General features: G+C 42.4%; 4 protein-coding genes across 9 annotated transcripts in view; 1 reads left to right on the top strand and 3 right to left on the bottom strand.

Moving 5' to 3' along the window:
- The window catches only part of LOC311182378 (olfactory receptor 10H2-like), a gene marked incomplete at both ends in the record, with an annotated part of 948 nt that extends 136 nt beyond the window's left edge, over nucleotides 1-812 (top strand). The window contains one exon of the mRNA XM_084251118.1: nucleotides 1-812. This exon is cut by the window's left edge and continues 136 nt beyond it. Coding sequence (XP_084107244.1) covers nucleotides 1-812 — 812 coding nt within the window.
- Nucleotides 813-31,196: 30,384 nt separating this feature from the next.
- LOC311180778 (olfactory receptor 10H1-like) lies at nucleotides 31,197-32,159 on the bottom strand (the record flags this gene model as incomplete). Its single annotated transcript, XM_084248731.1, has 1 exon — nucleotides 31,197-32,159. Exon 1 carries the CDS (start codon nucleotides 32,142-32,144, stop codon nucleotides 31,197-31,199), a length of 948 nt encoding a protein of 315 aa, XP_084104857.1. The 5' UTR covers nucleotides 32,145-32,159.
- A 16,087-nt stretch (nucleotides 32,160-48,246) lies between these two features.
- LOC311181880 (kidney mitochondrial carrier protein 1-like) lies at nucleotides 48,247-49,123 on the bottom strand (the record flags this gene model as incomplete). The annotated part of the gene is given in 2 exon segments (XM_084250336.1): nucleotides 48,247-48,690; nucleotides 48,692-49,123. Coding segments are annotated over 2 exon segments (876 nt in total).
- A 28,853-nt stretch (nucleotides 49,124-77,976) lies between these two features.
- LOC311182439 (cytochrome P450 4F3) lies at nucleotides 77,977-135,333 on the bottom strand (the record flags this gene model as incomplete). Of its 6 annotated transcripts, none has more annotated exons than XM_084251224.1 (12): nucleotides 77,977-78,154; nucleotides 78,529-78,611; nucleotides 78,775-78,839; nucleotides 78,936-79,069; nucleotides 80,497-80,626; nucleotides 80,805-80,871; nucleotides 81,803-82,073; nucleotides 82,863-82,984; nucleotides 83,958-84,085; nucleotides 84,183-84,236; nucleotides 87,004-87,148; nucleotides 135,109-135,306. In XM_084251224.1, 12 exons carry the CDS (start codon nucleotides 135,304-135,306, stop codon nucleotides 77,977-77,979), a joined length of 1,575 nt encoding a protein of 524 aa, XP_084107350.1. The 6 variants fall into 6 exon arrangements, with proteins under 6 accessions (XP_084107350.1, XP_084107351.1, XP_084107349.1 ...); XM_084251225.1 differs by lacking the exon at nucleotides 87,004-87,148 and adding an exon at nucleotides 85,281-85,425; XM_084251223.1 differs by lacking the exon at nucleotides 135,109-135,306 and adding an exon at nucleotides 88,969-89,166.
- Nucleotides 135,334-144,179: the final 8,846 nt, after the last annotated feature.

The raw sequence follows: 144,179 nt of genomic DNA, 5'->3' as shown, positions 1-144,179 counted from the left end.
TGACCACCGTCTGGAGAGAGCACAGCCTTCACACACCCATGTACCTCTTTCTGTGTGCCCTCTCCATCTCTGAGATCTTCTACATCTTTGCCATCATCCCACGCATGTTGGCTGACTTGCTCTCCACCCAGCACTCCATTGCCTACAGGGCCTGTGCCAGCCAGATGTTCTTCTCCTTCACATTTGGCTTCACACACTCCTTCCTACTCACTGTCATGGGCTATGACCGCTACGTGGCCATCTGCCACCCCCTGCGATACAACGTGCTCATGAGCCCCCATGGGTGTGCCTGTCTTGTATCCTGGTCCTGGGCTGGTGGTTCCATCATGGGACTGGTGGTGACAACATCTATTTTCCACCTTAACTTCTGTGGACCTAATGAGGTCCACCATTTCTTCTGCCATATGCCGCCCCTAGTGAAGTTGGCCTGTGGAGACAATGTTTCCTTGGTGGCTATGGGTGTGGGTCTGGTGTGCATCATGGCCCTAATGTGCTGTTTCCTCCTCATCCTCCTCTCTTATGCCTTCATTGTGGCAGCCATCTTAAGGATCCCTTCAGCTGAGGGTCGACACAAGGCCTTCTCCACCTGTGCATCCCACCTGACTGTGGTGGTCGTGCACTATGGTTTTGCCTCTGTCATCTACCTAAAACCCAAGGGCCCCCACTCTCTGGAGGGAGACACTCTGATGGGCTTCACCTATACAGTTCTCACGCCCTTCCTCAGCCCCATCATCTTCAGCCTCAGGAACAAGGAGCTGAAGAATGCTATGAAAAAGACTTTCCTCAGCAAACTTTTTCTTCAGAACTCCTGACATGGACAGCTTTGTGTAAACTGGACTCATTTCAGTTTTCCATCTGGAAAATGGGAATACTCAGCTTTGCTGGTAGCAATTTCTGTGTGTAAATCCCTTCCTTTCCCCTGAGAAAATGCTCTGTAAATTCTAGGTATTTGTTTTTCTCTCCTTTCTCCTGTCTGGTTGACTTCATTCTTCCTCATGTCACTGGGTTCACAACATCCCCAAAATGACATCCCCCTCAAGTGTCAGCTTCTCATGTATCTCACACCTGAGGGTGGTCTGATGGAGGGGCTACCCATGTTGCTGACTTAGGAAACTGTGTGCATGATTCATCTTGAATGTGTGAATGAATGATGCTTGCTTCACCCAAAGAACAATAACATGAACAGCCACTAGGATTTACCAAACATGCCTGCAACTTACCAAACACCATATCCTGTGCTTCAGACTTGTCATCTCTCTTATTATGACTATTGTGTTGAGGAAAGGGAAGCATTTTTGGTGAAAACAATGAGTTTTCGTATTCTACCCTTCACACTTCTTCACTGAACTGAATGATAAGTTTAAGGAGGCAGACTGTAGGAAGAGACAGGGGCTTGGATTGCATCTCCTTGCAAGAAAAGAAATGTGTGGAGAGAGGTGGCAAGATCCAGAAGTGGATGAGAGAGTGGTGGTTGGGTTGAGAGAAAGGGAAAGAACAGGAGAAAAAGCAGATTGCTGGAAGCTGACCAGGAACAAGAGAGGTAATAGACCCAGTGAATGGTGAAAAAATTCAAGGAAAGAGCAGAAACATATTTAAATAGAAATTTTATAAGGTTTATAAAGATGCCATGTGCATCTTATTTCATCCGTCTGCCTGCTCTATTCCCCGCTCCGTCTCTGGTGAATCCAGAGTGAATCCAGAGGCACTCCATAGAGTGCCTGATACAAATCCCCTTCCCTGCATCCCCTGAAATCCTCAATCAAAGCTGATTTCTTTTCCATTCATTGTGGAGTCAGATACTTCATGACCTGGTGCATGGCAGGGATGATGCTTCCTGAGCTTCAAGGGAGGTAATCAGGTGGAGTCAGCAGCCCCTTTCATTACACCCACTTTGTTGGGGTTTTTTTTTTAGATTGATTTATTTATTTATACAAGAACCGGGCTACAGTCCAGATGCATGGGAGGGTGAGAGGATTCACCAGAGACAGAGCGGGGAATAGAGCAGGCAGACGAATGAAATATACTGCTGAGGGGAGCAAGGGCACAACAGGAGACAGGTCTGCCATGCCATGTGGGACCCTCACTGGCCGGCTGCCAGGATGGAACCGGTGCTGCAGAGGCTGCGGACAGCTTCACAGCGCTGCGCTCAAACCCCTGCGCCACCAGGGGAGGCCTTCATTACACCCATTTTGAATGAGGAAATGGACACAGTTGGTTTAGGACTTCCCCAAGGTCACAAAATCACATGGTGCAGAGACAAGCTGACTCTGAAGTGAATCTCCAACATGGAGGCAAAGCAGGATCACTGCTTGACATCACAGCTATGGCCCCCAAGTCAGATGTCAGGTTCATCCAGTCTGGGAAGGTCCTACAAGCTGCATTTCTAACAAAGTTTTGGTGGGTTAGGGATGACACTTTGGGAACCACTGCTCTGCAGAATCTGAGAAGGGATTGGGAAACCCTGATCTACAGACAGGGGATATTTGAGTTAGAGCTAGAAATAATGTCCTTTCTCTCTCTCTCCCCTCCCTCCCTTCTTTACCACACCATTCCCAATTGCCTCCCTCCCTTCATTCTTCATTCCTCCCTTCCTAGTTAATAATTATACTGAGACAGCCTCCAAATTTTTAGTATTTATCATCAATAGATATGGTGTTTAAAAAACAGCCTATTGGGCCTCCCCGGTGGCGCAGCGGTTGAGCGCTGGGTTGCGAAGCTGCCCGCAGCCTCTGCAGTGCTGGTTCGATCCCCGGCTGCTCCCCGGCCACCATAGGAGGGTCCCACATGGCGCGCAGACCTCTCCTGCCGCCCGCTGCTCCCCTCAGCAGTGTACTTCGGTCCTTCTGCCTGCTCTGCTCCCCGCTCTGGCTCTGGTGAATTCTCTCACCCTCCCGCGCTTCTGACTGTACCCAGAGTGTATAAATAAATAAATAAATATTTAATTTATAAATAAATAAATAAATAAAATAAAAAACAGCCTATTGAGATATAATCCCCTCAAGGTGCATCCATGTTTTCGAAAATTACAAAATTTCATCTTTTTTCATGGCTGAGTGTGTCCCATTGTGTATATACACATCTTCAAGCCCATTCATCTTGAGTTGTTTCCATACTTGGCTATTGTGAATACTGCACAATGAACACGTGGTGCATAGATCTTTTTGAATTAGTGTCTTCATAGTCTTCAGGTGGGAACACTAGATCGTATAGTAGTTCTAGCTTTCATTTTTTTTTTGAGTAATCTCCATACTGTTTTATATAGTGACTCCACCAATTTATATTCCCTCCAGCAGTGTATGAAGCCTCCTTTTTCAACACATTCCTTCCATTTCTTTTTTTTTTTTTAATAGAGGCATGCTTTATTTATTTGTTTGCTGGCTTGTTTGTTTGTTTTGTTTATACATGCACTGGGTACAGTCAGAAGCGCAGGAGGGTGAGAGAATTCACCAGAGCCAGAGCGGGGAGCAGAGCAGGCAGAAGGACCGAAGTACACTGCTGAGGGGAGCAGCGGGCGGCAGGAGAGGTCTGTGCGCCATGTGGGACCCTCCTCCGGTGGCCGGGGAGCAGCCGGGGATGGAACCGGCGCCGCAGAGGCCGCGGGCAGCTTCGCAACCCAGCGCTCAACCGCTGCGCCACCGGGGAGGCCCATCCTTCCATTTCTTGACTTGCTTATTAATCTTTCAGTGGTTCACATGTCTATGTAACTTTGGGGTAGCACTTTTCTCCTCCAGAGGTGCACATGCTTCACTCACCCTTCCCCAAGCTTCCCATGGCAATGCCCATCCCCTTCTTTCCCTCAGCTCCTCCTTCCCTTCTGTTTCCTCTGGTAACCAGCATATTTTTCACTAAGTCTAAGATTAGTTTTGCAGTGCATTCCCAGCACATGCTTTTTGGTTCTTTATATTTCACAGATAAGTGAAACTATCTGATATCTGTCTTTCATTTTCTGACTTATTTCCTTTAGCATAGTCACCTCGAGCTCCATCCATTTTGTCCCCAAAGGCACTATTTCATCTTTTCTAATGCTGAGTAGTATACATTGATACACACTCTACAATTTCTTTACCTGTTCATCCGTTGTCAAGTAATTAGTTTGTTTCCACGATTTGTCGATTATGGAGTGTTCTATGAACATAGGAGCGCTGAAATCTTTTCATATTCAAGTTTTCATATTATTGGGTAAATACCTGGCAGAGGTATGACTGGAAACACCAAGTGAGAGAAATGGGGAGACATTTTAAGTTGGACAAACCTGGCTGTACCATTTGTGTGTGTGGGCTTTTGATAGGATAAGAGTGCCCTGTTTTTAAAAAAAAAAAAAATAGTTTAGGGCCTCCCTGGTGGTACAGGGGGGTAGGGCACAACCTATGGGGCTGTCCACAGTCGCTGTGGCATGAGTTCGATCCCCGGACAGGGAGCTACCCACATGGCGCAGCAGACCTCTCTTGGCTCACCCACAGCTCTCCTCGGCAGTGCACTTCGTTAATCTGCCTGTTTTGTTCCCCGCTCTGTCTCTGGTGGGTCCTGTCACCCACCACACCTCTGGCCTGTATCCCAGCTCTTGTATGCATAAATAAATGAATCTTTAAAAAAAAATGAATAGAGTGCCCTGTTTGCCCTAAAAAAAATTTTAACATGGAAATACCACTATATTTTTTAATAAATTTTATTTTTATATTCCCCATACAATTGCAACCCCTTATTTTGACCCCAATCCCTCCCTGCCCCGCCCCTCACCCCCCATAGAGTGTCTCTGGTTCATAGTTTTTTGTTGATTTTGATTTTCACTTTCTTATAGCTATTCTTTTTCCTGGTCCCTTATTTAAGTTTTCTAGATTCCTGCTATGAGTGAGACCATCCGGTATTTTTCTTTTTCTTTCTGGCTTATTTCGCTGAGCATGATCCCTTCCAGGGCCATCCATGTTGCTGCAAATTGCATGTGTTTATCTTTTTTGAATGCTGAGTAATATTCCATGGTATATATGGACCACATCTTCTTGATGCAGTCATCTATTTTTGGGCATTTGGGTTGTTTCCAAAGCTTAGCTATTGTAAACAGTGCTGCTACAAACATAGGCGTGCAGGTGCTCTTTGGAATTGATGTTTCTGTGTCCTTTGGGCAAATACCTAGGAGTGGAATTGCTGGATCATATGGAAGCTCTATCTTTAGTAGGTCCAGAAATCTCCACACAGATCCATAGTGGTTGGAACAGTTTGCAGTCCCACCAACAGTGCAGGAGAGTTCCTTTTTCTCCACACCCTTGCCAACATTTGTTGTTGCTAGTTTTTTTAATATGTGCCATTCTCACTGGTATTAGATGGTATCTCATGGTAGTTTTGATTTGCATTTCCCTGATTACAAGTGATGTTGAACATTTTTTCATATGCCTGTTGGCTATTTGCATTTCCTCTTCAGAGAAATTTCTTTTTAGTTCTTCTGCCCATTTTTTGACTGGATTATTTTCTTTGTTGTTGTTGAGTCTCATCAGCTCTTTGCAGATTTTTGTGATCAGTCCTTTATCATTAGTGTTGGGTGCAAAAATGTTCTCCCAGTTGGTGGGGTTTCTCTTTGTTTTTGTTATTGTCTCTTTTGCTGTGCAGAAGCTCTTTAATTTGATGTAGTCCCAGCTGTTTATCTTTGCCTTCACTATCACTGCTTTTGGTGATGTGTCTGTAAAGATGTCTTTGATGTGCAAATCACGTAGTGTTTCGCCTATATTTCCTTCTATGTATTTTATGGTTTCAGGTCTATATGTCTAGTTCTTTAATCCATTTTGAGTTGATTTTTGTGTATGGTGTGAGGTAGTGGTCAAGCTTCATTCAATTTTTAACTCCCTTAAAGCCAGGTTCCTGGATTACATTGAGAGGATTCAACGTAGTTAACTAGCAATGTCTGGGGACATCCTTGCCTCTCCTCTAACATGTGATGGGGTCACACATGATGAGAACTGCTCTCTTGGAGCAAATTTGAATGACATTTAAGGACCAGACCAGTCCTAGGGTGCAACAGCATTCATTAGCAGACCATGGATCTGAAGATAGCTCAGAATATACTGGTTGTCTGGCAGAAGGCTCCCGGAGGAGCCAGAGGTCAGCTGGGAAGTTTGCCCATGCCAGCCCCCTTCAGTCAGCAGTCTGAACCCAGAGGGGGACCGGGCACCCATGGCCGGGGCAGACCGGGCGCGTGGAAGAGTGTGCCTGTCTCCAAACTGCCATTTTAGAACAGGGACATTTCTTCAAACAAGACTGCTTGAATCTGGCAGAAGGCTCCCCCTGGAGCCAGAGGGAGAAGGTTCCCTGCACAGTCAGAGGTGAGCTGAAGGCCTCCACAAGCCTGGTCCCACCTGGCAGGAAGTTGGAGCCCAGAGGAGAATCCAGAGATTTGGAACCCAGAGTGCAATCCAGCTGCCCCACCTGCAGGGAAGACTGTGGGACTTCAAGATGCACATTTGTAACTGAACACAGAAGGAGGAGAGATTCTGTGACAGTGACCATTAACATACTCAAAGTACCACTGCCTCATTGGACTTCTGGCATAACAGTTTTTGACTAGTTTGGATTGCCAGTTTCCGAAACTCCCGAAAGAATATACCAAAAAGAACCAGCCAATACCAGCGGCACAGTGTCCCAACGCATAAAGCAAATTAGAAGACAGACAGCAGGGAAAAGAAAAACTACAAGCAAAGTAGCAACAAATCAGAAGAAAGACACACCACAAAAAAACAAACCACCCACCAGCTTGCAACTACGGTGACTTGGAAGAAATTCTGAGCCTTCCAGAAAAAGAATTTAAAATTGCTATGATGGAAAAACTGATAGAAGTCATTAAGGAAAACAACACTCAGAAGAATGAAATTGAGTCCCGAAAGAGGGGAGCCATTAAGGAAAACAATGCTCAGAAGAATGAAATTGAGTCACTAAAGAGGGAAGTAAAAGAAATGCAGGAGATCAAAGAATTAATGGAGACGCTAAAGAACTCTGGGAAAAGCAATGAAAACAGAATAGATGAAATGGAAGAACGAATAAGAACTCTTGAAGACACAGAAATAAAAAGAACCAAAACAGAAAAGGAAAGAGAAGTATGAAGGAAAAAGAACGAAGAAAGACTTCGGGAACTATCTGACTCTATGAGGAAAGGAAATATAAGAGTTATAGGAATCGCAGAAGGAGAGGAGAGAGATGTAGGAACAGAGAAAATATTCAAAGAGATAATTGAAGAGAACTTCCCAAATGTGAAGAAGGAGCTGAAAATTGATATACAAGAAGCAAGAAGAACACCAAACTTCCATGATGAAAGGAAAAAATACAGCAAGACATATAATAGTAAAGCTCCCGAGAATCCAGGACAAGGAAAAAATAATGAAGCTGACAAGAGGGAAGAAACAGATAACATTCAAAGGAAAACCAATCAGGCTGACATCAGACTTCTCTGAAGAAACACTACGGACAAGGAGAGAGTGGAGGGACATAGTCAACAGACTCCAAGAAAACAGATGCCAACCAAGAATACTCTATCCCGCAAAGCTCTCCTTCTTCTTTGAAGAAAGAATAAGGACCTTCCCAGACAAAAAGAAACTCCAGAATATCATTACGACTAAACCCCCACTCCAAAAACTACTACAAGGAATCCTAAAGCCAGAACCTCAGAGGGACGAATAACAATGAAAGAAGGCCCAAAAAAAAAGGTTATTAAAAGAATAAATAAATAAAATCAAAGGAAAGACAAACACAATGGCAAATACAAATGCTAACATATCAATATTAACTCTAAATGTAAATGAACTAAACTTTTCAATAAAAAGACACAGAGTCTCAGGCTGGATCAAGACAAAACCCAACCTTTTGCTGTCTCCAAGAAACACATTTAGCTACAAAAGATAAAAATAGGCTTAAAGTTAAAGGATGGAAAACAATCCTACAAGCAAATGGACCAAAAAAGAAAGCAGGAACAGCTATACTTATATCAGATAAAAGAGATTTCAAACTCAGAAGGGTAAAAAGAGACCCCAAAGGTACCTACATTATGATCAAGGAGACAATACTTCAATAAGAAATGACACTCATTAACATATATTCACCAAACGAAGGAGCACCAAAATATATCAGAAAACTCTTATCATCTTAGAAAACAGACATCAGAGAAAACACATACGTAGTGGGAGACTTCAACACACCACTATCAACAATGGATAGATCAATGAGACAAAAAATAAGTAAAGACACTAAAGCTCTAAATAAGGATATAGAGTGCTTGGGATTAACAGACGTCTACAGAACACTAAACCCCAAAAAATCTGAGTACACATTTTTCTCAAGCGCACACGGATCATTCTCCAGGATCAATCACATTCTGGGGCACAAGACAAACATCAACAGATACAACAAGATTGAAATCATACCAACCATCTTTTCTGACTATGAAGGCATCAAACTAGAAATAAACCATGAAAAGAAGTCAAGGAAATTTCCTACCTCATGGAGATTAAAAACCACACTACTGGAAGACCACTGGACTAACGAGGAGATCAAAGAAGAAATTTAAAAATTCTTTGAATTGAATGACAAGGAGGACACCAATTTCCTAAATGTGTGGGATGCAGCAAAAGCAGTAATAAAAGGAAAATATATAGCAATAGATGCTCACATTAAGAAACAAGAAAGAACTCAAAGAAACAACCTAATCTCCAAGCTCAAAGATCTAGAAAAAGAACAAAAAAAAAAAACCAGTAGGAGAAAAGAAATAATAAAAACCAAAGCAGAAATAAATGAAACTGAAACTAAAAAAATAATCCAAAAGATCAATGAAACTAAGAGCTGGTACTTCGAAAAATCAATAAAATAGACAAACCCCTAACCAGGCTCACAAAGGAAAAAAGGGAGAAAGCACAAATAAACAGGATCATAAATGAAAGAGGAGAAATCACAATGGACACAACAGAAATCAAAAGAATAATCAGAAACTACTGATTAACTATAAACAGTTATATGGAAACAAGATCAACAATCTAGAGGAGATGGACAAATTCCTACAACTCTACAATCACCCAAAGCTAGATAAAGAAGAAATAGAACACCTAAACAGACCAATTACAAGCAGCGAAATTGAAATGGTAATCAAAAACCTCCCCAAAAACAAAAGCCCAGGACCTGATGGATTTACAAATGAATTCTACAAAACATTCAGAAACAAATTAGTGCCTATCCTTAACAAACTCTTCCAAAAAATTGAGAAGTAAGGGATAATACCAAACACGTTCTATGAAGCCAACATTACACTAATACCAAAACTGAACAAGGACAACACAAAAAAAGAAAACTACAGGCCTATCTCCCTAATGAACACTGATGCAAAAATCCTCAATAAAATTTTAGCTATCAGAATCCAAAAATGTATCCATAATTCACCACGACCAAGTAGGATTCATGCCAGGGACACAAGGATGGTTCAGCATCTGAAAATAAATCAACGTTATCCAACACATCAACAAAAAGAAATATAAAAACCAAATGATATCATCAATAGATGCTGAGAAAGGTTTCGACAAAGTGCAACACCCATTCATGATAAAAGCCCTTGAAATTCTTGGTATAAAAGGAACATGCCTCAACATCATAAAGGCCATCTATGACAAGCCAACAGCCAGTATCATCCTCAATGGTGAAAAGCTGAAAGCAATTCCATTAAAATCTGGAACAAGACAAGGATGTCCACTCTCACCAAGCTTTTCAATATAATACTGGAAGTCCTAGCCAGAGCAATAAGACAAGAGAAAGACATACAAGGAATCCAAATAGGAAAAGAAGTCAAACTATCACTATTTGCAGATGATACGATAATATACAGATAGAACCCCAAATCCACAGAAAAATTAATTCAACTCATCAATTAGTTCAGTAAAGTGGCAGGATACAAAATCAACACTCAAAAATCAGTAGTCTTCCTATACACCAACAAAAAATCTGAAGAAGAAGAAATAAAAAAAAATATCCTTTTACTATCAAAACCAAAAAAAAAATCAAATGTTTGGGAATAAATCTAACAAAAGAGGTAAAGGACCTATACAAAGAAAACTATAAAACACTGTTAAAAGAAATAGAAGAACACACAAAGAAATGGAAAGATATCCCCTGCTCATGGATTGGAAGAATAAGCATTATTAAAATGGCCATCCTACCAAAAGCAATATACAGATTCAATGCTATTCCAATAAACATTTCAATGTCATTCTTCAAAGAAATAGAACAATTATTGATGAAATTCATATGGAATCACCAAAAACCCCGAATAGCCAAAGCTCTACTGAAAAAAAAGAAGGGAATGGAGGCATCACACGCCCAGACTTCAAACTATACTTCAAAGCCATAATAATCAGAACTGCATGGTATTGAAACACGAACAGACACACAAACCAATGGAATCGAATAGAAAATCCAGAAATAAACCCGCAGATTTATGGTCAACTAATCTTTGACAAAGGAGCAAAGACTATGCATTGGAGCAAAGAAAGTTTGTTCAATAAATGGTGCTGGGAAAACTGGGTCATAACATGCAAAAGAATGAAGCTTGACTACTACCTAACACCATGTACAAAAACCAACTCAAATGGATTAAAGAACTAGACATAAGACCTGAAACCATAAAATACATAGAAGGAAATATAGGCAAAACACTACATGATATGCACATCAAAGACATCTTTACAGACACATCACCCAAAGCAGTGATAGTGAAGGCAAACACAAACAGCTGGGACTACATCAAATTAAAGAGCTTCTGCACAGCAAAAGGGACAATAAGAAAAACAAAGAGAAACCCCACCAACTGGGAGAACATTTTTGCACCCAACACTAATGATAAAGGACTGATCACAAACATCTACAAAGAGCTGATGAGACTCAACAACAAAGAAAATAATCCAGTCAAGAAATGGGCAGAAGAACTAAAAAGAAATTTCTCTGAAGAGGAAATGCAAATGGCAAACAGGCATATGAAAAAATGTTCAACATCACTTGTAATTAGGGAAATGCAAATCAAAACTACCATGAGATACCATCTCACACCAGTGAGAATGGCACATATTTTTTTTTTATAGAGGCATGTTTTATTTATTTATTTATTTATTTGTTTGTTTGTTTGTTTGTTTTTTCATGCACTGGGTACAGTCAGAAGCGCGGGAGGTGAGAGAATTCACCAGAGCCAAAAGAGGGAGCAGAGCAGGCAGAAGGACCGAAGTACACTGCTGAGGGGAGCAGCGGGCGGCAGGAGAGGTCTGCGCACCATGTGGGACCCTCCTCCGGTGGCCGGGGAGCAGCCGGGGATCGAACCGGCGCCCCAGAGGCTGCGGGCAGCTTCGCAACCCAGCGCTCAACCACTGCGCCACCGGGGAGGCCCAGAGAATGGCACATATTAAGAAAACTAGCAACAACAAATGTTGGCGAGGTTGTGGAGAAAAAGGAACTCTCCTGCACTGTTGGTGGGAATGCAAACTGGTCCAACCACTATGGAGAGCTGTGTGGACATTTCTTGATCTACTAAACATAGAGCTTCCATATGATCCAGTAATTCCACTCCTAGGTATTTACCCAGAGGACACGGAAACATCAATTCCAAAGAGCACCTGCACGCCTATGTTTGTAGCAGCACTATTTACAATAGCTAAGATTTGGAAACAACCCAAATGCCCAAAAATAGATGACTGCATCAAGAAGATGTGGTCCATATACACCATGGAATGTTACTCAGCCTTCAAAAAAGATAAACACATGCAATTTGCAGCAACGTGGATGGCGCTGGAAGGGATCATGCTCAGCGAAATAAGCCAGAAGGAAAAAGAAATATACCGGATGGTCTCACTCATAGCAGGAATCTAGAAAACTTAAATAAGGGACCAGGAAAAAGAATAACTATAACAAAGAAAATATCAACAAGAAAGAACTCAAAGAAACAACCTAATCTGGAAACTCAAAGATCTAGAAAAAGAACAACAAAAAAGCCCCAAAACCAGTAGAAGAAAAGATAATAATAAAAACCAGAAATAAATGAAATTGAAACTAAAAAAACAATCCAAAAGATCAATGAAACCAAGAGCTGGTTCTTCGAAAAAATAAATAAAATTGATAAACCCCTTGCCAGGCTCAAAAGGGCAAAAAGGGAGAAAGCACAAATAAATAGGATCATAAATGAAAGAGGAGAAATCACAACAGACACAGCAGAAATCAAAAGAATTATTAATAACTACTATGAACAGTTATATGGAAACAAGTTTAACAATCTAGAGGAGATGGACAAATTCCTACAACTCTACAATAACCCAAAGCTAGATAAAGAAGAAATAGAACACCTAAACAGACAAATTACAATTAGCGAAATTGAAATGGTAATCAAAAACCTCCCCAAAAACAAAAGCCCAGGACCTGATGGATTTACAAATGAATTCTACCAAACATTCAGAGACGAATTGGTACCTATCCTTCACAAACTCTTCCAAAAAATTGAGAAGGAAGGTATAATACCTAACACGTTCTATGAAGCCAACATTACACTAATACTAAAACCGAACAAGGACAACACAAAAAAAAGAAAACTATAGGCCAATCTCCCTAATGAACACTGATGCAAAAATCCTCAATAAAATTTTAGCTATCAGAATCCAACAGTGTATCCATAAGGTAATTCACCACGACCAAGTAGGATTCATTCCAGGGACACAAGGATGGTTTAACATCCGAAAATCAATCAACGTTATCCAACACATCAACAAAAAGAAATATAAAAACCATATGATAATATCAATAGATGCTGAGAAAGCTTTCGACAAAGTGCAACACCCATTCATGATAAAAGCCCTTGAAATTCTTGGGATACAAGGAACGTACCTCAACATCATAAAGGCCATATATGACAAGCCAACAGCCAGTATCATTCTCAATGGTGAAAAGCTGAAAGCAATTCCATTAAGATCTGGAACAAGACAAGGATGTCCACTCTCACCACTGCTTTTCAATATAATACTGGAAGTCCTAGCCAGAGCAATAAGACAAGAGAAAGACATCCAAGGAATCCAAATAGGAAAAGAAGAAGTCAAACTATCACTCTTTGCAGATGCTATGATAATATACATAGAGAACCCCAAAAACTCCACAGAAAAACTAATTCAACCCATCAATCAGTTCAGTAAAGTGGCAGGATACAAAATCAACACGCAAAAGTCAGTAGCCTTCCTATATACAAACAATAAATCTGAAGAAGAAGAAATAAAAAAACCATCCCTTTTATTATTGAAACAAAAAAAATCGAATATTTGGGAATAAATCTAACAAAAGAGGTAAAGGACTTATACAAAGAAAATTATAAAACACTGTTAAAAGAAATAGAAGAAGACACAAAGAAATGGAAAGACATCCCCTGCTCATGGATTGGGAGAATAAACATTATTAAAATGGCCATCCTACCAAAAGCAATATACCGATTCAATGCTATTCCAATCAAAATTTCAATGTCATTCTTCAAAGAAATAGAACAATTATTGATGAAATTCATATGGAATCACAAAAAACCCCGAATAGCCAAGCTCTCCTGAAAAAAAAAGAAGGGAATGGAGGCATCACACTCCCAGACTTCAAACTCTACTACAAAGCCATAATCATCAAAACTGCATGGTATTGGAACAAGAACAGACATACAGACCAATGGAATCGAATAGAAAATCCAGAAATAAACCCACAGATTTATGGTCAACTAATATTTGACAAAGGAGCAAAGACTATGCATTGGAGCAAAGAAAGTTTGTTCAATAAATGGTGCTGGGAAAACTGGGTCGCTACATGCAAAAGAATGAAGCTTGACCACTACCTCACACCATATACAAAAATCAACTCAAAATGGATTAAAGAACTAGACATAAGACCTGAAACCATTAAATACATAGAAGGAAATATAGGCAAAACACTACATGATATGCACATCAAAGACATCTTTACAGACATTTCATCCAAAGCAGTGATAGTGAAGGCAAAGATCAACAGCTGGGACTACATCAAATTAAAGAGCTTCTGCACAGCAAAAGAGACAATAACAAAAACAAAGAGAAACCCCACCAACTGGGAGAACATTTTTGCACACAACACTAATGATAAAGGACTGATCACAAAAATCTGCAAAGAGCTGCTGAGACTCAACAACAACAAAGAAAATAATCCAGTCAAAAAATGGACAGAGGAACTAAAAAGAAACTTCTCTGAAGAGGAAATGCGAATGGCCAACAGGCATATGAAAACGTGTTCAACATCACTTGCAATTAGGGAAATGCAAATCAAAACTACCATGAGATACCATCTTACACCAGTGAGAATGGCACATATTAAAAAAACTAGCAACAACAAATGTTGGCGAGGTTGTGGAGAAAAAGGAACTCTTCTGCACTGTTGGTGGGAGTGCAAACTGCTCCAACCACTATGGAGATCTGTGTGGAGATTTCTGGACCTACTAAACATAGACCTTCCACAGGATCCAGCAATTCCACTCCTAGGTATTTACCCAAAGAACACAGAAAACTCCATTCCAAAGAACACCTGCACCCGTATGTTTATAGCAGCACTGTTTACAATAGCTAAGCTTTGGAAACAGCCCAAATGCCCAAAAATAGATGACTGGATCAAGAAGATGTGGTACATATATACCATGGAATATTACTCAGCATTCAAAAAAGGTAAACACACGCAATTTGCAGCAACATGGATGGTGCTGGAAGGGATCATGCTCAGTGAAATAAGCCAAAAAGAAAAAGAAAAATACCGGATGGTCTCACTCATAGCAGGGATCTAGAAAACTTAAATTAGGGACCAGGAAAATGAATAACTATAAGAAAGTGAAAATCAAAATCAACAAAAACTATGAACCAGAGACACTTTTTGGGGGGTGGGGGGCGGGAGGGGAGGGATTGGGGTCAGAATGGGGGGATTGCAATTGTATGGGGAATATAAAAATAAAATTTATTATTTAAATAAAAAAAGAAAAGAAAATATCAAAATCAACAAATAACTATGAACCAGAGATGCTCTATGGGGTGTGGGGGGCGGGGAAAGGAGGGCTTGAGGTAAAAACAAGGGGGTTGCCTAGCCAGGCTCACAAAGGAAAAAAGGGAGAAAGCACAAATAAACAGGATCATAAATGAAAGAGGAGAAATCACAACGGACACAGCAGAAATCAAAAGAATAATCAGTAACTACTATGAACAGTTATATGGAAACAAGTTCAACAATCTAGAGGAGATGGACAAATTCCTACAACTCTACAATCACCCAAAGCTAGATCAAGAAGAAATAGAACACCTAAACAGACCAATTACAAGCAGCGAAATTGAAATGGTAATCACAAACCTTCCCAAAAACAAAAGCCCAGGACCTGATGGATTTACAAAAGAATTCTACCAAAGATTCAGAGATGAATTAGTGCCTATCCTTCAGAAACTCTTCCAAAAAATTGAGAAGGAAGGGACAATACCAAACACGTTCTATGAAGCCAACATTACACTAATACCAAAACCAAACAAGGACAACACAAAAAGGGAAAACTACAGGCCAATCTCCCTAATGAACACTGATGCAAAAATCCTCAATAAAATTTTAGCTATCAGAATCCAACAATGTATCCATAAGATAATTCACCACGACCAAGTAGGATTCATTCCAGGGACACAAGGATGGTTTAACATCCGAAAATCAATCAACGTTATCCAACACATCAACAAAAAGAAATATAAAAACCATATGATATCATCAATAGATGCTGAGAAAGCTTTCAACAAAGTGCGACACCCATTCATGATAAAAGCCCTTGAAATTCTTGGGATACAAGGAACATACCTCAACATCATAAAGGCCATATATGACAAGGCAACAGCCAGTATCATCCTCAATGGTGAAAAGCTGAAAGCAATTCCATTAAGATCTGGAACAAGACAAGGATGTCCACTTTCACCACTGCTTTTCAATATAATACTGGAAGTCCTAGCCAGAGCAATAAGACAAGAGAAAGACATACAAGGAATCCAAACGGAAAAGAAGAAGTCAAACTATCACTATTTGCAGATGATATGATAATATACATAGAGAACCCCAAAAACTCCACAGAAAAACGAATTCAACTTATCAATCAATTCAGTAAAGTGGCAGGATACAAAATCAACATGCAAAAGTCAGTAGCCTTCCTATACACAAACAGTAAATCTGAAGAAGAAATAAAAAAAAAACATCCCTTTTATTATCGAAAAAAAATCAAATATTTGGGAATAAATCTAACAAAAGAGGTAAAGGACTTATACAAAGAAAATTATAAAACACTGTTAAAAGAAATAGAAGAAGACACAAAGAAATGGAAAGACATCCCCTGCTCATCGATTGGAAGAATAAACATTATTAAAATGGCCATCCTACCAAAAGCAATATACCGATTCAATGCTATTCCAATCAAAATTTCAATGTCATTCTTCAAAGAAATAGAACAATTATTGATGAAATTCATATGGAATCACCAAAAACCCCGAATAGCCAAAGCTCTACTGAAAAAAAAAAAGAAGGAAATGGAAGCATCACACGCCCAGACTTCAAACTATACTACAAAGCCATAATCATCAAAACTGCATGGTATTGGAGCAAGAACAGACATACAGACCAATGGAATCGAATAGAAAATCCAGAAATAAACCCACAGATTTATGGTCAACTAATCTTTGACAAAGGAGCAAAGACTATGCATTGGAGCAAAGAAAGTTTGTTCAATAAATGGTGCTGGGAAAACTGGGTTGCTACATGCAAAAGAATGAAGCTTGACCACTACCTTACACCATACACAAAAATCAACTCAAAATGGATTAAAGAACTAGACATAAGACCTGAAACCATAAAATACATAGAAAGAAATATAGGTGAAACACTACGTGATTTGCATATCTTTATGCAAGACATCTTTACAGACACATCACCCAAAGCAGTGATAGTGAAGGCAAAGATAAACAGCTGGGACTACATCAAATTAAAGAGCTTCTGCACAGCAAAAGAGACAATAACAAAAACAAAGAGAAACCCCACCAACTGGGAGAACATTTTTGCACACAACACTAATGATAAAGGACTGATCACAAAAATCTGCAAAGAGCTGATGAGACTCAACAACAACAAAGAAAATAACCCAGTCAAAAAATGGGCAGAAGAGCTAAAAAGAAACTTCTCTGAAGAGGAAATGCGAATGGCCAACAGGCATATGAAAAAATGTTCAACATCACTTGTAATCAGGGAAATGCAAATCAAAACTACCATGAGATACCATCTCACACCAGTGAGAATGGCACATATTAAAAAAAACTAGCAACAACAAATGTTGGCGAGGTTGTGGAGAAAAAGGAACTCTCCTGCATTGTTGGTGGGAATGCAAACTGGTCCAACCACTATGGAGATCTGTGTGGAGATTTCTGGACCTACTAAACATAGAGCTTCCATATGATCCAGCAATTCCACTGCTAGGTATTTACCCAAAGGACACAGAAACATCCATTCCAAAGAGCACCTGCACCCCTATGTTTATAGCAGCACTATTTACAATAGCTAAGCTTTGGAAACAGCCCAAATGCCCAAAAATAGATGACTGGATCAAGAAGTGGTCCATATATACCATGGAATATTACTCAGCATTCAAAAAAGATAAACACATGCAATTTGCAGCAACATGGATGGCACTGGAAGGGATCATGCTCAGCGAAATCAGCCAAAAAGAAAAAGAAAAGTACCGGATGGTCTCACTCATAGCAGGAATCTAGAAAACTTAAATAAGGGATCAGGAAAATGAATAACTATAAGAAAGTGAAAATCAAAATCAACAAAAAACTATGAACCAGAGACACTTTTTGGGGGGTGGGGGCCGGAAGGGGAGGGATTGGTGTCAGAATGGGGCATGTGCAGTTGTATGGGGGAATATAAAAATAAAATTTATTATTTAAAAAAAATAAAAAAATAATAATAAACTGGACTCAAGTTAAAAAAAATAAAAATAAGGGGTTTGTAATTGTATGGGGAATATAAAAATCAAATATATATAATTAAAATATATATATTGTAAAACTCTAGAAATAAAGTAATTCACAAAAAATATGTTATAATAGTCTAATAATGATGATTGATGTTAAGTGCACTTAATTATGTGATTCAATTTTAAGAATGTATTTCCAAAAATGCAAAATAAAAAATTTCCTGTAACAAATCTTACCACTACTTAAACCTAAGTTTTCCCCAAAATATAGTTATTAAAAATATATATCTATATATTGGTTGTCCTGGGAAACAGGTTAAAAAACAGTGTGGATTTGAAGAGCTAACAGCAATGGCAGCATCTGGATTATAAGCAAGAAGTGTCAGTGTGACCAGAGAAGAAATTAACAGAGAAGACCCTTGTGACCAGAGAAGAAATTAACTTGTAGTGTGGCTCACCAATGTCAATGCATTCTAAGGTTTACATAAGACTTATTTTCACTCTTGCTATACTTGGTATTTATATTTTATAAATTTGAAACAAGCAAAGAACTTTAACTTAGTGAGCTTATATTGTTTTCATAACTGGCATACAACAGCTCCAAGGATAGGGTCAGGGAGAGATGAAGGAGGTCATGAAAGTGCAGTTACATCAAATCTTTATCTAAAAGGTCAATGTGTTTTTCATAATGAATTTTTACATTCATTTTGGTCTTTAAATTTGTTGTATTAATTATGACTTATCTTGATCACTGAATATTCTAGTGGCTCCTTAATTTTGGAGACCTCACCCTAGTCACAGCCCTGCTAGTCTGTCCCCAAAGCCTACAAAAATCAACCTTGAATTTTTTTCCCTGCAAGAGACAAAAATACAAGTCATCACTCTCCTATCCAGTGATTTAAAAACTGTGATATGTGCCAAAAGGTCAATGTCAGAACAACCAGGGTCTTGGGTGATAACCCTTTACACCACAGAGTATAAACAGGCCCTCTGTCTGCCTATTAGTGTGGGTCAGGACCAGCCACCTCCACCGCAGAGATCCTGTCTTCTCCTGTATCAATTATTTAGCTTCTACTTTCTGAAGTCCCTTCACCTCCTGCAATCCTCGCTGTCTATCTTCTTGGCTAATGGTCCCTCTGTGCCACATTCCTTGGTATCCCCAAGACAGGGTCAGAGCCCAGACAGCTGATTAAAAGGGCCTGGCACACAGACTAGGGATTGGATGGGGAGACTTTGTGGCACACTCTCCCTGTGCTAATTGCAGCCTCCAAGTGTTTGGGCGCCAATTGCTGGAGGCAAAAGCCAGTTCTAGCTATGCGATTTGCTGCCTTCACTTTCCTTGTCCTCTCTTCCTCCCAAATGTTGAGTCCTTTGCTTGTGGATGCAAGTCCAGTCCCCATCCTCAGATGTGCTTTTTTCTCTTCCACCCCACCCCCTAGGCTGTCTCCACCCAACCACCAGAGTGAGCTTTCTGAAGGGAAGTCTAAAAGATCACCCTCTGCTCGTGTGTACTCCTAGGGTACAGCACAAACCCGGGTGGCAAGACCCTTACTTCTCCAATTTTCTCCTCCAGCCCTCCCCACCTCTCCAAACTACCTCCCTAGCTGGTCCAGAAAGCCAAGCATGCACACACTGCAGGAGCTTTCCAGGTGCTGCTACTTCTACCTAGAACATCCTTTCTAGGCTCCTGTGCATCCTTAAGTCTGACCTTAATGTCATCTTCCCAGACAGACCTTCCTAATTTCCCCATACTGGTCACCACCCTTACTTTATGTCATATATACATATATATATATGTATATATGTATTATGTATTATAATCACTCCTTTCTTTTCCTTGTAGCTTTTATATATTTAATCAGTATAATTATTTATTTAATGGCCACATTTTCCCCTTTCTACTGCATCATTTTTTTTGTACATGATGTTAAGGTTCATGTCTAGTAGTTCAACATTGTTTCCTCAGCGTGCCTAAAACAGTGCCTGTCATAAGAAGGTGGTCAATAAATGCTTGTTGCTGAATACAGCAGGTTTTGTCATGTGGCACTGTCGACATTTGGAGCAGGTGCTTTGAATGCTGCAGATCTGTTTTTTGCTGTGTAGATATTCAACAGCAACCCTGGCTCCCACCCACAAGAAATTGTAGTACCTATTCCCTTCCTGCAGTTGTAGCAACCAAAAACATCTCCAGAAACTTCTCAGTGTCCCCTGGCAGAGAGAGAGGAGATAGAAATAAGGGAAGATCTGGATGATGCATGCCCAGTTGCAGCAGGTATACTCTTTAGGGGCCCTCGGCACTCAGTCCGTACCTTGGTGAGAGTCCTGATACTGCTCTGTGTGTCATCTCACTGTGGAAGTTCTTCACAGGCAGTGATTTGCAATGGGCCCTCCTTCTATCCTAAAACTAGCAGAGGATCTGAGACATAGATGGCCATCAACAATTATTAAATAGACTTAAAAATCCAGTGTATATTGAGTGTTTATTGTGTTTCAGTCACTGTCAGTTGCCCTACATGCTATTTAATTATCAGAATCACCCTATAAAGTGACTACATAATTATTAAACCCATTTTAATGTGGGAATCTGCAGCCAGAAGATCATATTAGGTTTACCCACTGCCAGTTTGCTGCAGTACTTAACCACTGCACAGCCCTACTTGCATCTCCCAGCATCACTCCATCCCTTGAGAAAGCAAAGTGCTGCCTAACTCCCTTCCCATTGGCTGTTGTCATGGTGATGAGTAATTCTCAGATGCTAGGAGCATAGAGAGAAGGTTGTTCTTGGAGAGAAGAGGGTGGGTTATGAAGCTCAGTTAGAGAAGCACCACTCCCAGTGGGGACCCCTGTTGGATCACAGCCCCCTCTACAAAGGTCCCATGTCTTCTGCCACACTGATAACCAAGATGACACATCAAAGGCTGGTGACTCCAGCTGATCATTCTCTCAACTCATTCCTCCCCCTCTATCCCAAGCTCATCAAACAAACTTAAGTTATAACATCATCCTCACAATTGTTTATTGAGGGTATCCACATGCCAGCACTATCCTAAGTCCCTCACAATCCTTAAAGCCTCACTTCAGTCTCTTAACAGTGTTGGAAGGTGAGCACTTTTACAGTCTTACAGGATAGGCTCAGACAGGGCAAGTGGCCTATCTGAGGACATACAGCAACATAAGAAAGAGCCAGTTTCTCTACACTTGCTCCCACAATTCTAACAAACTTGAAAATTATTTTGCCCATCCAGTTGGATGGCCAAAATGTAGCTCATGGCAACCTTATTTGACCTCATTCTTCACACTAATGTATTCAACAAATATCTGAGAGACCACCATATGCCATGTAGGCATACAGTAGTGAACAAAATGGAACAATACTTTCTCAAAGGAACATTTTAGTAGGTAACTACAGTCAATGTCCACTAAGCACGTATGTGTCAGGTGGTGTCTCCCACTAAGCATGTGGGAGACTAGTAAAGCAAATCAAGAGATATAGGACATGGCCAGGATGTTTCTATTTTGTGTAGCATGGATAGGGAAGAACTCTGATGTTTGAGCAGAAATGCCTTCAAGGGATTTAGATGAAGTTGCTGCTTTCTGAGATAGGGAATATTATGGGAAGAAAAAATGGGAGGAATGGGAGAGAGTAAAAAGTAGGGGGGAGGGAGACAGGTACTATGGCAATGAAAATAACCAACAGGTTTAGCACATAAAGTTTGATGAGGGCCTCCCCTGGTGGTGCAGCAGTTGACTACTGGGCTGCGAAGTTGCCCACAGCCTCTGCAGTGCCAGTTCAATCCCTGCGAGGGTCCCACATGGCACGCAGACCTCTCCTGCCACGCCCACTGCTCCCCTCAGCAGTGTATTTCATCAGTCTGCCTGTTCTGTTCCCCTCTCTGGCTCTGGTGAATTCTCTCACCCTCCTGTGCTTCTGACTATACCCAGTGCTTGTATAAATAAATATATAAATCTTTAAAAAAAAAAAAAAGAAGACATTTGATTAAAAAATAATAAAAAAATAAAGTTTGAGATGGCTAAGACACACACATGGAGATATTGAGTGGGTGGTTACATAGAGATACATATAAGAATTTGGGGCTTACCTTTGTGCAGAAAATACATAAAGCTACGATCCAATCTCCTTAGGATCCTCTAGAGAGGAATATTATGAGGTCCACGTATTCAATGATCTTAATAGCTATTTTGCACTCCACCACAAGAATAACCCACATTTATTGCTGGCAAAGATGTGGTGAAAAAGTAACTCTTATAGTGCTGGTGGGAGTGCAAACTGGTCCAACCACTATGGAAAGCTGCCTGGAGGTTCCTCACACTGCTAAAAATAATTCTATCCAATTTGCTGCAGATAGCATGAGTTTATGTTTTTTGATCATTGAGCAGTGTTCCATTGTGTATGTATACCACAACTTTTTGATCCATTCACCTAGTAGGGAGTATTAGGTGGTTTCCATATCTTAGCTTCAATAAACATAGGGGTGCAGTTTTCCTTTCGTTTTAGAGTTATTGTGTTCTTTGGGCAGATTCCTATGAGATAAGACTTAGATAAGACTTAGAAACAATCCGTATGCCTAAAAATAGATGACTGGATCAAGAAGACATGGTATAGGGCCTCCCCTGGTGGCGCAGAGGTTGAGCGCTGGGTTGCGAAGCTGCCCACAGCCTCTGCAGCGCCGGTTTGATCCCCGGCCACCTCTGAGGATCCCACATGGCGCACAGACCTCTCCTGCCGCCCGCTGCTCCCCTCAGCAGTGTCTTTGGTCGGTCTGCCTGTTCTGTTCCCTGCTCTGTCTCTGGTGAATTCTCTCACCCTCCCGCGCTTCTGACTGTACCCAGTGCTTGAATAAATAAATAAATAAATAAATAAATAAATAAATAAATAAATAAATAAATAATTTTTTTTAAAAAGAAGACATGATATATATACACAATTGAATATTTTTCAGCAATCACAAAGATAAACTAATGCCATTTACAGCAGCATGGATGTAGCTAGAAGGGCTTGTGCTCAGTGAAATAAGTCAGAAGGAAAAAAAGAAAATATCAGATGGTTTTAGTTATAGGAGGAATATGGGGGAAACAATAAGGAATTAGAGGAAAAAATAATTTAAAAACAATAACAAAACAAAAATAAACAGTCAACTATAAATCAGAGACATTCTTCAGAGGAGGAGAGGGAGAAGGATCAAAATGAAGGAAAAAATCACAAAGGACTGTGGTGATGGTGCACAGGTAAACGGGTGGTGGAAATTCTATGGGGACTACACCTGAGAAAATAAAGCAAACATTGTAAAAAAAAATTGGAAAATAACTAAACATAGAGCTTCCATATGATCCAGCAATTCCATTCCTAGGTATTTACCCAAAGGACACAGAAACATCCATTCCAAAGAACAACTGCACCCCTATGTTTGTAGCAGCACTATTTACAATAGCTAAGCTTTGGAAACAGCCCAAATGCCCAAAAATAGATGACTGGATCAAGAAGATGTGGTCCACCAAAATATATCAGACAACTGTTGTCCTCTCTGAAAACAGACATCAGAGAAAACACATACGTAGTGGGAGACTTCAACACACCACTATCAACAATGGATAGATCAACAAGACAAAAAATAAGTAAAGAAACCAAAGCTCTAAATAAAGACCTAGAGCAATTGGGCTTAACAGACATCTATAGAACACTAAACCCCCAAAAAACGGAGTACACATTTTTCTCAAGCGCACACGGATCATTCTCCAGGATCGATCACATACTGGGGCACAAGACAAACATCAACAGATACACCAAGATTGAAATCATATCAACCATCTTTTCTGACCATGAAGGCATCAAACTAGAAATAAACCATAAAAAGAAGGCAAGGAACTTTCCTACCTCATGGAGATTAAAAACCACACTACTGGAAGACCATTGGACTAATGAGATCAAAGAAGAAATTAAAAAATTTTTTGAATTGAACGACAAGGAGGACACCAATATCCTAAATGTATGGGATGCAGCAAAAGCAGTAATAAGAGGAAAATACATAGCAATAGAAGCTCACATCAAGAAACAAGAAAGAACGCAAAGAAACAACCTAATCTCGAAGCTCAAAGATCTAGAAAAAGAACAACAAGAAAACCCCAAAACCAGTAGAAGAAAAGAAATAATAAAAACCAAAGCAGAAATAAATGAAATTGAAACTAAAAAAACAATCCAAAAGATCAATGAAACCAAGAGCTGGTTCTTTGAAAAAATCAATAAAATAGACAAACCCCTAGCCAGGCTCACAAAGGAAAAAAGGGAGAAAGCACAAATAAACAGGATCATCAATGAAAGAGGAGAAATCACAACGGACACAGCAGAAATCAAAAGAATAATCAGTAACTACTATGAACAGTTATATGGAAACAAGTTTAACAATCTAGAGGAGATGGACAAATTCCTACAACTCTACAATCACCCAAAGCTAGATAAAGAAGAAATAGAACACCTAAACAGACCAATTACAATTAGCGAAATTGAAATGGTAATCAAAAACCTCCCCAAAAATAAAAGCCCAGGACCTGATGGATTTACAAATGAATTCTACCAAACATTCAGAGACGAATTAGTGCCTATCCTTCACAAACTCTTCCAAAAAATTGAGAAGGAAGGGACAATACCAAACACGTTCTATGAAGCCAACATTACACTAATACCAAAACCAAACAAGGACAACACAAAAAGGGAAAACTACAGGCCAATCTCCCTAATGAACACTGATGCAAAAATCCTCAATAAAATTTTAGCTATCAGAATCCAACAATGTATCCATAAGATAATTCACCACGACCAAGTAGGATTCATTCCAGGGACACAAGGATGGTTTAACATCCGAAAATCAATCAACGTTATCCAACACATCAACAAAAAGAAATATAAAAACCATATGATAATATCAATAGATGCTGAGAAAGCTTTCGACAAAGTGCAACACCCATTCATGATAAAAGCCCTTGAAGTTCTTGGGATACAAGGAACATACCTCAACATCATAAAGGCCATCTATGACAAGCCAACAGCCAGTATCATTCTCAATGGTGAAAAGCTGAAAGCAATTCCATTAAGATCTGGAACAAGACAAGGATGTCCACTCTCACCATTGCTTTTCAATATAATACTGGAAGTCCTAGCCAGGGCAATAAGACAAGAGAAAGACATCCAAGGAATCCAAATAGGAAAAGAAGAAGTCAAACTATCACTATTTGCAGACGATATGATATTATACATAGAGAACCCCAAAAACTCCACAGAAAAGCTAATTCAACTCATCAATCAGTTCAGTAAAGTGGCAGGATACAAAATCAACACGCAAAAGTCAGTAGCCTTCCTATACACAAACAATAAATCTGAAGAAGAAGAAATCAAAAAGACCATCCCTTTTGTTATTGAAACAAAAAAAATCAAATATTTGGGAATAAATCTAACAAAAGAGGTAAAGGACCTATACAAAGAAAACTATAAAACACTGTTAAAAGAAATAGAAGAAGACACAAAGAAATGGAGAGACATCCCCTGCTCATGGATTGGAAGAATAAACATTATTAAAATGGCCATCCTTCCAAAAGCAATATACAGATTCAATGCTATTCCAATCAAAATTTCAATGTCATTCTTCAAAGAAATAGAACAATTATTGATGAAATTCATATGGAATCACAAAAAACCCCGAATAGCCAAAGCTCTCCTGAAAAAAAAAGAAGGGAATGGAGGCATCAGACTCCCAGACTTCAAACTATACTACAAAGCCATAATCATCAAAACTGCATGGTATTGGAACAAGAACAGACATACAGACCAATGGAATCGAATAGAAAATCCAGAAATAAACCCACAGATTTATGGTCAACTAATCTTTGACAAAGGAGCAAAGACTATGCATTGGAGCAAAGAAAGTTTGTTCAATAAATGGTGCTGGGAAAACTGGGTCGCTACATGCAAAAGAATGAAGCTTGACCACCACCTCACACCATACACAAAAATCAACTCAAAATGGATTAAAGAACTAGACATAAGACCTGAAACCATAAAATATATAGAAGGAAATATAGGCGAAACACTACGTGATTTGCACATCAAAGACATCTTTACAGACACATCACCCAAAGCAGTGATAGTGAAGGCCAAGATAAACAGCTGGGACTATATCAAATTAAAGAGCTTTTGCACAGCAAAAGAGACAATAACAAAAACAAAGAGAAACCCCACCAACTGGGAGAACATTTTTGCACCCAACACTAATGATAAAGGACTGATCACAAAAATCTGCAAAGAGCTGATGAGACTCAACAACAACAAAGAAAATAATCCAGTCAAAAAATGGGCAGAAGAGCTTAAAAGAAACTTCTCTGAAGAGGAAATGCAAATGGCCAACAGGCATATGAAAAAATGTTCAACATCACTTGTAATCAGGGAAATGCAAATCAAAACTACCATGAGATACCATCTTACACCAGTGAGAATGGCACATATTAAAAAAACTAGCAACAACAAATGTTGGCGAGGGTGTGGAGAAAAAGGAACTCTTCTGCACTGTTGGTGGGAGTGCAAACTGGTCCAACCACTGTGGAAAGCTGTGTGGAGATTTCTGGACCTACTAAACATAGAGCTTCCATATGACCCAGCAATTCCACTCCTAGGTATTTACCCAAAGGACACAGAAACATCAATTCCAAAGAACACCTGCACCCCTATGTTTATAGCAGCACTGTTTACAATAGCTAAGCTTTGGAAACAACCCAAATGCCCAAAAATAGATGACTGGATCAAGAAGATGTGGTACATATATACCATGGAATATTACTCAGCATTCAAAAAAGATAAACACATGCAATTTGCTGCAACATGGATGGCGCTGGAAGGGATCATGCTCAGCGAAATAAGCCAAAAAGAAAAAGAAAAATACCGGATGGTCTCACTCATAGCAGGAATCTAGAAAACTTAAATAATGGACCAGGAAAATGAATAACTATAAGAAAGTGAAAATCAAAATCAACAAAAAACTATGAACCAGAGACACTTTTAGGGGGGCGGGGGCGGGAGGGGAGGGATTGGGGTCAGAATGGGGGGCTGCAATTGTATGGGGAATATAACAAAAAAATTTATAAAAAAAAAAAAATAAATAAAAAAAATAAAAAAACAAAACAAAACAAAAAAATAAATAAAAAAATAAAACACTGTAGTGTAGGATATCAATTTTACACATAAGGGCTATAGAATTTTTTTATCTGACATTCAATTTGTATGAATATATGAAATTTGAAACTTAAAAACATAAATGATAAAAAGTGTAGTTAAGCATCCACGGATGTCTACATCATGAATTTATCATGAATTAAATGTAGTCAAAAATTTGACTATTTAAGTCTGCAAGTCAGATGTTATCAAGCAAACTGACCTGCATGATCCATAATCCTTTACAATTTTTAGCTCAAAGACAAAGAGGAAGATTTCACTCAATTTTAATTTTCCAAATATTTTCTCTAAGTATCATCAGATGCATCCTTCAGTTATTAAGACACAGCTGGATAATCCATTTATCCCAAATGAACTACCTGTGTGTTGTGAGGTAGCAATGAAAGATTATGATTTTCTGTGGAAATGGTATCCTCAATGCATAAAAAAAAAAAAAAGAAGATGTGGTCCATATACACCATGGAATATTACTCAGAATTCAAAAAAGATAAACACATGCAATTTGCAGCAACATGGATGGTGCTGGAAGGGATCATGCTCAGCAAAATAAGCCAGAAAGAAAAAGAAAAATACCGGATGGTCTCACTCATAGCAGGAATCTAGAAAACTTAAATAAGGGACCAGGAAAATGAATAACTATAAGAAAGTGAAAATCAAAATCAACAAAAAACTATGAACCAGAGACACTTTTTGGGGGGTGGGGGGCGGGAGGGGAGGGATTGGGGTCAGAATGGGGGGGTTGCAATTGTATGGGGAATATAAAAATAAAATTTATTATTTAAAAAAATTGGAAAATGATGTAAAACAGAAAGAAGGAAGAAAGGAAGGAAGGGGAAAAAAAGCAAGGGACTTTACTCCAGAGATTGGCAAAAATAAACTGTAAGGGAGAGTGAACTCATTCCTACATTCTAATAAATATATGTACATGTGTAGGTTTGCATTTTGTGAGGGGGATCAATCAGCATCATTGGCAGGAGGTTATAATATATATAAATATAAATCCCCAACATTTATTAATCCTTATTAAAATTCAATTGCATTAGTTTGACTTTTAAAAAATAATAAACCAACATTTATTTAGCATTCTTTTGTAATGAATATATCTAAAATCTTCCAATCACATGTCACTGTTCTGAGTTCCTATTATTCATAGAGCTGTCAAATATATCTATAAGGTGTTAATCTACTTAGCTATAAAATGGGAGAGAAGAGATTTTATTTTCTTACAACACATTGTTGCTCATTTTTTATTTCTCCCTCAGGTTTAGTCCCCTTCATTCTCCCACCACCACATCACCCGTGAGCCATCACCATAGTCCCTTGTGTTCTTCCCTCCCCTGTTGCTGGATCATATGATAGATCCATTTATAGTGTTTTGAGGAAACTCCACAGAACTTTCCATAGTGGCTGGACCAGTGGGAAGAGATTTAAAACCAGGTCAGTGTGGCCTCAAACACAGGTCCCCACACATCAATTCCCATGACTTTTTTAGGTATTGTGTGGATTCACTTAGTCCATCCAATAAATATTTGTTAATCAACCATTTCTTAATCTTCCAAATACCACATTGGTGCTGGTTGCAATAATGAGCATGATGCACAGACTTCCTGACCTCTGGAAACTGATGGCCTATGGGATAGTAAGTTATCATAAGACATTGGACATGCCTCCCCGGCCACCTTCCAACTTCTCTTTCCATTTAGATATGAGGATCCAAGACAAACTTGACCTGTTATGGAAAAAAGGAAACAGCCAGGTTGTCCAGGTTGCATGGTTAGGGATAGGCTTTGCTGCTAAAGGCGTGGACATCTTACCCCAGTATGAATTACACAGAAATTCCTGCAAGACCAGAACTTATTTTTAAATCAGGAGTAAGTCATGAATCTACAGAAATATTCCAATATTCAATGTCCCAAGGACACATGCTCCAGTAGGTGGTACCTTACAATTTCCCTATTTTGGTTTAAAAGGTTCCCCAGGGAAGGGGATCCACAAAACCCACTGTAAGAAGACAAACTCTGAAACATTGGGTGGGTAGGACTGGGAATTAGAAAAGACCTACATTGGAAGTCTGGTCCTACTCAGACATGAGATGTGTTAGTCATGCAGCCATTTTGAGTCTCAGTCTCATCTTTATCAAGTGGAGTGGATGTGAGTTTCTCTGTCCTGGTCCCCTTTGTGAGTCTGTAATGAGATAATGGATGTGGGGCTAATAGGAAACAACACTGCATATTCTGCTAAAGGGAAGCTCTGGTTTCCCCAGTTTTGACTAAAATTGTTTCCCACAGACTCCCACTTAATATTAACATGAAATCTTTTACTGCTTACTTTATAAAGAAAGACTAAATTGTACTATAGGACAAATGATGTGTAGTTAACTATTTATCTTCAACACGAATACACACTTTTTCAAACTTTGGCAAATTTGATTTATTGCTTGTGCATTTTAGTTACATTGGTTGTTGTGAACTAGTGTCCATAAACCAGTGCCCATTAAATATTATTACAAGTTCCAATTTTAAAACAAATGCACAAATTCATATTCAGAAACAAGTTCAATTTGTTAAGGAAGTCTTTTCTCAAAATGAGATGCATTTGACACTTAACATTGTGTGCATTTAAGGTACAAAATGTGTTTGTTGATACATTTATCAATCACAATATGATCATTATTGCACCTTTAGCTAACACCTCTATCACATCCCATAATTACCATTTCTTCTTATGTGGTAGGAACAATTAAGACTTAGCCTTTTAGCAAACTGAAGTGCAAACAACAGTATTATCATGTAGAATCACTATACTGTGCATTAGTTCTCCAGGACTTATATATTTATAGGTTTCAAGTTCATACTTTCAAAGAGAATCTCCCCAATTCTCCCACCCCTCAACCAGTAGTAATCATCACTCTACTCTGTTTTTGAGTTCAGTGTTAAGATTCCATATATAAGTGATATATCGTACACTATCTGTCCTTCTTTGGAATACAAATATGTTCAACAAATTTTCAATACTATGCAGCATGTTTGATGTTAAATCCCTCATCAAACAGCAGGTGAGCATTAAGTCAGCATGGCCACAGGATACACATTCACCCTGGTTCTGCATTATTTGTGTCATTCAACTAAAAGTCCCCATAACCACCTCATCATCCTCTCACACCACAGGCAGTTTCTCAAGGTGGGAACTTTTTCCTTGAACTAACCGTAGAATTCATATTCATATTCTCTCTCTCTCTCTCTCTCTCTCTCTCTCTCTCTCTCTCTCTCTCTCTCTCTCTCTCTCTCTCTCTCTCTTCTCTCTCTCTCTCTCTCTCTTTTTCTCTCTCTCTCTCACTCTCTCGCTCTCTCTCTCTCGCTCTCTCTCTCTCGCTCTCTCTCTCTCTTCCCTTCTCCCCATCTCCCCAACTGCTCATTTCCCCACTTGAAATGAAAGATCTCCTTTACTTTTTCTGTGAATGTTTATTACCGTTTCTACCAGCAATTGCATATATCTGTGCAAGGCTCATATTAGGGTTGTTTGTTATCCTCTACTGTAATCTGGTTTCATCTTTTGTGTTCTCACATATTCTGTGCTATAGCTACCTGTTTCTGCCTTGTAGAGAGTTGGTGTTTGACACCTTTCTCAATGTGGATATATCGTTGGGGCAATTAGATCACCCAGGTTCTGGTGGAGAACAGATTCCAGGTTTGATACTACCTGACAAAGTGTACTGAGGTGGGTAGGAATCATCAAATCAGATTTTCAGTGTTATTAACTCATATGTCCTTCTACCCTAAATGCATCCCTGATAATGATAAACCTTTGTTCATGTGGATATTGCCTGCAAGGATTCTTGGAAGCCTTAAAACATCAGATAATTATAGAATAGTACACATTCATGGAGTGCCATTTCTAGTGACACAATTTGAGAGTTTCCAATGAATTCAAAACAATTCATCACAATTTTTCTGGATAGAGTTTTCTGAGGAAAGTCTTTTTCATAGCATTCTTCAGCTCCTTGTTCCTGAGGCTGAAGATGATAGGGCTGAGGAAAGGTGTGAGGACTATGTAAGTGATGCCCATTAGGGTGTCCATTTCCAGAGACTGGGGACCCTTGGGCTTTAGGTAGATGACAGAGGCAAAGCCATAGTGCACGACCACCACAGTGAGGTGAGATGCACAAGTGGAGAAGGCTTTGTGTCGACCCTCAGCGGAAGGGATCTTCAAGATGGTGACCACAATGAAGGCATAAGAAAGGAGGATGAGGAGCAGGCAACCCAGCAGGACTGTTATACACAACAGTCCCACACCTGTGCCCACAATCGGCACATCAGTTCCACAAGCCAACTTCAACAGTGGAGGCACATGGCAAGCAAAATGGTGGATCTCATTAGGTCCACAGAAGGTAAGGTTGAAAATGGATGTTGTCACCACCAGTCCCATGATGAAGCCACCAGCCCAGGACCAGGATACAAGACAGGCACACCCATGGCGACTCATGAGCACATTGTAGCGCAGGGGGTGGCAGATGGCCACATAGCGGTCATAGCCCATGACAGTGAGTAGGAAGGAGTGTGTGAAGCCAAATGTGAAGGAGAAGAATGTCTGACTGGCACAGGCCCTGAAAGCAATGGAGTGGTTGGTGGACAGCAGGTCAGCCAACATGCGCGGGATGATGGCAAAGGTATAGAAGATCTCAGAGATGGAGAGGGCGCACAGAAAGAGATACATGGGTGTGTGGAGGCTGCGTTCGCTCCAGATGGTGGCCATGATGAGCAGGTTCCCCAGTAGTGTGAACAGATACATGAAGAAGAACAGTAAGAAGAACATCAGCTGAAGTTGGGGGAAGGTGGAGAAGCCAATAAGGATGAATTCAGTCACTACTGAGGTATTGGATCCCTGCATGGAGGTTGTGCTAGGGTGAATTAAGACAGGGAAAGGTCAGCTACAAGATGCAGAAATGTCAACAGTTTCCTCCGTACCTGGCCTCCCATGGTGTGTCTAATCAATGACAGCTAGCACTGATGAGCTCCACTCTGTGCCTCATGTGACTTAATTTTTTCATCAATCTAGTAAGGAATTATTGTTTTTATCACCCCGCTTTTAGTGTCTCATTGAGAATATTGGTGCAGAGTGGTTAAGCAACTTGCTAAAAAAACAGAACCCAACATAAACCCATGACTGGCTGTCAACAAAGACTATATACACTTTAATATACCTGCTAGGTCACCTTCCAAAATGAAAATGATCCTTCACCAGAGCTTATACCATTGTTGTTCTTCCATGCTACTGCTTTCTCATAAATTCAGCTTTCTCATAAATTCGTTGTTTTAGTTACCAGGAGACATTGTTATCCCATGGCTACAACGTACTGAATCACAATACATTTCTACAACTGAATATGAATTAATCAGATTCTTCCCCTGGAGTTATCACACAGGAATCAGAAGCATAAGACTGTAAAAATAATGTTATAGTGTTTTCTAGCTCCAGCAAGGTGCATCTATGTGTCCTGGGACAATCACAATATAGCCATCTGACCAAAGGACAGGGGAGTGAGTCAACCTGAGTTTGAATCCCTACAGTGTCTCCTGTGTGGACTTTAGCAAGTCTCTTCACCTTTATCTCTTGCTGTGCCTCCTTTTCCCCCCGAGTTACCTGTGGGGAAAATGGAGGGGCTCAGACTTTTTTCCACCGAATAATTCATCAATAGTTCATTTTAAGGCAGAAATAGTGGTTTTACAAAATTGAGAATGTACATAAAGTCACTGAATTGTGTGCTATAATTTGGGTAAAATGATCAATTTTACATTATGTGCATTTTACCACAATAAAAAAGGGGGGTATCAAATGCCCACTAAGGGACTCAAGCCACTGATCAAGCCCTGAAAGGCTGATAATAACAAAATAAGTACAAACCACCTGGTTAGTTGATTAGAAGCTGCATTCCCCAACCATCACACTGCCCAATTTCTTGACCCTCCTTCCATTCCTGTGCTGAACTCATCCCTGGCACCCTCTAGATGCCAGTGGCATCTCAAATAATAAAAACCAAACTGAATTCAGCTATTATCAAATTTTCCCTGGGGAAGAACTGCTCATGATTGAGAACCGTGGGCAAGAGTGTCTTATCTCTGAGACCGAATCTCACCTCATCTAGCTGCCCCCATCTGGGCTATCTCTTCTTGATAAGGCCATTTTGTTTCCCCTCTCTGCCTCCTCCCTCCCATTTCTCTCCCCCTTTTCATCCTTAACTTCTCAGCAAAACCCCACCTGTGGATTCTGTTGCCTCCTTGATACTTTAGACCAAGGAGGTGACTGGAGTCTCTCAATCCTGTATCCTCTCATCTCTCTTTTCTCTGCCTCTCCCCAGTGTTTTCAACCAATTTCTGGCCAGGACAGAATAGAAATTAAAAGTCAAACAAGTGTTCTGGGAAACTTTGAGCAACAGATCTCCTCTCTCTTCATCTCAGTTTCTCACCTGTCCAATGAACCTGCCTCATAAGACAAAGAGTTCTGCAAAAGGCAGTGCTTTGCAGTAATCTTCACTCTGCATTAAGCTGGGAAGTGGAGCCCTCTGACTGCACCCTCCCCATAGACTCAAATTGCACAAGGAGCATAAACAGGGTGGCCTCATCAAGTCAGGGGCAGATGCTGGTTCCCCAGGTCTCTCCTGGTCAGATGAGAGGAAGGGAAGGTGACTCACCTAGGATTCCACAGCCTGATCCTACTGCTGCCTCACTCTAGCAGGAGGCCCTAGTTTGGCTTCTCTGTAGCTGAGGGCTGTGTGAGGGCTGGGCTGCAAGGCAAGGAGCCACCGCCAGCTGGGCGGGGCTTTACCTGAGCCTGATCACTGGTATTTATCTGCCTCTGCTCCCTGCCAGCTGCCTTCTCTCACTGTGGCCCCACTGCCTCTGCCTCTGCTGCAGGGAAACTTGGACCCTTGGGGACATTTCGAGGGAGGGGACAACCTCAGGGATACTGTGTCCTCACTTTCCCTCCCTCCCTGCCCACCTGGGATAATTCAATTACCTGAATTTCTCAGGGGTTCAAGGTAGTGTCTAATGCTTTGCAAATTTGGGATTTGGACCCCTGGCTACTTACATTGGCAGGAGAGCAGCCCTGTCATTGTCCATTGGAGCTGAGGAAGCTGCTCAATGTGCTTTCTCTTCATCCTTCCCATACCGATTCCAATAAAATGTCTTTTAAGCATTTAAAAATCAAACAACACAAATACTTGTTTTTTCTTTTTTTATATAGTTATTTTCTGTTTTATATATTTTTTACATCACTTCATTTTTGTTTAAAGTGTGCTTTCTCCTCTCACCACTGATTCACCCATGCACCATCACCATAGTCCCTTGTGCTCTTCAACCCCTGTTTTGATCCTACTCCCTCCTCCTCCCCTGCAGAATGTCTCTGATTTATAGTTGCCTGTTGATTTTGATTTTTAATTTATTATAATTCCTTTTTTTTCCTGATCCCTTATTTGGTTCCTCTACATTCATCCTATAAGTGAAACCATCTGATATTTTCTTTTTATTTCTGGCTTATTTCACTGAGCATAATCCTTTCCAGCTCCATCCATGTTGCTGTGAATGGCATGCGTTTATCTTTTTTGATTGCTGAATAATATTCCATGGTGTATATGTACCACATCTTCTTGAGCCAGTCATCTATTTTTGGGCATTTGGGTTGTTTCCAAGTCTTACCTATTGTAACTAGTGCTACAATAAACATAGGGGTGCAGGTGTCTTTTTGAATTCACATTCTTGTGTCCTTTGGGTAGATCCCTAGGAGGGGAATTGTTGGGTCATATAGAAACTCCATTTTTAGTAGTTTGAGGAACCTCTACACAGCTTTCCATAGTGGTTTGACCAGTTTGAATTCCCACTAGCAGTATAGGAGAGTTCCTTTTTCTCCACATCCTCACCAACATTTGTTGTTGCTAGTTTTTTAATATGTGCCATTCTCACTGGTGTAAGGTGGTACCTCGTTGTGGTTTTGATTTGCATTTCCCTGATTAGAAGGGATGTTGAACATTTTTTCATATGCCTGTTGGCCATCTACATTTCCTCTTTGGAGAATTGTCTTTTTAGCTCTTCTGCCAATTTTTTTTTTTTTACTGCACTGTTTGCTTTTTTTGTTGAGTTTCATCAGCTCTTAGTAGATCTTTGTGATCAGTCCAAAACCATTAACATTGTGTGCAAAATTTTCCCCCAATCAGTGGGGTGTCTCTTTGTTTTGGTTAATGTCTCTTTTTTTTCATTTTATATTTTATTTATTTTATTTTTTAATAATAAATTTTATTTTTATATTCCCCATACAATTGCAAGCCCCCCCATTCTGACCCCAATCCCTCCCCTCCCCCCCCACCCCACAAAAAAGTGTCTCTGGTTCATAGTATTTTGTTGATTTTGATTTTCACTTTCTTATAGTTATTCATTTTCCTGGTCCCTTATTTAAGTTTTCTAGATTCCTGCTATGAGTGAAACCATCCGGTATTTTCTTTTTCTTTCTGGCTGATTTCGCTGAGCATGATCCCTTCCAGCGCCATCCATGTTGCTACAAATTGCATGTGTTTATCTTTTTTGAATGCTGAGTAATATTCCATGGTATGTATGTACCACATCTTCTTGATCCAGTCATCTATTTTTTGGCATTTGGGCTGTTTCCAAAGCTTAGCTATTGTAAATAGTGCTGCTATAAACATAGGGGTGCAGGTGCTCCTTGGAATTGATGTTTCTGTGTCCTTTGGGTAAATACCTAGGAGTGGAATTGCTGGATCATATGGAAGCTCTATCTTTAGTAGGTCCAGAAATCTCCACACAGCTCTCCATAGTGGTTGGACCAGTTTGCACTCCCATCAACAGTGCAGGAGAGTTCCTTTTTCTCCACACCCTTGCCAACATTTGTTGTTGCTAGTTTTTTTAATATGTGCCATTCTCACTGGTGTAAGATGGTATCTCATTGTGGCTTTGATTTGCATTTCCCTGATTACAAGTGATGTTGAACATTTTTTCATATGCCTGTTGGCCATTTGCATTTCCTCTTCAGAGAAGTTTCTTTTTAGCTCTTCTGCCCATTGTTACATTGCATATTCTTTGCTCATTTGTCAAAGGTTAGTTGTCCATAACTGTAGGTTTATTTCTGGGTTTTCTATTTTTTTAATATTTCATTTTATATATACTTTTTTTAATATTTTAATTTATATAATTCTTACATCATTTTTCATCTTTGCACATTGTATGCATTTTCATTATAGTTATATTCCCCATACAATTGCACCCTGCCCTGTATTTTCACTCTAGTCCTTCCTCTCCCCTCCCCTCCATCCCCCCCCCAATAGTGTGTCTCTGGTTTATAGTTGCTTGTGGATTTTGATTTTTACTTTGTATTGATTAGTCTTTTTCAGGGTCTCTTATTTAAGTTTTCTAAATTCCTGCTATGAGTGAGACCATCCGGTATTTTTCTTTATCTTTCTGACTTATTTTGCTGAGCATGATCCCTTCCAGCTCCATCCATGTTGCTGCAAATTGTATGTATTTATCTTTCCTGATTGCTGAGTAATAATCCATTGTGTATATGTACAACATCTTCTTGATCCAGTCATCTATTTTTGGGCATTTGGGTTGTTTCCAAAGCTTAGCTATTGTAAATTGTGGTGCTATAAACATAGGTGTGCAGGTGCCCTTTAGAATTACTTTTTCTGTGTCATTTGGATAAATACCTAGGAGTGGAATTGCTGAATCATATGGAAGCTCTATGTTTAGTAGGTCAAGAAATCTCCACACAGCTCTCCATACTGGTTGGACCAGTTTGAACTCCCACCAGCAGTGCAGGAGAATTCCTTTTTCTCCACAACCTCGTCAACATTTGTTGTTGCTAGTTTTTTTAATATGTGCCATTCTCACTGGTATAAGATGGTATCTCATTGTAGTTTTGATTTGTGTTTCCCTGATTACAAGTGATGCTGAACATTTTTTCATATGCCTGTTGGCCATTTGCATTACCTCTTTGGTGAAGTTTCTTTTTAGCTCTTCTGCCCATTTTTGGACTGGATTATTTTCTTTGTTTTGTTGAGTCTCATCAGCTCTTTGTATATTTTTGTGATCCATCCTTTATCATGTGTTGTGTGCAAAAATGTTCTCCCAGTAGGTGGGGTTTCTCTTTGTTTTCGTTATTGTCTCTTTTGCTGTGCAGAAAGACCTATACAAAGAAAACTATAAAACACTGTTAAAAGAAATAGAAGAAGACACAAAGAAATGGAAAGATAACCCTTGCTCATGGATAGGAAGAATAAACATTATTAAAATGGCCATCCTACCAAAAGCAATATACAGATTTTCAATGCTATTCCAATAAAAATTTCAATGTTATTCTTCAAAGAAATAGAACAATGATTGATGAAATTCATATGGAAGCACCAAAAACCCGGAATAGCCAAAGCTCTTCTAAAAAAAAAAAAAAGAAGGGAATGGAGGCATCACACTACCAGACCTCAAACTATACTACAAAGCCATAATCATCAAAACTGCATGGTATTGGAACAAAAATAGACACATGGACCAATGGAACGGAATAGAAAATCCAGAAATAAACCCACAGATTTATGGTCAACTAATCTTTGACAAAGGAGCAAAGACTATGCATTGGAGCAAAGAAAGTTTGTTCAATAAATGGTGCTGGGAAAACTGGGCTGCTACATGCAAAAGAATGAAACTTGACTACAACCTCACACCATGCACAAAAACCAACTCAAAATGGATTAAAGAACTAGACATAAGACCTGAAACCATAAAATTCATAGAAGGAAATATAGGCAAAACACTACATGATATGCACATCAAAGACATCTTTACAGACACATCGCCCAAAGCAGTGATACTGAAGGCAAGATAAACAGCTGGGACTACATCATTTTTTATATTCTTTACATCATTTTTCACCTTTGCACAATGTATGCATTTTCATATTGCTTATATGCCGCATACAATTCCCACTCCCCCCTATTTTGAGTCTAATCCCTCCTCCTCTCCACTCCCACCTCATAGTGTGTCTCTGGCTTATAGTTGCTTGTTGATTTTGATTTTTACTTTATTATAATTAGTCTTTTTCCTGGTCCCTTATTTAGGTTTTTCTAAATTCCTGCTATGAGTGAAACCATCTGGTATTTTTCTTTTTCTTTCTGGCTTCTTTCTGTTTCTTCCCTGTTGTCAGCTTCATTATTTTTTCCTTGTCCTGGATTCTTGGGAGCTTTACTATTATGTGTCTTGCTGTATTTTTCCTTTCGTCGTGGAAGTTTGGTGTTCTTCTTGCTTCTTGTATATCAACTTTCAGCTCCTTATTCACGTTTCAGAAGTCTTCTTCAATTATCTCCTTGAATATTTTCTCTGTTCCTACATCTCTCTCCTCTCCTTCTGGGATTCCTATAACTCTTATATTTCCTTTCCTCATGGAGTCAGATAGTTCCCGAAGTCTTTCTTCAGTCTTTTTCCTTCATACTTCTAATTCTTTTTCTGTTTTGGTTCTTTTTATTTCTGTGTCTTCAAGAGTACTTATTCGTTCTTCCATTTCATCTATTCTGCTTTCATTGTTTTTCACAGAGTTCTTTAGTGCCTCCATTATTTCTTTGATCTCCTGCATTTCTTTTACTTCCCTCTTTAGGGATTCAATTTCATTCTTGTGATCGTTGATTATTTTTCCATTATCATTGTTTTCCTTTATGACTTCTGTAAGTTTTTTAATCATGGCAATTTTAAATTCTCTTTCTGGAAGGCTCAGAAGTTCTTCCAGGTTACTGTCATTGCAATCTGGGAGGTGGTGTTCTTTTTGTGGTGTGCTTTTTCCCTGAGGAGTTGCTAGGTTGTGTGTGGTTCTTCTACTCCCTACTTTCTGTTTTCTAATTTGCCATATGCATTGGGACACTGTGTTGCTCGGACTGGCCGGCATCTTGGGTGAACTTCTCTGCTCCCCTCTGGCTCCTCCAGGAGCCATCTGTCAGTTTCAAGCAGTCTTTACTGAAGAAAGGTCCCTGTTCTGAAATGCCGATGTGGGGACACAATCCCCTGCGCACCTGGTCTGCCCCGCCGGTGGGTTCCCGCTCCCTCTCTGGGCTCGGACTGCAGGCCAGAAGGGACCTGGTGTGGGCGAACTTCCCAGCTCACCTCTGGCTCCTCAGGGAGCCTTCTGCTGGTTTCAGGCAGTCTTTACTGAAGAAATGTCCCTGTTCTAAAATGGCGATGCGGGACGAACTCCCTGCACGCCCGGTCTCAGGCACTCTTCTGCGTGCCCAGTCTGCCCCAGCCATGGGTGCCTGCTCCCCCTCTGGGCTCAGACTGCTGGTCAGAAGGGGCCTGGTGTGGGTGAACTTCCCAGCTCACCACTGGCTCCTCCGGGAGCCTTCTGCTGGTTTCAAGCAGACTCAATTGAAGAAAGGTCCCTGTTCTACGGGGTGTTGCTGATTTTTTTTCTGGTCGCTAGGTGGCGCCAGAGATCTCTCCTAGTGTGCTTGGTGAGCTGTTTTTTTCACCCTGTGGGACGGGGAACAGAGTGGGAGTGGTAGGGAAAGCCTCAACGGCTTTGTGGTGCTGTGTCTGCCTTGTGCCCCACCGTCATGGGGACCCACGCCCTGAATTTCGTGCCCCGGGTCTCAGTTCCAAAGCCCTCAGGTCTAGGACACAGGCTGTAGCCCAGTTCAGTGTCCGCAGAAATGGTGCCATTTGCACCCCGCTCCCATGTCCGGGCGCCTGGTTTCTGATTACTTAGTGAGGGACATTCACCTCAGTGAGGGCCCCCCGCGCGTCTCCCCGCAAGCCTAGGTCGCAGGTGTGGAGACCTGGGCAGCCGGGATCCGCGCTTGCTTTTCAAGCGTGCTGCTTTTCTGTACAAGCTTACCGGCTGGCCGGGGGCTGTGTGCAGGTCTCTGGGAGTCTTTGTTTTTCTCTAATGGCGCCTGGAGCCGTTCGCTCACCTCCATGGCGAATCCTACAGGGTTCTCCAAAGCTCCAGTTCATGGGATGTGGTGGCTGAAATAGTTTCTTTCCACTCACAGTCCTGCTTGATGCGTAGTTTGTTCTTGTTGGTTGTTGTAGTTTTTTTTTTTTTCCTCCTTCTTGTTGGTCAGGGAGTGCCGACTTTGTGGGTGGGGGAGGATAGCAGGGTTCTGAGCTTTACTCCATTCTAGTCCTCTTTTATGGCAACTTTCTTCTTCGGGTAGTTTGCTGGAGTCGTCCATTACCTGCCGCTTTTCCTCCCTATTAACTGTTTTTTTAATGGGAGATCTTATTTGCAGCATTTCCTCGTTTCCATGTTGATCCGCCCACCTTGGGTACTGTGTTTTATAGATGTTTGCTAAGTCCATGAGGTCTAGGTCCTTGTTAAGAGCTTTAGTGTCCTTGCTTATTTTTTGTCTCATTGATCTATCCATTGTTGAGAGTGGTATGTTCAAGTCTACTACATATGTATTTCTCTAATGTCTGTTTTCAGAGATTATAATAATTGTCTGATATATTTTGTTGCTCCTTCATTTGGTGAGTATATGTTGATGAGTGTTATATCTTTGTGATGTATTGTCCCCTTAATCATTATATAGTCTATGTATCTTTTTACCTTTTTGAGTTTGATGTGTATTTCATCTGATGTAAGTATAGCAGTTCATGCCTTCTTTTTTTTTTTATAAATATCTAAATAATGGTATTATTGGTTCTTTTTTTTTTATCCCTCCCCTCCCGGCCCCCACCCCACAAAAAGTGTCTCTGGTTCATAGTTTTTTGTTGATTTTGATTTTCACTTTCTTATAGTTATTCATTTTCCTGGTCCCTTATTTAAGTTTTCTAGATTCCTACTATGAGTGAGACCATCCGGTATTTTTCTTTTTCTTTTTGGCTTATTTCGCTGAGCATGATCCCTTCCAGCGCCATCCATGTTGCTGCAAATTGCATGTGTTTATCTTTTTTGAATGCTGAGTAATATTCCATGGTATACATCTTCTTGATCCAGTCATCTATTTTTCGGCATTTGGGCTGTTTCCAAAGCTTAGCTATTGTAAACAGTGCTGCTATAAACATAGGGGTGCAGGTGCTCTTTGGAATTGATGTTTTTGTGTCCTTTGGGTAAATACCTAGCAGTGGAATTGCTGGATCATATGGAAGCTCTATCTTTAGTAGGTTGAGAAAACTCCACACAGCTTTCCATAGTGGTTGGACCAGTTTGCACTCCCACCAGCAGTGCAGAAGAGTTCCTTTTTCTCCACAACCTCGCCAACATTTGTTGTTGCTAGTTTTTTTAATATGTGCCATTCTCACTGGTGTGAGATGGTATCTCATGGTAGTTTTGATTTGCATTTCCCTGATTACAAGTGATGTTGAACATTTTTTCATATGTCTGTTGGCCATTTGCATTTCCTCTTCAGAGAAGTTTCTTTTTAGCTCTTCTGCCCATTTTTTGACTGGATTATTTTCTTTGTTGTTGCTGAGTCTCATCAGCTCTTTGCAGATTTTTGTGATCAGTCCTTTATCATTAGTGTTGGGTGCAAAAATGTTCTCCCAGTTGGTGGGGTTTCTCTTTGTTTTTGTTATTGTCTCTTTTGCTGTGCAGAAGCTCTTTAATTTGATGTAGTCCCAGCTGTTTATCTTTGTCTTCACTATCACTGCTTTGGGTGATGTGTCTGTAAAGATGTCTTTGATGTGCAAATCCCGTAGAGTTTCGCCTATATTTCCTTCTATGTATTTTATAGTTTCAGGTCTTATGTCTAGTTCTTTAATCCATTTTGAGTTGATTTATGTGTATGGTGTGAGATAGTGGTCAAGCTTCATTCTTTTGCATGTAGCGACCCAGTTTTCCCAGCACCATTTATTGAACAAACTTTCTTTGCTCCAATGCATAGTCTTTGCTCCTTTGTTTGACCATAAATCTGTGGGTTTATTTCTGGAATTTCTATTCGATTCCATTGGTCTGTATATCTGTTCTTGTTCCAATACCATGCAGTTTTGATGATTATGGCTTTGTAGTATAGTTTGAGGTCTGGGAGTGTGATGCCTCCATTCCCTTCTTTTTTTTTTTCAGTAGAGCTTTGGCTATTCGGGGTTCTTGGTGATTCCATATGAATTTCATCACTAATTGTTCTATTTCTTTGAAGAATGCCATTGAGATTTTGATTGGAATAGCATTGAATCTGTATATTGCTTTTGGTAGGATGGCCATTTTAATAATGTTTATTCTTCCAATCCATGAGCAGGAGATGTCTTTCCATTTCTTTGTGTCTTCTTCTATTTCTTTTAACAGTGATTTATAGTTTTCTTTGTATAGGTCCTTTACCTCTTTTGTTAGATTTATTCCCAAATATTTGATTTTTTTTTGTGTTGATAATAAAAGGGGTGGTTTTTTTGATTTCTTCTTCTTCAGATTTATTGTTTGTGTATAGGAAGGCTACTGACTTTTGCGTGTTGATTTTGTATCCTGCCACTTTCCTGAATTGATTGATGAGTTGAATTAGTTTTTCTGTAGAGATTTTGGGGTTCTCTATGTATATTATCATATCATCTGCAAATAGTGATAGTTTGACTTCTTCTTTTCCTATTTGGATTCCTTGGATGTCTTTCTCTTGTCTTATTGCTCTGGCTAGGACTTCCAGTATTATATTGAAAAGCAGTGGTGAAAGTGGACATCCTTGTCTTGTTCCAGATCTTAATGGAATTGCTTTCAGCTTTTCACCATTGAGAATGATACTGGCTGTTGGCTTGTCATAGATGGCCTTTATGATGTTGAGGTAAGTTCCTTGTATCCCAAGAATTTCAAGGGCTTTTATCATGAATGGGTGTTGCACTTTGTCAAAACCTTTCTCAGTATCTATTGATATTATCATATGGTTTTTATATTTCTTTTTGTTGATGTGTTGGATAACGTTGATTGATTTTCGGATGTTAAACCATCCTTGTGCCCCTGGAATGAATCCAACTTGGTCGTGGTGAATTATCTTATGGATACATTGTTGGATTCTGATAGCTAAAATTTTATTGAGGATTTTTACATCAGTGTTCATTAGGGAGATTGGCCTATAGTTTTCCTTTTTTGTGTTGTCCTTGTTCGGTTTTGGTATTAGTGTAATATTGGCTTCATAGAACGTGTTTGGTATTGTCCCTTCCTTCTCAATTTTTTGGAAGAGTTTGTGAAGGATAGGCACTAATTCGTCTATGAATGTTTGGTAGAATTCATTTGTAAATCCATCAGGTCCTGGGCTTTTGTTTTTGGGGAGGTTTTTGATTACCATTTCAATTTCACTGCTTGTAATTGGTCTGTTTAGGTGTTCTATTTCTTCTTTATCTAGCTTTGGGTGATTGTAGAGTTGTAGGAATTTGTCCATCTCCTCTAGATTGTTGAACTTGTTTCCATATAACTGTTCATAGTAGTTACTGATTATTCTTTTGATTTCTGCTGTGTCCGTTGTGATTTCTCCTATTTCATTGATGATCCTGTGTATTTGTGCTTTCTCCCTTTTTTCCTTTGTGAGCCTGGCTAGGGGTTTGTCTATTTTATTTATTTTTTCAAAGAACCAGCTCTTGGTTTCATTGATCTTTTGGATTGTTTTTTTAGTTTCAATTTCATTTATTTCTGCTTTGGTTTTTATTATTTCTTTTCTTCTACTGGTTTTGGGGTTTTTTGTTGTTCTTTTTCTAGATCTTTGAGCTTCGAGATTAGGTTGTTTCTTTGAGTTCTTTCTTGTTTTTTGATGTGAGATTCTATTGCTATATATTTTCCTCTTATTACTGCTTTTGCTGCATCCCATACATTTAGGATATTGGTGTCCTCCTTGTCATTCAATTCAAAGAATTTTTTAATTTCTTCTTTGATCTCCTCGTTAGTCCAGTGGTCTTCCAGTAGTGTGGCTTTTAATCTCCATGAGGTAGGATAGTTCCTTGCCTTCTTTTTATGATTTATTTCTAGTTTGATGCTTTCGTGGTCAGAAAAGATGGTTGGTATGATTTCAATCTTGGTGTATCTGTTGATGCTTGTCTTGTGCCCCAGTATGTGATCGATCCTGGAGAATGATCCGTGTGCGCTTGAGATAAATGTGTACTCCGTTTTTTTTGGGTTTAGTGTTCTATAGATGTCTGTTAAGCCCAAATGCTCTAGGTCCTTATTTAGAGCTTTAGTTTCTTTACTTATTTTTTGTCTTGTTGATCTATCCATTGTTGATAGTGGTGTGTTGAAGTCTCCCACTACGTATGTGTTTTCTCTGATGTCTGTTTTCAGAGATGACAACAGTTGTCTGATATATTTTGGTGCTCTTTCGTTTGGTGAGTATATGTTAATGAGTGTTATTTCTTCTTGAAGTATTGTCCCCTTAATCATAATGTAGTGACCATTGGGGTCTCTTTTTATTTTTTTGAGTTTGAAGTCTGTTTTATCTGATATAAGTATAGCTGTTCCTGCTTTCTTTTTTGGCCCATTTGCCTGTAGGATTGTTTTCCATCCTTTGACTTTGAGCCTATTTTTATCTTTTGTAGCTAAATGTGTTTCCTGGAGACAGCAAAAGGTTGGGTTTTGTTTCTTAATCCAGGCTGCAACTCTGTGTCTTTTTATTGAAGAGTTTAGTCCATTTACATTTAGAGTTAATATTGATATGTTAGCATCTGTATTTGCCATTATATTTGTCTTTCCTTTGATTTTATTTATTCTTTTAATAACTTTTTTTTGGTCTTCTTTCGTTGTTATTCGTCCCTCTGAGGTTCTGGCTTTAGGATTCCTTGTAGTATTTTTTGGAGTGGGGGTTTAGTCGTAATGAAATTCCGGAGTTTCTCTTTGTCTGGGAAGGTCCATATTCTTTCTTCATGGAGGAAAGAGAGCTTTGCGGGATAGAGTATTCTTGGTTGGCATCTGTTTTCTTGGAGTCTGTTGACTATGTCCCTCCACTCTCTCCTTGCCCGTAGTGTTTCTTCAGAGAAGTCTGATGTCAGCCTGATTGGTTTTCCTTTGAATGTTATCTGTTTCTTCCCTCTTGTCAGCTTCATTATTTTTTCCTTGTCCTGGATTCTTGGGAGCTTTACTATTATGTGTCTTGCTGTGTTTTTCCTTTCTTCGTGGAAGTTTGGTGTTCTTCTTGCTTCATGTATATCAATTTTCAGCTCCTTCTTCGCATTTGGAAGTTCTCTTCAATTATCTCCTGGAATATTTTCTCTGTTCCTACATCTCTCTCCTCTCCTTCTGGAATTCCTATAACTCTTATATTTCCTTTCCTCATGGAGTCAGATAGTTCCCGAAATCTTTCTTCATTCTTTTTCCTTCGTACTTCTCTTTCCTTTTCTGTTTTGGTTCTTTTTATTTCTGTGTCTTCAAGAGAACTTATTCGTTCTTCCATTTCATCTATTCTGCTTTCCTTGCTTTTCCCGGAGTTCTTTAGTTCCTCCATTAATTCTTTGATCTCCTGCATTTCTTTTACTTCCCTCTTTAGGGACTCAATTTCATTCTTCTGACCATTGTTTTCCCTCTTTAGGGACTCAATTTCCTTCTTCTGATCTATCACTTTTTTAATCATGGCAATTTTAAATTCTCTTTCTGGAAGGCTCAGAAGTTCTTCGAAGTTGCTGTCATTGCAATCTGGGGAGTGGTTTTCTTTTTGTGGTGTGCTTCTTTCCTGAGGAGTTGTTAGGTTGCGTGTGGTTCTTCTACTCCCTACTGTCTGTTTTCTAATTTGTCATGTGCGTTGGGACACTGTGTTGCTCGGACTGACTGGCATCTTGGGTGAACTTCTCCGCTCCCCTCTGGCTCTTCCAGGAGCCATCTCTGTCTTCTGGGGGAGCTTTCTGCTGGTTTTAGGCAGTTTTTACTGAAGAAATGTCCCTGTTCTCAAATGGCGAAGCGGGATGCAGTCCCTGCGCCTCCGGTTTCAGGCACACTCTTCTGCGCACCCGGTCTGCCCCGGACGTGGGTGCCTGCTCCCTCTGTGGGCTCAGACTGCTGGTCGGAAGGGGCCTGGCGTGGAATAACTTCCCGGCTGGCCACTGGGTCCTCCAGAAGCCTTCTGCCCTTTTCAAGCAGTCTTAAGAAATTTCCTGTTCTATGGGGTGTTAGTGACTTTTTTTTCCTGGTCGCTAGGTGGCGCCAGAGATCTCTCCTATTGTCCTTGGGGGGCTGTTTTTCGCCTCCCCCCACCCCGTGGGACAGGGAACAGAGAGGGAATGGTAGGGTACACCTCAACAGCTTTGGGGTGCTGTGTCTGCCTTGTGCCCCACCATCGTGGTGAACCCACGCTCCGAATTTTCGTGCCCTGGGTCTCAGTTCAAAGCCCTCAGTTTCAGGACGCGGGCTGTAGCCCAGTTCAGTTGCGCAGGAATGGCGCCTTTTGCACAGCTCCCGTGCCTGGGTGCCTGGTTCCTGCTTACTCAGGGAGGGACCTTCACCTCAGTGAGGACCTCCGCGCGTCTCCCCGCAAGCCTAGGTCATCTCCCCGCAAGCCTAGGTCGCAGGCGCGGGGACCTGGGCAGCCACGATCCCGGTCTGCACTTGCTTTTCAAGCGCGCAAGCTTACCGGCAGCTCGGGCTGTGTGCGTGTCTCCCGGGGTCTTTGTTCTTCTCTAATGGCGCCCGGAGCCGCTCGCTCACCGCTGGCGAATCCTGCAGGGTTCGCCTCAGCTCCCGTTCACGGGGTGTGGTGGCTGCAATAGTTCCTTTCCACTCACAGTCCCGGTTGCTGCGTCGTTTGTTCTTGTTGGCCGTTTTGGTTTGTTGTTTTCCTCCTCTCTGCGGGTCGGAGAGTGCTGCCTCTGTGGGCGGGGGAGGGGAGCAGGGTTCTGCGCTTTCCTCCCTTCTAGTCCTCTTTTATGGCCACTTTCTTCTTCGGGTAGTTTGCTGGAGTCACCCGTTTATCTTCCGTGTCCCAGTTCTCACTGGGACCTGCCGCTTTTCCTCCCTATTAACTTTTTTTAATGGGAGATCTTACTCGCAGTGTCTCCTCGCCACCATGTTGCTCCGCCCCCCTTGTAATAAAGTTTTAACTTACACAGCATACTTTCCTTCGCAAGGCCTTTAACTAAGAGCTTCACTCAGGATTAGAGCAAGAAGCCTAGGATTCAATGACTCTCTATACATATAGACTCTTTATTCTGGAATTATGGCTGTATGACAGCAAGATGTAAACACACTCACCCTACAAGTCAAGTAGTAGCAGCTACTATTTTCTTCACCCTCAATATCAGACATTCTAAGCCTCATTTTACAGACTGGAAAGTAATAAATTTTGCTAAAAATCAAAGCAAATTACCAACAGTACCTAAGATTAAATCCAAACTGCCTGAAAACATCTCCCATCACACAAACTTTGCCACCTTCAGAGCCAACATGTCACACCATCATGAGTTTAGATACTAATATTTTGTAACTATTCCTCACAAAGGTCAAGTCTTCAAAGGCTTAAAATCACTTATTATAAGCAAAAGACCCTGCCAAGATAGGAAATTATGTAGTGCAATATTCCAGGGATCTATTTCTGCACTGTTTACATACATCGGGGGTTGAAAAGGCCACCAATCCACAGGTGAGATCTCTTCAGGTGACAAGAAGCAAAGGCCCCAGAAGTTCAAGAATAATGTCCCCTTGGAGGCTCCATTCCACCATTCTGAGGGGCTTCTTTAGAGCAGTCCAGTATTATCAGCTTAGAGCTGAGGTGTGTCAGGATCTTCTCTCCCCTGAAGAAACAGTACACAGTTTCTGATCTTTTTTGCAAGTTTTCTTTAAGAAGAAACATGCATTTTATATGTTATCTTTGATGTCAAAGGGCACTTTAATGGTAAGGACTAGAATTTGGATGTTACAATTCATACCACTGAATGTCTGATACGGTGCACACAATGCCAGTACACAGCAATCTGAATGAACCCAGTCTTCATCTGTTGCTCACACCTCAGAATCTGTTGACAAGCCAAGCAGTGAGAAGCAGTGTGAAACAAGGAAGCTTTACTCTTTTGGAAGTTGGGATGTTCAGAGGGATGTCTGATGCAGCCGTAACTTGTCATAAATCCAGTTTCTTCAGCTGCTCATATGTCACAAAGAAAATGATATTCCAAGGACCAAGTCTCAACCAATTTGGCCAAAAGCCTTTATACAGAGCAAAAAACCCTTCATTCTTCCACGTCTGTAATAAGCAGTCCAGGGTACCTGTGTATCCAGAGCATTTGCCATCTCGAACAACTCTCTGATTCATCATCCGTGTTCTCACAACATCGACAGGGTTTGAGGCCAGGGCCCCAGCCAGACCACAGGTGAAGCTTGAAAGGAAGTGGGTATATACAGTGTCTCCCATGAGGCCTGAGAGAATCAGATGCTTCTTGGTGAGGTCATAGACTGGCAGCTCCACACCAACAACAATGGCAGCCCTCTGAGCAGTAAGGGACACACCCTTCCACAGTCCTCTTGTTCCCTCTTGCTGGTAAATGTTAATGAAGTTGCCTATCATTTCCTCCTTGAATGGTGTTGCTTTGTGCTTGCATCCGAATTTTCAAAACATCAGTTGGATTAGCAATGGCTGAGGCTATGACTCCAGAGAGAATTCCACATACCACATTTACCAGCAGGGTCTCATCTTCTAGGCGTTCAACAAATAATCTCTTCAAGCTCTGGTAAGTGCCTATCTTGATGGTGCCATAGGAAGCCTGGTGTAACATCGCAGGTGCAATGCCTGAATACAGTGCTTTCAGCCCTTCTTCTCTGGCAATCCTCACTAAAGCATGCAACATTCCTCTGTATCTAATTTCCTTAAAGTTTGCATCATTCGTCTGGCCTTGAATCTGGAGTCGTGTCTTGGTTAAGTCAATTGGAAATGTACCACATTCAGCTGTGATGGAGGCCAGCCCTCCATACACGAAAGGCTTCCAGTTGAGGGCTGACATTCTCTACTGTTCCTTCTCCTTTGACTCATGGAAACATAGTCTCCAACAGGTTTTGTCCCGATCCGACGACCTGGAAACCCAAAGTCACTCTCAGAGCTGGCCAGACGCTGCTAGCTGGTGGAGAGCCAAAATGGGGGACCCTCAGTTCATGCCTTCTTTTTTGGTCCATTTGCTTGTAGGATTGTTTTCCATCCTTTCACTTTCAGTCTATATTTATCATTTGTAGTTAAATGTGTTTCTTGTAGATAGCAAAAGGTTGAGTTCTGTTTTTTAATCCAGCTTGCTACTCTGTCTCTTTTTCTTGATGAATTTAGTCCTGTTACATTTAGAGTTAATATTTATACACTGGAATCCATATTCGCCATTTTGTTTTCCTTTTTGTAGTTCTATTTCTTACCTGTTCTGTTCTTCCTATTCATTCTTCTTTTGGTTTTAGCTCTAGGGTTTCTTGTAATATTTTTTGGAGTGAAGGTTTAGTAGTAATGAATTTCTGGAGATTTTATTTGTCTGAAACTGTTTTTATTTTTCCATCATGGAGGGAGGAGAGCTTTTCAGGGTGGAGTATTTTTGGTTGGAATTTGTTGACATGGAGTTTGTTAAATATGGCCCTCTGTTCTCTTCTAGCCCGTAATGTTTGGTTTTTGTTTCTTTTTGGGTTTTTTGGGTTTGTTTTTGTTTTTTTGTTTTTTTGGTAGGGGGAGAAGTCTGATGTCAGCCTCATTAATTTTTCTTTGTAGGTTACACATTTCTTCACCTTCATCAGTTACATTATTTTTTTCCTTGTCTTGGATCCTTGGAAATTTTACTATTATGTGTCTTGCTGTGGTTTTCTTTTCATTGTGGTAATTTGGTGTTTTTCTAAGTTCCTGTATGTCTATTTTCATTTCTTTCTTCATGCCTGGGAAGTTCTCTTCAATTATCTCTTTGAATAGTTTCTCAATTCTTTGGTCTCTCTGCTCGCCTTCTGGAATACCTATGACTCTTATAATTCTTTTCCTCATGTGTCAGATAGTTCTTGAAGTGTTTCTTCATTCTTTTTCCTTTGCACTTCTTTCCTTTTCTTTTTTTTTTAAGATTTATTTATTGATTGATACAAGCACTGGGTACAGTCAGAAGCGTGGGAGGGTGAGGGAATTCACCAGAGCCAGAGGGGGGAGCAGAGCAGGCAGAAGGACCGAAGTACACTGCTGAGGGGAGCAGCGGGCGGCAGGAGAGGTCTGCGCACCAGGTGGGACCCTCGCCTGGCGGCCGGCCAGGGATCAAAACGGCACTGCAGAGGCTGTGAGCAGCCTTGCAACCCAGCGCTCAACCGCTGCGCCACCAAGAAGGCCCCTTTCCTTTTCTTTTTTTGGTTCTTTTTATGTCTGTATCTTTGAGAGTACCGATTCATTCTTCCATTTCTTCTGTTCTATCTTCATGACTTTCCCAGAATTCTTCAGCTCCTCCATCAATCTCTGGATATCCTCCAGTTCCTTCACTTTCTTCCTCAGTTCGTTGATTATATTCTTATCTCTTTCTGCATTTTCTTTTAACTCTTTGACTTTTTTCATCATTGTCTTTTTTACTTCTTTGTTTTTGTGGTGGAGCTATACTTCTGTGTCCATAATCAGGTTCAGCAGGTTGACTTTCTTTCCGTGGTGTCTTGTTCCCACAGGGCCTGCTTGATCATTTGTATTTTTCTTTCTTCCTGTTGTTAGCCTTCACCTTTGCTCTGTTCATAGTGTCCCTGTACCACTGGTGCTGATAAGCATGACTCTGGTTTTTCTTGCTGAGGTTTTTCTTGCTGCCTGGTGTCTGAGCTGCTGTGGCTGTGTACATGTCTGGACACTCTTTCATTTTGGTAGATGTTCGGAGCTGTGCTTTGCTCCAGGAGCCCCTGCTTTTTCAGCGTCCCACTGCATAGGATGGAATCCAACATCTCAGTCAGTGGTTGTCAAGAGTCTGGTGTGGAACCATGTGCCTGCAGAAAGATGCTGAGTCCAAGTTCACTGGGAGGTGACTACAGGCTGGTTGGGATGTATTTCTCTGTTGAACAGCTAGTTCCCTCAGGTGTGTCTCAGAAGAATACTGGGATTGAAAGAGAATAAGGAATGAAAGAAGGGATAAGAGGAAAGAAAAGAATGATAAGGCAAATTTTCTGTTTAGCTCTTCTGCCCATTTTTTGACTAGATTATTTTCTTTGTTTTTGTTGAGTCTCATCAGCTCTTTGTAGATTTTTGTGATCAGTCCTTTATCATTAGTGTTGGGTACAAAAATTTTCTCCTAGTCGGTGGGGTTTCTCTTTGTTTTGGTTATTGTCTCTTTTGCTGTGTAGAAGCTCTTTAATTTGATGTAGTCCCAGCTGTTTATCTTTGCCTTCACTAAATTCAAATGGCCAACAGGCATATGAAAAAATGTTCAACATCACTTGCAATCAGGGAAATGCAAATCAAAACTAGAACGAGATACCATCTCACACCAGTGAGAATGGCACATATTAAAAAAAACTAGCAACAACAAATGTTGGCAAGAATGTGGAGAAAAAGGAACTCTCCTACACTGCTGGTGGGAGTACAAACTGGTCCAACCACTATGGAAAGCTGTGTGGAGATTCCTCAACCTACTAAAGATAGAGCTCCCATATGATCCAGCAATTCCACTCCTAGGTATTTACCCAAAGGACACAGAAACATCCATTCCAAAGAACACCTGCACCCCTATGTTTATAGCAGCACTATTTACAATAGCTAAGCTTTGGAAACAGCCCTAATGCCAAAAAATAGATGACTGGATCAAGAAGATGTGGTACATGTACACCATAGTATATCACTCAACATTCAAAAAAGATAAACACATGCAATTTGCAGCAACATGGATGGAGCTGGAAGGGATCATGCTCAGCGAAATAAGCCAGAAAGAAAAAGAAAAATACTGGATGGTCTCACTCATAGCAGGAATCTAGAAAACTTAAATAAGGGACCAGGAAAATGAATAACTATAAGAAAGTGAAAATCAAAATCAACAAAAAACTATGAACCAGAGACACTCTATGGGGGGTAGGGGGCGGGAGGGGAGGGATTGGGGTCAAAATAAGGGGTTGCAATTGTATGGGGAATATAAAAATAAAATTTATTATTAAAAAAACTATTAATTGAATTAAGTGACATGGGCATTGCTGGAAACTTGGGAGGAGCAATTTCCGTGAAGTTGGTGGCAGGAACCAGACTAGACTGGCTCCAGGAAAAAAAAAAAAAAAAGAATCAGGATACAAGCCAGATGTGCAGGAGGGCGAGAGGATTCACCAGAGAGAGAGCAGGAAACAGAACAGGCAGACTGAAGGAAACACACTGCTGAGGGGAGCAGCGGGTGAGTCAGGAGTGGTCTGTCACGCCATATGGATATCTACTTAGCTGGTGGGGATCGAACAAGCGCTGCAGAGGCTGCGGACAGCTTCACAGTGCTGCACACAACCACCGCGCCATCATCATGGCCCAATAAATTCTTTTTTTTAAAGATTTATTTTATTCATGCAAACAAAAACTGGGGTATAGACCAGACATAGAGGGGTTGAGAGGATTCACCAAAGACAAGAGTGGGGAGCAGAGCAGGTGGATGTACTGAAATACACTACTGAGGGGAGCAGCGGGTGAGACAGGACAGGTCTGCTGTGCCATGTGGGCAGCTCCCTGGCCTTGGATGGAACTCATGCTGCAGTAGCTGGCAATAAATTGATAATGCTGAGACTTTAACCCCTGCACCACCAGGGAGGCTTCCCTATATTGTAATTTTTAATTTATTTTATTTTTATATTAATTTGTTGATTGTTTAATTTTTTACATCATTGTTCATTTTTAAACAATATTTGCTTCCCACCACCCCCTCAGGTTGAGTCCCCATAGAGTTTCCTTCACCAATGCACCCATGCATCATCACCTCAGGCCCCTGTGCTCCTCCCTCCCTCCTTCTGATCCCTCTCCCTCCTCCTCCCCTGCAGTATGTCTCTGATTTGTAATTGCCCGGTTTTGCTTTGTTGTGTTTTGTACTGTTATTATTTTTTACACTGATGTCTTATTTGGTTCCCCTATATTCCTGTTGTAAGTGAAACCATCTGATATTTTTCTTTTTTCTTCTGGCTTATATCACTGAGCATAATTCCTTCTGGTTCCATCTACATTGCTGTGAATGGTATGAGTTTATCTTTTTTTTTTAATATTCTTTTTTTTAAGATTTATTTACTTATTTATACATGCACTGGGTACAGTCAGAAGCGCGGGAGGGTGAGAGAATTCACCAGAGCCAGAGCGGGGAGCAGAGCAGGCAAAAGGACCGAAGTACACTGCTGAGGGGAGCAGCGGGTGGCAGGAGAGGTCTGCGCGCCATGTGGGACCTTCCTCTGGTGGCCGGGGAGCAGCCAAGGATCAAACTGGCACTACAGAAGCTGCTGGCAGCTTTGCAACCCAGCGCTCAACCGCTGCACCACCGGGGAGGCCCGAGTTTATCTTTTTTGATAGCTGAATAATATTTCATTGCGTATATATGCCACACCACTTGATCCAGTCATCTATTTTTGGGCATTTGGGTTGTTTTCAAGTCTTACCTATTGTAAATAGTGCTGTAACAAATGTAGGGGAGCAGGTGTTCTTTTGAATCACTGTTTTTGTGTCTTTTGGGTAGATCCCTAGGAGTGGAATTGCCAGGTCATATGTAGCTCCATTTTTAGTAGACTGAGGAAACTTCAGACGCTTTCCATAGTGGCTGGACCAGTTTGCACTCCCACCAGCAATGTAAGAGAGTTCCTTTTTCACCACATCCTCCCCAACATTTGTTGTTGCTTGTTTTTTTAATTTTGTGCCATTCTTATTGGTGTAAAGTGGTATCTCAATGTGGTTTTGATTTGCATTTCCCTGATTATAAGCGATGTTGAACATTTTTTCATATGCCTGTTGGCCATTTGCAATTCCCCTTTGGAGAAATATCTTTTAAGTTCTTCTGCCCATTTCTTGACTGGATTGTTTATTTTATTTTTGTTGAACTGTGTGAGTTCTTTGTATATCTTTGTGAACAGTCCCTTATCAGTTGAATGGAGTGCTAAGATTTTTTCCCAATCAGTGGGGTGTCTCTCTGTTTAGGTTAATATCTCTTGCTGTGCAGAAGCTTTTCAGTTTGATGTAATCCCAGGTATTTATCTTTGCATTCACTATCACTGCTTTGGGTGATGAGTCTTTAAAGATGTTATTGCGGGGCCTCCCCGGTGGCGCAGCGGTTGAGTGCTGGGTTGCGAAGCTGCCCACGGCCTCTGCAGCGCCGGTTCAATCCCCAGCTGCTCCCCGGCCACCAGAGAGGTTCCCACATGGCACGCAGACCTCTCCTGCCACCTGCTGCTCCCCTCTGCAGTGTACTTCGGTCCTTCTGCCTGCTCTGCACCCCGCTCTGGCTCTGGTGAATTCTCTCACCCTCCCGCGCTTTTAACTGTACCCAGTGCATGTATAAACAAACAAACTAATAAGTAAATAAATAAATAAAACATGCCTCTATTAAAAAAAAAGATGTTATTGCGATGTATGTCTTGTAGTGTTTTACCTATATTTTTGTCTATATATTTTATGGTTTCAGGTCTTATGTCCAGTTTTTTTATCCATTTTGAGTTAATTTTTGTGCACAGTGAGAGGTAGTGGTCTAGTTTCATTTTTTTTGCATGTGGAGGTCCAGCTTTCCCAGCAACACTTATTGAACAAACTGACCGTGTTCCATTGCATATTCTTTGCTCTTTTGTCAAAGAGATCAGTTGTTCATATCAGCGTGGCTTTATTTCTGGGCTCTCTATTCAGTTCCATTGGTCTGTGTGTCTGTGTTTTTGTTCCAATACCAAACTGTTTTAATTATTATGGCTTTGTAGTATAGCTTGAAGTTTGGAAGTGTGATACCTCCCTTCTCCTTTGTTTTCATCAGTAGGGCTTTGGTTATTTGTGGGGTTTTTTTTTGTGGTTCCATATGAATTTCACCAGTATTTGTTATATTTCTTTGAAGAATGTCATTGGGATTTTTATTGGAATAGCATTGAATCTGTATTTTGCTTTTGAGAGGATGGCCATTTTAATAATGTTGATTCTTCCAATCCATGAGGGGATGTCTTTCCATTTCTTTGTGTCTTCTTCAATTTCTTTGAACAGTGTTCTATAATTTTCGTTGTATAGGTCTTTCACCTCTTTTGTTATATTTATTCCCAAGTTTTTGATTTTTTTTATTTCAATTATGAAAGAGATGGTTTTCTTGATTTCTTCTTCTTCAGATTGTGATAGGAAGGCTACTGATTTTTGTGTGTTGATTTTGTATCCTTCTACTTTACTAAATTGGTTGATTATTTTGAGTAGTTTTTCTGTGGATTTTTAGGGTTCTTTATGTATATTATCATATCACCTGCAAATAGTGATAGTTTTACTTCTTCTTTCCCTATTTGGATTCCTTGTATGTCTTTCTCTTGTCTTATTGCCCTGACTAAGACCTCCAGTATTATATTGAAGAACAGTGGTGAGAGAGGACATCCTTGTCTTGTTCCTGATCTTAAAGGAAAGGCCTTCAGCTTTTCACCATTGAGAATAATGTTGGTGGTGGGTTTGGCTTCATCATAAATGGATGTTGGACTTTGTTGAATGCTTTCTCAGCATCTATTGATATGATCATATGGTTTTTCTTTTTCTTTTTCTTGATGTATTGGATTACACAGATCAATTTTCATATGTTGAACCATCCTTATGCCCCTGGGATGAATCCCACTAGATCATGGTGTATTATCCCTTTGATGCATTGTTGGATTCTGTTGGTTAGGATTTTGTTGAGGATTTTTGCATCAGTGTTCATTAGGGAGATTGGCCTGTAATTTTCATTTTTGTGCTGTCTTTGTTTGGTTTTGGTGTTAGTATAATGTAATCCTTCTTTTTCAATTTTTTGAAAGAGTCTGTATAGGATAGGCACTAATTAACTGCTGAACATTTGACAGAATTCATTTGTGAAGCCATGTGGATCTGGGCTTTATGGGGGGAGTGCTTGGATTACCACCTCAATTTTGCTGCTTGTAATTGGTCTGTTTAGGTGTTCTATTTTTTCTTTGTCCAGCTTTGGATGATTATATCATTCTAAGAATTTGTCCATCTCTTCTAGGTTGAATTTGTTTGCATGTAAGTGTTCATAGTAATCTCTGATTATTCTTTTGATTTCTACTGAATCTTTTGTGATTTCTCCTCTTTCATTTGTAATCCTATTTATAGGTGCTTTCTCCCATTTTTTCTTTGTGAGTCTGGCTAGAGGATTGTCTATTTTGTTTATTTTTTCAAAGAACCAAATTTTGGTTTCATTGATCTTTTGGATTGATTTTTATTTCTATTCAATTTATTTCTGCTTTGATTTTTATTATTTCCTTTCTTCTATTGGCCTTAGGGTTTTTTTGTTGTTCTTTTTCTAGTTCTTTGAGATGTGAGATTAGGCTGTTACTTTGGGTTCTTTCTTGTTGGTTGATATGAGCCTGTATTGCTATATATTTTCCTCTTATTACTTCTTTTGCAGCATCCCATACATTCTGGAAAGTGTTGTCCTCCTACATTTGACAAATTCATAGTTGTTAATTTTTACCTTTGTTTTCCTTGCTGGTGGAAATGAGTACACAAAGATGTTTCTAAATTTTATGTCTTGGAGTGTCTTGGGTGTGTTTTTTTCTGTGTGTTTTATGGTTTCAGTTCTTACATCCAAATCTTTCATCCATTTGAGTTTATTTTTGTGTATGGTATGAGATAATGGGCTAGCTTCATTCTTTTGTATGTGGTACTTCAATATTCATACCACCATTTATTGAAGAGGCTTTCCTTGTTCCAATGGATATGCTTTGCTTCCTGGTTGTACCTAAGGTGCCCATAAATGTGTGGTTTTATTTCTAGGCTCTCAATTCTATTTTATTGGTCTGTGAATTTTTTTTGTTCTAGTACCATACCATTTTAGACAAAAGAAAGCAATAAAAGGAATCCAAATTGGGAAAAAAGAAGTAAAGCCATCGTTATATGCAGATGATATGATAATATACATAACTAACTCCAAATACTCCATAGAAAAACTAAATTGAGACAGTAAACCAGTTCAGCAATATGGTAGAATACAAATTCAAAACACAGAAATCAATAGCCTTCCTATATACAAATAATGAACTAGAAGATGATGGAATTAAGAAAGCCATCCCATATACAATCTCCCCCCAAAAAAATAAAAACTACATACCTGGGATTAATTCTAACAATGGAGGTCAAAGACCCATACATGGAAAATGTATATTTTATATACATTGTATAAAATATGGTAAAAGAAATAGAAGAAGACACAAAGAAAATATATTCCCTGTTCATGAATAGAAAGAATCAACAATATCAAAATGGTTTTCCTACCCAATTTAGTTTCTACATTTAATGTAATCCACATAAAAATCCCAAAGGCATTCTTCAAGGAAATGTAACAAAGATTACTGAAATTTATAGGGAACCACCAAAAAAATCGAAATAGCCAAAGCCCTCCTAACTAAAAAAGGTGAAATGAAGGTATCATATTTCCAGATTTGAACTGTACTATAAAGCCATAAAAATTTTCAATCTATTTAATACCTTGCTTATGGACCAAGAAAATGACCCTGAGTTCCAACACTGAATAAATCGCTATCAGAAATAGAAAACCAGCAACACCTGACATAGGTAAGTGTGGCACCAGGAGTGTGCCAAAATTTTCCATTTTCCCACCTGGACCCCAACTGGAAAAGAAGACAAGAATAAAAAGAACACATCGTGAAAATGAAAGTGTTGTCTGAACTTGGGCTAGCTATTATCATATTCTCATTTTCTAAAGGAATTTATGTCAAAGTGTTAAAGACATCGTGCACCCAACCAGGTGTTCTCAAGGTATAATCAGGGGGGTGGAAGCATTGGAAGGGGACTCCTTTCATGAGTTATTACTATTGCATATGTGGACCAAGAATAACCACACTGAGTTCCTGTTGTGAAGTATTAGATTATTTGAAAAACAGTTTGGTCTATCGTCATCAATGTGACTTAACAAAATTGGTCCCACTGAGAAGTTTTGTGAGAGCAGATCTTGGTTTTGCAGGCTGTAGATGAAGGGGTTCAGCATGGGGTGACCATGGTGTACATCACTGTGGCTGCCATGTCCCTCTGGGTGGTGTAAGTGGATGTGGGGCTGAAGTAGACCCCAGTGATAGTGCCATAGAAGAGACAGACAACAGAAAGATGAGAGCCACAGGTAGAGAATGTTTTCCACTTTCCCCAGGCTGAAGGCACCTTCCACACACAGCCATAGCAACAGGGGTGTAAGAGGCAAAGATACATACAAAGGGCATCAGAACCACTGGGCATCCAAATACCAATACCATTATCTTGTTGACATGGGTGTCAACAAGACACCCATGGAGAGCTTGATTAAGGCATTGATGTCGCAGAAGTCTGGGGTCTGATTGGTGCAGAAGAACAGGCAGGTCATCAGGATGGCATGGACCATGGTAATGAGGTTGGCAGAGATCCAGGATACCACCACCAGCAAGGCACACCACAAAATGCTCATGGTTGTCAGGTAGTGCAGTGGGTAGCAGATGGCTAGGTAACGGTCATAAGCTATGGCTGAGAGAAGGATGCTGTCTGCTGCCCCAAAGGTAATGAAGAAATACATCTGGATCAGGCAAGCTGAACAGGAGATGTTCAGTCCCACACAAGTGGCTTACCAGGATCTTGGGGATGTGTGGGAGATAAAGCAGATGCCAATCGTAGGAAGAAGTCCTTGGGCGTGTGAAGGTGAGGGTCCAAGATGATGCCCAGGATGGTGAGCACTTTTCCCAGGTACCTGATAAGACAGACTGAAGGAAAGATTAAACAGCACTAGCTGCTGCTGGGTCTGCTCAGCAAGGCCAAGGAGGTGAATTCTAAGATTAGGGATTGATTGTCCACCAATGATGGACATCAAAGATGGGGGGAGGACTCCCAGGGAATAGAGAGTTCACCTCATTGCTCTCTTTCCCACCCATCATTCAAGATACATCTCACTGAACCTCCCTGACCCTCAAATTCTTCATCTCTTCATGGGATTAATAATTTTAACCTCTTTGATTATTATAAGGAGTAAGTAAGGAAATATACAAAGATGGGGGAGGGGGTTTATGCTCATACCTGACATGTTACAACCATTTTTTAATAGTGGGATCCCTTAGTGATAGCATCAAAATAAGGATGTGTCAGTTACCTTGGCTGTAGCAATTATTTCACAGTCTACACATATGTCACCACATCAGTTTTTCTGTCAGTCATATTTCAACAAAGATGGGAAAATAAATAAAACCAACAAAATCAACCTAAATGTTTTCAAGATTTTTTTTAAATAAGCAATATTTGCTGGTGGGAGTGCAAAATGGTCCAACCACTGTGGAAAGCTATCTGGAGTTTCCTCAGTCTACTAAAAATGGAGCTACCATACAATCCGGCAATTCCACTACTAGGGATCTACCCAAAGGACAAAAAAAAAACAGTGATTCAAAAGAGCATCTGTACACTTATGTTTATTTTTTTTTGTGGGACCCTTGCTGATGGCCAGGGATGGAACCAGCCCTGCAGAGGCTGCAGACAGCCTCACAACCCAGCACTCAACCGCTGCGCCATCAGGGGAGCCCATGCACACCTCCATTTATTGCAGTACTATTTACAATAGGTAAAACCTGGAAACAACCCAAATGCCCAAAAACAGATGACTGGATCAAGAAGATGTGGAATATATATATACAATGGAATATTATTCAGCAATCAAAAAAGATAAACTCATGCCATTCACACCAACATGGATGGAGCTAGAAGGAATTATGTTCAGTGAAATAAGCCAGAAGGAAAAAGAAAAATATTGGATGGTTTCACTTATAACAGGAATATAGGGGAACCAAATAAGACATCAGTGTAAAAAGAAAATAATAACAGTACAAACACAACAAAGCAAAAACAGATAATTATAAACCAGAGACATACTGCAGGGGAGGAGGAGGGAGAGGGGTGAGAGGGAGGGAGGGAGGAGAACAGGGGACTGTGGTGATGGTACATGGATGTCTTGGGGAAGGAAATTCTATGGGGACTCCACCTGAGGGGGTGGGGGGAAAGAAAATATTGTCTAAAAATTGTTTTAAATGATAAATGTTAAAATAAAAAATAAATAAATAAATAAGAATTAAATGAGTTGGGACACAGAAAAAAATAAAAATTAAAAAATTAAAATATGCAATATTGCTTAAAGGCATAGATTGATGCCAAGTAGCCTCAGTTTAAATCGTAGCTCTGCCACTGGCTTTATACAAGTCTCCTCACCAGCCTGTGCCTTTGTTTTCTCACCTGTAAAGTGAAGATAATAACAGTATCTGCTCCAAAGAGTGATTATAAAAATGTGATGGTGACCATTGTATTTTTCGGAGTTTACATTGGTTTATGGTTGAAAGCAGGACTCTGGCTCAGATACCCCCATCTGAATAACACCCCACCACTTAGCTGTGTGATCAAGTAGGACAAATTCCCAAAGCCCGTTTCCCAGGAGGATGATACCATGAGAGTGGAGACCTAGAAATGTACTTTTTTAAAATCCATGATTTCAGTTAATTTATCTAAATTTATTTAGGGACTCCTCAGAGACACTGTTAAAGAAGCTTTTCTTAAAGGTAGCATTCTGAAATGTTACAGTGGCATTTATTTTCAACATCTGTTTTTCTGTTGGGCTATGGAGAAATGTACAGATTATCTAATTAAATGTTGCAGGTTATTTCTGTGGGGATCCAGTATCACTCATTTATGCTTCTCAACATCAATATGAGAGACAGTAACCTCTCATTTGTCCACCAACTCTGGCCCCATGTCTCAGATGGGACACATAGTACCTTGAGCCTGTCATCCATTTGGGTCCTCCAAACTTTGAATCAGTCAGTTTAGGCAAAATTATGCTGCAGTAACATATATGCCCAAACCTTGGTGACTGAGAACAGTGAAGCTTGGCTTCAAACTATGGCTGTGCTCCATGATGAATTTCTCCAGTGCTAGGGCAGGTGGATAAACCTTTGCTTGGGGCTGGCATTTCAGCTATTGTAGTAGTGGGAATGGTGTAGTATATGCTGGCTTCTAGGAGTTTCTGCAGGAAACAAGCTCTCTCACCTCCTCTCCCAGTTCAACAACTAAATCTTGTGTCAAGTGGAGAAACACAAATCTCTCCCAGGGGCAGCAGTAAACACTGGTGAACATTAATAGACTCTTAATAATAGAACAATAATAGACAATAAGCTTCCCACTCACCCTTCTCTGATTTTTTTTTAATCTCTAGATCCCCATGCTCAGAACCTGGGAGTAAAACCTAGGAGTGCTGTTTACCTTACATGTTACCTAAGTAGAGCACTATATGAACATTTATAACATAGGTGACAGGTAAAATGATACACAGGGTACTCTGTCCTTTGGCATATTCTGTTACACTTCTGATTCAATGGCTTCTAATTCTGGCTCCAGAATGCCCCCTCACCAAATTCCTGCTTGCTTATCCTGCTGTTCTTTGGCCATCACTTCCAGACACCCCCAGTCATGCTGGTCTATTGAAGTCAAAAGTGGGATCTTCCCTACCAGAGCTGCTGAGGTTGGCTGCTGGAGTCATGTACTGCATAAGTCAACAAGCACACAGCAGAGTCAAAGATCAGCACTGCCCTTAGTCCTCTCTCACCCCTCACACCTCATTGATTCCTAAATTGTGGGTTTTAACATCATCTTCATCTCTTGTACAGAATTAAAAAGTTCCTATTGGGTGAGCGCCCCAACATCCTCTCCCTCCTAGACAACCACCATGCAGTCCATTCTCCACACTGCAGCCAGAGTGACCTCATGAAAATGTGAGCCCTTCCTGGCTCACTGCTGCTCTTCTTGCCCCTAGACATCTTCAGTTCTCAGATTTCTGGCTTGGTCGCCTGCTTTAGACTCTTTGCACCTACTGCTACTTTTTCTGGGCAGCCTCTAGCCCCCAGTTTCTACTCACTGACACTGTTGTAACTTCTGCAAGGGTACTTTCCTGATTACCCTTCTGTTGTGTTGAGGCTGCAGGGTCTCACCTGGGCATTACTGACCTTGAAATAGGGTCATTCTTTGTGTGGGGACTGCCCTATTCAATACTGTACAATGTTGAGCAGTATTCCTGGCCTTGATCCACTAGGTGTGATGTCCCTTCCACTCTAGTTACAACAAGGAAAAACATCTTGAGAGCCCAGGGAGGGGTTGAAATCACCCCATGTTGAGGATCCCTGATGGAGCTTAAATACAATTGCCCTCTCCTCCTGCACATCTGCACTGATAATGGAGCAGGAGAGTGACATGTATTGAATGCAAATCCACATTTGAGCTAACCACTTGACACATACCCCACTGACCCCTTTTAATCCCATGAGGCAGGCAGCTGAGGTTCCAAAACTAACTCCTGTGTGGAATTAGGAAACAACCCAGATTCTTGTTCTGGAACTTACACCCTTAACTAGCTCACAATATGTTATCCATCCATGAGTCCCTGATGCAGAGCACCCTAGTTCCCTGTAGTTGAAACTGAGCAGATAACCCCCCATCTCTGAGGGAAAGTTCCAGGGAGGGGGCTTCCCTGAGACCAGCTCCACACAGCTTTCTTCCTGAGACTCTTACTGACCAGTGGCTGCTGTACCTCTGTCAGGCCCCAGGGTTGCTCTTTCCAAGAGCTGCTGCAGCCTCCACCTTGTCTTGTGGCTACAGAGGAGGGGCATGATTTCTTTCCAGCACACTGCAGAAAGGAAAAGATAACCAACTGGGATTACATCAAACTAAAAAGCTTCTGTACAGCACAAGAGACATTAACCAAAACAAAGAGATGCCCTGATTGGGAGAAAAATTTTGCACTCCATACAACTGATAAGGGACTGATCACAAAGATCTATAAAGAGCTGACAAAACTTAACAAAAACAAAGTCAACAATCCAGTCAAAAAATGGGCAGAACTTAAAAGACACTTCTCCAAAGAGGAAATGCACATAGCCAACAGACATGAAAAATGTGAAACATCCCTCATAATCAGGGAAATGAAAATCAAAACTATGATGAGATACCACCTTACGCCAGTAAGAATGGCACATATTTAAAAAAAAAACTAGCAACAACTAATTTTGGCAAGTATGTGGTGAAAAAGGAACTTTCTACACTGCTGGTGGGAATGCAAACTGGTCCAACCACTATGGAAAGCTGTATGGAGGGTACTCAGACTACTAAAAATGGAGCTACCATATGATGCAGCAATTCCATTCCTAGGGATCTACCCAAAGGACACAAAAACATTAATTCAAAAGAACACCTGCACCCCTATGTTTATTGCAGCACTATTTATAATAGGTAAGACTTGGAAATAACACAAATGCCCAAAAATAGATACTGGATCAAGAAGACATGGTATATATACACAATTGAATACTATTCAGCAATCAAAAAAGATAAACTGATGCCATTCACAGCAACATGGATGGAGCTAGAAGGGATTATGCTCAGTGAAATAAGAGAGAAGGAAAAAGAAAAATATTGTATGGTTTCACTTATAGGAGGAATATAGGGGAACCAAACAAGGGATCAGGGAAAAAAAATAATAACAATAAAAAGAAGACAAAATAAACAGACATCTATAAATCCAAGACATTCTTCAGGGGAGGGATAGGGAGAGGGTCAAAACAATGGCGGGAAGAGCACAAGGGGCTATGGAAATTCTGTGGGGACACCTTAGAAAAGAAAGCAAACATTGTTTTAAAAAATGAACAATGATGTAAGATATATAAAAACAAAAATTTTTAAATTTTTAAAAAGTAGTCATTTCTTTGAGTGGCTGAATAATAGTGTGATATATACCATATACATTAACCAACGTCCTCCATCAATAAACATTTAGGTTGTTTCTACCTTCTGTCTCTTGTCAACAGAGCTGATGTAAATATTCTGTACAAGTGTTTGTTTGTGTTTACACAACAATTCAATTCTTTTGGGTATATATCCAGAGGTGGAATTTCTGGGTCAGAGAGCAATTCTGTTGTACTTTTAAGAAACTACCAATCTGTTTCCATAGTGGCTCCACCATTTCATTCTCTACATAGCTGTCAACACTTACTGTTTTCTGTTTTGTTTGTTTTTTATAGTTATTCTGGTGGGTTGCAGTGACTTTATCCATTCACCTGTTAATGGACATTAAGTTGCCTCCATGTCTTGACTATTGTGAATAATGCAGCAATGAACGTGATAGGGTAGATATCTCTTTGAGAACCTAACTTTGATCTCTTCAGATAAATTCTCCAGGTAGAATTTCTGGATTACATGGTAGTTCTATCTTTAATGTGTTCCAGTTTTACTGAGACATGACATACATCACTAAAGAAATTTAAGGTGCACAGATGTTGGTTTTACTTACATATTTTGTCAAATGGTCACGCAGTAAATTTAGTTAGCATCCATCATCTCAGATACAATAAAAGAGATTTTTTTTTCCCACCAACAGTGCACAGGGCTTGGGGGCCCATTTTAAGCAGTGAAATCACCAACAAGGAAACCATGGTACTAAATCAACTCCAATTTGCTTCCACACAGCTGTCAATCAGCTCAACAAAGAAACATCTCTCCACATCAAGTCTCTTCAAGGTGGTAGGAAACCATAAAGGACAAGCCATTTTTCTTTACTACAAGTACTTTTTCCCACAAAACAAGTTAGAAATCAAAAAAGAGACTACATACAAAGCACAGATCCATTAGCTGTTCATTATGCATTAAATGTCATTTCAGTTTTATACTGTACTTATTATAGGAAGCGCCATTAAAATGTTTCTTATTCGCCCATTTATTAAAGTGAATGGAAGATGAAGCTATTTAGACTCCTCATCTTATTGTGTTGTTCACAGCCACATTATTATGTTTATACTATATATTTATATTTTAGCGTTTTATATTTCATACTATTATTATATAAGTACTATATTATACTATTTATAATATACACTACATTATTATAGTAAAATCTTCTCCATCCCTCCCTCCATTTCTGCCAATAAAATTGAACTCCATGGGCTGTTTTCTACCCTTAATGCAATTAATAAAATTCCAAACTTAAAATTCCAATTTTTAAAAATCCAATTTTTATATTTAACAAAAGGATTTCCAGAATAAGATGATGAAGTCATGCTGAATTTCATGCAAAAAGAGACAGAGAATCTCTATTCAGTATTGTAATCCTGGTATGAAGACCTTGCTTGGATGACAAATCAAACTGAGAGTAGTGAAGGACAGGAACTCTGAAAAAACAATAAGACACTGTTGAGAGAAATCAAAGAAGACCCAAGAAGTGGAAAGACATCCCAAACTATTCAGCAATATAAAAGATAAACCCATGCCATTCACAGCAACATGGATGGAACTAAAAGGCATCATGCTCAGTAAAATAAGCCAGAAAGAAAAAGAAAAACATTGAATGGTTTCACTTATAGGAGGAATATAGGGGAACCAAATAAGGGATCAGGAAAAAAAAATAATAATAGAGACAAAATTAGAAGGCAACCACAAATCAGAGACATTCTGTGGAGGGAGAGGAAAAGGGATCAAAATAGGGGAGATAAGAGCACAAGGGACTATGGTGATGTGATGGTTCACGGGTGATTTGGTGGTGGGAATTTTACAGGGAATACAAAATGATGTAAAAGATGTAAATTTTTTCTTTTTTTTAATTTATTTCTAGTCACAATTGACATATACTATTGTTTAAGTAGTACATGTATTAATTTGATATATTTATATGTTCCAATATAATTACCACCATAGTATTAATAATACCTCTGTCATATTTTATATTTATCATCTTTTTTTGTGATGAGAAGAAACAAAATCTACCATCAACACATTTTAATTTTATGATTCAATATTGTCCATAGTAACTGCTGTGCATTAAATCTCTCAAAGTTGGTTATCTACTAGTTCTATTTTTGTATCCCTAACAAACATACCCCTACTCCCCTAATCCACAGTCTCTGGTAATTACCATCTATTCTCTGTTTTCACAAAATTGTCCTTTTTAGATTCCACATATACATTTTATCATTTGGTATTTGCCTTGTAAAAGATGAAAATTTAAAAAAAATAATATTAATTAAAAAACTTACTAGGTCCCACCAAATACATGTAGGTTTTACCAAAGACCATGCCTATTCAATGAACTGAGAAGATTTGCTGGTCTAGGAATTAAAACCTTATACATCTATTTTTAAAAAATCAGGATGGGGCCTTCATGGTGGCTGTAGGGTAAATGGTTTTTCAGGCTTTTCTACCCTCCCACCACTAGGATTGCCCTGCCTGATGGGGCACCTGCAGTTGTTACATTATTGCAAACTGTCTTGTTTACTTCTGTGGGCCATGGGAGGGGTATTGAGACTAAGCAAGTAGAGGCAGGAGAGAGAAGGGGCGAAAGAAACCAGAGAAACCCAGAGTGAAGACTTGCCCTGGGCTTGGAGGCCTCCCTGCCTGCTGTGTACCTGTTTGCCACACTACATTGTAAAGCTCAATGAAAACCTGAGAAAACCACTAAGAGCTCCAAGACTCTCCTTTACCCCATCTGCGCCGATCATAGAAACCTGCTCAGTGGCCCATCCTGCCCCTACAGTGGCCCAAGGGGTTAAGTCTCAGCACTATGGAGCTATTGGCAGCCACTGCAGCATGAGTTCAATCCCTGGGCAGAGAACTAACCCCACATGGCAGAGCAGACATTTTCTGTCTTGCCCACACCTCCCCTCAGCAGTATATTTCGGTGGATCCACCTGTTCTGCTCCCCACTCTGTCTATGGTGAATCCGCTCACTCTCCAGCACCTCTGGCCTACATTGCAGCTCTTATATGCATAAATGAATAAATCCTTTTAAAAAAACAGCAATCAAAAAAGATAAAATAATGCCATTCACAGGAACATGGATGGAGCTAAAAGGGATTATGCTCTGTGAAATAAGTCAGAATGATAAAGAAAAATATTGGATGTTTTCACTGATAAGAGAAACATAGGGGAACCAAGTAAGGAACCAGGAGAAAAAAATAATAATTTTTAAAAAACACAACAAAACAAATAAACAGACCACTATAAATCAGAGACATTCTGCAGGGGAGGGGAAGAGAGAGGGTCAAAGCGTGGGCAGGAAGAGCACAAGTAATTATGGTGTGGTGCACAGGTGACTTGGTAGTAGAAATTCTATGGGGACTACACCTGAGAAAAGAAAGCAAAGACTATAAAAAAAATGATGTGAAATATATATAAATTATGTGAAATATATATAAATATATAAATTATTAAATAAAAAAAGAAATACCAACCACCTGGTGGCACAGGTGGTTGAGCGCTGTACTGTGAAGCTGTCCGCAGCCTCTGCAGTGAGGATTCAATCCCGGCCAGCCAGCGAGGGTCCCACATGACTCAGCAGACCTCTCCTGTCTCGCCTGCTGCTTCCCTCAGCAGTGTATTTCATCAGTCTGCCTGTTCTGATCCCCACTCTGTCTCTGGTGAATCCTCTCACCCTCCCATGCATCTGGCCTGTACCCCAGTTCTTATATAAAATAAATAAATAAATCTTTTTTAAAAAAATAGGCATTCCATGCTTACAGATCAAAAGAATCAATATTGTCAAAATGTCCAATTCACCTAAAGCAATATACAGATTCAACACAATTCTCATTAAGATGCCAACAGCATACTTCACAGAAATAAAACAAGAAATCACAAAGACCTTGTTTAGATAAGACAATCCTCCAACAGTATATCTTTAATGCAAGACTTCAGAATCATATATTATACCATTATATTGCAGATATTTATCTACTTGTCCTGTAGTTTAGGAAGTACACAGTTGTGACAAAGTTGAATGCATAATCCATAAAACATAGAATTGGTCTTTTTAAAATGAGCCATTCCATGGCATCCAGTGCATTCACAATGTTGTGCAGCCTCCACTTCTATCAAGTTCCAAAATATTGTCATAACTCCAAAATTAACATTTGGAAACCTCAAAAGAAACTGCTGTATCCACTCACCCTCTATTTGGAACCCCTGGCAATCTCTATTATGCTTTCTGCCTCCATGGTTTTATCTATTCTGGACATTTCATGTATATTGAATCATACAGTACATGACATTTTATGTTATTTCTGGCTCCTTTTCTTAACATGTTTTCAAACTTCTCTGCATTGTGATGTGTATCAAGGTCTCACTACTTTCTATGATTTAATAACATTTCTTTGCATGGATATGCCAGTATTTGATTTTCTCTTCAAGTACTGATTTTTTTCAGTTCGTTGCTAAAAGTTGTATTTTGACTATTGAGAATGATGCTGTTGTGAACATTCACATTTTTGTATTTGTTTGAATCTCTGTCTACAATTGGGGGGAGTACATACCTAGAAGTAGAACTACAGGGTCACATGCTAATTCTATGTTTCATTTTTTGAAAACCATAAAACTGTTTTCCATAGTATTGAGCTATTTTACATTCCCCCTATACACAAGTGTTCCAGTTTCTCCAATCCTCATCAACATTGCTTACCTTTTTTAAAATTATAGCCACCCTGGTGGGTAATACATGGTATCTCATTGTGCTTTTTCTTAGATTTATTTATTTATGATTACAAGAACTCAATACAGGCCAGAGGTATGGGAGGTGAGAAGATTCACCAGAGACAGAGTGGGGGAACAGAACAAATGGATAGACCGAAGTACACTGCTGAGGGGAGCAGCGGGCGAGTCAGGAGAGGTCTGCTGCGCCATGTGGGTGGCTCCTGGCTGGGGATCAAACTCGCATTGCAGAGGCTGCGGACATCTTTACAGTGCTGCACTCAATCCCTTGAGCCACCCAGGAGGCCATCATTGTGCTTTTGATTCATAATTCCATGGTGGCAAATGATATTGAGCATTTTTTATGTCCTCACTGGCCCTTTTCATATCTTCTTTGGAGAAATTTTGATTCAAGTCTCTGTCCATGTTTTGATTGGAGTGTGTCTTCTTTTTTGATTTGGAAGAGTTCTTTATGTATCCTAGAGCTTACTGACATTTTTAAATAACTACCCCTCTTGTTATATATCTCTACAGACAAACCCCTCCACAGGATTCATGAAGAAGGTGGTCTCCATGGGAGCAGAGTAGCTATGATCTGTGCTCAACCACTGTTGCTCACCCTGGGACTGCCCTGAGTATCAATTCAGATATGTCTGTAATGTGGTCAGGTAAGGAGGCATCCACTGTATGTGGTGACAGGAGAAACAGTGAAAAATAGACAAAGCCCTCTTGAACCACAGCTTTGTAGCCTTGCTTAGCTTTTTGCCAGACAGAGACCATGCATTTCTGGGTCTCTTGACTGGACTTGATGTACAGGATGACCAAAAAATATTGGTTCAAGTAGTTTTATTTCCCAAACATTTATCAGGTCCTGCCATGTACCAAAACCTGTGCCCAATTATGGGCAAACAGACTGATCAGACCCTAGTCCCCCCTTAACAATATTATCCCCTCTACTGTCCCAAGCCCTTGAGCTAGAGTGTTGACAATTTTCTGTTGGTCTTCAACCTAATCCCAAGAGTATAAATGTGACAAAAACCCACTAGTGTTAAAAGCAAATTCATTATAGATGGATTTCCTTTTGGGGATCTTTTTCTCTTGGGTCTATCACATCTTCATTGCATAAATGCCCAGTATCAGAATAACATATGCACACACCTACCTCCCCAGCTCCTGGTCCAGAAACTCATAGAAGTGAAATTCAGTTTCCAGGGATCTTTCATCTCTAGCATGTACTAGGTACATGATGAATATTTGTAAGATAAAATACCTACTAGGGAATAGATAGTTAAGTCTAGTTGAAGGACCTTTCAATTCCTCAGTCATCATCTTGCTCAAGAGGTGTCCACTTTATTTGACAAATGGTTGTAATGATAAATAGAGGAAAGGAGCCCTATGCTTGATCTGCACTTTGACAAATGAGGGAAGTTAGACCTGACCACACAAGTGGTTAGTTTGGTAATCATGACTGTGCATGAGATCACACATCTCCAGCTCAGAGGAGTCCAGCCCCAGCTACCATGTATTCAAAACATATGTCAGGAACATCTGAGCCCATTGCTGGGGAGACCACACTGACAGGGCAGACATACCTTCTCTCATGGGTAGGTGGAAGGAGATGGTGGGTGGTGATTGACTGAATTGAATCAAGTGGGAGGAGTTTGTAAGTGGGAAGGCAGTGGGCTATGAAAGCCAAATGACAGATTAGGAAAGGTTGAAGGGGCTTCACAGAGAAGATGGATGCAATTGAGATATTTGTTCCAGAGGCAACAGGAGAGAAAGGGTGCACCAGGCAGAAGGAACAGCAAGTACAAAGAACATAAATGGAACCATCTTAGGAGCAGGTCAATATGTCAGGGAGCAGTAAGGAGGGGAGAATGGCTCAGTGTGACCTAAAAATACAAAGGATGCTACCTCATGAACCCAACAGTTATGAGATGGCATTTACAGGGAATAGTGGTTATGATGCACACATAAGGACAAGTGGGTTCCTCGGACGTCAATGAAAAGTAAATCTCAGATAAATTTGGAAATAGATGTTCACATTTCAGAAGGATTTTGAAGCTCACAAATCTGCCATTCAGTTGTGTGAGAGAGTAATATGATTATTTCCTGAACAAGCATTTACTGAGCTCCTGTTAGATACCGGCTGTGGGAACGGGATGGTGAACTGGTCCAGAGTGGTCCTGGCACTCGAGTGCAGGTCTGGTTGGGAAAAACAGGAAGTGTTGAACAAGGAACTTGCATCACAAGGAAGTCAGCTACCCAGAAGTAGAAGCTGCAGCCACCAGGTGCTTTGTGTGCTTTAGCTTGTGCTGCCCAGGGCACCATGGGGCATGCTGGAACACTACGCTATTTGGAGTTCTGGGAATCTTGTGGTTTGGGGAAGAGAACAGCACCTCCAATTCCCACTGAACAGCTTTCTCCTAATCAAACGCTCTAGTTTGGGCTTGAGACTAAATGAGAAAACTACTTGGAGATCATTCCCGCCTGGGGAGTGTGCTGAACCTGGAGCTGTCTCCACCTTAGTCCTGAGCTATGCATCAGACCTCATCTGTATGCAACTCTGTGACTGATCCATAGGGATTCCATAATTTGCACAAAGATGTGGAGAGGGGAATTTTGTGTTAACTTTTAATGAGCTCCCAAGAGTCACTGAAAATACCAAGACTTGTTTACAAACAAAGCTTGGAATTGGTTCCCAGGGATTATTGTGTCAGAAGAGTTTGGCAGATTGTGCAGGATATGTGACCCTTTGGGCTCTTTAATGCCAGTTAGATCTGTAATGTTTTTTATCATCTGTGTTGTCAAGGATGAATGCCCACAGCACAGAGAGCACTGGGGTGATCGGTTGAAAGATTTCTACTAATTGCCTGCTGAGGAGACACCGTGACATCCCTTCAGTTGAATTCTCTGGGCACTTACTAATTTCTTTTCCTTGTGATGTATTACTTTCATTTACTAGAGACCAAATAGCCACCAGTATGGATTGTCCATTTCTTTTCAGGTTCTTAAACACAGATTAATAGGCAAGAGGAGACTTGTATAGTAGCATAGAGAGCTTCCTGTTTTAGGGCACTGACTCACATCAGACAAAATTTGTTCAAATCCTACTCCAGTCACTTGCAGGAGGTGTTAGCCTATGTGAAGTCAGTTGAGCCTCCCTCTGCTAATGAGGAGGTTATTTGGAGCAGCACTTGCATGGCAAGGTAGCAATATGCCTGCAGGCACTGAAGCAGTGTTCAACAGATGCCACCTAATATGATTTCATCACACAGTCAAGTCCTATAAGTGTTTGAGCCAATTTTTTCACTTACCTTACCCCATGCCTTGAGAATTAATCCATTCATTTAACCAACATTTATTGAGTGTGTTTTGTGTTCCAGACTCTGGGAATTCAAGCACAGAGCCAATGAGATATTTCCTTATTTTCTGGTGTTTTTCTCATAGTAGAGAGGAAAAAATCAGCAGAAGAGTAATTAAAACTCTTAAGAGTTACATATTTTTCCAGTGTCTATTTTTTAATTGGGTCTCTTTTGTGTTGAGGTAACACAAGTTTACAATACTATATATGGTCAGGAGGAACAGGTTTGCCTCACTTCAGATGTGTTACCATCTCACGTCCACCACCAAAGAACCATAAGTGCTTTGGAGTCACTCTTAATACTTCTTCTGTCAATAAATACAGGAGCCCTCAAGAAGTCGTTCTGGCTTGATTTCAAAGTCTTTTTGTTTTCTTACATTTTCTTTATTTACTATTTGTTTAGATACAGTATGATTGGAAGGTACAGCTCCTCCTTCCTCCACTCCCACCTCCTTCTAGTCTCCAGAATAATTTTTAGAGTCTAAGAAATCTTTTGCTGTGCCTTGCCAGTTTGTTTTCATTGGTTATTTCTATTCCACAAATTAGTGAAACCATCTGGAATTTGTCTTTCACTTTCTGACTTATTTTACTAAGCACAGTCACCTTAAGTTCCATTCATATTTTCACAAGAGGCAAGACTTCATCTTTTTAAATATCCCATTGAGCATACATACTACAGTTTCTTTTCCAGACACCCATCGATGGGCATTTAGTTTGGATCCATGTCTTGGCTAATGTGAATAATGCTGCTATTAACAATCTTTTCTTACTAGTGTTCGCATATAATTTTGGTAAAACCTACAAGTGGCATTGCTGCATAATATGGTACTTTCATTTTTTTAGGAATCTCCATACCATTTTCCATAGAGTGTTCCTTTTCCTCCACACACACCCCCAACCCTTACTGCGTCTGATCTGTTTTATATGGGTCATCCTCAAGGTGTGAGGTGGTATCCCCTTGTGGTTTTAAGTCACATTATCTCTTAATAAAAATTGATGTTGAGCATTTTTTGTGTGCCTGTGGGCCATCTGTATGTCTTCTTTGAAGATGTGTCTACTTAGGTCACTTGCCCATTTTTTTGATTGGGCTGTACTTTTTGCTCTGGATTTGTATGATCTCTCTATATATTTTGGAAATTAACCCTTTGTCAGAAATATGATGTGCAAATGTCTTCTCCCAGATCATAGTTTGCCTTTTGTGTGTATGTTGGTTTCTTGCATGGTCCACCTAGGCTACTTCTGTGTCTTGGTTACTATAAATAGTGATGCTAAAAAAGCAGGGGTGGGAGCAGATATCTTTTTTTAAGATTTATTTATTTATGCATACAAGAGCTGGCCAGAAGTGCTGGAGGGTATGCGGATTCACCAGAGACAGAATGGGGAGCAGAACAGGCAGATCCACTGAAATACACTGCTGAGGGTGAGACAGGAGAGGTCTGCTGTGCCATGTGGGTTAGCAACCTGACCAGGCATCGAACTTGTGCTGCAGTGGCTGCAGATAGCTTCACAGTGCTGTGTTCAACCCCTTGCGTCACCAGGGGCACCACCAAGGAGGCCCCCAGGGTGCAGATATTTTTTCGAATTAGTGGCATCATTTCCTCTTGATAAGTCCCCAGAAGTAGAATTGCTTAATTATATGGTGTAGGGGCAGGAAGGGCACTGAGCAGTTTTCTGATCCGGCAGACTGGTAAAGGAGAAGACCTGGAGCCCTCGGTGGGTTTTTCGGGCTGTTATTGAGCTTTACATGTAGTGCAACAACCAGGTACATGGCAGGCCAGGAGGCCTCTAAACCCCCAGCAAGTCTTCACTCTGGGCTTCTCTGGCTTCTCTCTCCCGCTGCTTCTCTGGCTGCTTCTCCCTCCGCTCCTGGTGACTATCTCAATACTCCTCCCATGGCCCACAGAAGTAAACAAGATAGTTTGCAACAATGTAACTACTGCAGGTGCCCCATCTGGCAGCGCAATCCTAATGGTGGGAGGGCAGAAAAGCCTGAAAAACCATTTTCCCTACATATGGTAATTCTATTTTTAATTTTTGGCAGGTTCTCCACACTGTTTTCCATAATAATGCCAGCAATTCACATTGGGACCCCTTTTTAAAACTGTCAACTACATTAAAATTCCAAATGCTCCCACAAAGTACTACTTACTTGTGCTAAACTCAAAGTTCCAAACCTTTGTGACTTTAACTCCAACTTTTCCTCCATAAAAGCTTGTTTGTGTTGGGCCTCCCCGGTGGCGCAGCGGTTGAGCGCTGGGTTACGAAGCTGCCCGCAGCCTCTGCGGTGCCAGTTCGATCCCCGGCTGCTCCCCGGCCTCCGGAGGAGGGTCCCACATGGCACACAGACCTCTCCTGCAGCCCGCTGCTCCCCTCAGCAGTGTACTTCGGTCCTTCTGCCTGCTCTGCTCTCTGCTCCCTGTTCTGGCTCTGGTGAATTCTCTCACCCGCCCGCGCTTCTGACTGTACCCAGTGCATGTATAAACAAAACAAAAAAAATAATAATAATAATAAATAAATAAATAAAGCATGCCTCAGGGGGAAAAAAAAAAAAAGCTTGTTTGTGTGGTATGATGTATTTTGGATGACAGACCCTACCAGAGAAAGTTATGACACCTCTGTCTTATAATCTTTTAAAGGTCATAGGGGTCACCAGACTATCAGTTCTAGGCTTTGAACCAGCATGGCATCAAAGGCCCTTGCAGTTTCTTAATGATGTAACTAAAATTTAGCATTGGTATATATCCCACATCTTCAGATGATGATAAGACCTATAAGGGAAAAATATGGGCTAATGAGATAGAATAAGGTAGCACTTTGGCAATGAAGGAAGACCTCTCCAAGAAAGTTACATTTCAGCTGACTCCTAAAAGGTGGGACTGGGCCACAACAGAGCTGGGAAAATAGCATCTCAAACATAGGGAAGGGCAAGTTCAAAGGCCCTTAGGAGAGGAAAGAATAGGCATATTCAGAGATTAGAATGGAGTCCAGGGTGAGGGAGGAGGATGAACTGGAAAGAGGCTCAGTGGAGCAGAGTCCCTGAGACTGGGAAAGGAGACAACACCTGTAGAAGGACATTGTTTTGAGACATTAATAGAGGCGCCCCTCATTCTCTCACCTCTGTGCAGCTGGGTGACACCCAACTCTCAGAAGCAATGACTTCCTATCTGCATGGGGAACCTCCCTTTATCTGTAAGGGGGTTGAGGGTAGGGACTAATACAATGAGCACAAATAATAGAATTGTCTTTGAATTTCAAGACAAATTCTTAAAACTCATCGCAGAAATAATAGTCTTTTTTTAAAGATTTATTTATGCATACAAGAATGGGGGTACAAGCCAGAGGTGCAGGGGGTGAGAGGATTCACCAGAGACAGAGTGGGGAACAGAACAGGCAGACTGACTGAAATACACTGCTGAGGGGAGCAACTGGCAAGTCAGGAGAGGACTGTTGCACCATGTGGGTCAGCTCCCTGCCCGGGGATCAAACTCGTGCTGTAGTGGCTGCGGTTAGCAAAAGACAAGATGCTCTAAGAGCCAGGCTTTCTAACAGAAAAAGTAATAATAGCCAGATTATTAAGCATGTGCTGCATACCAGAAACAGCTGTAAATACTTTGAATCTAGTCCTTGAGACTAGTCTGAGTCAGGTTCTGCTATTCTCTCCAGCCATGCATGGTGTAACACATTTCAGAAACAAACATACAGCCTAGAAACACTACATGACATGCACCTCAAAGACATCTTTACAGACACAACGCCCAATCCAGTGATAGTGAAGGCAAAGATAAACAGCTGGGACTACATTAAACTAAAGAGCTTCTGCACAGCAAAAGAGACAATAACAAAAACAAAGAGAAACCCCACCAACTGGGAGAACATTTTTGCACACAACACTAATGATAAAGGACTGATCACAAAAAATCTACAAAGAGCTAACGAGACTCAACAACAACAAAGAAAATAATCCTGTCAAAAAATGGGCAGAAGAGCTAAAAAGAAACTTCTCCAAAGAGGAAATACGAATGGCTAATAAGCATATGAAAATGTGTTCAACATCACTTGCAATCAGGGAAATGCAAATCAAAACTACAATGAGACACCATCTCACACCAGTGAGAATGGCACATATTAAAAAAAACTAGCAACAACAAATGTTGGCCAAGATGTGGAGAAAAATGAATTCTCCTGCACTGTTGGTGGGAGTGCAAACTGGTCCAACCACTATGGAAAGCTGTGTGGAGATTCCTCAGCCTGCTAAAGATGGAGCTTCCATATGATCCAGCAATTCCACTCCTAGGTATTTACCCAAAGGACACAGAAACATTAATTCCAAAGAGCACCTGCAACCCTATGTTTATAGCAGCCCAATTTACAGTAGCTAAGTTTTGGAAACAACCCAAATGCCCAAAAATAGATGACTGGATCAAGAAGATGTGGTACATATACACCATGGAATATTACTCAGCATTCAAAAAAGATAAACACATGCAATTTGCAGTAACATGGATGGAGCTGGAAGGGATCATGCTCAGCAAAATAAGCCAGAAAGAAAAAGAAAAATACCAGATGGTCTCACTCATATCAGGAATCTAGAAAACCTAAATAAGGGACCAGGAAAAAGAATAGCTATAAGAAAGAAAAAATCAAAATCAACAAACAACTGTGAACCAGAGACACTCTATGGGGGTGGGGGGGGCGGGGAAAGAAGCGATTGGGGTAAAAATAAGGGGGTTACAATTGTATTGGGAATATAAAAATAAAATTAAACAAAAAACAAACATACAATCTAAGTGTGTAGGAGAGAATACCTAGTTTGTGTAATTACATTCTATAAGATTACAGTGATGAATTCACCTAAAGATGAATTTCTCAGAACATGTCCCTGTGCTTAAGCAAGCCAGGACTATACAGCTGAGGAAACACAGTCACAGGGAGGAAAATTAATTTGTTCAAGTCATGCAACAGAGCAGATACTTAAACACAAGCAATCTCACCCCACAGCATGTGATGGGGATGGGGAGGAAAGGGGCTATGATTTTTGCTCCCAAACACCTGGTTTTGAAAACAGATGGCCCTGCCCCCAACCCACTCAAAATGGGCCAGGGGGAACCTGTGATTGGGAATGGAGGAAAAACTGGTGGTGAAAGAATACAAGGTGAGCTACAGACACACACACACACACTCTGTGAGTGGGTGGGCACACAATGGGGCACAGCTAGTATTTGTTGACCAGGTTTCCTGGACCACAGGGGATGGGGAGGCCAGAGAAGGAAAGAGAAAGGACTCTGAGGGCAGAGGAAGAAGCTTGTTCACTGGGAGGTACAGATGTGGAGGTGAGGCTGGTGACAAGAGCAGGGAGGAACTAGCCTGTGTTTTATGCTGGCCAGGGACCTCTGTTTTGAGAGACCCTCACAACCTAAAAGAATGGATTTGCCTGTATGGCTTCTCCTCCCTGACTCACAGCCTCAGATGTGCCCCTTAAGCCTGTCCTTGACCTTGGCCCCTTTCCTATTCAAGTACCCCCAATGCTCCTTATTGCTCACAGGATGAAATTTGCAGTTGGGCTCAGAGAACCCCTGATCAGCACGGGAACCCTGTGTTCATCATTCTAAGGCTCTTAGACTTATAGACACCAGCCCCACCCCTCTATGTCCACTCCCCTGCCCTCCCATCCCCCTCCCCACACACCCACACCCATTCACCCACCCACCCACCCACCCACACACACACAGGTCCCATCCCCAGCTGGCTCTTGGTGAGGCCGGGACAGGACTGCCAGCACAGTTTTATTCTTGGGAATCTACAGAGAAGTGTGTAAGGTCAGCGCGGATCCCAGGCTAGGCAGCGGGGAGTCACTGCGGGTCCTCGCTTAGGGGCTCCAACCGCAGCCAAAGTCCGCCCTCTGCGCGCAGGATCAGCTCCGGCTTCCTGCGCGGCTCCTGCTCGTCCGGCAGCACGCGGAAGCGCAGCAAGGTGAGCGCCAGGACCACCTTCATCTCGGTCATGGCGAACGTCTGCCCGATGCAGTTCCTGCGGGAGGGATGGGTCTCTGACTACACCTGGGAACACCCATCCCCATCCCAAAGCATGAGAATCTGACCCAGACCCCCCCGCGGCCCACAGGGATAGGGAAGGGAGCTAACGCCGTGGTCCCTCCACGTGGGCTTCCAGCTCCCCTGAGCCTAGCCCGACGCCAGCCCCAATACACAGAGGAAGGCACTCTGAGACCACTAGGACCCATCCAACCGCCATTCTCCGGACTTTACCCAGACCCTCTTGGGGAAGGAGGGGGATCCAGAAGTCAGACCATCCTCAACTGTCCCTCTTTCCCACTCTGCAGTCACGCCTGAGAGATAATCCCAGAACCCTCCCCTATCCTTGCCTGTGATGCCCGCTGCCCTCACCTGGGTCCCGCAGAAAAGGGAATAAAAGCCAGTGGTGATCTCTCCTTGATGTTTTCTGTGTCAAAGCGGAAGGGATCATACACCTAGGGGCAGGCCAAGACAAGGATGATGGGTGGGGTCTTCGGGACAGTCTTGGAGAGACCGAAGTGCGCAAGGTAGAGAGAGGGGATTTCTGATTTGCCAAGTCCCAACCCTGCCCTCTCCCCCTTGTCCCCTGGAGCCAACAAGGATGGGAAGAGGCAGTACCTCAGGGTCTGGCCACACGGACGGGTTGTGGTGGGTCCCAAAAATACTAATGAGGCAGATGATACCTGTAGGAGAGCAGGTCAGTTAGGATGAAGCCCCCCCACCCCTGCCTGATGAACCCCTCCTCCTGCCCTTAAGTCTCCTCCCCCTGACATGGGCACCTTTGGGGATGACACGGCCATCTGGGAGGACAATGTCCTGGGTGCAGCAGCGGGAGATGACCGTGACCGGGGGGTGCAAGCGCAGACTCTCCTTGATGCACATGGTCAGGAAGGGCAAGTGGGCCAGGTCGTCCCTAAGGAATCCCCACAACACAGTCATCTAGGGAGCGAGCACTGAGACCCCAGCCCTCCTGTTGCCCTGGTAAGAGCCTCTCTCCCTATAACAAAAATGCAAATGTATCAAATATTGCCTAACTCATCAAGTTACATACATTAAATATGTACAATTTTTTGCATGTCAATCATAGCTCAATAAAGTGAGTATAGGCAAAGAAAGAAAGAAAAGAAATAGCACAGAAGTACCAGAGACATTTTAACTGGGTATTTTTAGAAGATGCCTGAGCAAAAACAACACCCAAAGCCAACCATAAAAAGATTTGCAAATTTTCCAAAAATAAAATACTCCAATGGCAAGAGAGCAAAATCAAAAGGGAAATGAATAAGAAACAAAATAAACAAATCCAACTGTTTACTTATTTATCCTGATAATAGAGACACTAGCTCATGAAATTGGACAAAGGAAAAAAGATGGTATGTAATGCAATTGGAAATGTGGGAGCAAATATGTCATTTGGGGCAGATGGTGGTTTTCTACTTAGAAAATACAAAAGAATCCACAGAAAAAGGTTTATGAATATTGATGATTTAGTAAAATTCTTTTTCTTTAATCCCCTTATTGTTGTGTGGCGTTTTAAATATTTAATAACTAATATAGTTAACTGGTTCAAAATTGAGAAACTTTAAAACACTCATTCCCCCTCCTCATACTTATTTTGTGACTTTTTAGGCACCCATCCAATAAAGTACACATATAGCTCTGATAGTCAGTAGGTATTTGGGTACAGTTGGGATCTGACTATCAGAGTCTCATCTGAGGCATATTCTCCACACTTGGCCCTGTCTCTCTTACTCTTACATGGTCCGGGAGTTTCATGAGCTGAAACTCTTCTGCCATTAGGTTGGGAACTCTTGAAAGGCAAAGGATGGACCTGGGTCCTTCCCAACGCTCTAGAACACAGAGTGAGTCTGGGAAGAACTGGAGGTGGGAAGACCAGTGTGGTTATGTTTGCTGAGTGGGGAGTAAACAGATGAAGACAGGTGTTGATGGACAAGAGTTGAATGACTTTAAGCTCAGATGTACCCTGTGAATCCTGAACTGAATTGTTTGGTAGGAATTAGGCAGGAGAAGAGCATGTTTGAAAAAAATGTGATTTCAGAGAGAAAGGCAAGTCAGGGGGATGGAAGTTTGCTTATTGAAAATGTGCTGCATGGCATCTGCCCTCACAAGTTGTTACTGGTTCTCTCAGCAGCCTGGATCTTTCTGTCCCAAAACTGCAACCTTTGCCCTGCTATCCAGGCCTGGTGCCAGACCCTGACCCTGGGCTCTGTTCCTGCTCCCACTGAGCAATAATGACAGAATCCATTGAACGATCTCCCCCTGCCCCAGCTAGGAAGCAAAGCCAGTGAGAGGGGTTCAGGAGTGCCCTGAGCCTACACTCACCATTCAATCTCTTTAGTCTCACGATCCCTCAGGAGCATCTGCACCTCCTGCCGGCAGCGCTCCTGGTATTCTGGGTGCTTTGCGAGGTTGTACAGGACCCAGGAAAGGCCACTGGCTGTGGTGTCATGGCCTGAAGGACAGCCAAGTAAGCTTGGGTCTCTGGAATGCTTCAGCATCTCCCTTACATTAAGTCCCATGAGGAGGTTGGGGAGAATGGGGCAGTAGAGGATGGTCCAGGGCCCACCCCACACATCCCTGGATTAGAGAAAGCCTCTGCCCCATCTGCAGTCCCACACTAGAACCCTCACCCTCAAACATGAAGGTGTCCGCCTCTGCTCGGATGTCCTCATCTGACAGTACATTCCCATCTTCATCCTGGAGAGGAAACAAAATCCCTCAAATCACACCAGCTCTGAGGGTATCTGACCCTAACCTGAGACAAATTCAGAGGCTCCATCATCCATCCAGAAATTTCACCTCACTCTGCTCTCCTAGACATCTCTTCTGCACTGTCACCAGGGAACTCACCCCTCAAGCTTCTGTTTTGTTCCTGATATGCAGAATCAACGATCCATTAGTATTTTCATGCATCTACATGATGGAGGCTTACTGAGAAAAAAGTTAGTGGCAGCCTGCATTACAGGATGATTGAATGGCAACTTTCCCTGGAAGTTAGAGATTGAGAATTGCTCCAATGTCATTTGCTCGTATTCTATGGTAGCAAATTCAGAGCTTCCTTATCTTTGCAGATAAGGGGTGGATTTGAAACCTACAGAACCTATAGGCTTTGTCTTCTCACTGAAGAGTTTACAGAAGAACAATCTCTCTCTCTTTCTCTCCACTCCCTCACAGGGAAAGGTTCAGAGGTGTCTTACATAAGTCCCAAGATTAATAATGGTGAGATAAGATACTGCTCCTGTGAGACAGATGTGGCTGCATGTGCAGGTAAAAGTTAACTCAGAGGAATTTTGAGTGGGAAACTAGAGCTGTAGCTCTACTCTGTCTACTTCTGTGAGTAATAAATGGAAATAGATGATTGATTGACTAATTGACAACCGATACATAGATTGATAGATATTAACATGTTTACTTGGAAATGGAGTAAAACCTCTGGTCCTTCATAATTTCAGACTTAGAAGTCCCCTTCAGGCTGCATTCAATAGTTCCTCCAAAATTTATCCCTAAATCATCCCTCCTTTCCTCAAGCACCTTTCATGGCTCCCCAGTGCCAGTACCTTCAAGTTCAATTTCTTGGATCCAATATATGAAATCAACATCTAGTTTACCTCTTGAATTCAGATCCTACCTTGGTCAACAGGAGCACATCGATGAAGTCTAATGTTTTGGCTTTCGCCTTAGCCCTGAGAAAGTCATCAACACCCTGAGTGGGGAGAGTACGGCGCCGCTCCTGGATGACAGCATCTGTGAAGTCATGCACCAGGCGGCAGGCCCTGCGGAAGCGCCGCCCATCAGGAGTGAGATAGTACAGAAAGTCCACATGCAGCAAGATCTGTTGGTGCCGTTTTGCCACAAGGGCGCTGAGCTCCAAGATGGCAGCAATATATTCACTGGGCTTCCTACAGGATGAGATCATGAAGGAGGCTACACTTTACCTCACCTGAGCTGGAGGAGAACCTTTCAACAGGAGCTTCCTCCCTTCAGGAAACTGAGTATCTGGCAACAGATGGTTTCACAGATGCAGAGAGAAAATGGGCCAGAAGATGTGACTCTAGGATTTCTCTCTCCTTGCACCCCCTCTCTGTGAGCTGCCTCCATGTCCCACCCAAAGCTTAGCTTGGGCATCATACTCTTATCTCTCTGCACAGTTTTCCAGTCCTGCCCCTTTTCCTTCCCAAGACTGTCCGCATAATTCAGATTCTCCAACTGGTCCATGGGTCCAACCCCTCCCCTCGTCTCCTTGAATCCAATGTCAACACTATCAAATGTCTATAAGACAGTCTTCCCTTGAGTGAAAAGTCCAGACTCAGCTTTGACCACACCCTGCATCTGCTCAAACATTTTCCATGGCTCCCTGAAAGCCTCAGGATAAAGTTCCTACCCCTCTGTCTGACTTTTGAAGGTTCTTAGATATAGCTCCTACCTATTCCTCCAACTCTATATATTTCAACTTATTTCCTAGATATCTCCTCACTGCTCCCCTGCTTAGTTCATTTAACCTTCTGGTCATTGTCAAACATTTCTACCTGAAAGAATCACTTTTCTCCTTTTCCTTCCTTGTCTTCAAGCTCCAGCTCTGGCCCACCTCCTCCAGAAAGCCTCTTCTGATTGCCCTAGTCAGTCCTTCCTTCCCCATCTATCCCCTTGAATCTGTGGCTCATGTTCCCAGGCCCTGGACAAGGACTCACTCTTGACAATTGCTGTCAAAACTGAAGACACATTTCTGCAGACTGTCCAAGGTCATAAGGCTGATGTGTTCAAACATGTCCAAACGGGTGCAGCCCTCTGAGGCTAGCTTCTTCCATTTGGCCTGGACAGAGAAGGAAGCAGAAATGAAGCAGGGGCCTTCATTCTGTGATGACCTTCATTCTTGGAGACCAGCCTCCTGGTCTCCAAGACCCATCCACAGACTTTAGTGGAACTGAAAGCTGGTACTTTTTGTATATGAAAACCCCATGGCTGGGAATCAGAAGATCTGCGTTCAGTCCTGGCTCTGCCTCTTCCAGTGTGCTCTTGCTCAACTCATTGCCTTCCTACTAAATCTCCATTAACAGTTCAGATGTTCTGCTTTGGGCCTCCCTAGTGGTGCAAGGGGTTAAGCACCGCACTATGAAGCAATCCGCAGCCTCTGCAGCACAAGTTCGATCCCCGTCCAGCCAGGGAGCAACCCAATGGTACAGTAGACCTCTTCTGTCTCACCCACTGCTCCCCACAGCAGTGTATTTCAGTCAGTCTGCCTGTTCTGTTCCCCACTCTGTCTCTGGTAAGTCCTCTCACCCCCCGCATCTCTGGCCTGTACCCCAGCTGTTGTATGCATAAATAAATAAATCTTTAAAAAAAAAAAAAAAAAGACGTTCTGCTTTGGTGTTGGATGAACCAGGTTGGAATCCCAGTGACTGTTAGGTCACTTGGTAGCATCTTTCCCAAAATGGAAAGATGCTCAGATGCTGAGGGAGCCACCTGCTCACCCAAGGGAGATGGCTTCATGACCCTCATCCAGCAAGTCATAATCTTTGGCTTCTCCACACAGGCTTCTGGGAGGGAAGCAGAAACTAGCACTTTCTGTGCACCCACTGTGTGCAAGGGACATGGCTCCATTATGTCATCCTAACTACCCTGTGGAGGGGGTATTCTTATTCCCATTTCATCTGGGGAAACCAAGTTTCACAAAGGAAGAGCAATAGTCCCAAAGCCACCAGAAGAGTCAGAATTCCAGACAAGATGTCTTTGAGGCCCCATCATCCCTGAAGCTCCAGCTGGGACTGTGGGCTCAAGAGACTCACATGCATGACATTCACGCTGTCATTGAAGATCTTCACGTAGGGCTTCAAGATGTTGAAATGGAAGGCAGGTGTCAGCAGGCGGCGGTGGTGACCCCACTTGTCACCAGCACTTAGCAAGAGCCCTTCCCCTAGTAAAGGCAAATACATAGAATGGGCAAGGGCAGTGCCCTCCCCCGTACCCTCCACCCAAGATTGTCTCCAAACCCCTTACTCGCAGTTACTCACCCAGCCAAGGCTTCAGAAAGTGGTAGAAGAGCACATCCTTGGGGGCGATGTCCGCTGACATGAATGAAAACCATCAGGGCCCATGGATAGAGATAGGGGGGCCTTCAGAGGGGAAGGATAGAGGCCCCAGCTAAGGTCTGCATTACCCATCCAAGCCCAGCATAGAGGAATGGGGCAAAGAACAGAGGAAACGGGGAGAAGCAGGGAGGGGAGGGCCAGACCAGGCTGCGACACAGAGTAGAGCAAAGGCAGAGCTCACAGGTACGCTCCTTCATGCTTAGACACACCCCAACATTACAACATACCTCAGCATGCCCAGCATGGCTTCTACATGCTTCAACATGTTCTAGACACACAAGCAAAGCACACCATCTACAAAGTGCCTTTACAGGGATCTAGGACACTGTGACTGCACAGCACGCTGATATTCCTGGGACATCTCACATGGACCAAACATGTGTTCACATGCGCTGACATGACATGACACAGCAACACTAGCACAGGCTGGGACAATCTGACTTGACCCTCAACATGTCCCACAGACTGGTCCCAGACACACTTAAATATAGATATAATCCCAGTAACATTCTAGATGTAGACTGTGTGTGAGCTGGACTGGGCTCCAGACATGACACAAATGCCCTAAGACCTGCCTCCGACAAGACACTCATAAAGTCTTGGCATTTCTCAGAACAATTCTGGCTCCCAGACCTCAGGCAAACCCAAAACGTGACCCAAACAATCTCAAGTGACATCTCAGACAATAACCAGACAAACCCTGACGTACCTCAAATGCCCTTGACTCCAGCAGAGTCCATTTCCTTGGATCCCAGCATAAACATATACAGGTGTAATCGAGTATAACAACATAAGAGCCCACTTGCAAACACCAGCACGGCGAGATGTGACCAAACAGCAGCCACCACACAGAGACACTCTCAGCATGAGGAGACATGAAGTCAGGCAGCTAGGAGCTCTGGTGAGACACACAGTGGTGTTCCCACCACAGCCCCTCAGACCAGCTCGCACATCACCTGCCCAGCTGGAAGCAGCACAGAGACCTCGGCAGTGGGCAAGCTATGGCCAGGGCATGAGTACCTGGAGCAAAGAGCACGGGCTTGATGAAGGTGGGGTGGAAGATGCGAATGATCGCATGCCAGGGCCCCACCCACCAGCAACACACATCCCCATAGGTGCTCGCCAGGCCCTGTGTGTACAGGAGACCTTCCTCTGAGCTCCGAATCTGGAGAGGAACACAGATAACTCAAGTCACACACTTCCAGGTGATCAGAGGCAGGATCCACAGGACAAAGACACAGACCTGAGCCCGTGAGTCCTCTCCAGCCACCTGTCATCTATTTTCAGCCCCAGCCTGGGTTGGCTCCCAGACCCCTTACACATAGCAATCAGGTTTCCTCAGCACGGGGACCAAAAGCATCTCTCCACATCTGGATCCCAAACACCACATTCACTTGAATTCTACCACCATTTTCCAGATAAGGAAACTGAGGCTCTGAATGAGAAGTCACTCATCAATAGTCCACCAGATTTTAAGAGGAACCCCTGAGATAAAAGACCCAGTCTGTCTGAATCCAGGGCCTGGATTCTTAACCATCGAATTCTTTGAGCCCCCAAAACAAAGCTCTGAGAACCCCGTGCTTTCCACAACTAGGCAATTAGAGATGCAGTGTCTGGTCCCATGACCAGGCCAGGCAAACTAAAGGAAATCCTGCAGTGTTTCTTGGAACTATTGGGAGTGAGTTCACTTTTCCATGAGGGTTGAGCTGCTGGGATTCATCTTTACCAGCATAAGAGTGACACTATCATGGAGAAACACAGAACTAGAACATGACAGATTCCTGGAGACATTGTTTGACACCTGGCTCCAGCCATGTCTGAAGAGAACCCTCCCAGGACCACCGTCAGTTGATTTCCTTGATTAACATTCTTTGCTTAGGACATACAGCGTTGAGTTTCCACCACTTAAGCTGTAGAAGACCTTGGCAGAAAGATCCGGGGACCTTCCCAGAGTCACCCAACATTTTTGGTGTTGGTGCCAATGCGTCAGACACTGTTCTCTTTCTCAGCTTAGTCTCTCTGGGGATGGGAGGGGCAAAAGACAAGGGAAGGGAACACAACTGGAATGGGGTCGCCTCAAGGAGATTTCTGGGGCCAGGAGCAGAAGGATGATAAACTTGATGTGAATGAGTCACAGGATGGGGTAGAAGGAACTGACCCACCAGAGCTAGACATCATGGAAATAGCAGCCCAGACCAGCCACCAGTCAAAACCCCTCATTGCTCTGGGCATGAGACGGGGTAAGACTGAGGGCTGGGTAGCAGGAGGTCTGGAATGCCAGCATTTCCCATCCTATCTCTCTACCCTCTGCTTTAAAAACTATATGTTCATTATTCCAGACACAGTTCCTGCAACTCCTCCTCCAGGAAGACTTCCAGCCTACCCCAACAGAAACCTTGCTTCTCTGGGTAGCCCCAGACCAGCTTCCTCTGGCCAATTCCTGATCACACCAGGTGGCTTATCTCTCTGTCCAGTATTGGGGATTCCTCGAAGGGTTTGGATTGAGGTCTCACAGGGCCCCAGTGGTCCCCAGGACATTGGAGGGGTACCAATAGCAGTGGGAGCAAGGAAGAGACAGTGAGCTGGATGTTGGTGAATACATGAAAGCAAAAGGAAAATGATTGAGAGAGAAGAGGAGAGGAGGGGCCAGGGTCCTGCAGAAGTGGCACAAAGCTGGGGATGGATGAACTGGAAGCTCTTGGATGTGACACAGTGCCCACCACCACAAGCTCTGCATGGGTACCTGAGGCATTGGTGACAGACCGGAACATGTCAGGGTGGCAGAGGGTGATGAGGGGGAGAATAGGGCCCAGCCACATCATAAATCCCTTCTGGAAGGTTGTCACCATCTGAGTTATGTTCCTCAACCCCTGCTCTGTGGGATTGACCTGCAAGCAAGGCAGGGTCCATCACTCTCCAGAAAGAACCATGACAGCTCCCCTTCAGCCCCTGCAGGGAACAGCATGTCCCAAGTCTTGCAAGGGTGGAAGAAACCTGTTTCCTCCTGCCTATCTCGTCTCAGGGCACAAGGACCTGGGGATCTCTCTAAGCCTCAAGAGTATGTCACGGAGCTCAAGGTGAACACATGCTCTCTCCATACAGGGTAGCTGAATCTGACTCAAGAAGACAGATTTTTCTCATTCTGAGAGTGGTTCCAGCCTTGGGGGCAGCCACAGGAGAAGGTCCACATGGGGGAGATTTCTGAACAGTAGAGCAGCCTCCAGATGTGTTCCTGGGACTTGGTCCCACATCATGTTCTGACATGAACAGTCCCCATGGCCTCTGTTTCCTCATATGGTGAAGGGTCTGCAGACCTGAGACCTGCCAGCCCTAGCCAACCCAGGTAAACAAAGGTGAAGTCTGACCATCACTTAGAAGGTGGCTCCCAACTGAGTATGAGCCCCTTTTGCCAGCCTGGTGGTGTTTCTCTTTCGCTCTCTCTCTCTCTCTCTCCCCTATAGCATCTCATCTATCTGTTAGTCCCTCCTAAATCTATAGACATACCCATCAATTGTGCCATTTACAAATAAAGGATGTGACGCCATGCTCACAAAGGGGAAGGAGGGCGGGCCCCCTCCTGTTGAGGCAGCCCCTCCAGTCCCCTGGGAGGCCCCCTCTGAGCCTGACAGACACCACCAGGTGCTGCGGGCAGGTGAGCGTCAGTCACTTTGGCCTTTGAGACAGCCTCCTTCTCCCCAAGGACCCTGAGGTGATGATTCAGAGCACTTGATGGGATTGGTCAAGAGAGGAAAAGTAACTTAGTCAAAGTCAAACTGCAAGGGAGACTGGAGGAGAGAATGAACAAGACCTGCCCCCATGGCCAAGCCCTTAGAATAGGTGGTAGAACTGCAATGGCTGTAATATTCCCACTGCCTCCACAGCTTTCTGAGACTATTCCAAGACCCAGACTCTCAAAATACCTTCAGGATGTACTTGGAATGTCCTCATTTGAATTTTGCCATAATGCTCAGCTCAGCATTCGGCGTACTTGCTGTCTGCAAGTCTCAGGCATTATAGATACCGTGTCTGCCCCTCAGAGCTGCCATCAAGTCAAAGAGAGCAATTTGATTCAGCATGAACAGGGTCAATGCAGAGGCCAAGGTCTGGGGCATGGGAGAGAGGCAGGGGAGTCAAAGAAACTCTCTTAAAGGGGAAGTGGGTGACTAAATTTTACCCAGGTTGGGCAATGGACTCATTGAGACATCATGAGGGTGGGGGCAGGGTTAGAGAGTAAGAAGAAGGTGTCCAGGAGAGGGGGAGAGGCGGGGAGTTGCATGTGCCTGTGGGGGTGAGGGCAGGGAGGTCACAGTGAATTCCTGTGGGAAACTGCAGCCCACAGAAGGCCAGACACAAGGAACTGGGCCAGATACAGACCAGGGACCCTGGACAGCACCCTGGATGTGGGCTCAAGTCTAATAATGGAGACTGTGACCCCAGGGCATCGGCTCTGTAAAGGCCCTCAGTGTTGCACTAATGCGGGCAAGAAGGACAGAAAATAATACCAAGCCAGCTAGGTGTGGGAGGTCAAAAGCATGGGAAAGGCCTGGGGTGGAAGATGAATGAGTGAGGAAAGATGCCCCCTGAGGCCTCCCTTGCTTCCCAACTGCCTGAGACCCCAGACCCCATCCCTAACTCACTGAGCCCCACTCCATCTCCTCAGGAAGTCCATCTACACTAACACTCTGACCTGTTCTGCCACCACACTCACCAGGCCCAGGTGACCCAAGAACCAGTTCCTCCTTGGGGGCTGTGGGAAACACCGAAGGCGACAGCAGTTGTCATAGAAGGCATAGATGCGGGCCAGGACTCGGGCCAGGAGCCAGGAAGCCCCCAGCAGCAGCAGGAGCTGCCAAGGGGAGGCCCACAGCGACCCGAGCCCCAACCGGAACAGGCTCAGCTGCGGCATCCTGTGGGGCACACCGGGTAAAGGGTGAGCACCTGTGGCCTGGGAGGCCTTGTGATGTGAGCTCAGAGGCAGAGGCAGGGGTAGTTCACATACTAAGAGATGGCGAGGGCCAATGGAGTGAGGGACAGGGACAAAGTAGGATAGGGAGAGGCAAACTGGGGATCATAGAGGGTAGGGAGATACTGCGAGCTTCAGAAGGGAGATGGAGAGATGGAGAGAGAGACAGATAATTACCCATGGTGCCCACACATCTCCCAGATCAGCTCACTCTGTAACCACCCCTGCCTTGGGCAGGGTCCTTCCCCACCCCAGGCCAGAAGCCCCAGCCCCCTCTACCTCCAGGCTTGTACCTTTTGCTGGACCGGCTTGTCCCATGCAAACTCCTCTCCCCTCCTTTTGGGAAGTCCTTTGCCCTTGGCCCCTGACAGTCTTTGCCCTGCCCCTGCTGGCAGCACTGAGCTAAGCCAGCCAATCCCCACAGGCCAGATTCTCCTCCCCATTGGGCAGCCATCCAAATAGAGGGGGGGAGGGGGCTGCAATGTTGTCAAGGGTCACATGGCCTGGGCAATGGATCCTTAGGATTCAGAACCTCTCATGCGGGCTTGGGGGCATCTTGGGCATCAGGGCTGGACAGCAAAAGTGATTCAGGGGCCCCAAGTTTAAAGCCACCCCTTCCCTTCCAAGACCAGAGCTCAGCATGCACAAACATGAAATTGGCAAGGTGCCAGATAAGTAGGACCAGGCCAGCCTTGTCCCAAAACATCTCTAAGTTCCTCTCCACTTGTGGGCCAGGAGGATGCCATGCATTTCTCAGTGCAGAATGGGAAGCTCAGAGGCAGGAAGCTTCTGGCCTCCAGGGTGCACCGTCTGGCAGGGGTTCAAGTCCCATCTCCAATCTGCCCAGGGCCTCCTCCCAGAACAAAGAAACCAGCCTGGCAGGGGATTACCCGCATCAGATTCTGGGGATAAAGGACCAGGAGGAAGAGGGGGCCTGCTGCTGGGCATGGCTCACTGTGGAGAAGGATTAGAGAGGAGAGGGCTGTATGAAAGGGGGTTGAAGTGGTGAGGTACCAAAGGGCCATGACAGCACAGGACAAGGTCAAAAGAAGAGGGTCAGGCTGGGAGACACTGAGGGGGCCCATTTCTGCCTACAGCTCACTCTCACTGTGGCTGAGCCAGCCCTCTCTGGCCTGTCTTCCCATCTGGGTAATGGGATGTCAGAAGAGTGTCAAAAGGGAGGCTCCACAGAAGGAGGAAAGGATAAGGAACCCCCAAGAAGAGGGAATGAAGGAAAGGGGCTGGCAACGAATATTGACCACTGTATGGCAGTGCTCCACAGAAAGTAGACCAGCTCTGTGCAAGCAACTGTAGGAAAAGCATGCCCATGGCACTTTGGGGACCTTGTAGAGCATGCCCTCAGTGTGGCAGGAACTCTACATGCTTTATGCAAATTATTTTATGCAAATCATACCTACTCTGTGCCAGATAATCTACATAATGCATGCCTACTGTATCCTATAGAAGGCATACTTAATGTATGCTAGGTATTCTCCATAAAACAAGCCTACTGTGTTCTGGGCACTCTACCTAAAGCATGCCTACTATGTACCAGTGCACTATACAAACACATCTGTGTGTACCAGGTACTTTACATAAAGGCAACCTACTGTATGGGGGTGGTCTACATAAAATAAACCTACTCTAACCTGCTCTATGTAAAGTGCAAAGTACTTTACAAAAAGTGTACCTACTATGTGAAAGATCTTCTACATGAAGTGTACCTACTGCATGCCAGATATTCTGCAGCCAAATAAATATCACGTCCCTCTCAGCTCCCTGGGTCAGTGCACTAGGGATTAGTCTGAGAACCAGGCAAAAGCACCACAGGAAGGAAGATGATACCCACTCAACAGAAAATCAAACTGAGGCTCAGAGAAGGCAAGCCACTAGCCCAGACTGCAGAGCCACAAAGAACCCAAGTCTGTATATTCCCAAGTCAAAACCCTGCCTCCCTGCCATGCTACTCCTTCCCACTCATAAGGGACAATGCTATCTCAAGCAAAGCACTCATCCCAGAAGGGAGATCTCTCTCCCACATTCAGGATGCACCACCACCCCACTGGTCTAGTGTCCCCAATGCTCCCTTGATCCTGCCTGTATTGCTTGATGGGATAATCGCAGGTGAGACAGGGAATGTGACTGCGGGTAGAACAGGGGCTTTGCAGAGCCCCTGAGCAGGAATGTGGGAGACAAACAGTCCTCCCTGCACTGGGGGAGACTTCAAAACTCTCTCTCCCTCTCCCCTTGGCCAGGGGATTCAGGCAGCTACTCCTACAGCCCTCAGTGTATGGGTGCATGAACCCTCCATGGCCTTCCCCCCTCCACAGTAGCAGACAGCTGTTAGCAGGTCTATCCACATTAAGATTGGAGGCAAGGCCAAAGTGATAAACCAGACAGAGGAGAGCCAGGCCCTCGTGACTGCATGGGCTTAGCTCACTGCCTACCTACTGCGTGTCAGGAATGGGCAGGCAGACCAGAGCAAGAACAGCAACCACTATCAGCCTTTGCCAGCCTAGCCACTGAATCTTTTCAGGTCTTTTACATGTATTGGCATTTTTACTTTTCATTTTACTGAAGAAGATATTGAAGGGAAAATCTATTTGAGTGACTTGTCCAAAGTCACAAGCTTGTGGCACCAGGCTGTCACCAGGCAGCGGCAGTTCATACCAGGTACCCTGGACCTCTGAGCTGTGCTCCTCCACATCAGTAAATCTCATTAATGCCACCTTACCAGGTGGTGGGGATAGCTTGAAAAAGACGATGCGTGTAAACTCACAGGATGGAGGAGGGCTCAGCAGTGTTAGCCATCGTTATTGCTCTTGTTGTTCTGTAACCATCCAACAGCTGTGCAATTTCATGTCATCACCCCTTTTAACAGAAGAGGAACCGGAGATTCAGAAAAGTGAAGCAATGTGCTCAGTCCCATAGCAAATGGGTAAATATAACAACCAGTACAGGTGACAGCAAAGCCGGGTACATAGTAGGTACACATAAAAGATCTGGGGAAGTGTGAGGTTTGCAGCCATGAGTTCTAAAGTTCTCGGTCTTCCACCATCAGTATCACCTGACAAGTGATTCTGCAGAAAACGTGGAATCTCATGCTCTCTGTCCAGAAACGCTGACTCAGAATTGCATTCTCATATAACTAGATTTTTGGTGGTGGGTATAGTGTGGTATTTGTAAGGTGTGAACCTGTATTCCCAAAACACATAGTACTGTAAACCAGTAGTATCTCAATATTAAGACAGAGAGAGAGAGAGAGAGAGAGAGAGAGAGAGAGAGAGAGAGAGAGAGAGAGAGAGAGTAAAGGCCAAAAGAATAAGCTAAAAAATACTGAAAGCTGTTGCCTCTAGGAATACAGAAATTGAAAAGAAAACTTGAAGACAATAGTAGTAGATTTCATGAGAAATCTTGCACTGCTTACTTTACAAGCAATGGTGACTCATTGAAATAAAAACAAAGTTTGAAAAAATGAGAAAAAGATTGCATCCCACCAGGGAATAGTTTTATGCTCCTGCAAGTTTTACAAATCATGTCCTTGTTCCTTGGACGCCTGCACTGTGACTGCAGGAAGCCTCAGGTGGGGCCTTCTCTCCTGAGCCTGAGGACGCTGAAGCGTCACAGTGAGGAGTGCCCCAGCTGTCAGATCACACAAGCCTGACTTGTGGGGGGGCCACAGTCAGTGTTGTAGGACAGGGGGCCTGGCAAGGAAAGGCAGAGACTGGTCCCTCCCAAGGGGCCTTCCACACTTCCCATAGCTGGCCAGTGGCTAAGTGTGTGTGACACCAGCCTCTGGCTCTCTCACGAGCCCTCTGACCCCCAGGGTTCATATCTGTAAAATGGACCTGATAACGCTTCCCAGAGCTTTGGGGGGTTTTATCAGACACAAGCAAGGGGAAAGTAGGTCTCATTTACATATAAAACTTATGAATGTGTGTTTCTATGTGGGGGTATGTTTGCATATGATTGAAAACGTGCAGAAGAATCCACACACCACAGATGAATTGGAGGAAATAGAATTGCAGTCTTTATCCTTTTAACTTGCTACACATCTCTAATGCTTTTTCTGCTCACTAAGCTGCTACAACATGAAGAAGAGAAAACACCAAAAAATTTTTTAAAAAATAACAATTTGTCACAGTTGTGATAGGGGAAAAGAATAGAAAACAGAAACCTGGCTCATACAAAGCCAAGAGTTGAAAGTGGGGGTAGAAGTTATTAACATAGTTGTTAAACTAGCTATAAAATGAAAAATCCTTAAGTGCCAATGTCTAAATCAGGAAGCACAGACCCAAGCAGGTGTCAGACTGCTGTAAAGAGTGTCAGGGAGGACCTCCCTGGTGGCGCAGGTGGTTGAGCGTAGCGCTGTGAAGCTGTCCGCAGCCTCTGCAGTGCCAGTTCGATTCCCACCGGCCTCAGAGCAACTCATGTGGTGAGCAGACCTCTCCTGTCTTGCCCACTGCTCCCCTCAGCAGTGTATTTCGTCAGTCTGCCTGTTCTGTTCCCCACTCTATCTCCGGTGAGTCCTCTCACGCTCCTGAGCATCTGGCCTGTACCCCGGCTCTTGTATAAATAAAAAAAATTTTATAAAAGAAAAGTTTAAAAAATAAAAAAGAGTGTCAGGGAGGTGAGGATATGTAGATTGAGGTGAGGATATGGAGATTGAAGACCATTATAGAATCTCTGGTCCTTTTTCAAATTCTACATAGTTATTCAAAATCAACAAAATGAACCACTCCACAAAGGAACGAGCCGCTCCCAATGATAAGACTATATCAGGGCAATTTCTGCACTGGCAAGAGACGCAGTCCTTCTACCCACCTGTGACCACGCAGGTGCTTGCTTCTTTTTGTAACAGGGTGGTCTCCAGGAAAAGGGGAGTTTCCAGGTTCCCTGCCCCACCCAAAAAAGGTTGGAGCTAAGCAGGGAGAAGAAGGAGCTGGAAAGGAGACTGGAGGAGGAAGGAAGCAGGATGGAGAGCAAGGAGACTTGCAGGAGGCACATGCAGCAGGGAGACAAGTGAAGAAACTATGCTTTCCTTTTGGTCCTGGACTGGTTAAAACAGATGTGGGTGAGAGACCAGTGGAGAGGTTAACAATAGAAGCTTTCATCTTGATTTTGATTTTGCTCTTTTCCTCCCAGACTTGTCTGGGTGTTTCTGATCCTTTTCTATGGGTGCCTGCCAGAAAGTGCTTTTGTGGCAGGCTTTTGGGCCTTGCTCTGGGCCAATCCTGTTTGGGTGGACTTTTACCCACAAGGGGACGAGTAACTGTGGGTCCTTGATTTAGAAACTCTGTTCTTTGTCTTTTCTGTATTGTTCACTAATTGTATTAAAACTTCTTTCCATTAAAGGTCTTACAAGTTTTGTCTTGATGTGGAAGATGGCAGAACCTATTTAGAGCAGGCAGGTTTGGGGGTTCTGGGGTGCCCCTCTCCCTGCCTTGTAACATTTTTACCAATCTTTTCTTTTGTGGTCCTCTTTCCAGCCTATGCAGGTGCTCTTCACTGCCAACTCTCTCCCTATTCAGGACAGCACAGCCTCATGCCCACCCATGACCATGGGTGGTGTTTCTCTGCACTGATATCCCTTTGCAAAGCAGCAGAGGCAGATCTCCTCCCAGGGCTGCCTGCTTCTGACCATGCAGGTGTCTCTTTTAACAAACCTGTCCCTTTCAGGGGCAGCTCTTTCTGCCCCCTTATGTCTATTCAAGTGTCCTTTTTCTTTTTCTCTCTTTTTCATTATAAACCTGCCCTTTTGGATATCACAAACGCCTCTGTATCATGGAGAAACTCTCCTGGGAAACTTGCCAGTGCCACTGAAAGGGGAGCTCTGGTGAAATTTTTCCCAGAGTTAAACCAAGGACCCACTCTCTAAACCCAGCATCCCCAAAACACGACTTCAGTAGGGACACAGAGTCCCCACACAAAACAGATAAGCAGCTCTTCGTTTCTTTCACATTGAAGACATACTCCCGAAAGTCAGCCTGGGGTCCCTTGAGGACAAGCATGCAGGCTGCCTGCTGCCTGGAGGGCCTCCTTTCCTCTCCTCAGTCACCAGGAAGGAACAAGGCCTAGATTCAGCAGAACCAAGTTCAAACCCCAGCTCTGTTTCTCATTGGCTGTGTGGCCTTGGGCAAATTGCTTGCCCTCTCTGAACCTCTTATGCTTCTCAGTAAAACAGGGAGGAGAATGTATATCTTATAGGTATATCCTCCTTAACAATACACAGTGCCAGACATGGTGCTTGAACCTGGACATGGAATGAACAAGACAGAAGGTCTGTGGTTTATGGTGTTCATGTTTGGTGTGGAAGCCAAGAGGAAACAAGACCATGTCAGATGGTGGTGGTGATGAAGGAAGTTAACAGAGTGAGACATGTTAGCAAGCGAGTGAGGACAATCAAGGAAGGCCTCCCTGAGGAGATAATCTTTGAGCAGAAACTTGTATCACATGGAGGAGTGGCCCAGGAATAAAAAACAGCCCTTGGAGGGCCTCCCTGGTGGCACAGGCTGTTGAGCACTGCACTGTGAAGCTGTCTGCAGCCTCTGCAGGGCAGGTTTGATCCCAGCCTGCTGCGAGAATCCCGTACGACGAAGCAGACCTCTCCTGTCTCGCCCGCTGCTCCCCTCGGCAGTGTATTTCATCAGTCTTCCTGTTCTGTTCCCCGCTCTGTCTCCAATGAATCCTCTCACCCTCCCACGCATCTGGCCTGTACCATGGTTCTTGTATAAAAATAAATAAATCTTTAAAAAAAAAAAACAGCCCTTGGAGCTGCTCCAGCAATGTAAAGACTCAACACAGAGTGGAGCAATCAAATGGCCCAAGAGTGTCATTCTTGCTTCCTTCCTCACACAAGTGAGATAAACAGACAGTGAGGCAATTCCGCTCAGCATCTATGGTGAGGGAAGCTGAACCAGTCCAGGAGGGCTAACACCTGGCGGTGAAGAGACCCAGCCGGACATTCTGTCCTGAGGCAGGTGTTGCATTCTGCTCACCACAATAAAGACCATGACACCTAACCAGCCTCTAAAGGCTGACTTATAAATCAGCTGCCTGTTTCTTGGCAGGGGCATGAGGAAATCAAACAAGGTGGTTTTGGGGAAATAAGGCAAAGGAAAACTTCAGGAAAGTCTGGAAGATCCACAATATAGTTGGGATCAAGTTCCCTTGGATGGAATTTGTTGGGTGGTGCCAGTTCTGAAAAGCAGTCTGGCCACTTGCCCCATCCAGAAGTCAACAGAAACCACACCTGTGGAGGGCAAAGGTTGTGTCTCATTCATCGACCAAGAGAAGGGGACCCCAAGAACGTCACTAAGAAGCAGTAGGGGAGCCTTCAGGGAGAGGAAGCAGAATTTTTCTCCAGATTCAGGTGTCCACTTAGCCAATGTGCAATGAGCCACCAGGGCAGGGCTGCTGAGCGGCCTTTCATCTTCCAAGGCACATGGTTGTGGAACCGCCACTAACGGAGGCCGACTGGAGGCTCTAGCCACCCAACTGCAGCCTCTCTGAATCAACTAAGGGTACAGTTATTAGTCAGTGAGAGGAAACTATAAGCAACCCGAGGGGGTTTGGGGAACAACACCCACTCTTAGTAAAGCTTTCATATGCAGCTACTCCCTCAGGGTTCCAGGAATAGCTGATTCCTGGGCCCATTAGCCTAGGGATGATTCTGGTCCCCTGGATGCTCCACTAGCCATTGGCTTTCCTTGACCCTCCCCTCACCTATGCAAACTCTCCTTGCTTTTTTTTTTGGGGGGGGGGGAGGTGTAACATTATCTTACAACATTTTATAGATTTCAGCTGTACAGTCTCACTCCTCAACCCACACTACGCCCTTCACCAAATGTCCAGTCGCCATCTGTCACCAACCAATATGCCCCCTCTGCCTAATGTCTCTTACTTCCTTCCTCTTGGCAACCACCATTCTGGTATCAGAATCTGAATTTCCTTTGTTCATTTTGTCCCTTATATTCCACAAATGAGTGAAATTACACCAGTTTTGGTTTTTTCTTTTTAACTTATTTTACCTGTTTCATCCACATTGTCCCAAATAGCAAAATTTCATCCTTTTTCATAGTTGAGTAGTATTCCATTGTATAATATACTATATCTTCTTTATTCATTCAAGTGTCATTGGGCACTTGGGTTGTTTCCACATATTGGCTATTGAGAATATCCCTGCAATGAACAGAGGGTTGTATAACTCTTTTCAAGTCCATGTTTTCATATTCTTCAAGTAATACCCAGAAGTGTTTTTACTGGATCATGTAGTAGTTCTATTTTTGATCTTTTGAAGAATCTCCAAACTGTCTCCTTCTCCCCCATTAGCTGCACAAATTTATATTTCCACCGGCAGTGTACAAAGATTCCTTTTTCAATACACCATCACCAACACTTACTTACTTTGATAATAGTCATTCTAGCTGGTGTGAAGTGAAATCTCATTGTAGTTTTGATTTGCACCTCCCTAATGATAAGCAATGTAGAACATATTTTCATGTATCAATTGGCTAACTGTTTATCTTCTTTGGTGAAAAACCTGTTTAAACCTTCTGCCCATTTTTAAATCAGGTTGTATGTTTTTTGTTGTTGAATTGTACATATTTTGGGTATTAACCCATTGTCTGATATATGGCTTGCAAATATCTTCTCCCATTCAGTTGGATACATTTTTATTTTAATGATGGTTTCTTTCACTGTGCAGAAACTCTTCAGTAAGAAACTTTGCTTCTCTTGGCAAATAGCTACCTCTCAAACTGCCTTCATTTACCCCATCTGAGCTCCCTGCCAGGACCCAACTGTTACATCCATGATGAGATAGGACAGACAACTTAGCAAACTTTGCAAAAGCACCAAAAATTCTGAATAATTCCACTCTACATCTGTCATGAAAGGCAGGAAAGGAAAAAATTGCTCTTATATTTTCTGACATTTTAATTTTTTACTGTTTTGTTGGTACATACATCACTGTATACATTTAAGTTATACAATGTAATGATTTGACTACTTTATTGTGAAGCAATTACCACAATAAGTTTAGTTAGCATCCATCACCTCAGATACTATAAAAAGTGAAAGCAAAAAAAAGAAAAATGTTCTTTGTGAGGAGAACTCTTAAGATCTTACTGCTTTCCTATATACCATATAGTAGTGTTAGCTATAACCATCGTCTTGATCATTACTTACCTCTATTATCATTTATCTCTTTTAATTCAATTTTTATTTAGAACCTACATCTTTGTTTTGAGACTGGTATGAACAAAACTAAAATACAACTTTTATTAACATAAAAGTTGGGAAAATACAGGAAAATGTAGTCATATTAAATATTAATGTATTTGCAACAGAATTATTATCTCAGTCATTTCATGAAAGCAAATTCTGGACCAAAAAAAGGATATATTTATTTTTATAGGGGTAGTTAAATACTTAATGTAACATATAAAGACAATGATTTATAATAATGCCTGCCAGAAACAGGCAATGTCATGAGAAATGTTACTTTTATTTCAAAATTTTTAATAAAATTAAAATGGTTAAAGAATTTCCTGAGATTGATCAGTTGGGGCTTCCCTGGTGGCACAGGAGTTAAGACGCAACCTATGAAGCAGTCTTCAGCCTCTGCAGCATGAGTTCGATCCCCTGGAGGGCCAGGGAGCAACCCACATGGCACAGCAGACCTCTCCTGACTCACCCGTTGTCCCCCTCAGCAGTGTACTTCGGTCAATCTGCCTGTTCTGTTCCCCCACTCTGTCTCTGGCAAATCCTCTCACACATACACCCCACACCTTGGCCTGTACCCCAGCTCTTGTATGCATAAATAAATAAATCTTTTAAAAAATAAGACTGATCAGTTGTACTGCAAATAAAAAAACAGTTTATTCAAAAGAGCCCTTTTCTTTCTGTTATTTTTCAAAAAGACCTGCCATTTACAGGTAACTACTATTTTATTGATCAATTGTTCAAACTGGTATCAATTCACATCTCAGTTTTACTTCGATGTACACACATTTTCTCTTTCCAGGAGATTATCTAGTCTCAATACCAAAACACATTCATTAAAGGAATTTGAAATTGAAAATCCTTCATGTGATCTTGGTTCTTACTTTCATTCCACCTTATTTTACTTTCTTGTATTATTTGTCCTTCCTCCTCATCACCAAAAGTCTGTTCCCATCAGCCACCTTGCACTAAGGCCCATGGTGAAGGTGAAATCCAGTGACAGCTGTGGCCATGCCCATCCCTGCTTAATGGAGGGGTCAAATGTTTCCCTGGGGATGGGACACACAATGGTCAGGCCACCTAGATCTGCCTGCAGAGATTCACCTTTACTCTCACATTGGAAACATGGTCTTTCTTCAGTTCCTTGGAGAAAGGTTTTATTTGCAAAGTTGTCTCTTTTTATCATCTGGAGGATTTTCACATAAATAACCTATCCTCATACTTATTTCATTGTCCCTTGTGGATGGTTTACTTTTTTCCTTTTCAGTATCATTTTCCCCAACCTCCCCTTACCTACATGCACTGATGGTTCTGAATTACTTATGAGTTCTGCTGGGTCTACAGAAGAAAAGAATTTCAACACAGCATGACCACTAAATAAAAGTTGCTTCCACTTCTGCCTATCTGTGATACTTTAAGTCCCAGTGCAGATTTTAACTTTTGGCATATTGTCTTGAATTCTTTGTTTTCATACGTCCCTTCTTCTTGAAATGAGTAATAAAAATCATTCTTCCTGAAATGACTGGCCATATCTCTATCATCTACATAAGCTTCTAATTTATGCTTCTCAGGGGTTGGATCTCTGCATCAATGGTACCAAGTACATGCTGTTTTGGTTTTGCCTTTTTGTCTGTATTTCTTCACAGCAGTTTGTCCGCTTGAGAAAATTCCTCTTCCCAGCTATTTTTTCTCACTTGAACTTGGGGCTAAATCAATTTTAATTTCTATTCCTGGACTTGATCAGGTTCTGACACTAGTTCTTATATTTCTTTACTGCAAGTAAGCTTTTTAAGTCCATCTTAGAGAACTATTTCATTCTGCTTTTAGGTGGAGTTGCAAGCTGTGTAGTGTATGTGAACTTATTCAGTTCTGTTGAGAAACTTTGAATAAATTCTGGGTTAATGATTAATGCTGAGTGTCCAAGTACAGATGGAACTCAAAGCTGCCGTTAAACTCTGCCAAGCAGGGAGAATGGGTTTGAGGTAGACCTTGAATCACATCAGATAAAAAAATGATAAGGCTCACGCTGGAGTAGATGAATTATCTGTAAAAAGTAATAGGGCTAACCCTCCAAAGAACTCTGAACCTTGTGCTACCCAGAGTTGAAACAAAACCTTGCATACAGAAGCCATCTATCTAAATCTGTTCTTCACTAAGCCCAAGGCTCAACTCAGTATAAATCTATTGGAATGACTCCAGATTCTTGAATGAGACCTAAAGCTTTTCTCACAAGGTTAGTAAAAGTTCAACTGTTTGCTCCTCTATCTTCCAAATGCACATTGCATTATTTTAGGGTTATTTAGTTTGCATTTCCTTCATAATTTCAAAGCTCTTATGATGGCACAACCAAACAGAATCACTCCCCCTAACAGCCAGGAAGATACAATCCACTGGGTTGGAAACAAATGAACAAACTAGTAAAGGCAAATGCTATTGACACCTCCCAATCTTAGGGGTTGGCTAGGAGCCAAGTGTTGGTAGGTGCCCATGTTCCTGTAATGAAAGTTGCCCTGCGGAGAGGGTACTCAGCTCAAGCAGCTCAATCAAGTTGACACCCTCCTGTAACGGGAATGTGTGGCAGGATAGTAAGTAGTGAATCAAGTCAGCGTCCAGCTGAGGGTCAGGAAGTCTCAGGGAAGTTGCCCAGCTTGGAACCCCCTGGGCAGCCTCTCGCAACTTTGCTAATTTCTTGATCTGGTAGGTAATTATATGATGCCTGTATAGCATTTTAAAGTATAATTACTAACATATGTAATTATGTTATATTTTTAAAAGAAACAGCTTTGTTGTGTCTGTCATTTAGAGAGATCAATACACATGACCTGGAGAAGCCAGAAGGCCACATGATTAAGTAACAGACTACAGGTATCATGGTGGAAATCAGGATTAGTTGTATGAATTTGGGAAAATCTCTTCTCTATGCCTCCATTTTCTTGCTGAAAATTGAAGGGTAATAAATAGGTTGTGAAAATCAAAAGAGTTAAAATGAATAAAGTGCTTATAGCAACACTCCCTGACATACATCAGCTCCAAGTATTTGTTTGACATTATTTCTCTTATTTTATGACAGACTAAGGACATGAGAGCCAAGAGCCTTAGGTCACACACATATCAGGGGCCTTGCTAGGTGTGAATCCCCTCCCAATCATTCCTTCTGCCCTTAATGCAGAGAGGAGGCTCCCAGGGAAGGAGAAAACACTAGACTTAATCAGGAGTCCCATGGTCAAAATTGGGCTTTTCTACTCTCCAACTGTGTTGGGTAAGTGGTGTCTCTCTCTGAGCTTCACATTCCTCCTTGGTTAAAAAGAAAGGGAGGCAGGAGGCATAATAGGCCTGAGTGGATAGGAAGAGTGAATCTACATGTGTATCTTACTTTGCATTCCCCAGCAGTACTGGGTTGTCAGAAAAGTCATATATGTATTTTTTCTATTTTCTATACAAAAATGTGTCATGACTTTTCTGACAACCCAATAGATCCTGAAGCAAGGATTCAAGTGCACCTAATTTATTTGGAGGTGACCCTGAGACAAGACTTCAACTGCAAATTCTTTCCTTGCATGATGATCCTATAAATATCAATAGGGCAATAAGGAAAGTGATACAGGAATGGAAGACAAGGCAGCAGGGGGCGGTACTTTATCAAGGAAGATCCCACTCAAACAGTTGAGAACCTCTGAGAGACACCAGACACCATGCAACCACCAGTCATTAGCCAGGCTGCTTCCAAGGGCATTATTGCTCTAGAATGTCCTATCTAATGAGGTCTGGAAATAGGGAGGAACCTCCAACAGCAATAGCTACAAAGAGCTTGGTACAGACTGTTAGAGTAGTTTAGTACCTTCAAGATAAACACACTCACACTCTTACACATTATGCATGTGCACCCATAATGCACACAGTCACACACATTTGTGTGTACAGTCACACACATATACACAGTAGCATGCATGGTCACATGCATACATGCAAACATACACATAACACATACAGCCACGGGCACACAAAATTGTTAATTTACATCAAAATATGCATATATGTGCATGCTCACACTAACATGCACCCACATGGGCATATAATTACATGCATACTCACATTCCCATGCACAATCATGCATGTGCAGACATTTACATGTGCACATAGTTGCATATATACACCCACACATATTCACTTAAATACTGTTCTGTGTGCACACCTTCACACACGTTAAAAGCCAGGTGCACAAATATACACATACACATGGAATTAACTGAAATAATTAAGACCAAATTCCTAGAATTTGTTGTGCCAAAAATATGCAGCAGATAAAACCTCTAATACATGCAGAAGGAATGAGACCCCACAACACATTAAAAGCATCAGCACTGGGTATGTCTTGAGAATCACACACAAAGGTGCAGCAGAATTCCTGGCCCCCATGTCTGTAGAGGAATCTCAAGATTCTGATAGAAGTGGGAGAGGCACCTCCCACCCATCCCCAGATGGCCAGACAGCTGGAAAAGCACCTATACTAGCCTCCAGATGAGCACCACAAAGGCCTGCAACCCTGGCCATGGACTCAGCTGGCCCTGGACAACAACCAGCTAGAAGACTGCCCATGCGAGCCTCTTAGTTAGCCTCCCTGCTGCCCCAACTGGAAGATCACCCTGAGGAGCTACAAAGAGATCCCAACACCACCCCAAACTCCACAAAAGCCCTAGCTGCCAAGTCCACCAACCAATACATGCCTAGAACAGTGGAGAGAAGGACCTATACACACACAAAAAATCTCCAACTTCAATAGAGCAAATCCAAAGCAAACAGTGAGGAGAAAGAAAAATACAAATAGCCAAGCAAGTCCTCAAGGGAACAATACATCACAAGGAGAAAGCAAAACTCCAGATCCAAACCATAAAGATATAGAAGAGCTTTTTTAACTATCACAGAATTCAAAATTTCCATGATTAAGAAAATTAAAGACTTAGAACAATACAAGGAAAACACAGAAAAGCAAATGAATGCTGTGAGAAACACAATCAAGGAACAGAAAATCAAAATTGAAACCTTAAACAAGAAAGTAACAAAGTTAGAGGATGTAGAAAGATCAACTGAAGAGAGGAAAAATTCTGCAGAAAGCAAAAGAAATAGAATAAGCCAAATAGAAAAGCAAATCAGCGACCTCTAAGATGAGAAAGAGGAGAGAAACAAACTAGAAAAGAGAAATACAAAAGGAAAAAAAATGAAGCAAGACTTCAAGAATTTTCTGACACCACGAGGAAAGGAAATAACACTATAAGAAGCATAAGCATGCCAGAAGAAGAAGAGAGAAGGAAACTGGAAAAAATATTTTAAGAAATAATGGAAAAAAACTTCCCAAACTTGAAGAAGGAATAGAATATAGAAAAACAGGAAATTTGAAAAATACCAAGCTACATAGAAAACAGGAAAACTACAGCAAGACATGTATTAGAAAACTTCCAAGAGTCCAGGAAAGGTAAAAAATAATGAAGCAGGCAAGGGGGAAAATAACAGATAACCTACAAAGGAGTCCCAATTAAACTAAATCACACTTCTCTGTGGAAACACTGCAAGAGTGGAATGACATATTCAAAATAATCCAAAATAAAAAACTTCCAGCCAAGAATATTCCATCCTGCAAAAGTCTCCTTCAGATACAATGAAGAAATAAAGACATTCTCCCTAAGAATCTTATGGAGTTTGCAAGCACTAAAATCCCCTCCAAGAAATATTAAAAGGTGCTTTAGTATTGAAATGGAAGAGAGAAATAAATACAAACAACTGAACAAACAAAATAGAACCACAAGACAAAAGGGGGAAAGGGCAGTAGCAATGGAATGAACTCACCGATTAAAAGACACAGAATATCTAGTTAGATTAGGAAATATAATCCAATATTCTACTGTCTCCAAGAAACACACCTGAGTTCCAAAGATAAACATATACTGAAAGTAGAGCATCCAAAAGAAGGCAGCGACAGTCATATATATCATATAACATAAACTGCCAGCTTAAAAGGTAGCACGAGACAAGGATAAACACTATATAAAGATTAAGAGAACAATACAACAAGAAAACATAAAAATCATCAATATATACTTACCAAACAAAGAAGCACCAAAATACATGAGGCAATTACTATCAAATCTGAAACCAAACACTGGGAAAAACAGATATGAGGTTGGAGAATTTAAGACCCCACTCTCAACAATGGACAGGTCAACAAACAAAAAATTAACAAAGACACAATCACCCTAAACAAAGAACTAGACCAAACCAAATGAGTTGTGTATATATATATATATATATATATATATATATATATATATATATATATATATTTATAGGACACTGCACTCCAAAAAAGCCAAATATGCATTTTTCTCAAAAGCACATGGGTCATTCTCCAAGACTGACCACACTCATGAAGACTGAAATCATATCAAGTATCTTCTCTGATCATAAAGGCACTGAACAAAAAGTTAATACAAGAAGAAAAAAAGAAAATACTCTAATACATGGAAACTGAACAACACACTGCTGTGCAACCGCTCGATTAATGAGGAAGTCAAAGCAGAAATCAAAAAATATCTTGAGACAAATGAGAATGAGAACCCAAACATTCAGAACATATGGGGCACAGCAAAAGCAGTAGTAAAGGGGAAGTAAATAGCAATAAAAGCCCACATCAAAAAACTAGAAAGAGCCAAAATAAATAACTTTGCCACCCCTCTCTATAAATGAGAAAAAGAACAAAAAAAATCCTAGGTATCTACCCAAAGACACAAAAACACTATTTCGAAAGGAAACTTGCACTCCCACGTTTATAGCAACACTGCTTACAGTAGCCAAGATGTGAAAACATCCTAAGTGCCTCAAGACAGAAAAGCGGATCATGAAGATGTGGTGTTACATGCACAATGTAATACTACGCAGCTGATCAAAAAAGATAAACCCATGCCATTTGCAGCAACATGTATGGGATTTCAAGGGATTATCCTAAGTGAAAATTAGGATAAAGATAAACCAGGAGAAAGATAAATATCAGATAGTTTCACTTATATGTGGAATCCAGAGAAATTAAACAAAGAATCAGACAAAGATGAACCTTAAAACCAACCCTTAAAAGCTGACCATAGATCTGAAGCATCAAGGAGAGGAGGGGACAAAGAGACACCCCGCTGGTTGGGCAAAATCTTTGCACTCCATACAACTGATAAGGGACTGATCACAATGATATACAAAGAACTACACAACTCAACAAAAACAAAGTAAATGATCCAGTCAAGAAATGGGCAGAACTTAAAAGACATTTCTCCAAAGAGGAAATGCAAATAGCCAACAGGCGTATGAAAAAATGTTCAACATCCCTCATAATCAGGGAAATGCAAACCAAAATCACATTGAGATATACTACCTTACACCAGGGAGAATGGCACATACCAAAAAAAAAAAAAAAAACCTAACAGCAACAAATGTTGGCGAGGATGTGGAGAAAAAGGAATTCTCCTACACTGCTGGTAGGAATGCAAACAAGTCCAACCACTATGGAAAGCTGTCTAGAGGTTTCTCATTCATTTTTCTACTAAAAATGAAGCTACCATATGACCCAGCAATTCCACTCCTAGGGATCTACCCAAAGGACACAAAAACGTTGATTCAAAAGAACACCTGCACCCCTATGTTTATTGCAGCACTATTTATAATAGGTAAAACCTGAAAACAACACAAAGGTCCCAAAATAGATGACTGGATCAAGAAGATGTGGTATATATAAACAATGGAATACTATTCAGCAATCAAAAAAGATTAGCTCCATAAACTCATGCCATTCACAGCAATGTGGATGGAGCTAGAAGGAATTATGCTAGGTGAAATAAGTCAGAAGGAAAAAGAAAAACATATGGTTTCACTTATAGGAGGAATATAGGGGAAGCAAATAAGACATTAGGGGAAAAAATAATAACAATACAAAACACAATAAAACAAAAACAAACCGACAATTATAAACCAGAGACATTCTTCAGGGGAGGAGGAGGGAGAGGGATCAGAGGGAGGGAGGGAGGAGCACAAGGGACTGAAGTGATGGTGCATGGGTTCATTGGTGCAGGAAATTCTGTGGGAACTACACCTGAGGGGGTGGAGGGGGAAGCAAACATTGTTTAAAAATGAACAATAATGTAAAAAAATATATAAATAAAAAGAAAGTTTTGAAAAGGAGGGGAGGGAAATAAAGGGGGGGAAGACAAAGAGGGTAATAAACTATAATGGAGAATTATGGGTGAATTGGTAGTGGGAGAACTAAGGTGACCACACCAGAGGGGAGAACTTCTTTACCATGAGGGAGGATGTCAAATAACAGTAATTCAATTAAAAATATATTTATGGGCCTCCCGGGTGGCACAGTGGTTGAGCACTGGATTGCGAAGCTGCCCACAATTTCTGCAGTGCCGGTTGGATCCCCGGCCGTTGGGCAAGGGTCCCACAAGGCGCGCAGACCTCTCCTGCCGCCTGCTGCTCCCCTTAGCAGTGTATTTCGTCACTCTGCCTGTTCTGTTCCCCGCTCTGGCTCTGGTGAATCCTCTCACCTTCCCGCACCTTTGACTGTACCCAGTGCTCATACAAATAAATAAATAAATCGTTTAAAAAAAGAAAAAAGAAATGGGAGAGAAGAAATTTGATACCCCAAGTACAAATCACTCTTGAAGGGGTTTGTCCCACAATGTGGCAAAGAAATGGTGGGAATTGGGGTCAAGGAAATAACTGAGTTATTTATAGTCCAGTGGTGTTGATCCCATTGACATCAGGATTCATGGTCACTATACAAAAACTCTATTTCTATGTTCCAGGGGTCAGCAAACTATAATCTGTGGACAAAATCTGACATGTGACCTGTCTTTTATTGTCTGTAAACTAAGAATCATTTTATATTTTAAGATGATTATAAAAGGAGAAGCAATCAAAGGAAGAAGAGATCCTAGATGGGGCATGAAAGACTTAAAATATTTACTATGTGCCCTTTACAAAAGAGTATGCCAACCCCACTGTATGCTAGTGTAGGGTAAATGAACTGAATCATGCTTTTTATGCCCTCACAGCTAGCCTCTACAGCTCCCACCTGTGGTCCTAGATTTGGGGATGATGAGGGCCTAGAGGCATGGGCGCAGGCCACGAGCACCTCTAATTATGGATACGTGGGCCCAGAGAGCTCAGGCACGTGCATGTGTAAGAGTGGACACTTATGCCAAGAGGCAAGGGATGCAAGAGCGGGATCACTCTGAGGCGAGACTACGAGACGATATGAGACTGAGAGGGACAATGACAGAGAGATGCTGACAGAGAAAGCTGATCTGTCCCCAGATTCAGCAGGCCTATATAAAGGCCTATAAAAATCTACCAAGGGCTCCAAAATTTGCTTTTCGTCTATAAGAACCAACAATGAACCTACATGACCTGGGATGGTTGTTCAACAACTAGTAATAAACAATTGAAAAATATATTTTCAGGGCCTACCTTGTGGTGCAGTGGGTTGAGCGCAGCCCTATGAAGCTGTCCCCAGCCTCTGCAGTGTGGGTTTGATTCCCAGCAGGCCAGGGAGATACCCACATGGTGTGGCAGACTTCATCCATCTGCCTGTTTTTCTCCCTGCTCTGTCTCTGGTGAATTCTCTCACCCTCTGGCACCTCTGGCCTGTACCCCAGTTCTTGTATAGATAAATAAATCTTTAAAAAAAAAATTTCGAACACATTTTTGAATATCATACATCAGAAAAAGGCAAATACTCATGTGTAAATCTAACAGAATATGTGCAAAATCACTATGATGAAAACTTCAAAACACTGATGACAAAGTCTAAGACCCATAATAACAGAAATTTACAATACTTCAGGAATGCAAGTTTCAATATTATTAAGATGTTAGGTGTAGGGTAAATGGAAGTTATCAGGTTTTTGCCACCCTCCTGCCATTAGCATCTATGATCAACACCTTTGGTCTTACATGCGTGCCTGATGGCGGCATGTGTAGTGTGGTTGGGTGTGTGTAATGGACACACCTGAGCCAGAGACCAAGCATATAAGGGCAGCGGCAAAGAACAGAGGCAAGTGGCAACAGAGTACAGTGGAGAGTGGTAGAGAGCATCAGAGAACAGCTAAGAGAGCAAAGAGTATATAGGGATTCTCAAGGGGGCCCAAGTTGCTGTCTCCCTGCTGGCTTGTCTCCCCTAAGCTGTGAGGATGATGCCAAGAGCTCCAAGTTTCTCTTTCAAGCTGCCTGAACCCATGATGAACCTACCCAGCCTGGGATGGTTGCAAAACAACAGCACACACTAGGAGTAACAGTCTGGCAGAAAAAGGTAGGAAAAACATGAAGTAAACTGTACTTTTAGTGACAGAAGGGGAATACAAGCCACAGGAAGGAGGGGTGCAGAACCACCTTCAGTTGCCAACTAAGGGGAACATGACAACACCAGGGACTCGAGATCCTGCACTGCACAGAGAAGGGTGTGCACAGAATAGTTGCCCAGGACAGAGAGTGTACAGTTGGAGCTACAGGTGCAGGGGTGCAGAGTAAGGATTAGTGGCTTAGGCCTGAGGCTCTGTAGGGTAAGTGATTATCAGGCTTTTCTGCCCTCCCACCGTTAGCATTGATGATGGATCCACATGGTCCTGATAGCGGACACCTGGAGTAGGGTGTGGGCATACATAGGTGGGTCCACTTGGGCTGAGACTGGGTTTATAAGGGCAGCATTATGGGGAACGGAACCAGTAGAGGAGAGAGAACGGACCACAAGAGAATTCTGGAGAGCCCAGAAAGAGTGAAGATTCGCTGGGGGCTAGGAGGCCTACCAGCCTGCCTGGTAAAATGGCAATAAAAGACTGAAAAAGCCACCAAGGGCTCTGAGACTCTCCTTTACCCGTCTGCATAGGATCATAGAGATCTTGCTCCATGCCCTTCCTACCACTACAGGCTCTCAATAAAAAAAAAAAAAAAAAAAAAAAAAACATAGAAACATGGATGGAGTTGGAAGAGATGCCAAGTGAAATAAGTCAGGGAGAAAGATCAATAACAGATGGTGTCACTATTAAGTGGACTATAGAGAAATCAAACTAAGAACCAGAGACAGACAATCTGCAAAGCTAACCCTTGAAAACTGACTACCTGAAGCATCCAGAGAGGGGAGGAGTGGAGAGAGAGTAGAAACAAAGAGGAAAAGAAACGCAGTGGACTGTGGTGGTGAACTATGGTTGATTTGGTGCTGGTGGTGCACTAGGGTGGTGATACCTGATGGAGAGAATTCTAATGTTATCACAATAAAAAATAATATTTTTTTTTTAAAGCCTGAGTCTGAACTGGAGGGGAGAAACAGATAGGATCACCTGTGTCTCCTCACAGAACAGGGTGGAAGCTGAAGCTAGAATATTCAAAACACATGCCGCCCCCACCGCAGATCTGAAACCAAGACAACAAATGAACGCGTGCCTAAGCCAGAGTTTTTGCTTGTTTCTTTGTTTGTTTGTTTAAAGATTTATTTTATTTATACAAGAGCCGGGGTAGAGGCCAGATGCTCAGGAGGGTGAGAGGATTCACCAGAGCCAGAGTGGGGAACAGACAGGCAGACTGACAAAATACACTGCTGAGGGGAGCAGCTGGTGAGACAGGAGAGGTATGCTCGCCATGTGGGTTGCTCAGAGGCCAGCGGGGATTGAACCAGTACTGCAGAGGCTGCAGACAGCTTCACAGCACTGCGCTCACCCCCTGCGCCACCATGGAGGCCCTAAGCCAGAATTTAAGCACCTGTTAACAAGAGTCAATAATTCAGGTTAAGACTCCACTGGAAAAGAAAACAACTCAAGCCTGTCACCCCAAATCAACTACAATAAGTGGCCAGCGATGCATCTAGTGCTCAAAAAATAGCCCAGAGGTAGAGCTGACACAAGACAATGAAACACATGAAGACAGCGGAGCTGGCCAGAGGAAGGCATTGCTGTGGGTTGCCACCACACAACTCTAGCACCCACAACACATTGCAAAACTTGAATCCCAGATGCTCACTGGAGGTGACCCTTTGGTGACCTACTGCCCTAGTGCTCTTTCACCTATTACCTCTCATCAGTGCCAGTTCTCTAATTATTTCAACAGGTGTAAAGGCAACAGTGTGAAAGTCCACCCTTATTATAGCACATTAAAAACTAAAATTGAAGTGACAGAAGAAGATACCACAAATATTGGAGGGGGGGAAAAAAGGAGAGAAATCTCACTCAAGCAGCACAAAACATGACTGAAGAGAAATTCAGTGTAACAGTTGTAACAACATTTCTGATACTTAGAAAAACAAGATATAAAACAATAGAATAATGACTGAAAATATGAAGCAGTTACAGTTAGAAGTAACAGAACTAAGAGATACTGTAATAAAATTGGAAAATACAATTGAGGGCCATAGCAGCAGATAAACAGAAGCAATGGAGAGAATTAAGTCCCTTGAAAACACAGTATCAGAGAACACACAAATGGAACAAACCGAGAAAAAAAGAATAAAAAATAAAAATAGTGTAATGCCCTTTGGGGTAACCTAAAGAAAAACAAAATATTATGCAGGTCCCAGAAGGAAAAAAGAAACAGAAAGTCATAGAAATTTTATTTAAGGAAGTAATTGCTAAGGACCAACTTGGAAAATTAACCAGATGCCATGATCCAAGAGGCCAAAATGTTCCAAATAAAATAGTTCTAGCAGACACAAACCAAGACACATTACATTAAAGATGCTGAAAGCTGATGACAACAACAAAATACCTTGAGACAAATGACAATAAGAACACAACCTTCCAGAACATTTAGGACAAAGCAAAAGTAGTACTAAGAGGGAAGTCCATAGCAATACGAGCCCACATCAAGAAATAAAAAAGAGCCCAAAGAAATAACTTTGCCCCTCACCTCAAGGAACTAGAAAAAAGAAGAACAAAAATATGAAAAGCCAGTAGAAGGAAGGAAATATTGTAATAAAAAGTAGAGCAAAAATTAATGAAATAGAAACCAAAAGACAGTCCAAAAGATCAATGAAACTAAAAGCTGGTTCTTTCAAAAATAAACAAAATCTCAGCAATATATACATTTTTCTCAAGTACACATGGAACATTCTCAAGGACAGATCACATGTTGGGACATAAAAAATCTCAATAAATTTAAGAAGACAGAGATCATACCAAGCATCATTTGCAAACACAATAAGTTTAGAAATCAACTACAAGAAGAGAACTGGAAAAACCACAATTGCATGGAGATTAACAAGATGTTGAAGAATAGTTGGGTCAAAGGAGAAATCAAAAAGTATCTGGAGATGAATGACAATGAAAATGCTACATATAAGAATCTTTGGGGGCCTCCCCGGTGGCGCAGCGGTTGAGCGCTGGGTTGCGAAGCTGCCCGCGGCCTCTGTGGCACCAGTTCGATCCCCAGCTGCTCCCCGGCCACCAGAGGAGGGTCCCACATGGCGCGCAGACCTCTCCTGCCGCCCGCTGCTCCCCTCAGCAGTGTACTTCGGTCCTTCTGCCTGCTCTGCTCCCTACTCTGGCTCTGGTGAATTCTCTCACCCTCCCGCACTTCTGACTGTACCCAGTGCATGTATAAACAAACAAGCAAACAAACAAATAAATAAAACATGCCTCTATAAAAAAAAATATATAAAAAAAAAAAAAGAATCTTTGGGAATTTAGCAAAAACAGTATTACAGGCACATCTCAGGAAACAAGAAAATTCTCAAACAATCTAATCTTACACCTAAAGGAACTAGAAAAATAAGAGTAAAATAATCCAGAAGTCAGTAGAAGGAAGATAGTAATAAAAATCAGAGCTGAAATAAATGAAATAAAAACAAAAAAATACAAAGATCAATGAAGTAAAGAGTTGGGTTTGGGGGGTGGGAATCAACAAAATTGACAAACCTCTGACTAGACTCATTAAGAAAAAAAAAGACTCAAGCTGCAAATAAAATCACAAATGAAGAAGGAGACATTATGACATATACCACGGAAACACAGAGACTGCTATGACTGCCTGTATGCTAACAACTTGGACAACTTAAAGAAAGAAAGGAAGTGGGTAAAATCATTGGATCACACAAGTGTCTTGAGAGAAAATATGAACATACCTATCAAAACTAAAGAAATATAACAGTAATCAAAAACTTCCCAAAAAACAAATGTCCAGGACCAGATGTTTTCACTAGTGCATTCTACCTGAAGAGTATGAAAACACTAATAAGAAAAGATACATGCACTCCTATGTTGATTGCAACACTTCACAAAAGCCAAGATATGGAGACCATCCAAATGTCTGATGACAGATGAGTGAATAAAGAAGATGTGATCTATATACACAGTAGAATACTACTCAGGCATTAAAAAAATATTAAATCTTGTCATTTTTGACAACATGAATGAGCCTTGAGGGGTTTAAACTATGTGAAATAAGTCAGGAGAAACATTAAAACCATAAAATTTTTCTCCTTTGTAGAATACAAAGAAAAAATAAACCAAAACAAACCCTTAGACTCTGACAACAAGATGGAGATGACCAGAGGGAAGGAAGGAGAGGGTACAGATAGAGGGGACTGACTGGTTGATGATGGATGGTGACTGGACATTGTGGGCATGGTGTGACATACAGTGTTTCTGAGTGCGATGCTGCATGCCCAAAACCTATGCAGTGTTTTAAACTAAGTTACCTCAACAAATAATAAATAAAATCCCAGTTGAAACTTCTGTTTCCGTTAGTAGCAATTATTTGGATTAAACTTCCAGTTTTTTACAAACAACTTTCAAATATGGATAATTTTCCAATTTCTTAAATGACCCAAAAAGACAGCAAAGTATAAAGACATTGCTGTGTAACAAAAGAAGAATGCTATGGTTTATAAAAGATCTCCCCTGGGAAAACTGCCGGGCCAGCAATAGCAGAGGCCTGAGTCAGCAAAAAGAAAACAAAGAGTTTGCTGTGACGAAGCCATGCAGTCAAAATGCATGGAGGATCGATCCCACATACCATGTCCACCCCCCTATCATTTTGCGTGACTGTAGAAAGGAATCAGAGGTAAGTCCCTCACTGCCCAGCAAGCCGTCACATGGCAGAAGCACTCTTTCAGATACAAAGAAATCTTTATAAATTTCAGTTCTTAATGCTTTCCCACACACAGATGTCCGACCCTTCAGAGTAAGAGATCACTTTTTATATTGCTTGTCTCTTTTACAGAGGAATTGTGTATCACCTTCTGTGCACACAGACCACAAACATTAATACACAAAATGTGTATTAATGAAACCAAAACCTCTGAAGGGCAGGAACAGCGCCCAGAGAAATCTGAAAGCTGTATCTCTGGGTCTGTGTCCTCAGGTTTGCTCTGAAAGTATCTCTTTAATAAACTTCTCTTTGAAGTACTTCACAGCAGTGATATTTCAGCCAACACTACTCAAATAAAGAGAAACCTAGGGATAAAATAAATATGAATGACATTTTTGGCCTGGAGAATTTCTCAAGTCAAGAAAATGTGAGACTAATGTGATGGCTTCATGGTGGGGGAGAAAACCAAAGCCCAGAGTGATATAAGCATGGGAAATTGTAAAATATCCACATAAGAGGAAACCTCGAAAAACTATACCCCTCAGGGTAAGAGTAAACTGGTGAAGGAACCTGCAAGTGTGAGTTCAGCTTGAATTTAATCTGCCTCAGTGACACTGGGCACCACAAGCTTTGAGCTTGGTTGAAAATAATCCTCAACCAGCAGGACTCAAGGAATCATCTTATATAAGAAGGTGCCTTCTTCAAATTCTACAATTATTATTCCAAGTATGAAAGCCAACATCCAGGCAAAGATAACCCAATACATAAGACCACTGACCCTCATGAGTAAAAAACCAGCAAAAGTTACAGGCAGTATAACAATTATAGATATCATAATATCAGACACACTATAAAGCACAGGTGTATTAGTAAGTAAACAAAGCAACACGGTAATCACAGAAACATAGTGCAGGAATCTGAAATGAGAAAAAATTATGTAAATTAGGTGTGGAATCAATATTAGGAGATAGATGGTCAGAGCATAATGCCATTATGGGTCCTCCCCCAAGACTCAGAGCCTCAAATGTGCCCTTAAAGTCCGTCCTTAAGCCAGTTGCCCCTCTTGCTCAAACACTTCCCATCACTGCCTAATGCCCACAAATAAACATCAAGACACGGTTTGGGTGCTGCAGGGGGCCTTGTTGCCCCAGCCACATAAGACACTGGCAAGCAGCTAAGTTAAAGGGCCTCACACCATGGGGCCGAAGTTAAAAGGCCTCACACTGTAGGGCTGAAGATTCCTTGTGCCTCACACCGTGAGGCTGAAGATCTAACATCCCTTTATTTTTTTGTTCTTGGTCGTAAAAAGAGAAAAATTTCCCAGAAAGTACATTAGGCAATAAATTATATGCATCAGTATACTGCAAATAAATGGCACAGAAAATTATCTGTTTAGAAATTATTAAACAATTTGGCCCACGTGTCAATGGGAGACAATTTATTGTACATGCCTGACAAGCAATCCAGTGCAACAATTATAGTAAATCCTTCTTTTGCTTTTTTAGAAGTTTCCCTTTTTTTTTTTTTAAAGAAGTTTCTTAGGAAAGTTTTTAAATGAAGTTAACTGTGTTAAGAAGTTTCTAGGTAGAAAAAGTTCTGATAGCTGAGTAGCAGCTGGTCTCCTGCTGAAGGCCATATGAATAGAATAGTCTTTTGATGCTTAAACTTTAGCTGATAGGGATGTACTGGCAGCTATCAACTGTCTTAGTAATTGTCTAGCTGAAATAATGAGTTTTAGTGTTAGGTTTGTTTTTTGTTTTTTTTTAAGTAGGGTATTTTTCTCTAATATTTTTTCTTCTCACTATAATAGTTTTTACAACTTCCTTGAAATATTCTGGAGTGGAATGAGTGGCATAAGGAAAAATTGTGATGATAATTGATAAGATATGACTGAGGTGTGTTCTGGTGTTGATACTAGATTTATTTCCAGATTCTCAGCTCTATAGAAGGATTCTGTATATAAATGTGCTCATGAAATGTTAGATTTTTTTTCTCATTGCTACCAAATGAAGATAAATGCTATTGGTAAAAGAAAGCTTAACTACTTTTGAAATATAATCAAGAGTTAATAGTATAGAATAAAATCTGCACCTCCTAGTGTTCTGAAGTTTTTATCTATTAACCTTGAAGGCTGCCGTCTAGCTGAGACCCGTAGGAGCCAGGAGTCCATGGGAGTAAAATACACTAATTGTTTCTGCTTTGCACATGATGATATAATTTTTCTGATTACTAAAAGTGAATAATAAAGACCTGCTTAGTCTCTCGGCAGAAGAGATTTGCACCCCGTCCAGTATCAGTGTCTCCTCAATCCCCTTCCCTTCAGCCCCTAACGTGTCCCCTAGGCCGTGTCATCCTTTCAGGAACCCCTGACACGACATTTTGCGGGAGGCTGGTCCCCGGCATTTGGGCTCAGAGATACCAGCCACTCCCACCCTCTGGTTCCTGCCTGGACCCCCACGCCCTGCCGAGACTCTCGGTGAGTCCCGGACAGACGTGACAGCACTGTTTCATTCTTGGGAATCTACAGAGAAGTGTGTAAGGTCAGCGCGGATCCCAGGCTAGGCAGCGGGGAGTCACTGCGGGTCCTCGCTTAGGGGCTCCAACCGCAGCCAAAGTCCGCCCTCTGCGCGCAGGATCAGCTCCGGCTTCCTGCGCGGCTCCTGCTCGTCCGGCAGCACGCGGAAGCGCAGCAAGGTGAGCGCCAGGACCACCTTCATCTCGGTCATGGCGAACGTCTGCCCGATGCAGTTCCTGCGGGAGGGATGGGTCTCTGACTACACCTGGGAGCCCCAGTTCCATCGCACTGGGAACCCGAGCCAGGACCCCCATCCCTGACTGCAGGGATAAAGGAGGCTAACTGTGCAGGGGAGCTCCATGTGGGCTTGCATCTCCACTGAGACCCACCGTCGACCGCACCACATCCCCACCTCAGACAGTCACTGGCCTCACCTGGGTCCTGCTGAGAAGGGAATAAAGGCCAAAGGAGACGTTTTCTGAGGTGTCTCTGGGTCGAAGCGGAAGGGATTATATACCTGGGAGCAAAGAGAGGCAGGACTAGGATGTGGGATTTCCCAGGACATCTATCCATCCATACACCACCCTCAGATAAGACAGATGTAGATGCAATGGGAGGGTATTGTATGACTTCTCTGTCAGGACCTGCCCCCTCACAATATCTTGACGAGTAAGGGAGGAGAGACAGCACCTCAGGTTCTGGCCAGACAGATGGGTTGTGATGAATCCCGAAGATGCTGATGGCACAAATGTTTCCTATTAGGGAGGGGGGGGGTCAGTATGAGGTACTGCTGATGGTACAACCACCCTCTGCCCCCTCATGTGGGCACCTTTGGGGATGACCCGGCCATCTGGGAGGACAACATCCTGCGTGGAGCTGCGGGAGATGACGGTGACCGGGGGGTGCAAGCGCAGACTCTCCTTGATGCACATGGTCAGGAATGGCAGCTGACTCAGGTCTTCCCTAAGGAATACAGGCAGACAGTTATACAAGCAGCTAATCAAAGACTCCTCCAGCCTTTCTGCTGTCCCATGAGACCATCTCCCTATCACCCTCTGACTCTCACTCCTTTAACAAAATTAATTCGACATACCCAAAACCTAAGCAATAGAAAATCAGTCACAAAAGTACTGCAGGAAAACTGACATTTCTGAGAAAAACACAACACTCATTATATATAGGGTATCCTTAAAAATGTTAATACCTTTGCATAAAAAAATGCTATTCAGGGCCACCCTGCTAGCACAAGGGTTTAAGTCTCAACACCATGAATTATTGGAGCCATTGCAGCATGAGTTCAATCTCCGGCCACGGAGGTGACACACATAGCACAGCAGACTTCTCCTGTCTCACCTGCTGCGCCCCTCAGCAGTGTATTTCAGTAGATCCACCTGTTCTGCTCCCCACTCTGTCTCTGGTGAATCCTCTCACTCCCACCACTATACCTCTGGACTACACCCCAGCTGTTGTATGCATAAATAAATAAAATAAATCTTTTAAAAATGCTTTTCAAATTACATATTGACAAGTAGCTAAAAATAGAACAAGAAAAATCTCTATAATAGAACCTATAAGTTTATTTGAAAGAGTAATTTCCAGTCCATATTCTAGGATAGGATGAGCTAATATGAAGGAGTTGATTCCTTCTAAATTAATAAATATATCCAATGCAGTCCAATAAAAAATGTAGTTGATTTCGGGGTGGGGGGACTTGTTTGTCTTATTCATTTTGAAAGAATTAAAGCTCACAGCCTAGGTCAACTTTAAATAAAAAGTCAAAAAATAACCAATATGTCAGATACTAGACCTATTATAAAACTGCAGTATTTAAAAAAAACTGTAGTAATAATTTAAAAAATGATAGTCTGTTAGTGGGACTGTAAATTGGTGCAGTCATTATGCAGAATAGTATGAAAACTCCTAAATCTTTTTTTAAAGATTTATTTATTTATGCATACAAGAACTGGGGTACAGGTCAAAGGTGTGGGGGTGAGAGGATTCACCAGAGACAGAGTAGAGAACAGAACAGGCAGATCTACTGGAATACACTGCTGAGGGGAGCAGCAGGCGAGTCAGGACAGTCTGCTGTGCCATGTGGTCACCTTCCTGGCCAGGGATTGAACTCCCGCTACAATGGCTACAGATAGCTTCATAGATTGCATCATAACCCCTTGCACCACCAGGGAGGCCCAAAAATTCCTAAATCTTTAAGAATAGAAATACAATATAATCCAGTTATTCCACTTGTGTGTATTTATCTGAAGAAAACAAAAACATTAATTCAAACAGATATCTGCATCCCTATGTTGATTCCACCATTATTTACAATAGCCAAGACATGGAAATAGCCTGTGTCCATTGATGGATAAATGGAAAAAGATGTGGTATACTGCTGGTGGGAAGGAAACCATTATGGAAAGCTGTGTGGAGGTTTATCAAACTACTGAAAATGGAGCTACCATATGACCCAGCAATTCCACTCCTACACCTGCACCCCTATGTTTAACCCAAATGCCCAAAAATAGATGACTGGATCAAGAAGATGTGGTATATATACACAATAGAATACTATTCAGCAGTCAAAAAAGATAAACTCATGCCATTCGCACAAACATGGATGGAGCTAGAAAGGATTATGTTCAGTGAAATAAGTCAGAAGGAAAAAGAAAAATATCAGATGTTTTCACTGATAAGAGGAATATAGGGGAAGCAAATAAGGGATCAGGGGAAAAATAATAACAATAAAAACAAAACAAAACAAAATTAACAGGCAACTATAAATCAGAAACATTCTGTGAGGGAGAAGGAGGGAGAAGGATAAAACAAGGGTGGGAAGAGCACAAGGGATTGTGGTGATGGTACATGGGTAAATTGGTGGTGGGAATTCTATGGGGACTACACCTGAGAAAAGAAAGCAAACATTGTGTAAAAATGAACAATAATGTAAAATGTATATAAACAAATTAATTATTTTTTCTTTTTTTTTTTCATTTTCTTTTTACATTCACCATACAATTGCAATGCCCTTATTTTGACCCCAATCGCTTCTTTCCCCACTGCCCCCCATAGTGTGTCTCTGGTTCACAGTTGTTTGTTGATTTTGATTTTTTCTTTCTTATAGCTATTCTTTTTCCTGGTAACTTATTTAGGTTTTCTAGATTCCTGCTATGAGTGAGACCCTCCGGTATTTTTCTTTTTCTTTCTGGCTTATTTCACTCAGCATGATCCCTTCTAGCTCCATCCATGTTGCTGCAAATTATATGTTTATCTTTTTTGATTGCTGAGTAATATTCCATTGTGTATATGTACCACATCTTCTTGATCCAGTCATCTATTTTTGGGCATTTGGGTTGTTTCCAAAACTTAGCTACTGTAAATTGTGCTGCTATAAACATAGGGTTGCAGGTGTTCTTTGGAATTAATGTTTCTGTGTCCTTTGGGTAAATATCTAGGAGTGGAATTGCTGGATCATATGGAAGCTCTATCTTTAGTAGGTTGAGGAATCTCCACACAGCTTTCCATAGTGGTTGGACCAGTTTGCACTCCCACCAGCAGTGCAGGAGAGTTCCTTTTTCTCAACATCTTCGCCAACATTTGTTGTTGCTAGCTTTTTTAATATGTGCCATTCTCACTGGTGTGAGATGGTATCTCCTTGGTAGTTTTGATTTGCATATCCCTGATTGCAAGTGACATTGAACATTTTTTCATATGCCTGTTGGCCATTTGTATTTCCTCTTCAGAGAAGTTTCTTTTTAGCTCTTCTGCCCATTTTTTGACTGGTTTATTTTTTTAAACAAATTAATTGTTAAAAAAAGATGTGTATACAAGGGATTATGGTGACCCAATACTGTACAAAACTGAACAATGTAAGAAAATAAAAAAGTTTAGTCAATAAAAAAAGAAGCAGTGGTACATATATACACAATGGGATACTACCATTCAACCACTAAAAAAAGATGAAATATTGAGGCCTCCCTGGTGGTGCAAGGGTTACAGTCTCAGCACTATCAAGCTATCTACAGCCACTGAGGCATGAGTTCGATTCCCTGCTGGGAAGCTAACCCACATGGAGAGGCAGACCTCTCCTGTCTTGCCCACTGCTCCCCTCAGCAGTGTATTTCAGTAGATCCACCTGTTCTGCTCCCCACTGTGTCTCTGGTGAATCCTCTCACTCCACCTCCACTCCACACCTCTGACCTACACCCCAGTTCTTGTATGCATAAATAAAAATAAATCTTTTTTTTAAAAAGATGAAATATTGCCACTGGCAACAACAAGAGTAGAATTTTAGGATATTATGCTTAGTGAAATAAGCTAGAAGGAGAAAACCAAATATCGTATGATTTCACTCATGTGGAAGATAAAGAAACAAAGCAAGCAAACAAAACAAATAAAAACAAATTCATGGATACAAAGAACAGACTGGTAATTACAAGGAGGGAAGGGGATTTGGGAGTGGGCAACACGTAAAGGGGTCAAAGTATGACAGAGAATGGAAACCAGACTGTTGCTGGTGCTGTACACATGAAAGTTACATAATGTTACAAACCAGTGTTATCACAACTAAAATTTATTTTTAAAAAAGAATACCCAAGGGATTAAGTCTCAGCACTATGAAGCTATCCGCAACCACTGCAGCAAGAGTTTGAAACTCGACTAACCCACACAGCACAGCAGGTCTCTCCTGTCTGGCCCACTGCTCCTCTCAGCAGTTTATTTCAGTAGAGCAGCCTGTTCTGCTCCGGACTCTGTCGCTAGTGAATCTTTTCACCCCCACCCCGGACTCAGCTCCCACCCCCGCACCTCTAGCCTACACCCCAGCTCTTGTATACATAAATAAATAAAATAAATCTTTTTTAAAAATTAAAAAGGCTACCATAAGTATGTTTTTAAAAATCCACAGCCTTATTGTTTGGAAAAAATGAGAAAACGCCTAAGTTTAATATAATAAACTTGTTTTGCTCACTATCTCCATCTAGTGGCCGGTTCTTGAATAAGACTGGAATCTTAATGAGATCCACTTAACATATGCCTGTGACCACTTTGATTAAGGAAACTGTTTTTCTCACAAAATGGATTTTTTTTATTTATTTATACAAGAACTGAGGTACAGGCCAGAGGCGCGGGAGGGTGAGAGGATTCACCAGAGACAGAGTGGGGAGCAGAACAGGCAGACGACCGAAAACACTGCTGAGGGGAGCTGCGGGCAAGAAAGAAGTCTGCAGGCCATGTGGGTATCTCCCTGGCTGGCAGGGAATCGAACCCGAGGTGCAGAGTCTGCGGACAGCTTCACAGCACTGCGCTCAACCGCCTGCGCCACAGGGGAGGCCCACGAAATAGATTTTTCTAATGTACATTATATTATAAAGGTGCAGGTTCCTTTTATTAGTATGCTGAGTACTTTTTCCATGAAGGAGTAATTCTAAGTTTTCAAATGTTAATCGTATATTATGTTAATGTTAAAGTGCACCACTGATTAAAATTTAAATTTGTCATTAAAATGACAAAAAAAGTTGTACTATTTCAAGAAGTGGAATAGAAAAGTCCAAGAGAGGCACTTGATTAGGTGGATATGTAGAATCTAGTAAAAGAGGCCCTACAAGCCCTCTTTGGTAGAAAGTGTTCCAACAACTGGCAATGTGAAAACAAAAAGAACTAAATCCTCACCTACTCTACACAGAATAAAGTCTCCTGTTATATGTGAAAAGTAAAGCCATACAGTTAAAAGAATATAATGTGGGTGACCTTTTGAGACGTAGGAGTAGGAAAGAATTCTTAAAACCCTACAAGCACAAACAAGAAGTCAAAAAATTGATACATATGCACAGAATTAAGGATTTCTGTTTAATAAAAGACACCATGCACCAAATGAACATTCAGCTGAGAGAGTCACAGAAGAAATCTGCAATAAATATATAGATCTAGAATAATATCTTGAATATGTAAGGAATTTCTTCAAATCAATGAGCTATGACAGGTGACACAAAAGAAAAGTAGGTAGAGGAAATGATCTAGGAATTCTCAGAAGCTCACTGTAAATTTAAAATAGGAAGAGATGCTCCAAGTCACTGGTTATCAAAGAAATGGAAATTATACAGCAATGAGACAGTAGTTCACATCTATTTAAGAAAACAATTGACAAGGTGGGTAATGTTAACAGGGACCCTGTGTATTGCTGAAGGTATGGGTAGGGTCACCGCTCCAGAGGGCATCTGCAAGGTCAAAGAAAGGCTTTGTGTGTTTTATGCCCCAGCAAGCAGACTCCCAGGAATAGATGCAGAGATTCTCAGACAAGAGGCTAAAGAACAACGCCCCTGGAGTGACCGCATGGGTATGCAACTCTATGGGGCCAGAGAGGGAGTGTTCCATGAAAGTTCAAAACTGCAAATTAAATGCAGAGGACCATGGACATCTAATGAAATTAGATGGCTACATTTCTGAAAAAGGTATGAACCACACTGAGATCTGTGATATAATAATATAGTTAAGAATGTTAAAAATCCAGCCTCCCGAGACATCAAATTACACAAATAAAAGTTTCAGGCTCTCTAAAGATACCAAAAGCAAAGGCAATAAAAATAAATAAATAAATAAATAAATAAAGCTTCGCCAAACTAAAAAACTGCACAATAAAGAAAACTATCAACAAAACAAAAAGGCAACCTACCGAATGGAAGAATGCGTTTGCAAATTGTGACTCTAAGAGAGGTTAAGTATGTTAACATAATAAAAGCCATATATGACAAAGCCACACTTTGTATCATTCTCAGTGCTGAAAAACTGAAAGACTTCCCACTAAGATCTGATATAAGACAAAGATGTCCACTCTCTCCACCTCTACTCAACATAGTATTAGACGTCCTAGCTAGAGCAATTAGGAATGAGAAAGAAATAGCAGGAACCCAAATTGGGGAAGAAGAAGTAAAGCTATCATTATTTGCAGATGACACTCTACATAGAGAACCCCAAAGACTACACAGAAAACCTAATTGAAACAATAAACCAGTTCAGCAAAGCAGGATACAGAATCAACACACAAATATCAATTGCCTTCCTATATACAAGTAAACTAAAGGAAGAAGAAAATAACCATACCAAAAAAATTAAATTCCTGGGAATAAACCTAACAAAAGAGGTGAAGGACCTATACAAGGAAAACTGTAAAACATTTTTAGAAGATATAGAAGAAGACACAAAGAAATGGAAAGCTATTCCCTGCTCATGGATGGAAAGAATCAACATTGTCAAAATAGTCATCCTACCCAAAGCAATTTATAGATTCATTGCAATCCCAATAAAAATCCCAGCGGTGTTCTTTAAAGAAAAAGAACAAGGATTGCTGACATTTATATGGAAACAAAACCAAAATAGCCAAAACTCTCCTGAATAAAAAAAGGGGAAAATGGAGATATCACACTTTCAGACTTCAAACTAAACTCTAAAGCCATAATAATTAAAACAGCATGGAACCTGAACAAAAACAGACACACAGACCTATGAAACAGAATTGAAAGCCCTGATATAAACCCATACATTTATAGACAAATAATCTACCACAAAGGAACAAAGCATACGCACTGGTATAAGGAAAACCTATTCAATAAATGGTGCTGACAAAATTGAAATGCCACATGCTGAAGAATGAAACCACATGCTTATCTCACAGCATACATGAAAATCAAGTCAAAATGAACAAGAACTGAAATCATAAAATACATGAAATAAAACAAAGGCAAAACACTCCATGACATAAACTTCAGAAACATCTTTATGGACTCATCTCCAGCAGCAAGGAAAGCAAAGGAGAAAACAACTGGAACTATATCAAATTAAAATTTTTCTGTACAGCAAAAGGGACAGTGACCCAAACAAGGAGACACCCTGGATAGGAGAAAATTTTTGCACACTGTAAATCTGATAAGGGGTTGATATCAAAGATCTACAAGGAGCTTATACAATTCAACAAAAGAAAACAAACAACCCAATCAAAAATGGGCATAAGAGCTAGATAGGCACTTCTCCAAAGAATACATACAGATAGCCAACATACATATAAAAAAGAATTTATCATCATTCATCATCAGGGAAATGCAAATGAAAACCACAATACTGGCAAGAAATGAAAACCTCACACTGGTTAAAAAAAAAAAAAAAGTGCTGGCAAGGATGTGGAGAAAAAGGAACCCTCTGATACTGTTGGTGGGAATGTAGACTGGTCCAGCCCCTATAGAAAGAAGTGTGGAGAGTCCTCAAAAGACTAGAAATGAATCTACCATATGACTCAGCTATTTCACAATTTGGTATTTATCCAAAGAGCACAAAAAAACACTAATTTGAAAAGAAACCTGCACTCCTATGTTTATAGCGATACTACTTAGAATAGCCAAGATGTGGAAACATCCTAAATGACCCAAGACAGTTGAATGGATAAAGGTGTGGTGTATATACACAATGGAATACTATTCAGCAATCAAAAAAGATAAACTCATGCCACTTGTGGCAACGTGGATGGAAGTGCAAGGGATTATTCTGAATGAAGTGAACCAGGAAGAGATAAATACCAGATGTCTTCGTTTGTATATGGAATCTAAAGAAACCCAAAGAAAGGATGATACAAAAACAAACTGTAAGACTGATACTTGAAAGCAGACAATAGATCTGAGACATTCAGGAGAGGAGGGGAAGAGAAGAAAACACAGACAGGGGAAGAGAGCAGTGGACGATGGTGGAGGACCATGGATTCTTTGTTGTGAGGGAAGGATATGCTGTCCAAGGTCAAGGACTGTAGTTAGCTAACAGCCTAGCAATAGGATCTTGTGACACAGCCCCAGCATTGACACCAGGGGTGGTTTCCTGGGCAACTCCCAGCCAATGACTAAGCATGGTCACCACTACAGCCCAATCATTTCTGTCCAACATGAGATTGCCCTGATGGCAGCAACTTTGTCCACTTTCATCTTTTTTCCCAAATTGCTTCCCAAAGGACTTAAACTGATAATTTTGGAATTTTTTTTTTAAGATTTATTTATTTATTTATTTATTTATACAAGCACTGGGTACAGTCAGAAGCATGGGAGGGTGACAGTGTTCACCAGAGCCAGAGTGGGGAACAGAACAGGCAGACTGACGAAATACACTGCTGAGGGGAGCAGCGGACGCGACAGGAGAGGTCTGTCGCGCCATGTGGGACCCTCGCCAGTGGCCGGGGATCGAACCGCCGCTGCAGAGGCTGCGGGCAGCCTCACAGCCCAGCACTCAAACACTGTGCCACCAGGGGAGGCCCTACTTTGGAAATTCTTAACATGGTTTCCAAAGCATTCCAAGAGGGGCTTCCATTAATCCAGCTCCAGCCTCTGGTTCCTCCCACTGTAAATTTCACAAGGATCTAGTTACCTACCTAGACATGCCAAGCTCGCACCTGCAGGCTTCCATCCTGACCTTTATACAGCCAGTCCTGTTGGCCTGGAGCTGTGCTGCAACCCACACCCATGTGAAATTGCATTCATTATTTCACTGCCCAACCTCACCTCCTTTTCTCTCTACCCCAGTCTTGACCATGGAAAATCCTAATGTGAGTGGGCGCGGAGATGGTAAAGCACAGGCAGTGTGAACGCAGTGACTCAACAAAGAGATGGATGATTTTATCCCCAAAGATCTCTGAATCCCTGGGATAGACTAGCAGGTGGAAATTAAAGAAAAGAGCAAAAGTTATGGGGAGTGAAAATCTTTAAAAAAAATTGTAAACTTGGGGGCCTCCCCTGGTGGCGCAGCAGTTGAGCGCTGGGCTACGAAGCTGCCCGCAGCCTCTGCAGCACCAGTTCGATACCCGGCCACTGGTAAGGGTCCCACATGGCGTGACAGACCTCTCCTGCCGCGCCCACTGCTCCCCTCAGCAGTGTATTTCTTCGTCAGTCTGCCTGTTCTGTTCCCTGCTCTGGCTCTGGTGAATTCGCTCACCCTCCCATGCTTCTGACTGTACCCAGTGCTTGTATAAATAAATAAATAAATCTTTAAAAAAAAAGTTGTAACTTGGGGTAAAAGCAAGGGAGAGAAGTTTATTTACTGAACACTACTGAGCAACATCTGTTCCACATACATTGTTCTAGTGCTCCAAGCATCCCTGCAGGCTCCCCACAACCAATTTCAGAAAAAATGAATTGATTTTATTAAAGTCACATAGCAAGTTAGCGGGCCAGCAAAGGTGGACATTTAGGTCTTCTTATTACACAAGGGGACCTTTGCCCCACTATCCAATCCTGGCACCAGACCCTGACCTTGGACTCTGTTCCCACTGAGCAATAATGACAGAATCCATGGAAAGATCACCCCCTGCCCCAGCTGGGAAGTCAGTGAGAGGGGCTCAGGAGTGCCCTGAGCCTACACTCACCATTCAATCTCCTTAGTCTCACGGTCCCTCAGGAGCATCTGCACCTCCTGCCGGCAGCGCTCCTGGTATTCTGGATGCTTTGCGAGATTGTACAGGACCCAGGAAAGGCCACTGGCTGTGGTGTCATGTCCTGAGGAGCAGCCAGGCAGGTTTGAGTCTCTGACATGCTTCAGCATCTCCCTTATATTAAGGCCCATGAGGAGGATGGGGAGAATGGGGCAGTACAGGGTGGTCCATGGTCCACCCACCATGCCCCTGATCCCTCCACAGTCCCACACAGGGGCCCTCACCCTCAAACATGAAGGTGTCAGCCTCTGCTCGGATGTCCTCATCTGACAATTCGTTCCCATCTTCATCCTGAGGAAAATACAAGACCCCTCAAATCACACCCCAGTTCCAAGGCTGAGTCTTCAGGGACTGAAACAATCCTTGAAGCTCTATTATCCAAGCAGGACCTTTCCTTCTCATATCCAGAGCCACACCATAGATCTCCCTGGCCTCCTGGCTCCTGTTTGCTCCTTCCAGGCAGCCTTCTACAGAGTCATCTGTAAAACATATCTCCGACCTGTCCTTCCCTTCTTCAAGCACCTTCCATGGCTCCCCAGTACCCTTTGCATCAAAACCAAGTTCTCTGATCTGAAATTTGATGTCAAGATCCCATCTATCTGTTGAACTCAGATCCCACCTTGGCCAACAGGAGCACATCAATGAAATCCAAAGTCTTGGTCTTAGCCTTGACCTTGAGGAAGTCATCAACACCCTGACGAATGAGGGTGCGGCGCCGCTCCTGAATGACAGCATCTGTGAAGTCATGCACCAGGTCACAGGCTCTGCGGAAGCGCCTCCCCTCAGGGGTGAGGTAGTATAGGAAGTCCACATGCAGGAAGATTCGCTCAGTCCGCTTTATCACAAGGGCACTGAGCTCCAAGATGGCAGCAATATATTCACTGGGTTTCCTGCAGGATCAATGGGGAGAAAGCATTAAGAATTGGCTCCTTACCAGGCATGAAACCCTGGGAGCACATCCCTGCCAGAAACCTAAGACCACATCCCATCCAGAAAAGGGTGTCTCCAAGCCTAATTTTCTTTGTGTCTCCCATCTCTGGGAGCTGCTTTATTTCCCGACCTCAGAGTTCTTGAATATCATGCTCATCTCCTCTCTCTCACATGTAAAATCATTCTTCAGTTTCTCCCAGATGTGCCCAGTTTTATTCACCAAGCTCAGGTGTCCTCCTCTCCCTGGCCTCTTTGCATACTGTGTCTATGTGACAGTCCACTCTAGTGGTAAGTCCAGACTCAACTTTGACTACAACCCCCATATGCTCAAAGAGTTTCCATGGCTCCCTGGAAGTCTCAGGATAGTGTATACTCCTCTGACTTTTGAAAATTCTTAGATATAGACCCTGCCTACTCCTCCAACTCTCTATTTCCAAGATGTCTCCTCTCTGCTCTCCAGGCTTAGGTCATCCTAGCCTCCTGGCCATTGTCAAATATTATGTGAAAGGATCACTTTTCTCTTTTTCCTTCCTTGTCTTCAAGCTCCAACTTTGGCCTGTGGCTTCTCCACAAAGCCCCTTCTCTTGCCCTTGTCAGTCCTTCCTTCCCCATCTATTCCCTTGAATCTGTGGCTCATGTTCCCGGGCCCTGGACAAGGACTCACTCTTGACAATTGCTGTCAAAACTGAAGACACATTTCTGCAGACTGTCCAAGGTCATGAGGCTGATGTGTTCAAACATATCCAGATGGGCACTACCATCTGACGCCAGGTTCTTCCATTTGGCCTGGACAGAGAAGGAAGCAGAGATGGAGCAGGGGCCTTCATTCTGTGAGCCTTTCCCTAACACCAATCAAAAGGATGGAACTCCCCCAGACCCAGCCTTCTCATCCTCTTCCCCAAGCACCCATCTCCAGATAGGATGGGTAGCAGTAGAAGCTGTTACTATTAAAACCTAACATCCCCCCATCTGGGAATAAGGAAATGTGGGTTCAAAGTCCAATTTGGACTTATTTTCTTATCCCTTTGGTCAACTCATTGCTATCCTCTCAGCTCCACCCATCAAATCTTCAGTAAGATGACTGCTTTGGAGTTGGATAACCCAGTTAGAATTCCTACTATAACTCAGAGCTCCTGCAGTAGCTATATGAACTTGAGTGAGCTCCCTAACTCCTCTGACTTCCATTTCATCATCTTTAATGTAGCATTATTAAACACACACATATATATAACCTATATCATGTAGCACACATATATATATAGCCTATATAATAAGGTTGTGAAAATCAAATTAGGCAACATGTACATATGTACAATATATATGCACATCATTTCTGGCCTACGGTTGCTGCACCTCCCCCTGCAGTGACCCTCAGGGCTAATGGCTGTTGCCATGGTCCCTGAGGTCCGGCGTGGGCAAGGAACCATGCGCGCAGGGGGAGAACAGCAAACTCCCTAAGATGCAGAGAAGCCGAATGCCTGTCAAGAAATAATGACCACCAGAAGCTGCCACAAAGATGATTAAAAGAAATGCTGACCACTTGGAACCTTATCTCGCTTTCTCAAGGCCCATAAACTTTATTCTGCTACAACTGTCTCTCTAAAAACTTTCCTTTTTCTGGTCATTGATTGCTAATTAAAAAACATACCTAATTTAATAATTAGGCTAATACAAATGAAACATTACTAAACACTGTGTTATAATAGAATTGTTAGTTTAATAATCTTTCTATTATGTGCTTAACTTTAGTACCTTTTGATATTAACTGCATTATAAAATAAATTCACCCATGACAATTAATTATGATAGTTAGAAAATAATTATATAGAATAGTAAAAAGAATTTATAGCCTATCCAATTAGGAATGAGGATAGATGTAACTTCGGACATAAATCACTGCCCTGTCAATTAAGCTAAATTTATGAGCAAACTGATCTCTTTGATGCTTTTAGAAAAAACATATATATACTGACCACTAACTTAATAAAGACGCACTCAGATTTTCACTCTCTTGAAGTGTGTCTGTGTGTCATTTATTCATCGAATCCCTGACCACCCTGCGCAATCTCTCAACCCTGAGACGGTCTCATCGTCCATCGCTGTGCTGGTCCGCGGCATACGGTAAATGCTAAATAACTATCATCCTCTTCATCATTATCATAGCAGTAAGCAACTGCAAAAATGTCCCCATTCCTTTGTCTCTCCCTATATTCTCACCTTTTGCAATGATACTTTGCAGCTTTTCCATTAGGTAGACACTCTTTTTCCAACTCTTGACTGTGAGTTGGAGGTGAGACTTGCTTCAGTCAACAGATGGTAGAAACATGGTATATTAGTTTTGAAACTAGGCTTCCAGGGATACTGCAGGTATTTGCTCACTCTTTTGGAACCTTGTTCCCACCATAAGATTGAGATTAGACTAGCCTGCTAGAGGACACAGGGAAAATGCAGGTCTTCTGTTGTCCCATCAAGGCCACTGTAGACCAACATAATCAGTCCTCTGAACCCCAAATCTGTGACCAGGTAGAACCTGGATCAACAGAGCTGTCTACGATACCTACAGTGAGTGATTCCAGCTAAGATGAGAAGAACAACTCAACAGACTCATCATCTCATGAGTAATAACAACACTAATTCTTTCAAATCCATGACTTAAGTTGATGTATTATGGAGAAAGAGCTACTACGTAATCATCATACTGTCTTTGATCTACAGGGCTTCAGCGATGCCATCATGTGCCAGAAACATGATACCATTATATCTTCTAAGCCACCATTTAAATTGATATTACTATCCTTGTTTTACAGACGAGGAAACCGAGGCTTGCAGAAGAAAATCAATGGCCTCAAAGCCATCCAGCAGAGCCAGAACTCCAGACCACACGTGTCTGAGGCAACTGCCCCTTTCCCAAGGTACCATTGGGACTGTGGTTTCAAGAAACTCACATGCATGATGTCTGTACTCTTGTTGAAAATCTTCATGTAGGGCTTCAAGATTTCAAAATGGAAGGCAGGTGTCAGCAAGCGGCGGTGGTGACTCCACTTGTCACCTGCACTCAGCAGGAGCCCATCCCCTAGTAAGGGCATAAACAAGGAGTGCACAAGGGCAATGTCTTCCCCTGTCCTCCCTCTGCAAGATCATCCCTATCCCCAATCACCTATTGTTACTCACCTAGCCAGGGCTTCAGGAGACTGTAGAAAAACATATCCTTGGGTATGACATTGGCTGACATGAGAAACAGACCATCAGGGCCAGGGAAAGGGCTAAGGGAGGAACTTTGGGGAAGGGGTAGGAGGCTTCTAGCCAGCAGTCTGCATTCTAAGTCCAGCATGGCAGGAATGGGGTGAAGGGCAGAGGCAGCAGGAAGGAGGGGGGAGGGGAGGCCAGACCAGATTGCAGCATGAAGTAAAGCAAAGGTAGAGCCCACACATTCCTGTGTGCTTAGACACACCCCAACCAGGCAAAGTATGCCTCAGCACATCTTGGCCCAGCTCCTACATGTTCCAACATGTTCTAGACATGCAAATATAGTCTATCACCTACAAAATGTCTTTCAGGGGCTTAGGAAACCTTGCCTGCCCAACACCCTCTAACATCTCCCGGAACATCCTGACATGGTTCCAACATGCATGAACACACCCAGATGTGACACAACATTCTCTGACATGGCCCCAAGAAAATGTGACACAAGCTCAGTATGTTTCACAGGTCTTGGACAGGACTTAAACACAATCCCATTAATGTCACAGAGGTAGACCTGGTATGGCCCAGACTTTCTCTGTGTCCTTCTCTACCTATCCAGGACATGAAGTGTTTAGACTCAGGAACAACTCTATCCTTAGAGAGGCCACAGGATGCTACCTTCTCAGATGCTAAGCTCCACCCACCAAGAAGAGCTGCCACTACTCCCTCTAGCCACTAGACCAGCCACTTGGGTCAATGAAATGACACAAATGACCAACCTGGGGTCTGAGGGATCTTCCCAAATAATACTTTAGCCATCTCCCCACCAAAAACTTCCAGTTAAGAACCCTCCCATCAAAGACAGCCAAGAACAGATAGACCTAAGAAGGATGACTCAGCAAGTCACTACATCTCCCTAGTTTCCTGACCCAGGAAATGCCCTCCTCACAGGGGTGCTGAAGGATGGATTCCTGTGGTATCTGCTTGTCTAATATTTATCCCCTTCTCCTTAAACCAGTACCTCTCACCTCTTCCACTCAATCCAAGTAGGGGGTGGCCATGCCACCCCATCCTCTGCTCCAGAGCTGACCATATTATCCCAAACCTCAACAATCAAATAGTAGTGTCAACCTATGGGCTTCTTCATGTCCTCTCACTCTCTTCATCTCTCTGTTTCTTTTGATAGGTAGATAGGTAGGAAAGTAGATAAAGAGAGAAAAAGAGATGGAAGGATAGACGGTGGATGGATAAATAGAAAAATGAAGAATTGGTCCTGCAACCCAGGTCAGATCAACTCAAAATAATCTTTCATTTTTCCTGAGATTGCAAAAAATGAGCTCACTTTCCCTTGGGGGTTGAGTTTCTGGGATTCAACTTTACCAGCATGAATGCAAAGCCATCACAGAGGAGCACAAAACTAGGAGATGAAGATAGGTTCCTAATGGCATTGTTTAAAGACCTGAATCCAGCTGTGCCACACAACCTTCCCTGAATTTTTCAGCCAGTGGATTCCCTTTCTTTACTGAGATTCACAGTTTTGAGTTTCCACCACCCAAAACTGAAAGAGACCTGGGCAACCAGAGAGAGTCAGGGAGCTGCTCAGAACCATCTAGCAGGTTAGTGGCAGAACCATGGTCTCTGTCCATGCTTCTCATTCCCCACGCAGCCTGGTCTGTCCAAGGATAGAAGGGCCAGGAGCAGGGCAGAGGAGAGGCTGAGGGCAGGAGTTTCTAGGAGAGGTACCTGGGGCCTGGAGCAAGGGGGCAACAAACTTAGGGTGGACAAGTCGCAGGATGGGGTAGAAAGGCCCCATCCACCAGAGGTGGACATCACGGAAGTAGTGACTCAGGTCCTCCACCAGCCGCAAACCCTCCTCATTGCTTTTTGCCTGGGGAAGGGCAAGACTGAAGTCAGGCCCAACAGTGGGGCTGCCCACCGCACCCCCTACCCACCACACCCTACTTATCCTCTCACCCCCTTCTGCCTGGATTATTGGTCTAGATCTCTCTGCAGCTCAGTAAATCAGTTTCTCTCTGTTGGTTCATTTGTCTTTTTTGGGGTCTATCTACCTACATGGCTCTCCCTGTCCCCTCATCTTCATCACTCTGTTTTGACAGATGGTAGATAGATAGAGATAGATAGATAGACAGAAAGATAGATAGATAAATGACATATACATACCCACACCCACATACATATACTTTCATTCATATAGTCCATGGATTAGGTCTATAAGTAAGGCAGAGTTGTGACTCACAAAAAGGAATGTGCCAGGCCACCCCTGCAGCCTCTGAAAGGGGCAGTGTTTCCAGATTCTTTGTGGATGGAAGGAATCTACTTCTTCCAACTCCTTTCCTCTCTAGCTGAGAAGGTCCTGGCAGTCTCTCCCAGGACCCAGGGATGCTCTCTGCACTCAGGGAAGCTGGCCTTGATTCAAGAAGACTTTTGTCAGTTGCGGGCGACAGCCCTGGCAATGGCCACAGGGAGAAGTCCCACCATGGAGAGTGTGCAGGCAGTAAGGTGGTCCTGGGGCTTGGTCCTGACTGATCCACACAGATTCCAGTTCCTCTCTTGGTAAATGGTTTGCAAGAGCCCCTTCGGTCAGCCAGGCTCTGAGCATAATGTATGCTGTATCTATCTATATCACCTATCTACATCTGTCATCTATCTATCTATCATCTGTCTCTCATAGTGCTTCCCATCTATCTGTATCTCCCAACCTATGGACATGCCCATTAATTGTGCTATTTACAAATAAAAAAAATCTGAGACTGTGCCTCTGAAAAAGGAGGGAAGGTGAGTCCCCTCCTGTTGAGGCATCCTCTCCCTTGGGATGCTTCATCCCAGACAGACAAATACCCCACATGCTTCAGGCAGGTGAGCATAAGTCATTTTCACCTTTGAAAACTGATCACTGCTGCCCAAGGAGCCTGAGGCAAGGATATAATTACTTGATGAGATTGATCCAGAGAGGGAGAGTGACTCAGCCAAGTCACACAGCAACAGAAAAATGGAAAAGGTAAGAGTGAACAAGACCAACCCCCTTGAGAGGAAGATAGATCTGCAGTAACTTTGTAATATTTCCACTGACTCCACAGGTCACTGAAACATTCTAAACCTAGAATTTCACAAAACCTTCACAAATAGCTCAGGACAAGCTGTTCTGTGTAACTGGACTGAGGGTGTGGAAAAGAACTGGACTCATTCCTTTGGCCTTGGATGATCAAGGGAGGGAGGTGATGGCAAGTTCAGGCCTGGAACATGACCTTAACATCATCAAACATTTATGAAGGGCCTTCTATATGCCAGATCTTGGGCTAGGCATTGCAGATATTTTATCTGACCCTCCAAAGCTACCATCTGGTGGGAGAGATGGATGATAAACAAATAATTGGACAATTCACTATTTAAGCACAAGCAGGGCCTTGGGCTTGACCTGAAATGGGAGGAGATGAAGGAACTGACCAGGTTTTCCAAAAGGAAAACCATAAAGAAAAGCCCAGTTGGCAGGAGACTTCAGCCCATGAGTGGACAATGGGGAGCTAAGCTCAATGCTTTCCAAGGATGGAAAGGAAACTGTTGGCTCAGGTGTAGCAGGGACTCGTTATCCTGGCAGGGTCTAAGATAGAAGGGGTGGGCAAAGAAGATTAAAAAAAAGTGGGGCCGGGGGTGGGATAATGCAACATTTGGATCAACAACTATGGGAGCAAGAACAAGTGATGAAAGTGTCCAAAGTGTGCTTGTGGCAGAAGTGGCCTGACACAACAAGAAGGGCCTCTGGGGATGAGGCAAGGATGGTGGGCGAGAAGCCGCCACCCCAGAGGTCTGGCCATGAGGTCAGAGCCCAGAATGATTGCTCCTGAAAGGACACACGTTCAATTTTTATGTCCAAGAATGGCAATGGGGCCCACTGATTATCTTGGGGATGGGAGGCAAACTAAGAAAAGGACTGAGGAAGAAGAGTAGAATGAGAGACTGCCCACGCCTGCCCTCAGGCCCAACATGGGCCCCATGTGGGGAAAATCATAGAGAATTGGTAGAAATAGAGGTCCAGACAGGAGTAGTCACTAGCCCGGGGCCAACAGAGAGGGCTCAGGTGGGAAATGAACCCTGGATAGCACCCCAGGAGGCCTCAAGTTCAGGTGAGGAGACTGTGGGTACACCAGGGGACCCAACTCTGTGCAGCCCACCCTGAGAGCTCCTTGGAGGTGCACTGATATGGGAAGACAGGCAGGTTTCAGGTAAGGGAGGGTAAGAACAAAAAAGGAGTTGAAGCACAAAGTGGACAGAGACAAACAGAGCAGTGTACCTGGTGGGGGAGTCAGGAGAGGGCTCCTTTCGACCTCCCTCACTGCCCTGCTGCCCTAGACCCAGGCCAACTCTGACCTGCAGTTCCCTGTGTCCACCCGCCATCCCTCAGGAAGTCCATCTACCCTAACAACCCGACCTGTCCTGCCACCACACTCACCAGGCCCAGGTGACCCAAGAACCAGTTCCTCCTCGGGGGCTGTGGGAAACACCGAAGGCGACAGCAGTTGTCATAGAAGGCATAGATGCGGGCCAGGACTCGGGCCAGGAGCCAGGAGGCCCCCAGCAGCAGCAGGAGCTGCCAAGGGGAGGCCCACAGCGACCTGAGCCCCAGCCAGGACAGGCTCAGCTGCGGCATCCTGTGGGGCACACCGGGTAGAGGGTGAGCACCTGTGGCCTGGGGGGCCTTGTGATGTGAACTCAGAGGCAGAGGCAAGAGTTCACAGACTAAGTGAGAGTGAGGGCCAACAGGGTGAGGGACAAGGAGAGGCAGGGAGAGGGTAAACAAGGACGGGGGAGGAGAATCAGAGCAGAGCCAGGGCTCCAAGAAGGAGAGAGAATAAGACTAATGAAGAAAGAGTAGAGCTGAATCAGTGGAAGGTTGCCAGGGGCCCCAGTTACAAGAAAACTACCACCCTGGGGCCAGCTCACTCCCTGGAGCCACCCTGCCTTGGGCAGTGTCCCTCCTGACACTGGACTACAATGCCAGGCCGCCCAGCTCTAACCTGGCTCCTTCAGCTGTAGAGCAGCACTTTCAGTCTTGCTCTGGCCCCTCTTCCTTTGTCCTGGGCAGTCTTTGTCCCTTGCCCAACCTCTGAATGGGGCAGGCAGGCTTGACTAGGTCAGCCAATCCTCACAGGCTTCCAGGCTGCCTCCTCCCCGATCTGGCAGCCACCCAGGGCTCCAGAGGGGAAGCAGCTCAGTCACATGGTGTGGGCACTGGACCAGAACTCTCGTGGGCTGGGGGGCACAAAGGTGATTTGAGGCCTCCAAGTTTGTAGCCACTCCTACCCTTCCAAGGCCAGGGTGCAGCAGGCAAAAAACATGAACTTGATCGGGTGCCAGATGAGTAGGAACAAGCCAAGCCTTGTCCCATAGCATCTCTAAGCTCCTCTCCCATGTGAGCCAAGAGCACGTCACACAGCATTTCCTGGCAGAGTAGAAAGCTCAGATTCAGGAAACCTCTGGCCTGTGGGGTGCACGATTTGACAGGGGTTCAAGTCCTATCTCCAAGCAGCCCAGGGGAACAAAGAAGGCAGCCCGGCTGGGATCACCCAGATTACCAGATTCTGGGGACAAAGAGCTTGCCAGTAGCAGGACAACACGGAGGCAAGGGAGTAAGGCTACAAGGGGTCAAGTGTGAATAAAGTCCAGGCAGGGGAGTCTGCACTGGGAGACCCTGAGCAGAGGTCTTGCTCTGCCCCAGTCTCATTCTGACTATGGGCTGTGACAGGCCTCTCTGCGCTCCATCTTCCTAGGAGGGTAGTGGTGAGACAGTAAATAAGCACCCAGTAGGTTTCTGCTGGCTGGAGACCCCCCGACCAAATTCCGTATAAGAGGAAAACATCTGCTGATGAAGGAGAAAGGCAATAAGGAGAAAAAAAACAACAGCTGGAAATGAAGCAACAGACTTCAGCAGTACCTGACACAGCAGGAAGCCAGAAGCCCACCAAGAAAGAATATATACAGTAGCCTAAAAAACTACCTCATGGGTATCTCACTCGAGACCCCCGCCCCTAATAAATTTCTAACTTCTTTACATCACTCTGAATTTTTGTTGTTCCTTACTAACAGCTATGGTAGGTCACTTCATTCTTCTCGAAGTTCAGACTTCTAAGAACTCATTTGGGCAGTTTTGTGAACCTTCCCATTTCAATAGAATGCTGCCTTACACGGGCACGTTTTGTCCAGATTCTGTTCCAAACCTCCCTGTGAAGTGGTCTCAGCCCCTATGAGGTCTTCGCATGCCCAAGCTCCAATATGAGATTGGGTTTGAAGGAGGGAGCTGCCAACTGAGAGGATCAGGAAAGACGTTCTGCCTACAACTGACAGACTGTAGGGGAAATGCCAAAGTCCACCACCACCACCCTCCATTCCTTCCAGTCCTACCTAATCCAACTCCAGGGAGCTGATCCGGGGTACACTCCCTAGATCCTTCCTCCTTCTCTGCTGGAGTGAATCCCCCTGTTGAAGCCCCTTCCAGAGAAGAGGCAGGGGCAGGGCAAGGGCAGCAGGACTGGCTTATTAGGTTGGAAGAGAGGAAGAAAGACATTGAGGGAACAGGTTCAGAGAGGTACCATAACTCTCCGGCCTCACAGCAAAGTAATTCAGCGTAATGGCACAGACGAAAGTGACATGTAGCACAGTGTGGGTGTTCATAAAATATTTAGGGAAGAAAAAGATTCTCACAGCCATGAGCTGTAAGAACTGGCTACTCAAAATGTAGTCATAGCAGGGTATCATTTAATAAGGTTAAAAACTAAGACCCTACCCCTTGCCCAGCAGGCAGGTTTATGAGACTTGAATAGATCAAGGGAATTGATAAGGTTGCTATGGGAACCGGCCATAGGACTGACCACTTTCCACCACTGATGTGGAAGCAGGGCCAGGACACCTTCTGTGTCAAAGGTCAATGCCCCAAACCAGACATCCCAGTAAACAATTGGCCCAGACTGACTCCACCAGTCATGAAAAGTCTGACACAAACTCTTTTTTGTGCCTCTTCTCCCCTCTCCCTATGCTTCTGCTAGCAGTGTATTTGAATAAATCCTCTTTTCTGTCTTCCACTCCGTCTTTAGTGAATTCTCTCACCTCTGCACCTCCAACTTGACCCTGATATTAGTCGGCCATAGTCCTCAGACCATTAACTGGGTTAATGGCTATGTTAATCCCTTCTACAGCCACCTCCTTGTGTGAGTCAGATTCTGGTCTTATGGCGCCTCCTTTGCAAGTTTTCTATTCTTTTCCCCCAATAGCATCACCAGCAGTATGGAAATGCAGAATCTTGACTTGACCCCAAAGATCAGGAGGTTGCAAATTTTTTGCCTTTATCCCCAATAAGAGAAATTATTTGCCTTCTTCCCAAAACTACACTGATATAGTGTGTTTGGGAGGCAGAGCATACTAGCTATGGGCCTGGAAGAGGGCTGGCAATTTAGGCTTACATTAGCTTTTGAATCCACCTCCCCACAATCCCAGAATGAGTCACCATGCTATAAGAAACCCTGGTAAGGTGGAAAGGGCTCACTGCTGTTCAGCCCTGATCAACCCCTAGCTGATTTCCCAGGTAACAGCTTGAAGCAACTACCACTCATGTGAAGGAACCATTTGGATGATCCGTCCCATTGAGCTTCTTAGCCTTGGACTTGTGCTAGGGACTTGGGGGACATGGAAGGAGACACTTGGAAGAGACAGAGACGTGGGCGAGAGACCCATGGGAGGCTGACAATGGCAGCCTTTATCTTGACTTGTGTTTTGATTTTGCTCCTTTCCTTCCAGACTTGCCTGGCCCCTTCTGCCCCTTTCCTGTGGTTCTCCAGCAGAAAGCGACATACATTTGTGGCAAGATTTTGGGCCTCAGCAGCCCTGCTTTGGGTCAGCCCTGTTTGGCTGGGCATTTACCCATGAGGGGATGAGTAACATTGGGTGTTTCATGGCAACACTATTTTAACTATATTCTTCCTCTTCTCTCTATTGCCACTAATTGTATTAATGTTCTTTTCTATTTAAGGTTTTATGCATTTAGAGTATGCATTTAGAGTATGTAAAATATCTTTATGCGATCGATGACAGAACCCATTTAGAGAGTGCAGGTTTGGGGGTCCTTGGCATACCCTTCATTTTGCTCACTAACAAAACCACTATGTTTTGGGGCTTTGTTATGCACAACAACTTAGTAATATGCCAATTGAACCAAAATTTACTTTCTAACCAGACCCTGGAGAATTCACATGCTTGTCAACTTTGAGAGGTGTTCTGGGTCAGGCTCTACAATATATCTCAGGAAGATTATCCTGTCTGTCGTTCAGTTTTTGATGGTCTTATACTCATTTTGAGTTCTTTAAAAATTCCAGCTGTGACGATTTATAATAGGCAAGACTTAGAAACAACCCAAATGCCCAAAATTAGATGACTGGATCAAGAAGATGTGGTATATATACACAATGGAAAACTATTCAGCAATCAAAAAAAGATAAACTCATGCCATTTGCAGCAACATGGACAGAACTAGACGGGATTATGCTCAGTGAAGAAAGTCAGAAGGAAAAGAAAAATATCAGATGGCTTCACTTATAGGAGGAATATAGGGGAACCAAATAAGGTATCAGGGGAAAAAACAATAACAATAAAAAAATACCAAAACAAAAATAAACAGACAACTATAAATCAGAAATATTCTGCAGGGGAGGAGGAGGGAGAGGGATCAGAACGAGGGAGGGAAGAGCACAAGAGACTATGGCTGGGCCTCCCTGGTGGCGCAGGCAGTTGAGCGCAGAGCTGTGAAGCTGTCAGCAGCCTCTGCAGTGCTGGTTCAATCCCCGCCAGCCTCGGAGCAACCCACATGGCCCGCTGCTCCCCTCAGCAGTGTATTTCGTCAGTCTGCCTGTTCTGCTCCCCGCTCTGTCTCTGGTGAATCCTCTCACCCTCCCGCGCATCTGACCTGTACCCCGGCTCTTGTATAAATAAAAAATAAATCTTTAAAAAAAAAAAAAAGAGACTATGGCGATGGTGAATGGGTGAACTGGTGGTGGAAATTCTATGGGGACTATACCTGAGAAAAGAAAGCAAACACTTTTTTAAAAAATAAACAATGATGTAAAATATATATAAATAAATTATACATTAAAAAAAAAACATTTACAAAATCCCAGCTGTGAAAGCAACATAAACAGGTTTAAACTGTGTTGTTTTCTGTGTTTCTGTTTCTTTTTTTTTAAAGATTTATAGAATAACTGGGGTCTAAGCCAAAAGTGTGGGGGGTGAGAGGATTCATCAGGGACAGAATGGGGAGCAGAACAGAAAGATTGACTGAAATACACTGCTGAGGGGAGTAGGAGGTGTGGCAGGAGAGGTCTGCTGTGCCATGTGTGCACCAACTCCCTGGCCTGGGATTGAACCGTTGCTGCAGCGGTGAAAGTGCTGGGACTTAACCCCTACACCACTAGGGAGGCACTTATGTGTTTCTATTTCTAAATAGAAACTGTACCTCAGTTCTTGTACCTCTTCTTTTCTGTTCCCATGCATGGAGAAGTTAATGTCACTCATCATAGGATACTCAGTTTGTGCAATGAATTATGAAGCTGGGGGAAAAAGTGTCATCATCTATAAATAAAGGGGAAAAACTACACTTGCGAAGGCTGTGCATTTATTAAAGAGAACTAATAACATCTATCTATCCACCCATCCATCTATGAATATCTATCTGCCTACCTACCTAGCTAAGAGATTTATATTAAGAAATTGACCATGAGGTTGTGGGTGCTGGCAAGTCCAAAATCTTTAGGACTGCAGGCCACTAGCTGCAAACATGGGCAGGAGCTGATGCTGCATTCTTGAAGCCAAATTTATTCTCTAGAAAACCTCAGTTTTTACCTTTAAGATCTTTCAACTGATTACATTGAACCAAAAGGATAATTTGATTCTACACAACCTATTCTAGATGTTAACTGTATCTAAAACACCTTCACAACAACACCTAGCTTAGTGTTTAAGTAAATAACTGGATTCTTATATAACCCAACCTAGCTGACACTAAAAACTAATCAGCACCTCTCCATGGGCTGGGTAGCAAAGAGTGTGCACCATCTTTAACCCACTGCTTGGGGTGTAGAGTGGGACATACGGGGTTTTCATGACACTACACTTCCCAAGGCTCCTCTTCAAGTTTTCCTTCCATGAATTGGGGTTGGTGGTGGTTAACATGCTCTTTGTAAATAGTGATTACCCAGTACACATATATATATATGTATATGTATGTATGTATACACACACACACACACACGGGGGAGGGGGTATTGACAGTCTAGATCATAAGATGCTTTGTGGTGTCTTTCCAGGCCCCTTTGAGTATACCCCCTAGGACACAGCTTCCATGTTAAAAATGAAATTCAAGCAACTACATGGAGGGCCTTGCATTAAAGGCACAGACAACCTCCCGCCAGTAGCCAGTAGCAAATTGCCAGTCCTGAGAGTGAGATTCCTGGAAGTGGATCTTCCAGCTTCTTGAGCTGACCCAGCTAAGCACAGACCAAACTGCAAATTTGTGGGTTAACTAAAGTTTTAAGTTACTAAACTTCCTGGCAGTTCATTATACGATAATAACTTTTTAAAATATATTTCCCAACTTATTCAGAGTCCTCAAAAAATGGATATGTGTGCACACGGGTTTGGGTATATATTTTTAAATGTTCATATACAGCATTTTTTTAAAACTTGGGAGGTTAAAGTCTAGTGCTATCTAGCTTTTCCCAGCCACTTCAGCAAGAGTTTGATCCCCAGCCAAGGAGCTGACCCACATGGTGCAGCAGACCTCTCCTGTCTTGCCCACTGCTCCCCTCAGCAGTGTATTTCAGTACATCTGCCTGTTCTGCTCCCCACTCTGTCTCTGGTGAGTACACACACTCACACACACACACAATCACCCTGCCCTGCACCTTCTGCTCGGATCCCAGTTCTTATATGCATGGATAAATAAAATAAATCTTTAATTAAAAAAAATAAACTCAGGGAGGGGGACAAACCAAATTCCTGACTGGAGCAGAAGTGGAAGAATTTCCCTATTGCATTTCCACACTTGATATATTTTTTTACACCAAGCCTATGTAACGTTTGGAGAGAGGAGATAAACTAATAAAGTGCTTCCAACAACCTCCCTGATAACACATCAGCACCAAGCATGTGTTTGCTATTATTTTTCTTACCTTATAACAGAGAAAGACATAGGCACCAACCATGAGCCTTGGGTGCCTCTGGTGCACACATCAGGGAACCTGCTGGCTGTGACCTTGGCCTTCATTCCCTTAGCCTTTAAAGCAGGGAAGCCACTCCCAGGCTAAGACCAAACATAGGGTTGGGGCCCAATATTCCATTCCAAATTGGACTTTGTCACTCTTCAGCTGTGTGATCTTTGGTATGTGGCTTGCCCCCTCTGAGCCTCATACTTCTTGGTTAAGAAAGGGGGTTAGTGGCGCAGCGGTTGAGCTCTGGGTTGCGAAGCTGCCCGGAGCCTCTGCAGTGCCGGTTCGATCCCTGGCTGCTCCCAGGCCACCGGAGGAGGGTCCCACATGGCGCGCAGACCTCTCCTGCCGCCCGCTGCTCCCCTCAGCAGTGTATTTCGTCAGTCTGTTCTGTTCCCTGCTCTGGCTCTGGTGAATTCTCTCACCCTCCTGTGCTTCTGACTGTATCCAGTGCTTGTATAAATAAATAAACAAACAAACAAATAAATAAATCTTTAAAAAAAAAAAAAAAAAAAAAAAAAAAAAAAAAAAGAAAGGGGGTTAGATCAAGAAGATGTGGTACATATATACCATGGAATATTACTCAGCATTCAAAAAAGATAAACATGCAGTTTGCAGCAACATGGCTGGAGCTGGAAGGGATCATGCTCAGCGAAATAAGCCAGAAAGAAAAAGAAAAATACCGGATGGTCTCACTCATAGCAGGAATCTAGAAAACTTAAATAAGGGACCAGGAAAATGAATAACTATAAGAAAGTGAAAATCAAAATCAACAAAAAACTATGAAACAGAGACACTTTTTGGGGGGTGGGAGCCGGGAGGGGAGGGATTGGGGTCAGAATGGGCATTTACAATTGTATGGGGGAATATAAAAATAAAATTTATTATTTAAAAAAAAAAAAAAGAAAGGGTGTTAGGCATAAAAATATACCTGTGAGGGTTGGAAGAGTGATTGTACATGTTTGTCTTCGTTTGTCTGCATGTGTATGCACCCATGTATGCATGCTTATGAGTGTGTGCACATATAATCACACACACATACTCACAGTTTGCATGCATAGTCACATATATGCATACATAATTGCATGCCTGTACACTCACACGCACCCACTCTTATACACACAGTCTCAAACATGAGCACACGTGCACACACTTATACACATAGAACTAAGAGAGACCAGGCTCCTTAGTGACTGTTGTGCTGAGCCATGCAGCAGAGGGAAACACGCTCAAAGGAAGAAGGAGACCCCCCTGGTTCTTGAAAGTACCGGGTATGGTGAACACAGTCCCTGGGCCTCAGAGATCCCACAGCCTCCCCCTTCTTTCATTCATCGCCATCATGCCTCTTATGGAAAAGTCAATTTGCGTTACAAACATGATGACCCTGTAAAATCCACATGGCAAGGGGAGGATCGAGATACACACCAAGGCAGTCAAGTACATGGCTACCGCTGGGAAGGGCAGAGCCTGGATTCGAACTCACAAATGTAACATGAAAACCAAGTTATTTCTGCTGGTCAGTGACAACATTTCACTGAGTAAGGACCGAAGGAAGCCGGTGCAGTGTTTGGGGGATTGATGATGCGTATTGAGAAACCCTCAGTTGAGGTGGGATATGAAAGCAGCAGCGTCAGCAAGAGCCCGCGGCTCCAGCAAGGCCAGTTTCCACACTACCCCAGTAGTGTCCAGTCGACGATCCCAGAACATGCCGCGAGGGGGCGCCCCAGGATCAGCTGCAGAGCTTGAGTTCATGTCAAGCCCCAGCACTCCATGTCACCCCTGCTGCACCCTATCCTAAGTAAACAGAGGGAGGACCCAGATCAGGACTAGGAGCCCAAGGAATGAGGTAGAAAAGACAGGGCCCGCTATGAGGTCCCAAGGGTATAATTGTAGAGCTTTAGATGAGTCCTTTAATTCTTGGGGGAAGGGGGCTTGAACGTCTTAATTTCCACTTCCCTTAACAGTACCCATCTCATAAAAATTGTACCCATAGGGATTAAATGAGAATATATGGGAAGGGCATACAGGAATTACTCAATTTCAAATCTCATTATTGTTATAATATTAGTACTTACCCCCTCTTCTGTAAATACACACACACACACACACACACACACAAAGGGCGGGATCTCACCCAGTCTTGGGGCTTTTTAAACACCACCTAAATACTGTGGCTTCCCAAATGTACATTCACAGCCCGGAACTCTCCAGAATTCCAGACCTGCCTACCCAACTGCCTAATTGAAGAAGCCAACACTTTTTAGTCCAAAGTGAT

Source organism: Talpa europaea, assembly GCF_964194135.1.
Source record: "Talpa europaea genome assembly, chromosome: 12".
Taxonomy (NCBI): Eukaryota; Metazoa; Chordata; class Mammalia; order Eulipotyphla; family Talpidae; genus Talpa; species Talpa europaea.
This window is presented reverse-complemented; position numbering and strand designations above follow the sequence as displayed.